Genomic DNA, 121,896 nt, shown 5'->3' with positions numbered 1-121,896 from the left:
GCGGCACCCCCCGCGACCCCCCCTCCTGCAATTCGCGGCACCCTCCGCGACCCCCCCTCCCGCAATTCGCGGACACCTAAGTTGCAATACAGGGCATCTTTCATACAATTCTAACCATATTTCTCATATACAAACGTTCACAAATTAAGGGGGCGCAGCCCCTTACGACGGTGTGAAGAGCGCCCGTAGGGCGCGATGAATCACCTAGTATATATATATATATATACACACACACATACATAACAGCAGTGTAGAAACCTGGGCATAGCAATGTATTGGGGCCCCTACGGATCCCACCGACCTTAGGGGTGGGGGGTGCTATGAGTGGAAGCTTTGATGTCCCGTGGGTGGTAGGGGGTATTATATCAACCACTTAGCATTTAGGGCCTAGATCAGTAATTTCCACTAATTACCCCTTTACGGCACAGATGGTGGGAAATGAGGTGGGAGAAGGGGGCATTGGGCTGAATGAAGGGGCCCTTATACATAACTTCCAGGGTGGTAGAGGATGTTTAATACGCAGAGGAGGGGTGTATAGTGGAGTGGGCTTATTATTCATAATTTTCTGGTGGGAGGACAGCTTGCTTGACTGCAGATATCTCCAGTTCCCAAAACTAGATTTCTTAGCTTTTAAGAGAATCCCACCTACCAAATAGTATTGGGGACTAGGGGATCAGAGTTCAGGAGGCAGAGCGATCAGCCAACTAGAATATAAAACTACATACCAGGTGTGTGGAGCTGGAGCAGTAACCAACTGCTGGAAGGCTGATTCTCTGGTTCTGGGCACAGTAGAGACAAGCTACTAGTGTCCATCAAAGGGGGAGAGTCCCAGCTTTTGGAATATACCCTTAGAAAAACAGAACCTGAAATATCTGACTGGGAAGAGCAATTAACAGGTTTGAATGGGGACCACTGCTTTGAAGTCAGATATCTCCTGCGTGCACCACTGCCGTACATTGCAGATCTTTTTGAACGGTTATCAGCAAAATACCAAATTGCCAAAGTTGATTGCCTATAGTCTAAAGGACCCCCATACACTATGCGATTTGGCCACAATTTCACCCGATTCGGATGAATCTGGCCGTGAAATCGGCCCAAATTGCACTTGTAGACGCACTTGTAGATTTTTGTAGATTTGCTAAATCTTATGTGCAGCCCGGCCACGGAGCCACGCGGGGAACGTCAGCGGGCGGGGGATGCCGGCTAATAGAGAGCCAAGCAGGGGGAGGCTGCATAGGGAGCCGGGCAGGAGGAAGCTGTTGCGGTGAGGTGACAGCAGGAGCAGGGCGCCGGGCAGGGAGAACTTGAAGACGCTGGCTGCCGGGCAGTGGCGGGAGCTGGGAGGAACAGATAACTTGGAAAAAAAAAAAACGGCCATACAGATGACTAGGAAGCCATTGATTGGCTGAGACCTCGCTCCATATACAGCCTTCCCCTGCTGGACTCTCTATTAGCCGGCATCCCCTGCCCACTGCCATCCCCTGCACGGTTCCCTCCTCCTGCAGCTCCCCGGGGACTGCATATGATAAATCCATGCGATGTATCATATGCAAACCTTGGCACATCATGATGTGCCTAATCATGTGACCCCCTCCTGGGGAGCTGCAGGGGAAATCAGGTCCGACTTGTCCCTAGGACAAGTCGGACTAATATATGGGGCATTAAGCTTGCTCAGAATGGCCACCTCCTGGTCACTTGTGAAGCTAGCAAATATCAGTTGGAAGATGTAGACTCTGACCTCGCCTCTACCAGAAAACAGGGCTGACACCTTGTTTTCTAGAAACCCAGGCACTGTTATCACCACCCCACCCCGAAATGGCAGCAGCATGTCAATCAAAGATTCTATCGACCTCCATGTTATTCTGAAAATTCTATGTAGGGCTGTACCTGAAATACAGATAGTGCTACTCTCCCTTTTGCCACCAGCGCACCAGATATCACTATCTGGCGGCTGCTGGCGGAGGGTGGGCCAGTGAATGTGGATGCTCCTCTATATATCTATATATAAATATATATATATATATGGAAAAATTTGTATGTATGAGCAGCGCTATGATACAATAAAGTCCACAATTGGTCCAGCAAAGTAGAATAACCTTATAACAAGGTATCTTTCAAAGTCACCAAAGTCTGTTGTTAAAAGACTGCAGCTCCCTTTAGGCACAGAGACAGCATCCAGGGTCAGGATGAAATGGACATCTAAAATACACAGAAGAGAGAAAAGGGGCGCTCTATGGTGCATGTAAACGATATTTATTTTGAGGAAAGCACTCAAATATCAGATAAAAGCTAGTGCTCGTACCAAGTTAAAAACGGCTGTGGGCTGGTTACCACAAGATACAATCATAAATACCCGGGGCACACTGCTCCTGGAGTGAAGTCCGCTTGCACAGGGATGAGGAGAACCGAGGGCGCTGGTTTGCACCGCCGGGAAACCAGACCAGGGCTTGGGGATACACGCCAGTCGGGGCAGCCGGGATCAGCAAGACGCGGGTATCACAGGCCACGCCCTAACGCGTTTCGTCAGAGACTTCGTCAGAGGGCGTGGCTCTGTGAATACCCGAGTAGAATATAACAGCGTTCTCCTCCAATGAGGAGGCCGCGTGTCATATGACAGATCCGGAGCAGTGTGCCTCAGGCTTACACTGATTAATGCTAAAATTACATACAAATATAATCCAAAGGATACTATCCTGATACTATTTAATACAGTGCTACTATTCATTATGTAGCTAAAAAATAAAACCATACTTATGTACTAAATCTGCAATAAAACAATAAAACAATCGGAGGCACACAATTATAAATTTTCAGAAATATGCAGCTTAGACCATGATTACATCGGAAAGAATTTTTGCCAGTGTCAAATACATCAAAGCAACACTCATAGTGAATTCATAAAAAATGTATATAAAAGTATAAATACAAATTCATTAAAAAACATACATAGAAAATGTACAAAACATGTAAAAAACATATATTTGACATATAAAGCAGAAATTGAGAACCAAGCAAAATGAGCAAAATGAGACAGATGTATGCACAATCATTGGTTAATGAACGGTGTCACCTCGTAACCTTCGTTCATTCCATGTGGTACCAATGTATTTAGGGTAAGTATCCAGTACGTCTCACGTCGTATAAGTAGTTTATCCCTGTCTCCCCCACGTACTGGTGGTGGTATATGCTCAATGGCTCTAATCAGAACTCCACTGGGGTCTTTATTATGAAATTCATTAAAGTGTCTCGGAACACTATGATTAATAACTCCGTTCTTGATATTGCGTAAATGCTCCAAAGCCCTGATCTTAAAGGGTCTTTTTGTCTTACCTACGTAATGCATATCACAAGTGCAAGAAAGTACATACACAACGTAGGTGGAGTTACAATTCAAGAAATGATTAGTTTTAATTTTGAGTAACTTAGGATTAAGTAAGTCGGAGCCACGTGGGATATGTTTGCAAACCTTGCAGTGACTGCATGGAAAGCAGCCCTTCAATTCCATAAAGGTAGCAGATGGTGGTTTTACCTTTATGTCCTGTAATTGACTTTTGGATATAAGGTTCTTGAGAGTCTTGGCTTTTTTGAAAACAACATGCGGATTGGTGGGGAGCCAATCCTTCATTATCGGATCCAATTGTAGGATATGCCAGTTTTTCTCAAGTATCTGCTTAATCTCTCGGTCACTGTCATTATATTGGGTAACAAAAAGACAATCCCCACTGAATTTCTTATTAGTCACAGGGTCAGGTTGTTTATATTCCAAGAGATTGGAGCGATCTAATGCTCTAGCTCTATCTCTAGCCCTAATCACAACATTATCAGGGTACCCTCTTTCATTAAACCTCTGAGTATATACAGTGGCTTGGGAGTCAAAAAGGGAAACATCGGAACAATTACGTCTTAAACGGACAAATTGTGAAAATGGTATGTTCTGTTTCCAATTCTTCAAATGACAGCTTTCAAACTGCAAGTAACTATTGCAATCAACAGGTTTAAAAAATGTTGAAGTTTCAATACACTTTTTATCGGGATAATTCTCCACACTCAAAAAAAGGTCAAGGAACTCAATATGCTTTTCATTAAAATTTGACGTAAACTTTAAATTATAAGAGTTACTATTTATATCCGACACAAAGGCATTAAATGATGATACATCACCCCTCCATACCATAATGATATCATCGATATATCTTTTAAACATGACGATGTTACTCATAACATCGGGGGTGAGGGTGCTACTTTCCCAATCCCCCATGTAAAGGTTAGCCAGACTTGGGGCACAGATCGTCCCCATCGCCGTGCCCCAAGTCTGGAGGTACCAGGTACCCAAGAATTCAAAATAATTGTGCTTGAGCACAAACATCAAAACATCGCAAATAAAAATAATTTTTGATTCTGAAAGTGTACTATTGGCTCTCAGTACTTTCTCTACAACCTCCACACCCTCTTTGTGTGGGATGGCTGTATAAAGCGATGAGACATCAATAGTGCCAAAGCACAAACCATCGTCCCATTCCACATCACGCAGTATTTGTAACATGTGTGTGGAATCCTTAACATAGGTATTCAACAATGGGACAAACTGCTTAATGTAAGAATCTACAAACTCCGATAAGCGAGAGGTCAGAGACCCAATTCCTGCCACAATCGGTCGCCCTGGTGGACGATTTTTATCCTTATGTAATTTCGGAAGATGGTAGAATGTGGCAAGATTGGGTGTTGTATTGTATAGATATCTATACTCATCAAGGCTTATAGATTTATCAATCAGTCCTCGATTTAGCAGGACCTCTAATTCCCTTAGGTACATTACAGTGGGATCTCCTGCAAGTTTTTTATATGATACATGGTCAGACAATAAATTGTGTGCCTCCTCAATATAGGCATCGCGATCTAAAATAGCTATGCCCCCCCCTTTGTCCGCGTTTTTAATTACCACGGACGTGTCTTCCATGAGACCTTTGAGTGCATGTCTCTCTTTAAACGTAAGATTAGAGCACTTTTTTTGAGTAATATTATTTTTATCAATTTTATCAAAGTCTCTCCTCACAATTTCTGAAAACATTTCTAGATAAGGACCACGGGATTCAACAGGGTAAAAAGTTGATTTTAATTTAAGGCCCGAATTTTGTTCCTGGGTCTCAACTGTATTAGGGAGAGAATCAACAGTATCTTTTTTAAGAAAATGACGTTTTAATGTCATCTTCCTCACAAATAAATTTAAATCTACCTGTAAGTCGACTTTATTTGGCAAAGCCGACGGGGCAAATGACAACCCTTTCTGAAGCAGGGATTTCTCCTCGCTAGTAAGGACTTTTTTTGAGAGATTGTAAATCCCTATTTTTTCAAGGTCAACCAGAGGATCCAATTGTGTCGACATCACATCGCTCGAATCTTTGGTTCTCTTCCTATTAACTCCGGATCCCCTCCCTCCCCTAACCTTCTTTTTAGTCTTATGGGTGTACGGGTCGGGGTGTCCTGTATAGGGACTTGTTTTGGACCCTGATCTAAAAAATGATTATAGCGACGGTCGACATTCTCATTATTTGAGCGTAATCGCTCAAATCTATTATTGTGTACGAAGCCACGGGGCTCATCAAACACAGGTCTATCCCAGTGTCTTTTTGGGTTACCCATATATGATTTTTTACGATATTTGGGACGTACCACCGTCCATTCATCCCTTTGGGGTGTGTCGACATATCTATTTTTAACCAATTCACGTCTACCATCACCATAATTTTTCCTCACATCCTGATATCTCTGAGTATTATATAGCCTGGTCTTTTGTCTTGTACCAGTTCTCTGTATATTATTATTTCTACCAGACATATTACATTCTGGGAGATTATCAGTGACATCAGTTTCTTTTTCTTTTTCTTTATTGGACCATGAGCGGACAACATTTTGTTCATAGTCCTGCTTGTCACGAAGAAACTTTTTTTGTTTGGTGTCAATTACTTTAGTTTCAATAAGTGAGACCTTTTTCTCTATCTCAGCTTTAGCAGCTATAATTTTGTCGCTGTCTAAAACTTTCTCAAGATCAGTGGCAGTGGTCTGTAGCAGTTTTTCAGTTTCAGCTAGCATTTTTTTCTTTTCTGAAACTAGTAAACGCATTAATTCAAAGGAGCATTCATCCAATATGTGGAACCAGTCCTTAGAGAACTGTTCACACATATTGCCAATGGTGGGAGTCTTGAGGAGGCGTAGACCCCTAGGGACTCGTTTGCACTCAATATAATTACTCAGACTCTTTATGTCCCACCATAGTTTAGCCTCCTTCACATGCAACTTTTCCAAACTCACCAAAAGGTCAGTTTTTTTGGGCAAATTAGTACTTAGTGATAACGCAGTACAATCCTCATTAAAAATCCTACTACATTCAACAGATCTTTTGTTGGTTAAATCACCAGTCCGCCACATGATAAAACAATCAGCAATCAGTAATGCTATGTCAATCAGCAACAAATGGCTAAAGCAGCTATGCTCACACAAGTGACCCAAGACAAACACACAGAAAAATGGAAAAATTTGTATGTATGAGCAGCGCTATGATACAATAAAGTCCACAATTGGTCCAGCAAAGTAGAATAACCTTATAACAAGGTATCTTTCAAAGTCACCAAAGTCTGTTGTTAAAAGACTGCAGCTCCCTTTAGGCACAGAGACAGCATCCAGGGTCAGGATGAAATGGAAATCTAAAATACACAGAAGAGAGAAAAGGGGCGCTCTATGGTGCATGTAAACGATATTTATTTTGAGGAAAGCACTCAAATATCAGATAAAAGCTAGTGCTCGTACCAAGTTAAAAACGGCTGTGGGCTGGTTACCACAAGATACAATCATAAATACCCGGGGCACACCGCTCCTGGAGTGAAGTCCGCTTGCACAGGGATGAGGAGAACCGAGGGCGCTGGTTTGCACCGCCGGGAAACCAGACCAGGGCTTGGGGATACACGCCAGTCGGGGCAGCCGGGATCAGCAAGACGCGGGTATCACAGGCCACGCCCTAACGCGTTTCGTCAGAGACTTCGTCAGAGGGCGTGGCTCTGTGAATACCCGAGTAGAATATAACAGCGTTCTCCTCCAATGAGGAGGCCGCGTGTCATATGACAGATCCGGAGCAGTGTGCCTCAGGCTTACACTGATTAATGCTAAAATTACATACAAATATAATCCAAAGGATACTATCCTGATACTATTTAATACAGTGCTACTATTCATTATGTAGCTAAAAAATAAAACCATACTTATGTACTAAATCTGCAATAAAACAATAAAACAATCGGAGGCACACAATTATAAATTTTCAGAAATATGCAGCTTAGACCATGATTACATCGGAAAGAATTTTTGCCAGTGTCAAATACATCAAAGCAACACTCATAGTGAATTCATAAAAAATGTATATAAAAGTATAAATACAAATTCATTAAAAAACATACATAGAAAATGTACAAAACATGTAAAAAACATATATTTGACATATAAAGCAGAAATTGAGAACCAAGCAAAATGAGCAAAATGAGACAGATGTATGCACAATCATTGGTTAATGAACGGTGTCACCTCGTAACCTTCGTTCATTCCATGTGGTACCAATGTATTTAGGGTAAGTATCCAGTACGTCTCACGTCGTATAAGTAGTTTATCCCTGTCTCCCCCACGTACTGGTGGTGGTATATGCTCAATGGCTCTAATCAGAACTCCACTGGGGTCTTTATTATGAAATTCATTAAAGTGTCTCGGAACACTATGATTAATAACCCCGTTCTTGATATTGCGTAAATGCTCCAAAGCCCTGATCTTAAAGGGTCTTTTTGTCTTACCTACGTAATGCATATCACAAGTGCAAGAAAGTACATACACAACGTAGGTGGAGTTACAATTCAAGAAATGATTAGTTTTAATTTTGAGTAACTTAGGATTAAGTAAGTCGGAGCCACGTGGGATATGTTTGCAAACCTTGCAGTGACTGCATGGAAAGCAGCCCTTCAATTCCATAAAGGTAGCAGATGGTGGTTTTACCTTTATGTCCTGTAATTGACTTTTGGATATAAGGTTCTTGAGAGTCTTGGCTTTTTTGAAAACAACATGCGGATTGGTGGGGAGCCAATCCTTCATTATCGGATCCAATTGTAGGATATGCCAGTTTTTCTCAAGTATCTGCTTAATCTCTCGGTCACTGTCATTATATTGGGTAACAAAAAGACAATCCCCACTGAATTTCTTATTAGTCACAGGGTCAGGTTGTTTATATTCCAAGAGATTGGAGCGATCTAATGCTCTAGCTCTATCTCTAGCCCTAATCACAACATTATCAGGGTACCCTCTTTCATTAAACCTCTGAGTATATACAGTGGCTTGGGAGTCAAAAAGGGAAACATCGGAACAATTACGTCTTAAACGGACAAATTGTGAAAATGGTATGTTCTGTTTCCAATTCTTCAAATGACAGCTTTCAAACTGCAAGTAACTATTGCAATCAACAGGTTTAAAAAATGTTGAAGTTTCAATACACTTTTTATCGGGATAATTCTCCACACTCAAAAAAAGGTCAAGGAACTCAATATGCTTTTCATTAAAATTTGACGTAAACTTTAAATTATAAGAGTTACTATTTATATCCGACACAAAGGCATTAAATGATGATACATCACCCCTCCATACCATAATGATATCATCGATATATCTTTTAAACATGACGATGTTACTCATAACATCGGGGGTGAGGGTGCTACTTTCCCAATCCCCCATGTAAAGGTTAGCCAGACTTGGGGCACAGATCGTCCCCATCGCCGTGCCCCAAGTCTGGAGGTACCAGGTACCCAAGAATTCAAAATAATTGTGCTTGAGCACAAACATCAAAACATCGCAAATAAAAATAATTTTTGATTCTGAAAGTGTACTATTGGCTCTCAGTACTTTCTCTACAACCTCCACACCCTCTTTGTGTGGGATGGCTGTATAAAGCGATGAGACATCAATAGTGCCAAAGCACAAACCATCGTCCCATTCCACATCACGCAGTATTTGTAACATGTGTGTGGAATCCTTAACATAGGTATTCAACAATGGGACAAACTGCTTAATGTAAGAATCTACAAACTCCGATAAGCGAGAGGTCAGAGACCCAATTCCTGCCACAATCGGTCGCCCTGGTGGACGATTTTTATCCTTATGTAATTTCGGAAGATGGTAGAATGTGGCAAGATTGGGTGTTGTATTGTATAGATATCTATACTCATCAAGGCTTATAGATTTATCAATCAGTCCTCGATTTAGCAGGACCTCTAATTCCCTTAGGTACATTACAGTGGGATCTCCTGCAAGTTTTTTATATGATACATGGTCAGACAATAAATTGTGTGCCTCCTCAATATAGGCATCGCGATCTAAAATAGCTATGCCCCCCCCTTTGTCCGCGTTTTTAATTACCACGGACGTGTCTTCCATGAGACCTTTGAGTGCATGTCTCTCTTTAAACGTAAGATTAGAGCACTTTTTTTGAGTAATATTATTTTTATCAATTTTATCAAAGTCTCTCCTCACAATTTCTGAAAACATTTCTAGATAAGGACCACGGGATTCAACAGGGTAAAAAGTTGATTTTAATTTAAGGCCCGAATTTTGTTCCTGGGTCTCAACTGTATTAGGGAGAGAATCAACAGTATCTTTTTTAAGAAAATGACGTTTTAATGTCATCTTCCTCACAAATAAATTTAAATCTACCTGTAAGTCGACTTTATTTGGCAAAGCCGACGGGGCAAATGACAACCCTTTCTGAAGCAGGGATTTCTCCTCGCTAGTAAGGACTTTTTTTGAGAGATTGTAAATCCCTATTTTTTCAAGGTCAACCAGAGGATCCAATTGTGTCGACATCACATCGCTCGAATCTTTGGTTCTCTTCCTATTAACTCCGGATCCCCTCCCTCCCCTAACCTTCTTTTTAGTCTTATGGGTGTACGGGTCGGGGTGTCCTGTATAGGGACTTGTTTTGGACCCTGATCTAAAAAATGATTATAGCGACGGTCGACATTCTCATTATTTGAGCGTAATCGCTCAAATCTATTATTGTGTACGAAGCCACGGGGCTCATCAAACACAGGTCTATCCCAGTGTCTTTTTGGGTTACCCATATATGATTTTTTACGATATTTGGGACGTACCACCGTCCATTCATCCCTTTGGGGTGTGTCGACATATCTATTTTTAACCAATTCACGTCTACCATCACCATAATTTTTCCTCACATCCTGATATCTCCGAGTATTATATAGCCTGGTCTTTTGTCTTGTACCAGTTCTCTGTATATTATTATTTCTACCAGACATATTACATTCTGGGAGATTATCAGTGACATCAGTTTCTTTTTCTTTTTCTTTATTGGACCATGAGCGGACAACATTTTGTTCATAGTCCTGCTTGTCACGAAGAAACTTTTTTTGTTTGGTGTCAATTACTTTAGTTTCAATAAGTGAGACCTTTTTCTCTATCTCAGCTTTAGCAGCTATAATTTTGTCGCTGTCTAAAACTTTCTCAAGATCAGTGGCAGTGGTCTGTAGCAGTTTTTCAGTTTCAGCTAGCATTTTTTTCTTTTCTGAAACTAGTAAACGCATTAATTCAAAGGAGCATTCATCCAATATGTGGAACCAGTCCTTAGAGAACTGTTCACACATATTGCCAATGGTGGGAGTCTTGAGGAGGCGTAGACCCCTAGGGACTCGTTTGCACTCAATATAATTACTCAGACTCTTTATGTCCCACCATAGTTTAGCCTCCTTCACATGCAACTTTTCCAAACTCACCAAAAGGTCAGTTTTTTTGGGCAAATTAGTACTTAGTGATAACGCAGTACAATCCTCATTAAAAATCCTACTACATTCAACAGATCTTTTGTTGGTTAAATCACCAGTCCGCCACATGATAAAACAATCAGCAATCAGTAATGCTATGTCAATCAGCAACAAATGGCTAAAGCAGCTATGCTCACACAAGTGACCCAAGACAAACACACAGAAAAATGGAAAAATTTGTATGTATGAGCAGCGCTATGATACAATAAAGTCCACAATTGGTCCAGCAAAGTAGAATAACCTTATAACAAGGTATCTTTCAAAGTCACCAAAGTCTGTTGTTAAAAGACTGCAGCTCCCTTTAGGCACAGAGACAGCATCCAGGGTCAGGATGAAATGGACATCTAAAATACACAGAAGAGAGAAAAGGGGCGCTCTATGGTGTATGTAAACGATATTTATTTTGAGGAAAGCACTCAAATATCAGATAAAAGCTAGTGCTCGTACCAAGTTAAAAACGGCTGTGGGCTGGTTACCACAAGATACAATCATAAATACCCGGGGCACACCGCTCCTGGAGTGAAGTCCGCTTGCACAGGGATGAGGAGAACCGAGGGCGCTGGTTTGCACCGCCGGGAAACCAGACCAGGGCTTGGGGATACACGCCAGTCGGGGCAGCCGGGATCAGCAAGACGCGGGTATCACAGGCCACGCCCTAACGCGTTTCGTCAGAGACTTCGTCAGAGGGCGTGGCTCTGTGAATACCCGAGTAGAATATAACAGCGTTCTCCTCCAATGAGGAGGCCGCGTGTCATATGACAGATCCGGAGCAGTGTGCCTCAGGCTTACACTGATTAATGCTAAAATTACATACAAATATAATCCAAAGGATACTATCCTGATACTATTTAATACAGTGCTACTATTCATTATGTAGCTAAAAAATAAAACCATACTTATGTACTAAATACGCAATAAAACAATAAAACAATCGGAGGCACACAATTATAAATTTTCAGAAATATGCAGCTTAGACCATGATTACATCGGAAAGAATTTTTGCCAGTGTCAAATACATCAAAGCAACACTCATAGTGAATTCATAAAAAATGTATATAAAAGTATAAATACAAATTCATTAAAAAACATACATAGAAAATGTACAAAACATGTAAAAAACATATATTTGACATATAAAGCAGAAATTGAGAACCAAGCAAAATGAGCAAAATGAGACAGATGTATGCACAATCATTGGTTAATGAACGGTGTCACCTCGTAACCTTCGTTCATTCCATGTGGTACCAATGTATTTAGGGTAAGTATCCAGTACGTCTCACGTCGTATAAGTAGTTTATCCCTGTCTCCCCCACGTACTGGTGGTGGTATATGCTCAATGGCTCTAATCAGAACTCCACTGGGGTCTTTATTATGAAATTCATTAAAGTGTCTCGGAACACTATGATTAATAACCCCGTTCTTGATATTGCGTAAATGCTCCAAAGCCCTGATCTTAAAGGGTCTTTTTGTCTTACCTACGTAATGCATATCACAAGTGCAAGAAAGTACATACACAACGTAGGTGGAGTTACAATTCAAGAAATGATTAGTTTTAATTTTGAGTAACTTAGGATTAAGTAAGTCGGAGCCACGTGGGATATGTTTGCAAACCTTGCAGTGACTGCATGGAAAGCAGCCCTTCAATTCCATAAAGGTAGCAGATGGTGGTTTTACCTTTATGTCCTGTAATTGACTTTTGGATATAAGGTTCTTGAGAGTCTTGGCTTTTTTGAAAACAACATGCGGATTGGTGGGGAGCCAATCCTTCATTATCGGATCCAATTGTAGGATATGCCAGTTTTTCTCAAGTATCTGCTTAATCTCTCGGTCACTGTCATTATATTGGGTAACAAAAAGACAATCCCCACTGAATTTCTTATTAGTCACAGGGTCAGGTTGTTTATATTCCAAGAGATTGGAGCGATCTAATGCTCTAGCTCTATCTCTAGCCCTAATCACAACATTATCAGGGTACCCTCTTTCATTAAACCTCTGAGTATATACAGTGGCTTGGGAGTCAAAAAGGGAAACATCGGAACAATTACGTCTTAAACGGACAAATTGTGAAAATGGTATGTTCTGTTTCCAATTCTTCAAATGACAGCTTTCAAACTGCAAGTAACTATTGCAATCAACAGGTTTAAAAAATGTTGAAGTTTCAATACACTTTTTATCGGGATAATTCTCCACACTCAAAAAAAGGTCAAGGAACTCAATATGCTTTTCATTAAAATTTGACGTAAACTTTAAATTATAAGAGTTACTATTTATATCCGACACAAAGGCATTAAATGATGATACATCACCCCTCCATACCATAATGATATCATCGATATATCTTTTAAACATGACGATGTTACTCATAACATCGGGGGTGAGGGTGCTACTTTCCCAATCCCCCATGTAAAGGTTAGCCAGACTTGGGGCACAGATCGTCCCCATCGCCGTGCCCCAAGTCTGGAGGTACCAGGTACCCAAGAATTCAAAATAATTGTGCTTGAGCACAAACATCAAAACATCGCAAATAAAAATAATTTTTGATTCTGAAAGTGTACTATTGGCTCTCAGTACTTTCTCTACAACCTCCACACCCTCTTTGTGTGGGATGGCTGTATAAAGCGATGAGACATCAATAGTGCCAAAGCACAAACCATCGTCCCATTCCACATCACGCAGTATTTGTAACATGTGTGTGGAATCCTTAACATAGGTATTCAACAATGGGACAAACTGCTTAATGTAAGAATCTACAAACTCCGATAAGCGAGAGGTCAGAGACCCAATTCCTGCCACAATCGGTCGCCCTGGTGGACGATTTTTATCCTTATGTAATTTCGGAAGATGGTAGAATGTGGCAAGATTGGGTGTTGTATTGTATAGATATCTATACTCATCAAGGCTTATAGATTTATCAATCAGTCCTCGATTTAGCAGGACCTCTAATTCCCTTAGGTACATTACAGTGGGATCTCCTGCAAGTTTTTTATATGATACATGGTCAGACAATAAATTGTGTGCCTCCTCAATATAGGCATCGCGATCTAAAATAGCTATGCCCCCCCTTTTGTCCGCGTTTTTAATTACCACGGACGTGTCTTCCATGAGACCTTTGAGTGCATGTCTCTCTTTAAACGTAAGATTAGAGCACTTTTTTTGAGTAATATTATTTTTATCAATTTTATCAAAGTCTCTCCTCACAATTTCTGAAAACATTTCTAGATAAGGACCACGGGATTCAACAGGGTAAAAAGTTGATTTTAATTTAAGGCCCGAATTTTGTTCCTGGGTCTCAACTGTATTAGGGAGAGAATCAACAGTATCTTTTTTAAGAAAATGACGTTTTAATGTCATCTTCCTCACAAATAAATTTAAATCTACCTGTAAGTCGACTTTATTTGGCAAAGCCGACGGGGCAAATGACAACCCTTTCTGAAGCAGGGATTTCTCCTCGCTAGTAAGGACTTTTTTTGAGAGATTGTAAATCCCTATTTTTTCAAGGTCAACCAGAGGATCCAATTGTGTCGACATCACATCGCTCGAATCTTTGGTTCTCTTCCAATTAACTCCGGATCCCCTCCCTCCCCTAACCTTCTTTTTAGTCTTATGGGTGTACGGGTCGGGGTGTCCTGTATAGGGACTTGTTTTGGACCCTGATCTAAAAAATGATTATAGCGACGGTCGACATTCTCATTATTTGAGCGTAATCGCTCAAATCTATTATTGTGTACGAAGCCACGGGGCTCATCAAACACAGGTCTATCCCAGTGTCTTTTTGGGTTACCCATATATGATTTTTTACGATATTTGGGACGTACCACCGTCCATTCATCCCTTTGGGGTGTGTCGACATATCTATTTTTAACCAATTCACGTCTACCATCACCATAATTTTTCCTCACATCCTGATATCTCTGAGTATTATATAGCCTGGTCTTTTGTCTTGTACCAGTTCTCTGTATATTATTATTTCTACCAGACATATTACATTCTGGGAGATTATCAGTGACATCAGTTTCTTTTTCTTTTTCTTTATTGGACCATGAGCGGACAACATTTTGTTCATAGTCCTGCTTGTCACGAAGAAACTTTTTTTGTTTGGTGTCAATTACTTTAGTTTCAATAAGTGAGACCTTTTTCTCTATCTCAGCTTTAGCAGCTATAATTTTGTCGCTGTCTAAAACTTTCTCAAGATCAGTGGCAGTGGTCTGTAGCAGTTTTTCAGTTTCAGCTAGCATTTTTTTCTTTTCTGAAACTAGTAAACGCATTAATTCAAAGGAGCATTCATCCAATATGTGGAACCAGTCCTTAGAGAACTGTTCACACATATTGCCAATGGTGGGAGTCTTGAGGAGGCGTAGACCCCTAGGGACTCGTTTGCACTCAATATAATTACTCAGACTCTTTATGTCCCACCATAGTTTAGCCTCCTTCACATGCAACTTTTCCAAACTCACCAAAAGGTCAGTTTTTTTGGGCAAATTAGTACTTAGTGATAACGCAGTACAATCCTCATTAAAAATCCTACTACATTCAACAGATCTTTTGTTGGTTAAATCACCAGTCCGCCACATGATAAAACAATCAGCAATCAGTAATGCTATGTCAATCAGCAACAAATGGCTAAAGCAGCTATGCTCACACAAGTGACCCAAGACAAACACACAGAAAAATGGAAAAATTTGTATGTATGAGCAGCGCTATGATACAATAAAGTCCACAATTGGTCCAGCAAAGTAGAATAACCTTATAACAAGGTATCTTTCAAAGTCACCAAAGTCTGTTGTTAAAAGACTGCAGCTCCCTTTAGGCACAGAGACAGCATCCAGGGTCAGGATGAAATGGACATCTAAAATACACAGAAGAGAGAAAAGGGGCGCTCTATGGTGCATGTAAACGATATTTATTTTGAGGAAAGCACTCAAATATCAGATAAAAGCTAGTGCTCGTACCAAGTTAAAAACGGCTGTGGGCTGGTTACCACAAGATACAATCATAAATACCCGGGGCACACCGCTCCTGGAGTGAAGTCCGCTTGCACAGGGATGAGGAGAACCGAGGGCGCTGGTTTGCACCGCCGGGAAACCAGACCAGGGCTTGGGGATACACGCCAGTCGGGGCAGCCGGGATCAGCAAGACGCGGGTATCACAGGCCACGCCCTAACGCGTTTCGTCAGAGACTTCGTCAGAGGGCGTGGCTCTGTGAATACCCGAGTAGAATATAACAGCGTTCTCCTCCAATGAGGAGGCCGCGTGTCATATGACAGATCCGGAGCAGTGTGCCTCAGGCTTACACTGATTAATGCTAAAATTACATACAAATATAATCCAAAGGATACTATCCTAATACTATTTAATACAGTGCTACTATTCATTATGTAGCTAAAAAATAAAACCATACTTATGTACTAAATACGCAATAAAACAATAAAACAATCGGAGGCACACAATTATAAATTTTCCGAAATATGCAGCTTAGACCATGATTACATCGGAAAGAATTTTTGCCAGTGTCAAATACATCAAAGCAACACTCATAGTGAATTCATAAAAAATGTATATAAAAGTATAAATACAAATTCATTAAAAAACATACATAGAAAATGTACAAAACATGTAAAAAACATATATTTGACATATAAAGCAGAAATTGAGAACCAAGCAAAATGAGCAAAATGAGACAGATGTATGCACAATCATTGGTTAATGAACGGTGTCACCTCGTAACCTTCGTTCATTCCATGTGGTACCAATGTATTTAGGGTAAGTATCCAGTACGTCTCACGTCGTATAAGTAGTTTATCCCTGTCTCCCCCACGTACTGGTGGTGGTATATGCTCAATGGCTCTAATCAGAACTCCACTGGGGTCTTTATTATGAAATTCATTAAAGTGTCTCGGAACACTATGATTAATAACCCCGTTCTTGATATTGCGTAAATGCTCCAAAGCCCTGATCTTAAAGGGTCTTTTTGTCTTACCTACGTAATGCATATCACAAGTGCAAGAAAGTACATACACAACGTAGGTGGAGTTACAATTCAAGAAATGATTAGTTTTAATTTTGAGTAATTTAGGATTAAGTAAGTCGGAGCCACGTGGGATATGTTTGCAAACCTTGCAGTGACTGCATGGAAAGCAGCCCTTCAATTCCATAAAGGTAGCAGATGGTGGTTTTACCTTTATGTCCTGTAATTGACTTTTGGATATAAGGTTCTTGAGAGTCTTGGCTTTTTTGAAAACAACATGCGGATTGGTGGGGAGCCAATCCTTCATTATCGGATCCAATTGTAGGATATGCCAGTTTTTCTCAAGTATCTGCTTAATCTCTCGGTCACTGTCATTATATTGGGTAACATGGGGACGATCTGTGCCCCAAGTCTGGCTAACCTTTACATGGGGGATTGACTCCAAAAGTCAATTACAGGACATAAAGGTAAAACCACCATCTGCTACCTTTATGGAATTGAAGGGCTGCTTTCCATGCAGTCACTGCAAGGTTTGCAAACATATCCCACGTGGCTCCGACTTACTTAATCCTAAGTTACTCAAAATTAAAACTAATCATTTCTTGAATTGTAACTCCACCTACGTTGTGTATGTACTTTCTTGCACTTGTGATATGCATTACGTAGGTAAGACAAAAAGACCCTTTAAGATCAGGGCTTTGGAGCATTTACGCAATATCAAGAACGGGGTTATTAATCATAGTGTTCCGAGACACTTTAATGAATTTCATAATAAAGACCCCAGTGGAGTTCTGATTAGAGCCATTGAGCATATACCACCACCAGTACGTGGGGGAGACAGGGATAAACTACTTATACGACGTGAGACGTACTGGATACTTACCCTAAATACATTGGTACCACATGGAATGAACGAAGGTTACGAGGTGACACCGTTCATTAACCAATGATTGTGCATACATCTGTCTCATTTTGCTTGGTTCTCAATTTCTGCTTTATATGTCAAATATATGTTTTTTACATGTTTTGTACATTTTCTATGTATGTTTTTTAATGAATTTGTATTTATACTTTTATATACATTTTTTATGAATTCACTATGAGTGTTGCTTTGATGTATTTGACACTGGCAAAAATTCTTTCCGATGTAATCATGGTCTAAGCTGCATATTTCTGAAAATTTATAATTGTGTGCCTCCGATTGTTTTATTGTTTTATTGCGTATTTAGTACATAAGTATGGTTTTATTTTTTAGCTACATAATGAATAGTAGCACTGTATTAAATAGTATCAGGATAGTATCCTTTGGATTATATTTGTATGTAATTTTAGCATTAATCAGTGTAAGCCTGAGGCACACTGCTCCGGATCTGTCATATGACACGCGGCCTCCTCATTGGAGGAGAACGCTGTTATATTCTACTCGGGTATTCACAGAGCCACGCCCTCTGACGAAGTCTCTGACGAAACGCGTTAGGGCGTGGCCTGTGATACCCGCGTCTTGCTGATCCCGGCTGCCCCGACTGGCGTGTATCCCCAAGCCCTGGTCTGGTTTCCCGGCGGTGCAAACCAGCGCCCTCGGTTCTCCTCATCCCTGTGCAAGCGGACTTCACTCCAGGAGCGGTGTGCCCCGGGTATTTATGATTGTATCTTGTGGTAACCAGCCCACAGCCGTTTTTAACTTGGTACGAGCACTAGCTTTTATCTGATATTTGAGTGCTTTCCTCAAAATAAATATCGTTTACATGCACCATAGAGCGCCCCTTTTCTCTCTTCTGTGTATTTTAGATGTCCATTTCATCCTGACCCTGGATGCTGTCTCTGTGCCTAAAGGGAGCTGCAGTCTTTTAACAACAGACTTTGGTGACTTTGAAAGATACCTTGTTATAAGGTTATTCTACTTTGCTGGACCAATTGTGGACTTTATTGTATCATAGCGCTGCTCATACATACAAATTTTTCCATTTTTCTGTGTGTTTGTCTTGGGTCACTTGTGTGAGCATAGCTGCTTTAGCCATTTGTTGCTGATTGACATAGCATTACTGATTGCTGATTGTTTTATCATGTGGCGGACTGGTGATTTAACCAACAAAAGATCTGTTGAATGTAGTAGGATTTTTAATGAGGATTGTACTGCGTTATCACTAAGTACTAATTTGCCCAAAAAAACTGACCTTTTGGTGAGTTTGGAAAAGTTGCATGTGAAGGAGGCTAAACTATGGTGGGACATAAAGAGTCTGAGTAATTATATTGAGTGCAAACGAGTCCCTAGGGGTCTACGCCTCCTCAAGACTCCCACCATTGGCAATATGTGTGAACAGTTCTCTAAGGACTGGTTCCACATATTGGATGAATGCTCCTTTGAATTAATGCGTTTACTAGTTTCAGAAAAGAAAAAAATGCTAGCTGAAACTGAAAAACTGCTACAGACCACTGCCACTGATCTTGAGAAAGTTTTAGACAGCGACAAAATTATAGCTGCTAAAGCTGAGATAGAGAAAAAGGTCTCACTTATTGAAACTAAAGTAATTGACACCAAACAAAAAAAGTTTCTTCGTGACAAGCAGGACTATGAACAAAATGTTGTCCGCTCATGGTCCAATAAAGAAAAAGAAAAAGAAACTGATGTCACTGATAATCTCCCAGAATGTAATATGTCTGGTAGAAATAATAATATACAGAGAACTGGTACAAGACAAAAGACCAGGCTATATAATACTCAGAGATATCAGGATGTGAGGAAAAATTATGGTGATGGTAGACGTGAATTGGTTAAAAATAGATATGTCGACACACCCCAAAGGGATGAATGGACGGTGGTACGTCCCAAATATCGTAAAAAATCATATATGGGTAACCCAAAAAGACACTGGGATAGACCTGTGTTTGATGAGCCCCGTGGCTTCGTACACAATAATAGATTTGAGCGATTACGCTCAAATAATGAGAATGTCGACCGTCGCTATAATCATTTTTTAGATCAGGGTCCAAAACAAGTCCCTATACAGGACACCCCGACCCGTACACCCATAAGACTAAAAAGAAGGTTAGGGGAGGGAGGGGATCCGGAGTTAATAGGAAGAGAACCAAAGATTCGAGCGATGTGATGTCGACACAATTGGATCCTCTGGTTGACCTTGAAAAAATAGGGATTTACAATCTCTCAAAAAAAGTCCTTACTAGCGAGGAGAAATCCCTGCTTCAGAAAGGGTTGTCATTTGCCCCGTCGGCTTTGCCAAATAAAGTCGACTTACAGGTAGATTTAAATTTATTTGTGAGGAAGATGACATTAAAACGTCATTTTCTTAAAAAAGATACTGTTGATTCTCTCCCTAATACAGTTGAGACCCAGGAACAAAATTCGGGCCTTAAATTAAAATCAACTTTTTACCCTGTTGAATCCCGTGGTCCTTATCTAGAAATGTTTTCAGAAATTGTGAGGAGAGACTTTGATAAAATTGATAAAAATAATATTACTCAAAAAAAGTGCTCTAATCTTACGTTTAAAGAGAGACATGCACTCAAAGGTCTCATGGAAGACACGTCCGTGGTAATTAAAAACGCGGACAAAAAGGGGGGGCATAGCTATTTTAGATCGCGATGCCTATATTGAGGAGGCACACAATTTATTGTCTGACCATGTATCATATAAAAAACTTGCAGGAGATCCCACTGTAATGTACCTAAGGGAATTAGAGGTCCTGCTAAATCGAGGACTGATTGATAAATCTATAAGCCTTGATGAGTATAGATATCTATACAATACAACACCCAATCTTGCCACATTCTACCATCTTCCGAAATTACATAAGGATAAAAATCGCCCACCAGGGCGACCGATTGTGGCAGGAATTGGGTCTCTGACCTCTCGCTTATCGGAGTTTGTAGATTCTTACATTAAGCAGTTTGTCCCATTGTTGAATACCTATGTTAAGGATTCCACACACATGTTACAAATACTGCGTGATGTGGAATGGGACGATGGTTTGTGCTTTGGCACTATTGATGTCTCATCGCTTTATACAGCCATCCCACACAAAGAGGGTGTGGAGGTTGTAGAGAAAGTACTGAGAGCCAATAGTACACTTTCAGAATCAAAAATTATTGTTATTTGCGATGTTTTGATGTTTGTGCTCAAGCACAATTATTTTGAATTCTTGGGTACCTGGTACCTCCAGACTTGGGGCACGGCGATGGGGACGATCTGTGCCCCAAGTCTGGCTAACCTTTACATGGGGGATTGGGAAAGTAGCACCCTCACCCCCGATGTTATGAGTAACATCGTCATGTTTAAAAGATATATCGATGATATCATTATGGTATGGAGGGGTGATGTATCATCATTTAATGCCTTTGTGTCGGATATAAATAGTAACTCTTATAATTTAAAGTTTACGTCAAATTTTAATGAAAAGCATATTGAGTTCCTTGACCTTTTTTTGAGTGTGGAGAATTATCCCGATAAAAAGTGTATTGAAACTTCAACATTTTTTAAACCTGTTGATTGCAATAGTTACTTGCAGTTTGAAAGCTGTCATTTGAAGAATTGGAAACAGAACATACCATTTTCACAATTTGTCCGTTTAAGACGTAATTGTTCCGATGTTTCCCTTTTTGACTCCCAAGCCACTGTATATACTCAGAGGTTTAATGAAAGAGGGTACCCTGATAATGTTGTGATTAGGGCTAGAGATAGAGCTAGAGCATTAGATCGCTCCAATCTCTTGGAATATAAACAACCTGACCCTGTGACTTATAAGAAATTCAGTGGGGATTGTCTTTTTGTTACCCAATATAATGACAGTGACCGAGAGATTAAGCAGATACTTGAGAAAAACTGGCATATCCTACAATTGGATCCGATAATGAAGGATTGGCTCCCCACCAATCCGCATGTTGTTTTCAAAAAAGCCAAGACTCTCAAGAACCTTATATCCAAAAGTCAATTACAGGACATAAAGGTAAAACCACCATCTGCTACCTTTATGGAATTGAAGGGCTGCTTTCCATGCAGTCACTGCAAGGTTTGCAAACATATCCCACGTGGCTCCGACTTACTTAATCCTAAATTACTCAAAATTAAAACTAATCATTTCTTGAATTGTAACTCCACCTACGTTGTGTATGTACTTTCTTGCACTTGTGATATGCATTACGTAGGTAAGACAAAAAGACCCTTTAAGATCAGGGCTTTGGAGCATTTACGCAATATCAAGAACGGGGTTATTAATCATAGTGTTCCGAGACACTTTAATGAATTTCATAATAAAGACCCCAGTGGAGTTCTGATTAGAGCCATTGAGCATATACCACCACCAGTACGTGGGGGAGACAGGGATAAACTACTTATACGACGTGAGACGTACTGGATACTTACCCTAAATACATTGGTACCACATGGAATGAACGAAGGTTACGAGGTGACACCGTTCATTAACCAATGATTGTGCATACATCTGTCTCATTTTGCTCATTTTGCTTGGTTCTCAATTTCTGCTTTATATGTCAAATATATGTTTTTTACATGTTTTGTACATTTTCTATGTATGTTTTTTAATGAATTTGTATTTATACTTTTATATACCGGTACATTTTTTATGAATTCACTATGAGTGTTGCTTTGATGTATTTGACACTGGCAAAAATTCTTTCCGATGTAATCATGGTCTAAGCTGCATATTTCGGAAAATTTATAATTGTGTGCCTCCGATTGTTTTATTGTTTTATTGCGTATTTAGTACATAAGTATGGTTTTATTTTTTAGCTACATAATGAATAGTAGCACTGTATTAAATAGTATCAGGATAGTATCCTTTGGATTATATTTGTATGTAATTTTAGCATTAATCAGTGTAAGCCTGAGGCACACTGCTCCGGATCTGTCATATGACACGCGGCCTCCTCATTGGAGGAGAACGCTGTTATATTCTACTCGGGTATTCACAGAGCCACGCCCTCTGACGAAGTCTCTGACGAAACGCGTTAGGGCGTGGCCTGTGATACCCGCGTCTTGCTGATCCCGGCTGCCCCGACTGGCGTGTATCCCCAAGCCCTGGTCTGGTTTCCCGGCGGTGCAAACCAGCGCCCTCGGTTCTCCTCATCCCTGTGCAAGCGGACTTCACTCCAGGAGCGGTGTGCCCCGGGTATTTATGATTGTATCTTGTGGTAACCAGCCCACAGCCGTTTTTAACTTGGTACGAGCACTAGCTTTTATCTGATATTTGAGTGCTTTCCTCAAAATAAATATCGTTTACATGCACCATAGAGCGCCCCTTTTCTCTCTTCTGTGTATTTTAGATATATATATATATATATATATATATATATATATATATATATATAGATATATATCAATGTAGGAGGTTAGCACTCCAGTGAGCCCAAGTTTTAGAAGCAGACTTGAATAAAAGAGGATTTGTAGATCCGGTGCCTTCCAATAGGAGGAGATACAGTTGTATCCCTCGTACAATATCACATGTGGGGGGGGGGGGGGGGGGGGGCGGCGGCACTCAGAAATAAGGAGACGAACAGCAGGTTTGAACCAATGTTTCAAAACCCTTAGGTTTTTTTATCAAGGTGCAGCGAGAGAACAAAGTACAAGCGTCAGTGAGTGTGCGATGGCGTCCTCAGTGGCCCCATCGTTTGCCAACACGTTCATGTTCCACATAGAACAGCAATTGTTAACCAATAACCCAGCAGTTAACAGCCAGCTTGTCGCACGCCGCCGTCCGGTGTCCCCAGTACCTGGACGGTCGGCGGATGGGGAGCGGGGCCGCGAGGCTGGTGACGCTGCTGCTCGGCAGCGTTCCAAGCCTCAGTTTCACGCTGAGCGTCGGGGCGTTGCTAGGCAACGCTCCCGACTTCCGCCCAGCAGCAGCACGCACACGGCGCGCCTGACGTCACACAGGCGGCGCCAAAGTTTGAATAAGTAGCCGGCGTCTGCTGGGCACAGACGCCGGTTATAGCGTCCCCATACGCCTGCCCGGTCCCTGGCTCATCCCAGCGCTGCCCTGTCTTCTGGATCCCTCCCAGGGGATCTCCTGTCTCCCTGCCTGTCGCAGCTGGAGGTCAGCTTCTCAGCATTTTCTCCAAGTGACCTGTTCTGCTCCGCTGCAGGTCACCCTGGGTCAAGTAAGTGCTCCTTTGGAGCCTGGTTTATTTCTGTGGAGCCGCCGAGCTCCTTTTCTGTTATCAGGTTGTGCCCATATTGGTTCCGCTCCCCTGCTGGGGCATTGGACCTGCCCCGCCGTGGGCCTAATTCAGAACATTATTCTCTCTGTCTTTGACCCTTGCTCTGGTCCTCGCTTTCCTTTCCCTATCTGTCCTAGGCAGGGTCTTCCCTACCTATCCACTCCGGTTTGGGGGTTTTGGGGATTCGCTACCTAGCAGTGTTTTGTATTCTTTTGGAGATTCCCCGTCAAGTTCTCCTTGTGTCTGCGACTGGGTCGTATTCCCGTTATTGGCCTGGTGCTGGCAGACAGGGGTTGTCTTTCAGTTAGGCCCGGTAGTTAGCATTTCCTTTTGAGTTACCCCTGACGATCACTTCTCCCTTGTCCATTCATAGACCTAGCTGCATCGGGGTTGGAGCGGGCCTAACTCGCTCCTTCGAACGCGGCGGCCACAGGTGAAGCCTAGTTCCCGCAGGGATTGGTCATCTGCCCGGGGTACTAAACAGAGTTAGTATAGGGTTCGCTGTGGCCGTCCTAACCGGCGGTCCCGGCTGCGGGCTCACGCCTGATCTCCCATTCCCTGTTCCCGGTTCCCAACACACTGTGCCTAGCGGCAAGCATAACATTGTAACCGGCCCAACAGGTTATATAAAGAAGGTTTATATAACAACTCCTTGTTTAGAATTACCGTGGTAATACTATGAATCCTACTCCTCAGACATTCTCAGATCAACTTCAAGGGTTAACCCAAATGGTCCGGGATCTGTCCCTCAAGGTAGCCTCCCAGGAGCAGAGGATGCGTCCTCCTGAGTCAGGGGTGTCGGAGCCAAAGGTTAACCTACCCGATCGATTCTCTGGGGATCGGAGGGCTTTTTTCAACTTCAACTAGAGAGAGTTGTAAATTGTATTTTCGACTTCGACCCCGGTCATCCGGTTCCGAGTCTCAGCGGGTAGGCCTGGTGATGTCTTTATTACAGGGGGACCCCCAGACATGGGCTTTTGGACTTCCTTCTGACAGTCCGACCCTATCCTCGGTTGACAGCTTTTTTAGTTCGTTAGGTTTGCTGTACGATGACCCTGATAGAGAGGCTTCCGCGGAGACTCATCTCCGAGCCCTTAAACAAGGGAAAGACCCGGCCGAAGTATACTGTACAGAGTTCCGCCGTTGGTCGAATGATTGCGGATGGAATGACCCTGCTTTACGGAGTCAGTTTCGCTGTGGCCTGTCCGACATCATCAAGGATAGCCTTATCCAGTACCCCGTACCTAGTTCCCTTGATAAACTGATGGAACTGGCGATAAAGATTGACCGTCGTCTCCGGGAACGGAGGTCGGAGCGGGGCGTCCAAGCTCGCTCTCTTCCCTATGTTCCTCTAGTTCCAGAGGAGGTTGATGAGCCCATGCAAATTGGGGTAACTCGTATCTCTCCGGAGGAGAGAAATCGCAGGTTGACTTCAGGTCTTTGTTTATATTGCGGTATTAAAGGACATATCCTTAAGAACTGTCCCAATAGGCCAGTTAAAGCCTTGGCCAAGTGAACGAGGAGAGGGTTCACTTAGGCCTGCAATTATTTTCCTCTCACGATTCGGTATTGGTGCCATGTAGCATTTCTTTTCAGGAAGATACATTTTCCGGCACTGCATTTATTGATAGCGGTGCAGCCGGAAATTTCCTTGATATCAGTTTGGCCCAGAGACTGGGTATTCCTCATTTAAAACTCCAGGGCCTCGTTACTCTTCGAGGTTTGGATGGGAATATCTTGTCCAATGGGGCAGTTTCTTTTCAGACTCCCTCAGTCTCGATGACGGTCGGTTTATTTCATAGGGAGCATATTTCATTTTTGTTAACTTCTTGCCCTCTCGTTCCCATAGTTTTGGGATATCCTTGGTTAGTCAAACATAATCCCATTATTGACTGGAGTGCGGCGCAGATAGCCCATTGGAGTCCTTACTGTAAGCAGCATTGTCTTCATACTTCAGCCTTGGTGGCCTCGGCCTCCCTCTCCGGGATCCCTTCCCCTTATCAAGACTTTGCGGACGTATTTTCTAAGGGGAAAGCTGACAGTCTTTCGCCTCATCGTCCGTACAATTGCGCCATCAAGATAATTCCCAATGCTCCTTTGCCCAAAGGTAGATTGTACGCGTTATCTATCCCGGAGACGAAGGCAATGGATGAATACGTACAGGAGAGTCTCAAGAAGGGGTTTATCCGCCCGTCAAAGTCCCCTCTCAGCGCAGGGTTTTTCTTTGTGGCCAAGAAGGATGGTTCCTTAAGGCCTTGTATTGATTTTCGTGCCCTAAATAAAATCACGGTGAAAAACACCTATCCCCTTCCTTTGATTACAGTACTTTTTGACCAGTTACGATCCGCTACGATTTTTTCTAAAATCGATCTCAGAGGTGCTTATAATCTCATTAGGATCAAGGAAGGTGACGAGTGGAAAACAGCCTTCAGTACTCAGACGGGGCATTATGAGTATTTGGTGATGCCCTTTGGCCTCTCTAATGCGCCCGCTGTTTTTCAGGACTTTATCAATGATGTTCTTCGTGATTTTTTGGGCCAATTGGTAGTCGTTTATTTAGACGACATCTTGATTTTTTCACAAGATTTGAGATCACATAGAAGTCAGGTTCGGCAGGTCCTGCAAAAACTGAGAGAGAATCAGTTATTTGCCAAAATTGAGGTGTGAGTTCGAAGTCACACAAGTTTCTTTCATGGGTTACATTATTTCTTCTCAGGGTTTTCAAATAGACCCTAAGAAGCTTCAAGCCGTGGTGGATTGGGCCCGTCCTACCAGTTTAAAGGCAATCCAACGTTTTCTTGGCTTTGCCAATTATTATAGACGTTTTATTGATTCTTTTTCTTCCATTGTTGCGCCATTGGTGGCTTTAACCAAAAAAGGTGCTGATCCATCTCGATGGTCTCCTCAGGTGGAGCAGGCCTTTGAATCCTTGAAACAGGCGTTTGTTTCGGCCCCTGTTCTGAAACATCCTGATCCTGACCTTCCCTTCGTTGTGGAGGTGGACGCCTCCGAGGAAGGGGCGGGAGCAGTGTTGTCCCAAAGGGATCCGGAATCACTGTATTTACATCCCTGTGCGTATATGTCCAGGAAATTTTCACAGGCAGAGGCCAACTATGATGTTGGGAACAGAGAATTGTTGGCCATCAAGTGGGCCTTTGATGAGTGGCGTCATTGGTTGGAAGGAGCAATTCATCAGATTCTCGTTCTCACGGATCATAAGAATCTGCAATATATTGAGACCGCTAAGAGGCTGAACGCTCGACAGGCTCGGTGGGCGCTGTTTTTTATGCGCTTTAACTTTGTGATCTCTTATAGACCGGGCTCAAAGAACATCAGAGCTGACGCACTGTCTCGGTGTTTTCTTCCTCAATACGATGACAAAGCCAGCAAGACTTCCATCGTGCCTAAGTCTTGTATCCATGCTGGAGCCCAACAGACTCTGGAAGGTCTCATCCGTCAAGCGCAGAGTCAGGCGCCAGCCCAAACCCCCACCAACAAGTTGTATGTTCCTCCATCTCTTAGACGCAGGGTCCTTTCTGAGTTTCATGATTCCAAACTGGCCGGGCATCCAGGAGTCTTCAAAACCTTGAAACTTCTTTCCCGTGTCGCTTGGTGGCCTGGTATGTCACGAGATACCAGGGAATTTGTATTATCCTGTCAAAATTGTGCTCGGCATAAGGTCCCTAGGTCTCGGCCCATCGGGGAACTGATCCCCTTATCCGTTCCTGTCAGACCCTGGTCACACTTGGCCATGGATTTTATTGTAGGACTACCTGTATCCGCTCACTGTCAGGTGGTGTGGGTCGTTATAGACAGGTTTTCTAAAATGGCGCACTTTGTGGCTCTGAAACAATTGCCTTCGGCCAGGGAGTTGGTAGCTCTGTTCTTGCAGCATATTTTTAGGTTGCACGGTCTACCCTCAGATATTGTTTCTGATCGCGGTCCACAATTTGTGGCGCAGTTTTGGAGGCTCTTCTGCACAGCGTTGAAAGTTAAGACAAGTCTAACTTCGGCTTTCCATCCTCAGTCCAATGGACAAACTGAGCGATTGAACCAATCACTCAAGCAATACCTGTGATGCTTTGTGTCCAAATTACAGAACGATTAGGCAAGCTTCTTACCGCTGGCGGAGTTTGCGTATAATAATGCTCATCATTCAGCCTCCAGGACTTCTCCGTTCTTCGCAGTATATGGATTTCATCCTCGAGCCAACTCTCTAGGTCCTGAAGCGTCCAGTTCGGGTTCTTCTGTGGCCTCTCGACTTAGAGTCATTTGGAGAGGTATTCACGTTGCTCTCAAGGAGGCCGCATTAAGGGAGAAGGTATCGGCAGACAGGTCCAGACGTCCTTGTCGTTTTCAAGTTTGGTGACTGGGTCTGGCTTTCGACCCGGAACATCAAACTTCATCAACCTTCAGCGAGGCTGGGGCCTCGATTTATTGGTCCCTTTCAGATCATCAAGAGGGTAAATCAGGTAGCTTTTCGCCTATCTCTACCCAAATCGCTAAAGATAGCCAATACTTTCCATGCCTCTCTGCTCAAACCCGTGTTCTTTTCTCAAAAGTTTCCTCGCAGGAGTGACACTGGAACCTCCCCGGTGATGGTGCAGGGACAAAAGGAGTTCCCGGTAGAGAGAATTCTGGACTCCAAATTTGTGAGAGGATCTTTGCAATTTTTGGTACACTGGAGAGGTTTTGGTCCAGAGGAGAGGTCATGGGTTCCTGACAGGGATCTTCATGCGCCCAATCTCAAGAGAATTTTCTTTCGGGAGTTCCCTGATAAACCTGGGGGTAAGGGTTTGTTAACCCTTCCTCAAGGGGGGGGTACTGTCGCATGCCGCCGTCCGGTGTCCCCAGTACCTGGACGGTCGGCGGATGGGGAGCGGGGCCGCGAGGCTGGTGACGCTGCTGCTCGGCAGCGTTCCAAGCCTCAGTTTCACACTGAGCGTTGGGGCGTTGCTAGGCAACGCTCCCGACTTCCGCCCAGCAGCAGCACGCACACGGCGCGCCTGACGTCACGCAGGCGGCGCCAAAGTTTGAATAAGTAGCCGGCGTCTGCTGGGCACAGACGCCGGTTATAGCGTCCCCATACGCCTGCCCGGTCCCTGGCTCATCCCAGCGCTGCCCTGTCTTCTGGATCCCTCCCAGGGGATCTCCTGTCTCCCTGCCTGTCGCAGCTGGAGGTCAGCTTCTCAGCATTTTCTCCAAGTGACCTGTTCTGCTCCGCTGCAGGTCACCCTGGGTCAAGTAAGTGCTCCTTTGGAGCCTGGTTTATTTCTGTGGAGCCGCCGAGCTCCTTTTCTGTTATCAGGTTGTGCCCATATTGGTTCCGCTACCCTGCTGGGGCATTGGACCTGCCCCGCCGTGGGCCTAATTCAGAACATTATTCTCTCTGTCTTTGACCCTTGCTCTGGTCCTCGCTTTCCTTTCCCTATCTGTCCTAGGCAGGGTCTTCCCTACCTATCCACTCCGGTTTGGGGGTTTTGGGGATTCGCTACCTAGCAGTGTTTTGTATTCTTTTGGAGATTCCCCGTCAAGTTCTCCTTGTGTCTGCGACTGGGTCGTATTCCCGTTATTGGCCTGGTGCCGGCAGACAGGGGTTGTCTTTCAGTTAGGCCCGGTATGTAGTATTTCCTTTTGAGTTACCCCTGACGATCACTTCTCCCTTGTCCATTCATAGACCTAGCTGCATCGGGGTTGGAGCGGGCCTAACTCGCTCCTTCGAACGCGGCGGCCACAGGTGAAGCCTAGTTCCCGCAGGGATTGGTCATCTGCCCGGGGTACTCAACAGAGTTAGTATAGGGTTCGCTGTGGCCGTCCTAACCGGCGGTCCCGGCTGCGGGCTCACGCCTGATCTCCCGTTCCCTGTTCCCGGTTCCCAACACACTGTGCCTAGCGGCAAGCATAACAAGCTTATATTCTATACCAGGTATATAGATGACCTGCTGGTCATCTGGGCTGGCAGTGAGCAAGCGTTCACTGAGCTTATCAACAAGCATAATGTTACCAATTCGCCCATTAAATTTACCTATTGCATGCATCCTTCTCAGGTGAACTACCTTGACGTTAACATCGTCATTCAGGATGGTAGGATTAAAACCTCATTATTTGTAAAACCCACAGACAGAAATACAGTCCTGCTTGCCACCAGCCACCATCCAGCACCTTTGATTAGGGCACTACCTCACTCACAAATGCTGCGAGTGCGTAGAATCACCAGTGATGAGAGTGAGGTACAACCAGCACTTGAAAAGATGGCCCAAAAATTTGTGCAGAGAGGATATTCTCAAGAACAGATCCTCCGCACTAAAAATAACATCGCTGCCATGTCCAGGTCTTCTACTTTAACGCAAAAACCGCAAAAAAAACAGAATGATAAACTTATATGGGTTAAAACGTATCATACCCATAGTAAAGACATAGACCGTATAGGCAAAAAATACTGGCCAATCATTCAATCAGACCACTTATTACCGGCCTTACAATCGAAAAATCTTATGAGTGCATACAGAAGAGGGAAAAGCCTTAAAGATCTGCTAGTACATAATAACATACAATACCCCATAAAAGATCCCACAACCTTCTTGGGGGCACCCAAGCCAGGCTGTTATCGTTGTTGTGGGTGTACGACATGCAGCCACATGATCCCAGGAGATGTGTTTTACCATCCATACACCGGGAAAAAATTTAAAATTAGATACCGGTTTGGATGTATGAGTAAATATGTTATATATTTAATCAGCTGTCCGTGCGGCCGACACTATGTCGGTAAAACCGACCGCACTTTTAGAGAGCGAGCAGCTGCCCACAGATCGGCCATTAAGAGTGCGATCGCTACTGGCAAAAGCGAACAGCCAGTCGCTCGACATTTTAGTGAGGCCAAACACCCTATCACATCCCTGCGGCATAAAGTAATAGATCATGTGCCACCACTAACTAGAGGTGGTAACAGATCCCTCATGCTTCTTCAAAAGGAAAGCCGCTGGATCTTTATGTTAGATACCCTTGCCCCTAAGGGGCTGAATGAAAACTTGGGGTTAAGCTGTTTCCTATAATACGAAAAATATATACAGCCACTGACTGCTCTTGTAATGACCCCACATAGTGAAACAACCTATCCCTAGGGTCTACTCATTATTTTTATGTCGACCACTATCGTTATCGGATGGCTGTAAGCCTATCAGGATCCCACTGAAGATGTCATCCTAACAGATACAATCGCTTGACTGACATGATTAATACTGCTTCTTAGTAGAGAACCCCCTTACATAAATATTGTTAATGTGATTGCTTATAGCCTCTCTTGCAGTAACCTTTTTTTATTCCTTAATAACCATTTAAAATATGTTTGGCACTTTCTCATTTGATATACGCTTTGATGTTTGCTTACACTTAAACTGGTTTTAGTTGTTATGATAACCCGCACTGTTTCTCACGCTGTTTATATGTTGTTTTCAGAAAAACGTCATTGCTTTGATTTCAATTGGTTCGCGTGCTGAGGGGAGATGACGTCACCACCTGGTGCCTCCCCAGCCGGCGCCGACGCTGGACACGAACGGAGCCAGTCTCTACTTAGGTAAGATCAGTGACGCTTGTACTTTGTTCTCTCGCTGCACCTTGATAAAAAAAACTAAGGGTTTTGAAACGTTGGTTCAAACCTGCTGTTCGTCTCCTTATTTCTGAGTGCCGCCGCCCCCCCCACATGTGATATATATATATATATATATATATATATAAAATCCTATCAGTGGCACTCAACGAAAAATGTGAAATATATTTGAAACGTTGGTGTTCTGCTGGCTTTTGTATTGCCTTTTTTTCTGAGTGCCGCCGATGGAATTACATGTTCATCTGCTTTCTGCCCGGCAAGATCAGCTGCTGGAAGGCACCAGAGTAAGTTATACTCTTAAGCAGTGAGTGCTAGAGCTGTGACTTTATATATATATATATATATATATATATATATATACACAGTATAGAGTATTATCAATATTGTAAACATGCGCGAGACTATGCAAATCACGCGCATGCGCAGTTTGATGCAAAATGCGGTCCCGGAAATGCCATACATGGGTGTGAGTGTAACCTCTCCGCCACCCTGTGAGATTCACAGATCCATGCTGTTAAACACTGCGGTTGTGATAACCGTCAGTAAGGGTACGTTACCCAATGCTTTTATATGTTCCTAAAAGCTCTTTTATGTGAATAAAATGACATTACATATTGCACTATGGAGCGCTCCTTTGCTTGCTTTTTAGATTGATTGACCTCCAGAATCCGGGTGTCTATTCAGGAGCTGCCGGTCACATACAGACCAGACTGCAGGAGATTGGAATTTGGGTATAATTAACCCTGTTTGAACTGGACTTTATTGGGACTTGCCAATTTGTCCCAATAACCAGCACTTATAGAGATTGGTTGGATAGCCCCTTCTGCCCCTCTGAGCTGTGATAGTGGGATCGGGAGTTTATCCTGGAACCCATGTGTTAATGCTTGATAATGGGTAATATTTTGGCTAAAACAGTAAAATGGGAGCGTGGCTTGACCGCCGGACTGGAAGGACGCAATTCGGCCGAGCTCCGAGCCCAAACCCCTATTACCTGGCTAAAAAAGTAAAGGGGGGGGGGCGTGGCTTGACTGCCGGACTGGAAGGACGCAATTCAGCCGAGCTCCTGGCCCAAACCCCTATTACCACTCATAGGAGCATCAGCATCCAGTCAAACAGGTGCGGACACCAAGGAGGCTGCAGGAGACCCGTGCCGCATCACGGAAGTCCAGGCTCGGTGATCCGCGGCCTAAAGTTTGGAGCTCCAGGAGTCTTGTCTGCTTGTGACTCCGCGGGTGGACGACAGTGGCGCCACGCACGCACCTCCCTACAGCCCAGAGATTGGAGGGATCGCCGGGGACACCCAGAACAGCAGGGACCAGACATAGGGACTGCCCTATACCACCAACGGCTCCAAGCCCACGTCCCCTCTACAAAATAAGCACAGGTGGACGGATACCCTAAAGTGCCTTACAACACCAGGGTTCTATGTAACCCATATTGGGCACTTTGCTGGCTGCACCCCCGCATTATAAATCTTAATACTGGTTCAATATAATAGAAGTCAAGCTACACACTGTTTGGACACTTGTAAACAATATTGACAGTTAATTAATCTGCACAGCTCACTGCTGTGGGTCAGAGGAGCTGTGTGTTTCACTTTCAAAAACAACACAACAAAACAAACCCCCTTTTTTCCAGTCTGCCATACTCATCACCATGGATAAATTTATGGCTCGCCTACAGAGGACCCAGAAGAGTGGTCAACAGGGCAAGGGTCGTGGCTACTGTGTCTCGATCCTCGCCAAACTCTCCTATGTCAGGACAAGAGGGAGACTCGGACAAGCCACCTTCTCCAGTTACACATGCTACATCAACGCAGGAGATCACGGCCATACTGGCGACATTATTGGATCAAAAATTAGCACCTATAAAAGACTCAATTGATTCAGCCCTCACACAGCTGACACAACAGACACAGAGGCTGTCGGAGACGGAGCAGAGAATTTTAGATTTGGAAGATGAACTGGCAACATCTAAAGCGACAGTAGCGGCACAGGAGAAGATGGTGGCTACTATACATGAAAAGCTTGAGGATCTGGAGAACCGGAATCGATGGAACAATATACACATTATAGGACTCCCAGAATCCGTTAAGAACTCAGAGCTTATGCCCCTGGTCGCTGACTGGCTCCCATGAGAGCTGGGGTGTGTGTCATCAGACTTCACATGATCGACCAAGACCGGTTATCCTGGGAATCCTTATCTATGCGGACAAGGTCTGCCTACTTGATGCCTACAGAAAACGCAAGGACTTACAATACCAAGAAAGCAAGTTACTGTTGTTTCAAGATTTTATTTTTCTTGTGGCTGCACAGCAGAGAGAATTCCCACCAGCATGTAAGAAACTAATTGAAATGGGCCGTAAATTTGCCTTACTTTATCCAGCTAAACTTTTGGTGTTCCACGATGGGCGGCCGTACTTCCTACACTCCACAAGCCGCAAGAAACTTCATTGACTCCCTCAAAGATGGCTCGGCCTCACGTTTGTCGGGTGCGGATTGACATTCCTTGTCCTACAATACCTTTGCTATTATATCCTTTAATGGTATACTTATTCCAGTTCCTTTCATATGTCGCTTTCGGTATACATAATTTTCTCATCAGTTACGGTAATGTTTTGATACTTATAATACCTATTCAGATAATGTTATATATTGATTCTCCCACGGCAATGCCTCTTGTGACCCAGATGACTCTTAGGCCCCTCTTGCTAGGGAGTGTTGCAGTAAGCCATGACCCCAAAACAATTTCCACTGATGGTTTTTATTATTACTAGAGATGTGCAGGCTCGGATTTCAGAGATCCGAGCCCCCACGGACGTCATCATTCCGAGCCCGATTCCGAGCAGCGCTCGGAGATTCCCGCCTGACTCGGTCCGTCCGCGTGATTAGAACGTCATCTCCCAGTGCCGGATTTCGCGAGGCTTTATAAGCGGCTGCCGCGCCCGCCATCTTCACTCCAGTCTAGTAGTGGGTTGGGAGAGGGTGTGTTGGTGCTGCTGCTGGGGCTTAAACTTGAGGTTGACCTTGAGCTTTTGCAATCGCTGGTGCTGTCTCTCAGTGCTGCTGTGTAGTCTAACTGTGTACTTGTAGTACTACTGTCTCCTCTGTGCGGTCTACCTCTGGTGTGCTGCTGTGCTGTAATTAATTATTTTATTTGCTGGGGCTGTCTCCCTCAGTGCTGCTGTGTACTCTGTTCTCCTCTGCTTAGGAGAACAGTCTAACTGTGTACTTGTAGTACTACTGTCTCCTCTGTGCGGTCTACCTCTGGTGTGCTAATGTGCTGTAATTAATTATTTTATTTGCTGGGGCTGTCTCCCTCAGTGCTGCTGTGTACTCTGTTCTCCTCTGCTTAGGAGAACAGTCTAACTGTGTACCTGCCTGTAGTACTACTGTCTCCTCTGTGCTGGGGCATACCTCTGGTGCTGTGCTGTGCCATATATTATATAGTAATAATTAATTATATTAAATAAATATATATATATATATATATATATATATATATATATATATATAGGGAGATATTCAGCCTGGCACTCCGCTATAAGTTGCAATTGCCTCGGGTGCCTCCAGGTAGGTAGATGTAGGGAACAATCCAAGCAGGCAGTGGCACTCCGTGGACTTAGTGAAAAAGAATTTATTTGGAAGTGACCGACGTTTCGGGGACTGGATACCCCTTTGTCAAGGTGTACAACACTCGTGAATCAAACAACAAACATTTAAATACTGACAGTATGTGCATACTCACCATTCCCGTGCGTGGAGCGTCTCGGTTGCGTCCAGTGCGGCTTCCGGTGCGGGCTGATGTCGGTGGGCGGTGCCTCACTCCGACGTCACGCTCCCGTCTGTTGTAGATAGGTTGCCATGGTCACCCCACCGTAGCGCTCGCTTCCTTCTGTCAACCTCCGCTCACGCTTGCAGGTTTGGCTTCTGCCTAAAACGACACATCAAACACTTAAAAAGACATGCGAATAAAGTTATAAAAAGTGCAAAGTAATCTGTGAATATGTTTAAGATGTCGTGGGACTTGTGCCCGCGCAATATTATATAAACTGTGGTGATTAAGATGTCACCGCATCTAGCGTGACAATAGTATAGTGTTGACACAGGGACGGGTATAATTAGGGTGGAAAGCTGAGTACAGTATTATAAATGAGATGAATGGATATTACACGTATATATATATGTGACATCAGTGCCCCTTTCTGACACCGGGGGAGGCGGGCAGCGGCTTCACTGTAGGTGTGTAACAGACGGGGTGTCCCGTCTATGGGCTGTATCGCTGCTACAAAGACTAGTATATGTGTGGCAAAATGCCTGGGGGACCGCTTATGTATGCTTATGGTAGTCAGGTACCCAAATGCGCTGGGGGGTGCTGGCCACCGGGCTGATAGTAGGAGCTGTGTTTAGACAGGTGGCTTCTGCTGTAAAGCATACTGGCCATAGGTTCCTGGCACTTTGGTGTACGGGTGTTAGTGATATCCAAATACATTTAGAGACAGTCTATCGTTGAGTCCATGCGGTTTGCTGGTGTTAAGCAGATATATCCATCTTGCCTCTTTCCTTAATAATTTGCCCCCTCGGTCTCCACCTCGTTTGGAACTGGGGATGCAGTCAATCACCATGTGCTTGAAATCACCCAGTTTGTGGCCTTTTTCTTTGAAATGTCTCGCGATGGGCTGGTCTATATTCTTGCCAGCCAGAGCATTACTGATCGCTGACCTATGGAGGGCCATGCGTTCCCGCATGGTCCGGATGGTTTTACCCACGTATAGAAGGTGACAGGGACAAGTGGCAATGTATACAACTGGGTGATTTCAAGCACATGGTGATTGACATCGGTCACTTCCAAATAAATTCTTTTTCACTAAGTCCACGGAGTGCCACTGCCTGCTTGGATTGTTCCCTATATATATATATATATATATATATATATATATATATATATATATATAGTCCACTGGTGCTGCCTGCACTGAATCTGCCATCTGGTGGTCTGGGGCTCACTGCCTAATAAATAATACTGCCGTATATCTAGTTACCTGTGTGGTCTGGGGCTCACTGCCTAATACTGCCGTATCTACCGTCTGGTCTGGGGCTCACTGCCTAATAAAATACTGCCGTATATCATTATCTACCTGTGTGGTCTGGGGCTCACTGCCTAATAAATAATTAAATACTGCCGTATATCTCTACCTTTGTGGTCTGGGGCTCACTGCCTAATAAATAATTAAATAGTAAATACTGCCGTATATCTCTACCTTTGTGGTCTGGGGCTCACTGCCTATACTGCCGTATCTACCGTCTGGTCTGGGGCTCACTGCCTAATAAATACTGCCGTATATCTACTTGTGTGGTCTGGGGCTCACTGCCTAATAAATAATTAAATACTGCCATATATCTCTACCTTTGTGGTCTGGGGCTCACTGCCTATACTGCCGTATCTACCGTCTGGTCTGGGGCTCACTGCCTAATAAATAAAATACTGCCGTATATCTACCTGTGTGGTCTGGGGCTCACTGCCTAATAAATAATTAAATACTGCCGTATATCTCTACCTTTGTGGTCTGGGGCTCACTGCCTAATAAATAATTAAATACTGCCGTATATCTCTACCTTTGTGGTCTGGGGCTCACTGCCCTATGCCGTATCTACCGTCTGGTCTGGGGCTCACTGCCTAATAAATACTGCCGTATATCTACCTGTGTGGTCTGGGGCTCACTGCCTAATAAATAATTAAATACTGCCGTATATCTCTACCTTTGTGGTCTGGGGCTCACTGCCTATACTGCCGTATCTACCGTCTGGTCTGGGGCTCACTGCCTAATAAATAAAATACTGCCGTATATCTACCTGTGTGGTCTGGGGCTCACTGCCTAATAAATAATTAAATACTGCCATATATCTCTACCTTTGTGGTCTGGGGCTCACTGCCTAATAAATAATTAAATACTGCCGTATATCTCTACCTTTGTGGTCTGGGGCTCACTGCCTAATTAATAACTAAATACTGCCGTATATCTCTACCTTTGTGGTCTGGGGCTCACTGCCTAATAAATAATTAAATACTGCCGTATATCTCTACCTTTGTGGTCTGGGGCTCACTGCCTAATAAATAATTAAATACTGCCGTATATATCTACATTTGTGGTCTGGGGCTCACTGCCTAATAAATAATTAAATACTGCCGTATATCTCTACCTTTGTGGTCTGGGGCTCACTGCCTAATAAATAATTAAATACTGCCGTATATCTCTACCTTTGTGGTCTGGGGCTCACTGCCTAATAAATAATTAAATACTGCCATATATCTCTACCTTTGTGGTCTGGGGCTCACTGCCTAATAAATAATTAAATACTGCCGTATATCTCTACCTTTGTGGTCTGGGGCTCACTGCCTATACTGCCATATCTACCGTCTGGTCTGGGGCTCACTGCCTAATAAATAAAATACTGCCGTATATCTACCTGTGTGGTCTGTGGCTCACTGCCTAATACTGCCATACCTGTGTGGTCTGTGGCTCACTGCCTAATACTGCCGTATCTACCATCTGGTCTGGGGCTCACTGCCTAATAAATAAAATACTGCCGTATATCTACCTTTGTGGTCTGCGGCTCTCTGCCTAATACTGCCGTACCTGTGTGGTCTGTGGCTCACTGCCTAATACTGCTGTATCTACCGTCTGGTCTGGGGCTCACTGCCTAATACTGCTGTATCTGTATAACTGCCTGCTGGTGCATACTCACTGACATATATTAATTGCACTCCAGTGGCGCTGTTCTGTGACATAACTCCACAATAATAATGGAGATCCAAAATATGGAGGTTAACAAACAAAGGAAAGATGAAGATGCACTTCCTCATAGTTCTGAAGCTGCTGCCACTAGTCATGACATAGACGATGAAATGCCAACAACGTCGTCTGCCACAGCCGATGTCCAGTGTGAAAGCAGAGGGCATGTACAATCGAAACCAAACTTCCATAAAAGGAATAAAAATATGAAATGTAAATCGTTGGAAGAGAAACTTAAACTTGGCAATATGCCATTTACGACACGGAGTGGCAAGGAACGGCTAAGGCCATGGCCTAACTTCATGACTAGTGGTGCAGCTTCAGATGACGAGGAAAGTCCTCCTCCTCCTCTCTCCCCGCCCAATAGGAAATTAAAGAGAGTTAGGCTGACACTGACTCAAAAAAGTCTGAAAAAATTTCAGAAAAAAAAAACAAAAAAATTCAGAAAATAAATCTGGAAAAACTTATCCTTCTAAAGACATATCCCAAATCCCCACGGAGAGTCCGAGGGTGGCGGTGGTTGTGATGCCGGACCTTCCCATCACTGTACGTGAAGAGGTGGCTCCTTCCACCATTTGCAGTACGCCCTCTGCATATGCTGGAAGGATCACCCACAGTCTAGTTCCAGATTTTATTAGTGAAGGTGATGTTGTACACCAGGAGGAGGATATTGATGTAGCTGGCACTGAGGAGGAAGTTGTCGAGGAGGATGGAGACTTGGTTTGCTTAAATGACGCACCAGGGGAAAATGAGGCACCTGTGGGGGAAAAAGTTGTTGTCCATGGGATGAAAAAGCCCATCGTCATGCCTGGACAAAGGACCAATAAATCCACCTCTGCGGTCTGGAATTTTTTTTATCCGCATCCGGTCAACAAAAGTATTGCTATTTGTAGCTTATGTAAAACTCCAATAAGCAGGGGTAAGGATCTTGCCCACCTAGGGACAACCTCCCTTCAACGTCACCTAAAGACGCGTTATGGTTCAGTGTTTAGTCCAGAAAGTGAGGCTAGCAGTCCAGCGACACCTAAATCACTTGGTCCTCCTTTTGGAGCCAAGTGCCTGAAAAGCACACCACCAACTCCCTCCTCGACAAATTCCTCCTCGATCTGGATAGGGGGGAGTCCTGCAGTCCATCTCACCTGCATGAATGACTCCATAGATTCCTCCAGAGGATCCTGCAGTGCTACGCCTACTACTACTGCCGCTGCTGCTGCTCCTGGAAGTCAGTCATCATCCCAGAGGGGTAGTCAGTCATCATCCCAGAGGGGAAGTCGTAAGACCGCTACGTCTTTCACTAAGCAATTGACCGTCCAACAGTCATTTTCCATGAGGATGAAATACGACAGCAGTCATCCTATGTCAAAGCGGATAACTGCGGCCTTGACAGCTATGTTGGTGTTAGACGTGCGTCTGGTGTCCGCCATCAATGGGAGTGGGTTTTAAACGGTTGATGCAGGTATTGTGTCCCCGGTACCAAATCCCGTCTAGATTCCACTTCACTAGGCAGGCGATACCTGCGATTCACAGGGAGGTCAGAAAAAGTGTCCTCAGTTCCCTGAAAAATGCGGCTGTACCCACTGTACACTTAACTACAGACATGTGGACAAGTGGATCAGGGCAAACTAAGGACTATATGACTGTGACAGCCCACTGGGTAGATGCATCACCTTCCGCAGCAGCAGCAGCATCTTCTGCATGCCAGCTCCTTCTTAGGCAGGCTACACTGTGTATCACCGGTTTCAAGAAGAGGCACAACGCCGACAACCTCTTAGAGAAACTGAGGGAAATCATCTCCCTGTGGCTTACCCCCCTTAGACTCTCCTGGGGATTTGTGGTGTCGAACAACGCCAGTAACATTGTGCGGGCATTAAACATGGGCAATTTCCAGCACGTGCCTTGTTTTGCCCACACAATAAATTTGATGGTGCAGCATTTCATAAAAAATGACAGGAGTGTGCAGGAGATGCTTGCGGTGGCACACAAAATTTGCAGACACTTTCGGCATTCTGCCACTGCCTGCCGAAGGCTGGAGCGGGAGCAAAAACTCCTCAACCTGCCCTGCCATCAGCTGAAACAAGAGGTGGTGACGCGCTGGAACTCCACCCTCTATATGCTGCAGAGGATGGAGGAGCAGCAAAAGGCCATTCAAGCCTACACGGCCACCTACGACATTGGCAGAGGAGCGGGGCTGCACCTGACTCAAGCGCAGTGGAGGCTGATTTCCGTGTTGTGCAAGGTTCTCCAGCTGTTTGAAGTAGCCACACGTGAAGTCAGTTCCGACACTGCCTGCATTAGTCAGGTGATTCCCCTGATCAGGCTGTTTCAAAAGCAGCTGGAGAAAGTGAAGGAGGAGCTAAAGCGGAGCGATTCCGCAAAGCATGTCGCTATTGTGGATGAAGCCCTCCATACGCTTTGCCAGGATACGAGGGTGGTCAGTCTGTTAAAGTCAGAGGAATACATTTTGGCCACAGTGCTCGATCCTCGGTTTAAAGCCTATGTTGTGTCTCTGTTTCCGGCGGATACAAGTCTACAAAGGTGCAAAGACTTGCTGGTCAGGAGATTGTCATCTGAAGGGGACCGTGACACGGCCCCAGCTCCTCCTTCATTTTCTCCCACACCTGTGCCTGTGAGGAAACAGCTGCGAGTTCCCACACAACCCGCTGGCGGGGATGCAGGGCAGGCAGGAGTGAGTTTGGACATCTGGTCCGGACTCAAGGACCTGCCAACGATTGCTGACATGTCTACTGTCGGTGCATTGGATGCTGTCAACATTGAAAAAATGGTGAATGATTACTTTGGTGACAGCATCCAAGTAGACATGTCAGACAGTCCTTACCTGTACTGGCAGGAAAAAAAGGCAGTTTGGAAACCCCTGTACAAACTGGCTCTATTTTACCTGAGTTGTCCCCCCTCCAGTGTGTACTCCGAAAGAGTATTCAGTGCAGCGGGGAACCTGGTCAGTGAGCGGCGAAGATGGTTGCTCCCGAAAAATTTTGAGAAAATGATGTTTATAAAAATGAATTATCACTTATTCAATGAAGACCAGGAATTGCCTCCAGAGATTATAACGGGACCTGTGATTGTGGAGTCCAGCGGGGACAAATTGATAATCTCTGAGAATGAGGAAGTACCCACTGAAGGGGGCGAGGAATCAGAGGAGGAGGATGATGATGAGTTACGATGACATCTTGTTGCTGTAGAGCCAGTTTATACAGGAAGATATTATGAATTGGTTTATTTTTTTGTGGGGGCCCAATCAAACCAATCATTTCAGCCACAGTTTTGTAGGCCCTGTCGCTGAAATGTTTGGTTTGTTAAAGTGTGCATGTCCTATTTTCGCAACATAAGGATGGGTGGGAGGACCCAAGGACAATTCCATCTTGCATCACCATTCATTATTCCTATTGCTGAGAGTCATTCATATGTGGGACTTGTCTTTTCAATGCATACAACTGTTTGCATTCCACTTGATTGCTGCACCAATCGCCCACTGCTGGTTGCAGCTCTCACCCTGCATTAATTTGGGAGTTATTTGTGAGAATGTGATCTCCCTGACCTGGGGGAGTCAGGGCTGGGGCAGGAAGGCTGCAATTACCCTTCTTTTTGGGCGGCTAAACTTTTTTGTGGGCGACTGCAATGAAACTTCTTTTTGGGCGGCTAAACTTTTTGGTGGGCGGCTGCAATAAAGCTTCTTTGGGGGCGGCTGCAATTACACTTCTTTTTGGGCGGCTAAACTTTTTTGTGGGCGGCTGCAATTAAACTTCTTTAGGGGCACAGGGGGTATCCTGTAGTGGGCTGCCACACATTTTTTTAAATATGGCTATCCACAGGTTGTTCAGTCTGCCATTTGAGATTGGGATCTTTCAGCTCAGAGACAAACTGCACATCAGGGTCAGGATCAGGCAGGTTGTTAAACGGGGTTTTGACCATGAATCAATCACATCATAAAATTAATTAATAATCAATCAATCAATCATAATCAGAATCAAGCCAGATAAGGGTCTTGTTAAATATTAAACTGACCAAAACAGATACACACACAACTAGTACTGCCTCATCTACCTGTCTGGTCTGGTGCCCACTGCTGAGAGGCAATTAAACTTCTTTGGGGGCGGCTGCAATTACACTTCTTTGTGGGCAGCTGCAATTACACTTCTTTTTTGGGCGGCTGCAATTACACTTCTTTGGGGGCGGCTGCAATTACACTTCTTTTTGGGCGGCTAATCTTTTTTGTGGGCGGCTACAATTACACTTCTTTGTGGGCGGCTGCAATCACACTTCTTTTTGGGCGGCTGCAATTAAACTTCTTTGGGGGCAGCTGCAATTACACTTCTTTTTGGGCGGCTGCAATTAAACTTCTTTGTGGGTGGCTGCAATTAAACTTCTTTGTGGGCGGCTGCAATTACACTTCTTTTTGGGTGCCTAAACTTTTTTGTGGGCGGCTGCAATTAAACTTCTTTGTGGGTGGCTGCAATTACACTTCTTTTTGGGCGGCTGCAATTACACTTCTTTGTGGGCGGCTGTAATTACACTTCTTTTTGGGCGGCTGCAATTAAACTTCTTTGGGGGCGGCTGCAATTACACTTCTTTGGGGGCGACTGCAATTACACTTCTTTTTGGGCGGCTAAACTTTTTGGTGGGCGGCTGCAATTAAACTTCTTTGTGGGCGGCTGCAATTACACTTCTTTTTGGGTGCCTAAACTTTTTTGTGGGCGGCTGCAATTAAACTTCTTTGTGGGTGGCTGCAATTACACTTCTTTTTGGGCGGCTGCAATTAAACTTCTTTGGGGGCGGCTGCAATTACACTTCTTTTTGGGCGGCTGCAATTACACTTCTTTGGGGGCGGCTGCAATTACACTTCTTTTTGGGCGGCTAAACTTTTTTTTTACCTGTCTGGTCTGGTGCCCACTGCTGAGAGTCATTCGTATGAGGGACTTGTCTTTGAAATGCATATAACTGTTTGCATTCCACTGATTGCTGCACCAATCGCCCACTGCTCCTCGGCTGCACTGTGTAAACAGTGCACAATCAAGCCAGATAGGGGTCTTGGTGCTTGTTTTGAGGTTGTAGCAGGGGAGTGCAGCTACGAGTCGTAACACCTTGAAAGAAGATCAGTACTTCTCTACCGGCAAAGGACATTCTCCTTGACAGAGCGCGCAGCTTCACGAGGGACGCATGTGAAGCAGTGAGCAAAGGGAACACCCGCCTAGCGAGCCAGATCACCTGAATCCACCCTAGCGATCAATAGAGTTACAGAAGTCGCAGCCAGATAGAACTCTTCCAGCTGCCACCTAGTCATTGATTAGCCCCCTCCCCTCCACCCATTAGGCAATGATTGACGAGACGAATGGTAATAATAAATAATAAATTAATAATTACTAATCACCAAATTAAAAATCAGATGAAATTAATTAATTATAAATAATCATAATCACAATCAAGACAGATAGGGGTCTCATGAAATATTAAACTGACCAAAACAGATACACACTCTGCACCATCGAGCAGGTGATCGCTGACATGCCAGGTGCAACGGTCTTTAGCACCCTGAATGCCAAGTGTGGGTTTTGGCAGATCCCTCTGGACAGAGCCTCTTCCTTGCTTACTACCTTCATGACCCCTATTGGAAGCTACGTCTACCTACGCATGCCCTATGGCATCACCACGGGCAGCAAATTTTTCCAGCGCTGCATGGAGCAACAGTTCGCTGGCTCTCCCTGTGATATCATCACTGTCAGCATTCCTTATCTGCACAGCCGGGTCCATCAGTTACTGCCACTGCTGCAACCAATGCTAGTGATGGTTACGCATGCCCTATGGCATCACCACGGGCAGCAAAATTTTCCAGCGCTGCATGGAGCAACAGTTCGCTGGCTCTCCCTGTGACATAATCTCTGTCAGCATCCTTATCTGCACAGCCGGGTCCATCAGTTACTGCCACTGCTGCAACCAATGCTAGTGATGGTTACGCATGCCCTATGGCATCACCACGGGCAGCTAAGTTTTCCAGCGCTGCATGGAGCAACAGTTCGCTGGCTCTCCCTGTGACATCATCGCTGTCAGCATTCCTTATCTGCACAGCCGGGTCCATCAGTTACTGCCACTGCTGCAACCAATGCTAGTGATGGTTTACACATTACATTAGATCTTCCATCTGCCACCTTAAAATTGATTAGCTCCCTCCCCTACACCCATTATCAATGATTTAAGAGACGACTGGTAATAAATGAATAATAATTACAAAATTAAACAATCAGATTACATTAATTAATCATAATCACACAATCAAGCCAGATAGGGGTCTTGTTGGATGTTAAAGTGATCAAAACAGTTACACACTTGCAGAAAAACTCTGTGCTGCACAAAATGCCCACCGCTCCTTGGCTGCACATGGTAAACAGTGCATGATCAAGCCAGATAGGGATCTTTTATGGGCCTATTTTTTTAAACTGCCATCCTGTCTGCCGCTGCAGTGCCACTCTTACATGAGCCACGTGTTTGTGCCGCACACTTGTGTGGCTTAGCATAGTTATCCAGCTACCTCAGTGCAAACTTTTGCCCTAAAAACAATATTGTGAGGTGTGAGGTGTTCAGAATATACTGGAAATGAGTGTAAATGAATGTTATTGAGGTTAATATATAGCGTAGGAGCAAAAAAAACCCACCAAATTCTGCGATTTTAGCTGTTTTTATGCTTTTTTAACAAAAAAATCAGAACCCAAAATTTAAAAAAATCCAAACGCAAAACACTTAGGAGGTGTTTTGCCAAAACCCATTAGAACCCAAAACCTCAAGGTAATCAGAACCCAAAACCCGAAAAGTGGCCGGGGCACATCTCTAATTATTACGATGCTTTGTTTTTTTTTCTCTTAGGTGTCCACCCGCGGTGTTCACTATTATATTGTGTCTTATTGCAGCATTGCTTGCTGCATTGTTGGTTATTGAAATTACTTGAAAATATTTGGACTACATTTCATAATGTTGCATATGTGAATTGTTATTTTCTTACAGGTACATTATGTTACTGTGATTCTCATCTTATGTTCCGTGACCTGCTCGCTCGGACGGGGAGGGGAACTCTAGAACTGTGTTATTCTATGTTTGATTGGCCTAGGATGGGTGTTGAATAGACATGTCCGCGACATATACCAGTGCCACTAGAGTGCAATCCTCTTTAAAGTTTGTTTCGTGGAATGTGGAAGGGCTGAATTCCCCCCATTAAAAGACGTAAGATACTGACCCATTTGAAACGACTGAAACCCGACATAACATTTCTCCAGGAGACTCATTGGGACATAGGTGATACTAATGTTCTGAGAGATAACTGGGTGGGTGAATTTAAAGCAGCCTCCTTTACTTCAAAACGCAGAGGTGTACTGATACTTTTCTGCAAATATCTTCCCTATACCATACAAGACGTTTGGTCGGATCCAGAGGGCCATTTTATTTTTATAAAACTCTTACTCTTTGGCTCAGTTTACACACTAGCTGCTATATATGCACCCGTAAGCCAACATAAATTGTTTTTTACTAACATATACACTAAGCTGTTGGCGTGGGCTGAGGGAGAGATAATAATGGGTGGTGATTTAATTGTGTGCAATCTAGAGGATTGGATAGATCTATGGGCATGGGGAGGGGTGTTGAGGGAGGAGAGGCAGCACCGATAACTTTACTGATGGCCTGGGTTTATGTGAGCCCTGGAGGTGCTGCTATCCGGTATCCAGGGAATATACCTTTTACTCGCACCCTCACCACTCCTCAACCAGGATAGCTTACTGGTTATTTTTAAATTCTCTGTATCATAAAGTCCTGGACTCCAGGAAAAACCTTATAACTATATTTAATCACGCACCGGTGTCGTTTATGCTATCCCTAACTGACCCAATCCTCATGTCCTATAATTGGAGATTTCCCTCTTATTTGGCTCTGACTACCTACTGACTTCCAGACCTAATTAAAACAGGCGGTTCTCACTTACATGAAAGATAATGCAGAACATGAGCAGGATATTAACCTATTTTGGGTGGCCAAGCCTGTAATTAGAGGTCAAATCATGGAGTATGTGGCCAGGAAACGCAAGAAACTAGCAAATGCCATTATGGACTGCAGTTTCCGGTTGGCCGACACCTATGCTGCTTTTACAGGACTCTGCGGAGGCACAAAACTCATATCGAGCTGCCAAGCAGACTTATGACGCCTTGTGCACAGAGAGGGCCCAATTTACACATAATATCCAGCGCAATCAATATTTTCGTGGCTGTAACAAGGCTGGGAAACTGCTGGCCAATTTGGTTCGCACCTACTCTGCCCCTTCCCAAATTTTACGAATTGAAACACCCCTGGGCTCACTAGCCAAGAGCTCCCGGGAGATCCTACAAACATTCCAGAAGTATTACGAACAACTCTATTCCGCCCAACCTGACGCCCCTGAGGCGAGCTCAGACTTTCATAGACTAGCAGATTTACCATAGCTAACTCCAGAGGAAAGGGAATCGCTAACATCCCCTGTCACAGATTTAGAACTATCCCCCATTATCAAGTCTTTGACAAAGGGCAAATCTCTGGGTCCCGATGGCTTTGGTGCCGAATCAGATGGCACATGAGCAGATATTACCTCATCTAACCTCTCTATTTAACTCTATGTTATCGGGAAACCCTGCCCCAGGTGGTTTTACCGAAGCCAGAATTGTGGTTTTTCCCAAGCCTGGGAAGGATCCTATGAAGGTGCAGTCATATAGACCCATTTCCCTGCTGAACCAAGATTTAAAATTTTTTACTAAATTACTGGCTCAGAGGTTTCAGTCTATTTTACCCAGGATCCTTCATCCGGCTCAAAATGGCTTTGTGAGGCCCCAATGTATGAATGATGGTTGCGGCCTTACATAAATTTCAACAGCTCTTGGAAAAGGAAGCTATCATAATCAGTTGTAATGCGGATAAGGCGTTTGATAGGGTTTCCTGGTTGCATATTCTCAGGGTGCTCCAGATCCAACAATTTGGGGATGGATTCATGAATATTTTTCGTATGCTATATTCTTGTCCCACACCACACTTAATGGTTAATGGCTTAAATTCTATGGGCTTTTCATTACATAGAGGGACTCGCCAAGGCTGTCTGCTTTTGCCATTACTCTTTAACTTGGCCTTAGACCCATTGATTAGGATGTTTCTAAAAGATACTACCTGGAGGGGCATATCTCTAGGAGACTCAGAAATAAAGGTGTCAGCTTTTGCTGAGGATTTATTATTATATATTAGTAATCCCAATGTGGCCATACCTAGATTACAGAAAACGCTGTCAGACTTTCATAAGATCTCTGGTTTCTTGATTAATTGCTACAAAACAGAAGCCTTGGCAATATACCCTGAGGCCACACAGGGATGGTCCTCTCCGTTCCCGTTCCACTGGGCATGAGACTATTTGATTTATCTAGGCTTATGGTTCCCTAGACAGCTATCTAATTTATACTCAATTAACTACACTTTTTTTTATTTCCCAAATTAAGGCAGATTTTAACAGATGACAACATCTCCCATTGTCGTACCTGGGGAGGTGCCAATTATTTAGAATGATTTCCTTTCCTCGCCTCCTTTATCCGCTCCAGGTGCCGCCATACCTTGTAAGCAAACATGATGTTATACTAATTAACAGGGCTCTTACAAAATTGATATGGACTGGAAAACGCCCCCGCGAATTGCGTTATTTAAGTTACAACAGCCTCTGTTACTAGGAGGCATCAACCTACACCTTGGCTTCAACCATGCGGTAGGCGCTGGACTGGGTGGGAGGGACCAACCACTATGTCAATCTGGTCATGGACCAGGCACTCCTCCCTAATGCCTCACTGGTTGCACTCTTGCATTCACCATTGTCAGCCATTGAGCAGGATGTAAAGATTAACCCCCTGCTTTTTACTCCTTATATGGCCTGGCGCTCTGCATGCCGGCGATCCCGATTACCTATAACCGGTTCTTTGTTTATCCCAATAACTCATAATTGCGTTTTTTAGGGTGGTAATTCAGATGTAATCTTTGGGAGATGGTACAACCGGGGCTTAAGACTTGTATATCAATTTCTAGATGCAGAACATACTACAGTACTCACATTGTCTAGCATCTTTGGGAGATGGTACAACCGGGGCATAAGACTTGTATATCAATTTATAGATGCAAAGCATACTACAGAACTCACATTGTCTAGCTTCCCAAATATAACCTTGCCAATATTTGCGTATTTCCAAGAGAGAAGCTATATCTCAAAATTAATAACTACTCTTCCAAAAGCGGAATTTACCAATACATTAAATAATTAAAAAATCACTAGTGAGGGCAGATCCATATCAACTTCGGTACTCTATGAGTTGACACAGAAAAAATCTAGCAGAGAATTCCACGGGGTTATGCAAATGGCAGGACACGTCTCTCGGGTTTAGCGCTTTGGATGTAACAATTAATCTCAGTGTTTTATGCTGAAATGCAATATAAAATCCTACACAGAGCATACTACACCCCGAAGTTGAGACATATCACGGGGATATCACGGGGATGTCTGATAATTCTAATTATTTCAAATGTTCAGCACCAGATTCTGAGATCATCCACTGTCTGTGGTCTTGTGAGATTGTGCAGCTTTTTTGGGATGAAGTGCAGGCATATACAACACGCTACATATTTTTTTTTAAATTACCATGCCCTGGGCCCTGTGGAACTATTACCTTCCATCCCTCACCCCTAAACTAACCCCTGGAACACGCCTTATCCTAGACAGGATAGCCACGGCGGCAAAGAAAAACATATTGTCACAATGGATACACCCTAGCCATATCCCACTGACACTAGATTCATTTATGTGTGCCAAATGGATTGGGTGGAATGTGCGCTCGATGTAGAATCTCGGGCTTCAAAATTCTTTGATGTGTGGCTGCCATATATACTTACACTGACCATCACAGACTGAGACAATATTAGAAAGGCCGTACAATTGCCTACTTGGTATAACATGGCTGTTTTAGAGAAGGGAACACCTCCCTTTTAATGTGCCACGATGAAACCTTAACTGTCGTTCCACATTCTTTATTTGCTCAATGTTTGCACTGATCCATGTCTACCCATACATATATGTATTTTACGTTACCTGTACCTGTAACGCTATTATTTTTTGATATCTTATGTAATATCATCTTGTTATTTCACAATAAAAATTATTTAAAAAAAAAGTAAAAGGGTCTTCAATTGTATAGCCTGATAATGTCCATCAGGCTAAATTCATAATAATAGCCCATTTTCCAGCCAAAATATTATTGTATGTAATAGTATACCAGCCTGTCTCCGTTGTGCATCCTAGTTTCATTGCATTGCGCCAATAAAAGATGTCTGATTTTCGAATTGCATATGAACTGGTGCTCACTCACACCAGCATCTTGTGATTCATTGGGCACTGTGGGAGTGTGGCTATTAAGTGGCTGAGTAACACCAGTAGGAATGGTCAGTAAAGGCTGGTTACTGATAGTAATGGGGAAAAGAAGACAAATTGGTAAAGACAGGGCAGGTTACTATTTGATTCAGTCCTCAAATTAGCTGGCTCAGCGATATGAAGGTTATTTGACAATTATCTTGTTAAGAGGAATATTCTCTCAATGGAATGTATAAGGTCAGTCTAGTACATTGTACTGCATATCTAAACCTTTCTTCGAGCTTTTGATTTTAACCGCTAAACTGAGGAACAAAATGTACATTTAGTCTTTTAAAGACTCCTGCAAAACATAAATGAAACCTAATACCTACATAGTTTCAGTTTCTACAATTATTTTCCTTTGCTGAAGTTACGCACTTAGCCTGAGGTCGATATAACTGTTTTGAAGGTATTCTTAGATGAATAGTTAAAATAGTTGTCTGTTATACAGATAGAGATGCTCTCCTCCAGGTTTTTTGAACGTCCCTTCTGGTACTCGTCAAAAAACCTGGAGGATGCTACTGGTGCACAGGTTACACCACATGTAATGCAATGATTCGTTTCAAAATGTTTATTCACCCACATCAGGGCTTCAAATATAAAATCAAATATCGCCTGACTTGCTCCAGTACATACGTGGTGTACCTCATCCTTTGCCCTTGTGGCTTAGGATATGTTGGCAAAACGATTAGAACCTTTAAGGAGCGCATTGCTCTGCATAGATCAGCCATTAAGGCTGCACTCAACAATAAACCCATGGATCAACCCGTCGCCAAACACTTTGCTACTATGAAACATACATTATCGAACTTGCGCTACATTATCATTGACCAAGTACCTGACGATCAGCGCGGGGGTGACAGTAAAAAACTATTAAGATTGGAAGCCAAGTGGATCTTCAAACTGGACACTGTGAGGCCAAAGGGTCTCAATGAACAGCTGATATTAAACACATTAATGTAATATCAGTTCTACAGCAGCAATGAACTTTACCCAACACGAGTCAACCTTGGCCTTGCACTGGAACATACGCTCACTGTATAATAAAGGTTGTTTTTACACTTGGTTTGTTCAATTGTGTTAATGTGCCATTCGTTCTATTCACAGGACTCCTGCTCCGGGTGTTGCTAGGCAACCTACAACGCTTAGCCTGGGAACCAGTAATCCGGTTGTGATGACGTCATTTCTACGGGCAGCCACAGGCAGGCTGCACGGACGGGATGCCGGCACACAGGATAAGGTCCAGAGGTGAATTCCGAGGGCATTTAGGTAAGTGCTTGTGTTCTTGTTCTGTGTTCTAAGCCTTGAAAATGGAATAAACCCCCGAAACATTGGCATCACACTCTGTGTGTTGAGCCTTTATTTTGTGAAGTCCGAGTGTGTGCCATGATATCCTCCTCTGCATACTTTACTCCTTGAGCGCCCCGGCGATTCCTACATCAGTGATTTAATTGTGGAGTGCCATCCCCTGTTCTTCCTTGTATATATACAAATAAATTAATGTGAGGTGCCACTTGTGGCCTAGAATAACTTTTGTTCCTTTAATGGGTTTAGGATAGGTTTTAAAGTGCAAATAATAAAGTGCAGTAATAGTGATGTGCAGGTATTTCCCTTATTTATATAGGGCGTCAGCTATCTCCTAAATATTAGCGCTGTGGTTAGTGGCGTTATCTGAGAGAAATTAGAAACAGGGAATAGGGGTTCAGTGACTTAATATAACCTGCGCAATACACAGAAAATCTCTTTAAAAATTACATTTATTATAAAAAGTATGAGCACATATAGAAATATTTTTAAAAAAAATATGTAGGGAGAAAAAATAATATAATTTATCTAAAAGAGGAGTCAGCAGGCAGTCCCAACGCATTTCATCAATTTGATGTTTCTAATATATATATATATATAATCTCCAAAAATATACAGATAGGTTAATTGGCTTCCAACAAAATGAACCCTAAAATGTCTGTGTGTGCGTGTACATGTGGTAGGGAACATAGATTGTAAGCTCCACTGGGGCAGGGACTGATGTAAATGTTCAAAATATTCTCTGTTAAAGCACTGCGTAATATGTATGCTCTATATAAGAAACTGTTAATAAATAAATAATAAATATATAGATTAAAAAGGATATTAGAACTGTACAGCAGGAAATTAACCAGTGCGAGAGCAGTGGTGTTCCCTGCTTGAATGAAGATACTGGAGGGGAGTGGCTTGTCAAACTTGAGGACGCAGTGTCCAAGTTTAAATCTGAATCACTTATCTTTAAAAAAAAGTAAGTACAGGAAAGTGAAGGAGGATTATAGGGATGCTAAGGTTTATCTGTGGTTATCAGGTCAACCTATGATAAAAACCTGGAGAGGGGGATTTGGTAATAGGAGAAGGGGAGAGGTGGAATTCACGGATGTAGATTCCTCCCATAGTGAGACTGAACAACCCCCTAGGAGCGCTACTGCGCCTTTTTTCAGAGAAGGAACCTCCACTCACAACAGACAGAAAGGAAAAAAAACCTGTAGGAAAGGAGGTTCAAAACACAGAAAAAAAATCGAAAAGTGAGGGGGAAATAATGGTATTCAACCTTTTAGCATATCAACTCACACAGTCAGAACTAAGGGCCTTATTCTGATCGGTGTGGCCGGATCCGAATATGCGGCCAGGACCGTGCGTGCGAAACCCCGCCTTCCGTACGGATCGCCAACTCCGTCCGTACGCGGTAAGAAGCTGGCCGAACGGACCGCACGTGTATTTTTCATGGAATACGCCTCCTCCATCTCAGGGAACCTCCCCCATCATTCGATGGTCGCAGACCATCAAATGCAGGACCGAATGGTCCACCAGCTACCGCAACCTCAGACCACACAGACATTTTTCCGTGCAAAAGCAGGGATCTGGGCAGGCAGCTGACATCCGGCGATGTCATATGTCCGCCCCCTACACGTGCGTCACGGCCGCATTACCATGTATACGCCCAGCGTTTGCATGGGAACGCCCATGAAATGCGGGGCGTATGCATATGGTAATGAGCCCAAATAGCCTTTCACGCCCCTCTCCACCCCCTGTTCGGAGTGTTCACATTTCATGCGGGATTTGGCCGTACGCCCCGCTCGCACATGCGCAGAGACGCCTCTGCACATGCGCAGACACAAAACATCGGCGGCCCGAACGCACGCGGATATTACCGCACCAACTAGAATAAAGTGTGTTAAATAAGGGACTTCCTTTTGTCCCGACATTTGAACAAAAATTATTCGTCCGTGAGACTGAATTCTATAAATTCCAACGCCAATTAAGGTTGAAGGACCATTTTCACACAGGGAGTTGAGCCCAGCCCCTTTAAATTATGGTCATCATTTAACCCCCTAGTAACAATGCATCTATTGAGATTTTTATCTGCCTAGTGTGCAATTATGTGTTACCAGAACTCAGAAAATCTAAGATTCAGCAATCCAACCTTACACATGATGAGATGACGGCTTTGAACTCACTGCGTGAGAACAAGGCCATCATTACCCGTCCCGCCGATAGTGGTGTTGGATCGTGATATGTATGTTAAAGAAGTTCTGCAGCAACTAGCAGATGATACATGTTACAAAAAAACTGTGTTTTGATCCTACCACCAAATATAAGGCTGAGATTGATTCCATCATCGGTCTGGGTTTGTCCAATGGGTGGATAGATAAGGGGATCGATGAGTTCCTTACACAGGACTACCTGCGGATACTCCTCATCTATATATTACCCAGGATTCATAAATCAATGACATTGCCCCCAGGGAGACTGATATTCTCCTCGATTGGATCCTTATGTCAACCGATCTCCCAATACATTGACTTTCATCACCAATTAGTGGTTAAGAATACCCCCTATTGGTTACGGGATACCACCCACTTCTTTAACAAGTTGAATATGTTTGACAGGCCACTAACCAACAGTATGCTGGTGACAATGGATGTCACCAGCCTCTATACAAATATAGGCCATGAGGAGGGAGTGGCTGCAATCAGGCGAAACATCAGTGCAAGTCTTCCCTACACTGGTCCAGCATCTGAATTTTTGATTTTGCTCATTGAGGTCATTTTACACAAATTTTTATTTGCAGCTGAAGGGAACAGTGATGGGGTCAAATATGGCCCGATCATACGCAAAGCTTTTTATGCATGATTTCGAGAGTTGCTTTATCACGTCAGATATTACGTTTTCCAGATTTATTTTTACATCAATGATATTTTTTTTAAATTTGGAATGGTGGCGTAGAACTTCTGGAAGAGTTTGTCATGCAGCTTAACTCCCTCCTCGGCTCCATCAGGTTCACCCATAATGCTTTGAGAAAGCTGCTAGATGCAGTGAAACGCGTCAGCAGTGCTGTTGCCCATTTTGCAACCTTTTTAAAACTTTAGATCGAAGTCCGAACCAGCCCAACAGAGGATTGCACCTCAACTGACCCCCGCATTACACCATTGGGGTACTCAAAGACTCTCTGGACTACCGCTCCTCCCAAACAAACGCCAACTATCTGGATACCTGTGGTACCAATAAACTGTCTTCAAAATCAATTCCAGTGGATTCCAGTAATTTGTGCCATCCAGGACCGACCACTTGGACTCAAGGACAACATATACCACTAATTCATCTATCCGATCAGAAGCGGTAACTATGTTACCAGCCTAAATATCCTGGGCATATTAGGAACGGACTCTCCTCTACTGCTGTCTTAGTGTGGTAAAAGGGCTTTTAACCCATTCATTTTTATTGCGTTGTTTATCAACCCCTTTTAAAAAAAATTAATTCCTATGTGTTATATGTTATTATATTGTTGTGTAATTCATGCCTATATTAAATCGTTAATTATGTAAAGATCATCCAATTTCGTCACCAATTGTTTTCAGCACTGCTACCTTTCTTTTTTCCTTTGCTATTATATACAGGAGTAACTACCTTGTTTTCAGCAGCTGCTGAGAGGCCACTCCTGCCGAGTGCCCCCATTAGACCCCTCCTATACCCTAGGTGGGCTCTCAACCATTTTTTTTTTGTGTCACCCATACTGCTAGTTGTGAGTCGATAGATGTTTTAGATGTCTCTGTATCAATTTTGGATGGTCATTTTGTCACTAGATTGTTCAAAAAGCCTACCGACAGGAATAGCTTGCTTCTTGCAACAAGCTTTCATCCTAAACCACTTAAAGCAGGACTGCCATATGCTCAACTGCTTATGGCAGTACGGATTACCTCCCAGTCAGAGAACCTGAAGGGAGTCCTAGACGAGATGAGCAAGTGCTTTATGGAGAGAGGCTATGGTTCCAAGGAGATCAATGCTGCAAAAGATAAATATCTTGCACTCAATCGGCAGGATCTGTTGAGTATGGCAACCAAAAGGAAGGATAAGGAGGAAAGAATGATGTTTTCTAAATCATACTCTATTACGTCTGGTAAACTTTGATCTGCAATCATGACGCTCTGGCACATCCTTCGTACAGATCCAATGATAGGGGAAATGTGCAGAAAACCACCCCTATTCTGCTATAAGCAAAGTCAGAACATCAGACAGCATATGTTCTATTCTGATATTAGTCCCAGAGTGGACAGGACTGGTACATGGCTTAGCACCAGAAAGGGTTCTTTCAGGTGTCCAGGGTGCTTTAATTGTAAGCATATAATCACAGGCAGCAGCTGGCAGCATTCCCAGATGGGTCGAATATATAACATTAAGCACCAATGGACTGCGACACGAAGTATGTGATATACATTGTGGTATGCTCGTGCCAATAATTATATGGGGCAAAACGGTCCATACTTTGAAAGAGAGGGTAGCAGACCACCGATCTGTAAAAAAAAGCACTAATCAAAATTGATTACACTACTCCTCCTGTTGCCAGGCATTTTGCAAACTATGGACATAAAATGTATTAATTTAAATTCATGCCAATTGACCATATGCCACCCTTGAGGAGAGGAGGCGACCGACATAAGAGACTTCTTCAACGTGAGAGCCAGTGGATTTATAATCTTCGGTCACTGGCACCTCATGGATTGAATGAGTAATCGAATATGTCTATAGTTTTTTAAGCATACATTGGGAGCACCTGGTGAAGCCACCGTAGTCTTTTTGACTATTGGCCTGTATGGTTATTCATTCATTTATATATATTCCTCTTTATAGTATCTGTATATGTCCTTCATAAGTTTCCTTTGTTGTTTTATTTTATTTTTTTGCTGTGTATGTTTTCTTTTTTGAATGTGATTGTATCTGAGATGCCCATATCGAGTATAAATATAAGACCTAGTTGGAATACTTAATGAACCAATCAGCATGCTGTAATCGGCATATAAAAAAAATTGTTCCTCCCTATGAGTCTTTGCATCAGTTGTGTAAATGCACTTTGATTCTGTGGTGCGCCTCAGATCGACAAACCTTGTTTATTTATTGTTTTGACAGAGATTGTCTGTAATGAAGGAATCACCAGGTTGCCCTGACAACGGGGATGCAGTGCTGACCATATCCGGTTTTGTGTTGCGGCCTAACCCGCTCCCCACACTCTCAGCCTGCGCCGCTAGTTCAACTTTCGGTTCTTTAGTTTCGGATAGTGTACAGTGATGCTGGGGAGGGGGGGGGGGGAGATGTGGTGTGGGGAAGGCAGTGGCGCAGCTGGAGCGACGGCATGACGCCCCTAGTCATGGGTAAGTCTGGTGTATTCTACTACTATTAAAGGTCATCTTCATCTGTGTATGTTGGTTACCCTTTGAAAAAGCGCCGAAACGTCCCGTCAGAGTACTATATGGCTGAATGGCTTCTATGATGCTGCTACCACATGGAGTTCAAACTGAGGATATATAGCTGCTGCCTCCTGCTAAGTATCATGACCTTCTGTCTACTTTATTAAATTTGCATTGATTTTACTCGCTGGATATGCTGGTCCCATCACTTGCATTACCTCAGGGTTTTTGCACTTGGTTTAAACATTATATATATATATATATATATATATATATATATATACACTGAAATAAAGGGCACTCAGGGACTCTCAGTTTGGTGAAAATTGGACTGGTTTAATCAGTCATAAAGCGCCAACGTTTCGGGGGTAGTAGTAGTACGTTTATTTATAAGGCGCCGCAAAGTGTCCGCAGCGCCGTACATAGCAAACAAAAAAAAAAACAAATTACAAGGTAACGTACAGGGTGTGTTGAAAGATACAGTATAAATAAGGGTATAGCTGGTAGAACTAAAATCAGCATCAGTTCAGAAGTAGGTGTCAAAATTGTCAAGGAGACTGAAGATGAAGTAGAGGAAGGGAAGAACAGGACAGGAGCACAGGTGAGGTAATGAGGTAGGGTGAGTACGTGAGGAAGGAGGGCCCTGCTCATAAGAGTTAACATACTAAAAATAGGTGGGTGGACGAACGAAATACAATAGGATAAGTAGGAACGGAGGTGAACGGAGGCAGGATAGGAGGATCAAAAGAGGTTAGGAGCAGGGATAGGCTAGTCGAAAAAAGTGGGTTTTGAGGGAGCGCTTGAAGGAGGTAAGGGAATCAGATAGCCTGATGGGTGGCGGGAGGTTGTTCCAGTGCAGGGGGGCAGCGCGAGAGAAATCTTGGACACGGGAGTGGGAGGAGGTGATTAGGTGAGAGGTCAGTCGGCGGTCAGCGATGGAGCGAAGAGGACGGGAGGGAGTGTGGATAGAGATCAGTGAAGAGAGGTAGGGAGCTGTGGAGGAGGAGAGAGCCTTGTAGGTGGTGGTGAGGAGTTTAAAGAGAACTCGGAAAGGAATGGGGAGCCAGTGAAGAGATAAACAGAGGGGGGAGGCGGAGGTAGAGCGGCGGGAGAGGAAGATGAGCCTAGCAGCAGCGTTAAGAATGGATTGGAGAGGTGCGAGGCGGGTGAGAGGTAGCCCAGAGAGAAGGATGTTGCAGTAGTCAAGGCGGGAGATGACAAGAGAGTGAATGAGAATTTTGGTCGCGTCAGTGGAGAGGAATGGTCTGATGCGTGAGATGTTGCGTAGGTGAAAGTGGCAAGACTGTGAGAGAGCACGAATGTGGGGGGTGAAAGAGAGGGAGGAGTCAATGATGACACCGAGGCAGCGCGTTTGGTCGGTGGACGTGATCTCGGTTTCACCAATGCTGATGGAGATAGTGGGAGAAGAGGGGATGTTCGGGGGATGGAAGATTAGAAGTTCAGTTTTAGCCATGTTTAGTTTCAGGAAGCGTTGGGTCATCCAGGCTGAGATGGCCGTGAGGCATTCGGAGACCTTGGACAGAAGTGATGGGGATAAGTCGGGGGAGGAGAGATAGATTAGGGTATCATCAGCATAAAGGTGGTAATGAAAACCATAGGAGCTGATGAGGGTGCCCAGAGAGGTGGTGTAGAGGGAGAAGAGGAGAGGGCCAAGGACTGACCCTTGGGGAACACCGACTGGCTGGGGGGTAGTAGGAGAGGAGGAGCTCGGAGTGGAGACGGAGAAGGAGCGATCGGAGAGGTATGAGGTGAACCAGGAGAAGACCGTGCCAGTGATGCCAAAGGAGCGGAGGGTGTTGAGCAGGAGAGGGTGGTCAACAGTGTCAAAGGCAGCCGACAGATCAAGCTGGATGAGGATAGAGAAGAGGCCTTTGGATTTAGCCGATAGTAGATCGTTAGTGACTTTGGTCAGGGCAGTTTCAGTGGAATGTAAAGGGCGGAACCCGGATTGGAGGGGGTCTAGAATGGAGTTAGCAGTAAGGTGGCTTAGGAGACGATTATAGGTCAGACGTTCTAGGAGTTTGGAGGCAAAAGGGAGGAGGGAGATGGGCCTGTAGTTGGATGGAGAGTTGGGGTCCAGATTTGTTTTTTTTTTGAGAATTGGGGAGACAAGAGCATGTTTGAAGGAGGAAGGGAAGATCCCAGAGGATAGGGAAAGATTAAAGAGGTGAGCCAGGTGAGAGCAGACTGATGGACTGAGACGACGGATAATATTGGAGGGGATAGGATCAAGCGGGCAGGTGGAGGGAGAAGCGGATTGAAGGATAGAGTGGACTTCAGCAGCAGTGGTGGGGTAAAATGAGGACAGGGGTTGGAAGGAGGGGAGTGGAGATGTAGGAGGGGAGGAGGGAGAGGGTGAGGTCATGGCAGCAGTGATGGCAGTCCTGAGAGAGGAGATTTTGGTTGAAAAGTAGGTAGCAAAATCAGCGGCTACGATGGAGGACGGAAGAGCTGGAGGAGGGGGGGAGAGCAAGGAGTTGAAGGTGGCGAAGAGCCTGCGGGGATTGGATGATTGGGAAAGGATGAGGGACTTAAAGTAGGATTCCTTGGCCAGAGCAAGGGCAGAGCTGAAGGAGGAAAGAATGAATTTGAAATGGAGATAATCCGCAAGGGAGCGTGATTTCTTCCAGAAGCGCTCAGCAGTGCGAGAGCACTTTTTAAGGAATCGGGTGATAGGTGAGTGCCACGGTTGGGGGTTGGAGCATCGAAGGGGGATAGAGGAGGGAGGGCAGGCAGAGTCCAATGTCGAAGATAGGGTGTCATTATAGAGGGAGGCAGCGAGGTTCGGGCAGGACATGAGGGCGATTGGGGCGAGAAGAGGACACAGCGTGTTTGAGAAGGCAGCAAGATCAAGTGTGTTGACATTATGCCGTGAGACAATGCGCTTGGGAGGGGGGGTGGGAGAGGGGGAAGCAGTGAGGGAGAAGGAGATGAGGTGATGGTCAGAAAGAGGAAAAGCTGAGATAGTGTAGTCAGTAAGGGAACAAGAGCGAGAGAAGACGAGATCGAGGGAGTGTCCTTGGATGTGGGTGGGAGAGGTAGTCCACTGAGATAGGCCAAGAGAGGAGCAGAGAGAGAGGAGTTTGGAGGTGCCAGGATCAGCGGGGTTATCCAAGGGGATGTTAAAGTCACCAAGAATGACAGATGGCAGGTCAGAGGAGAGGAAGTGTGGAAGCCAGGCGGCGAAGTTGTCAAGAAATTGGGAGATAGGGCCAGGGGGGCGGTAGATTGCAGCGACACGGAGGTGGTAGGGGTAGTATAGACGGATAGAGTGAGACTCAAAGGAGGAGAAAAGGAGAGAGGGTTCAGGGTGAATGACACTGTGGGTGCATGAGGCTGAGAGGAGAAAACCCACACCGCCACCTTGGCGACCGTCAGGCCTGGGAGTGTGAGAGAAAGAGAGGCCACCGTGGGAGAGAGCAGCTGGAGAGACAGAATCAGAGGTGGAGAGCCAGGTCTCGGTGATAGCAAGGAGGTGGAATGCTCTAGAGATGAATAGGTCATGGATGGCAGGGAGTTTGTTGCAGATGGATCTGGCGTTCCATAGTGCACAGGAAAGAGGGGGGGTGGGTTGTGTATTTATGTGGATAAGGTTTTTGGGATTGCAGAAGCGAGGGGGGGTCATTGGGAGGGTGGGGTGCGGGGGCGAGTGGTCAGGATAGGTATGGGATGGGAGGGGGGAGGAGCAGTTGGAGAAAGTGAAAATGAGAGATTAACAGCCATGAGGAACCGAAGGTGAGAGGGTAGGTTAGTGAAAGCAGACAGAGGGATTTGGGAGGACAGACAGCGTCTGTAGTAGATTTGGTAGAAAACAGAGTGAGAGAGAAGGTAACAGGCAAGGAACTACTGTCAGAGAGGAGACCAGTGGGTAAAATAAGGTTGATTGAGTAATCCAATTAAGTATGAAACAACAACAAGTGAGAGGATGAAGGGAACAGAGAAGGTCAGAAGTGAGGCAAATGTGAGCAGGCGTGAAGAGGGAAACAGAGTGCAATAAATGTGTGGCAAAGATAAGAGAAAAAGGTCTCCCCCTTTGTCAGGACAGGTAAATGGTGTAACAACAAATAATACAGTGACAGTGAAATATAAAGGCTCAGGTACTTACCCCCTCCTGCAGCTTGCGCTCACACACGGGGACCATTTACCTGTCCTGACGAAGGGGGAGACCCCGAAACATTGGCGCTTTATGACTGTTTAAACCAGTCCACTTTTCACCAAACTGAGAGTCCCTGAGTGCCCTTTCTTTCAGTGCATATCTACAAGGGGCTGCAAGGTCCCCATTGTTGGCACCGGGGCACATCATCTGCATTGGCTACGTTTAAGTCCTGTTGTGCCGGTTCAGGCTGTTGGTTAGTTGGTTATATATATATATATATATATATAAATATATATATATATACACGAATACAGCAAGGGTGGCACTCCAGAAATGAATACAGAAGTCAGGTATAGTGAACCAACGTTTCAAATGTTATTCCAACAATTTTCATTAGGGTGATGAAAAATGTTGGAATAACATTTGAAACGTTGGTTCACTATACCTGACTTGTGTATTCATTTCTGGAGTGCCACCCTTGCTGTATTCGTGTATTGGAGCGAGCTTCACCCTCTTCTCCTGGGAGGAGGGCACCCGTCTTTTGTCCAGTGATATATGGAGTGCCGGCCATCTCTTGGATTCATTATATATATATATATATATATATATATATATATATATATATATATATATATATACACATACATACATATACAGGCTGGGGAATGGTGCGGCACTCAGATACAATATTACACATACCACAGTACAGTGTCAGCTTAGTGAAAGATTTCACTAAACCGACACTGTACTGTTGTGGTATAATCTTGTAGCTGAGTGCCGCACCGTTCCCCAGCCTGTATCATAAACTGTGAAGGCACCAGCGTCAGCTGTTCTCTCCATACAGCGTGGAGTGCCGGTCCTTTCCACAAAAATATATATATACCCGGCTGGGTTTCCAATCCAAAAAAGCATAGGAAACAGCACGTCACTGCAGCAAGTAGATGACTTTATTAGAATAGATGTCTTTATTAGAACCTCAACGGCTCGTTTTGGGGCTCCAGCCCCTTTATCAAGAGGATCAGACAGCACTGTGACTAGTGGGCGGTGGCTATTAGCAAATATCCATATGCATAGTAGTTGCAGAGCAACTGGGTGTGTTTGTGAAAATGCAGAAGTGCCCTGGTGTTTCTTTGGTCTCTGACATCAGCACTGACCACTTCCTGCCTGGTTCTTTAGCACAGTGGTTCTCAACTTCGGCCCTCATGTACCCCAACAGTTTACGTTTTCTAGATCACCCATCAGGTGCACAGGTGCACTCATTACTCACTGGCACATTTTATAAATCCACAGGTGGAGCTAAATACTTCACTTGTGATTCTGTGTGGAGATATGGAAAACATGCACTCTTGGTGGTACTCGAGGACCGAGGTTGAGAACCACTCATTTAGCAGATTAGTGGCAGCCCTAGATTTATTCAGATGGAAAAAAAAAGAAACGTGTATTCTTTCTGTCGGAGGGATCACATTTTGATTGCAGGCAACTGCTCTTTGTCTATCAAGTGATCCAAGCTGAATTAGGCCCAAATGTGCTATTATGCCTAGCATACCCAGGAGCACTTAATGAAAATCATGAGTCGGCCTGTGTGACTCTTCCTGCTAATTTAAAAGGAAACATCTTGAGCAATGGAGCGAATTAGAGACTATTGCACATATATATTTAGCAGAGTATAAGCACATCAGTTATTTCGGGGGTTATTCTGATTCACTCGGAAAGGCACAATCACTCTCTAATGGACAAAAAAAAACATATGCACTGCTGGTGGGGCTGATGTAACACAATATAGAGAGAGTTATTTATATTGCAGTGTAAAAATAAAGCAGCCAGTATTTACCCGTCACAAACAATAAAACTAAATCTAACTCTCTCTGCACATGTTACATCAGCCCCACCTGCAGTGCACATGTTTTTGTCCATTAGAGAGTGATTATGCCTTTCCGAGTGAATCAGAATAACCCCCTTCAAGTATATAATGCAGACAGAAGCATGGAATCTTTTATTGCTGTTTATTTGTTGATTTTTACATAGAAAACAGTACAAGGATAAACATAGATCTGAGCACAAGGAATTGGAATGCTAAACGGCGCTGATGGTGTGTACACACGGTCAGATGTGCCTTCAGATACTATCCACGATCCGATCAGATTGGATCGTGGATAGTATCTGAAGGCACATCCGATTTGCATACAAGTCTGACTATATAGTGCAGATCTGCACTATATAGTCAAGGCAGACAAGACTTTCTGCCTTGCGATATGTGATCTGCATCTGATTCTGATCCGATGTTGACTATATCGTCAACATCGGAAGGCAAAAAGTGCCGTGTGTACACACCATAAGTGTAATTTGAAAAGAATCTATATACTTTCTTCCAACTGGACACAGAAGTACAAACATTATCCTATAGTTTTCAACATTGGTATACAGAGGGAGCCATCCTCATCAAGCCATCTCACTTTTATTATATAGTAATGACAGAAAAAGACACAATAGTATGATACTATTGTCGTTCTAATGAAAGCTTCCTAAATTTGTAGTACTCACCTTCTAGAGGTGGTATACGTGCCTTGAAAGGTTTAATTAATCTTTCCACCAAGTACTGTATATCCTCATCAATTCATATGGGGATCTCCTATGCACAAGGCAATTGTACATGAGATGTTATCTTTTTCAGATGCCCATTTGCTTTGTACATAGGAGAGACCCATGTGAATTTTTGAGAACAGTTCACTAGATAGCCTGATTATCTGACGCCCGTGAATAAACGGCTTTAAGATTTTTCTGAGTGAAAGGTCACAGACCCTTGTAGAATTAAAGGGATTAACAGATTAACAATACAGACGCCAACACTGCAGCAAGAAATCACAGAAATTAAGAAGGATTTCCTTTATGTCACAAATTATAACAGTCTCTGATGGATAAAGCGTGAAAAGACAGACATAGCTGGCGTGGTTCGTTCGACCATATCATTCTGAAAAGCACACATATAACTGACCAAAAAGCAGTTATGTGTTGACAATGAATGTAATCTATGTGGTGTGGAGGTACAAATAAAATTATTTCAAAACATAAAGGGTTAATAAGGCTTTTTTTTGTATTATAAGCAGACTTCCCTTAACCTTTTGAGTGCCAACATCTATGTGAGAGATGTTCAAAATATCTTCTAAAAATGCCGGCGTCGCTCACATTTGTTATATAACTTCAAATAAAAAATGTTTTGTAGAAAAAGATTATATTTCCTAAATAAAGTAAACATTGTAAATCATTCTGATGAATAAAAATGTCTGCTTGGCATTTTTTTACAACTATTTTGACACTCAAAGGATTAATGTTCTGGACAGTCTCAGGATGCTTTCTTATGGAGGAATGCTGTAAGGGTACAAGCACAAGAAGTCAGAGTTCCTCTTTGTTTTGTTGCTTGCTCTGGAAGCAGCTGAGAATATTGAGCCTCTTCTGCAGGTCCTCCTTCTTAAAGTCACTCATTTTATTCTTGTCAATCAGTTTTGTGATACGGTCAAACTCGCTGTTAGCAAAGTTCTCCCCGTGGTGCAAGATTTTGCTCATGATCTTGATATATTGCTCTGCGGACTGTTTTTCCAGCTCTCTGACATCTGCCAGCATAGCTTGGACTTTCCTCAGTAGTTCATTCCTCTCTTCTTTACTTACAGACTTTAGGAATTCTCCGGCCAATTTATCATATTCTTCCAGGCAACCCGGCATACCCAAATATACTCCATGAGTCTTCAGCCAATGCTGGATCGCGCTGGTCTTAACCACCCCAGTGTAAGGGATGGGATTGTCAATATCACCATCCACAAATAGGTAAAAGTACGGGAAGTTTTCATTGTCCCGCTTGTAGCGCTCTCCCAGCTCCATGTTAAGTTTATCTCCATAATCTGTATAAGAAAAAGAACAGTACAGCACAAGTTCTGAGATTGTTGTCACACTGTATGAAAGGCATCTAACAGTCCGGGGGGGGGGGGGGGGGGAGTTTACTAAAGGTGCCTACGCACGGTGAGATTAGTGCTAGGTGCGATTTGAGCTGTACAATTTATGCTATACAATTTGGACTGTACACTGGGTGTGATTTGAATTACATGAGATTTAGACTACACCCGATTTCTGACTACACAACAGTAGTCAATTACAAGCTACTTGCGATTTTGTTCACAAATACCTGCCTACACATAGTTTTGCCTTGTGATGTGGACTGCACAGGAGCACACATCGCAAGGCAAAATGAACACGATACAATTTGAACTAGATGCATTTTAAACTAAAAAGTTCAAATCGCACGTGATAATCACAACATGTGTGGGCACCATAAGAATTGATTTTGGGTGAGATGTCACCCTTAATTGCTCCTTATCAGCCATAACTGATGGAACAACAATCACGAATTTACTAACAAGTGTTTTCACTTGCATCTTTGTCTTCCAGTTATGATGTGGGTTTTGTGTAGACTTAGCTATTTTTGCATGGGAAGTCGCTAAAGAAACCCCACTTGAATGCACTATAAGGTCACAGCAGAATGCCTGAGAAGTTGTATGCCAGCACAATCCAATTCCAATCTCAATTTGCACCGTTAAGCGTCAAAATCCCCAATCAATCAGCGGTTCAGGTCACATGAAATCACTGTGTGGATGCATGCTACACCAAATCTGCTTCATCCAGGGTTGAGAGTTGAAAGAGGGTGCTGTAGGTAACTTGGAAGGTTTTTATTTGCATTCTTATTAGTTTTGTCTTCATTATAATGGTTTGCACCTGTTGCTTTTTATGAATGGTGCATTGTGCTTCGATATTTGTGAGATTTTGGTGGGACTGGTGGATGATTTGTACATTGAGGTGCGATTTTGATGGGATTTTTGTGTAAGGTGGTGTCAGACGCCGCCGCCGTGCAGTCGCCTCCCCGTCCTCCGGGGTGCACGGCGGGCGGTCCTCTGACGATCAGGACGTTGCTCAGCAACGCCCCGAGCGTCGGCAACGTCCCGAGCGTCGGTGACGTCACGCCCGGCGTCCGAGCATCGGGGCGTTGCCTGGCAACCACGTCCTGCTGCCCGGCGTCCTTCCCCGCCGCGTCATCACCTCGCGCGCGCACAGTCTGCTGCACGCACACTTCTCCTATAAATGGAGATTACACAGTCCAGCAAGCCGCTGGTTATAAGATTGCTTAGGCACCCTGGGGTGTCCTTCTTGTTTTCTTCAGCCCACACTGCAGTTCCTTCCCTGCATTATACCCGTGGTTTCTCCAGCTCCTTTACCCGGTTTTCTTCCCTGCCTGTGGTCGGTGGATCCTGCTACTCAGAAGTTCCCAGCAGATTTCTCCTGGCTTCCGGCTTCCTGCAGTCTCCTTGGAGACATTCCGGTCTTCTGCCTTGGGCCCTGGAGTGGTATCGTTACGCACTCCTTATTCCCATTTTTTCCTGCTGTATCGTGGTTTATTATTTTGTGTATTCTTATCAGTGCTAGGTTCAGTGTGCAGGGGTTACCAGGGCTCCCGTCCATTCCTGTGTCCATTTCCCTGCCACCTGTCTCGGCCACCGGGGTCATTAAGTTAGCTCTCCCCTTGTCCACCTCGTTCCTCCAACGGTAGGTTGTGGCCACCACCTAAAACGCTTTGGAGGGCACCGGAGTTGTACAGGCTTAACCCGTGCTTCAAACGTGGCTGCCGTGCGAGAAGATTTAGGGCCTCCGCACCTACCGTGGGACGTACTGGGTGACAACGGAGTTAGGGGCCGAGACAGTTTCCTCCCTACCAGTGCTGACCATCTCCACCTCCGGATCAGTCACCTGCCCTCGCTACTACCCCATGGGCCTCTAGGGCTATTGCTCTCCATTACCCTGTTGATTCCTCTGTGGCCCATGTCGACCGGTGATGATTACCAGCTAGGACCCATTTAGCTTCACAGTTACCGGGCCTCCTAGCACGTCTGAGCCGTCTCGACACCTCCACTTTGGGGTTCCCGGCACCTTGTGCCTAACAGTATAACCAGCCAACAGTGTTGTGGGCCATCCACCTCCGCAGTGAATGGTCCATATTCCCTTACCGCGATTTTTTCATTTTTTATTGCTTGGTCGTCATGGATCCCAACGCGGCCCAAGCTCTGGCCAATCAGGTTTCGCTCCTGACCAAACAGCTACAGGATTTGTCTATTAAGGTGGACACCAAACTCTCAGCTCAGCCACCAGCGGGTTCTCACCAGGAACCCAAAGTTAATTTCCCTGATAGGTTTTCAGGTCATAGGCCCTATTTCATAAATTTTAGAGAGAGTTGTAGATTGTTTTTCCAGTTAAAACCACACTCCTCAGGTTCTGAGCAACAGAGAGTGGGTCTTGTGATTTCCCTCCTCCAGGGGGACCCCCAGTCTTGGGCCTTTAGTCTGGCTCCAGACGATCCTGCTCTCCGCTCGGTAGATGCCTTCTTTCAGGCATTAGGAGTCCTTTATGACGATCCTGACAGATCAGCCTCCGCTGAGGCTTATCTTAGAGCCCTGAAACAGGGTCATCTTTCTGCCGAGGAGTACAGCGCCAAGTTCAGACGTTATGCCGCCGACTCTGGGTGGAATGATCCAGCCCTACGGAGTCAGTTTCACCTAGGCCTGGCGGATAACGTCAAGGATGGCTTGGTACAATATCCCTCTCCTCCTTCTTTGGATAAATTAATCCTTTTAGCCATACGAATCGATCGGAGGATTAGGGAGAGGCGGTGCGAAAAAGAGGCTCAAGCATTACCCAGTTGTGAGCTCCCAGAGGAGGCTTCCCCAGACCTGGGTGAACCCATGCAGCTTGGGGCTACCAGGTTATTTTCTAGGCTCACTCCCAAGGAGAAGGCCCGACGACGTTCCCTGGGGTTATGTATGTACTGTGGATCTAAGGATCATATCCTGAACAAATGTTCCCTGTTACAGGGAAACGGCAGAGCCCAGAAGTAATGGGGAGTATCTTCTCGGGCCTTTCATTGTTTTCCCCATCGGATTCGTTGTTTATCCCAGTTAGTTTCAGTTCCTGGGAGGGTAAGGCGTTAGTGGATTCTGGCGCCGCAGCCAATTTTTTGGATAGTAAAATTGTCTATGATTTGGGTTTACCGCTGCAACTGTTGACGTCCCAGCTCACCGTTTGCGGATTAGACGGTAATACCCTGCTTGGTGGAGCCATCACTCATTTTGTGGAGTTATTAGATTTTCGAGTTGGACTTTCCCATTCGGAGAGCATAAAGTTTTTTGTTTTTCAGTGTCCCATTACACCCATTGTGCTTGGCCTTCCCTGGCTTAAGAGTCATAACCCGGTCTTTGATTGGCGTTCTGGGGAATTGATACGGTGGGGCAAGGAGTGTTTTGAGCAGTGTATCAGTCTTCCAGCTCTTCTCACCACTACCATTCCTGCCGGGTTGCCAGCCCAGTATGCTGAATTCGCTGATGTTTTTTCTAAAAAAGAGGCGGACTCTCTTCCTCCGCATCGTCCGTATGACTGCGCCATTAATTTGTTACCTGACTCTAAATTACCCAAGGGTAGATTATACTCTTTGTCTTTGCCTGAAGAGAAGGCAATGCAGGAGTACGTGGAGGAGAGCTTAAAAAAAGGCTTCATCAGAGCCTCTAAATCTCCAGTGGGAGCAGGTTTTTTTTTTGTTAAAAAAAAAGACGGGACCTTACGGCCCTGCATTGATTTTCGTCAATTAAACGACATCACGGTAAAAAATTCTTATCCCTTGCCGTTGATCTCTGTTCTTTTTGATCAGTTGCGTGCAGCTGTGGTTTTTTCTAAGATTGATTTACGCGGAGCGTATAATCTCATCCGCATCAAGGCCGGAGATGAGTGGAAGACGGCGTTTAACACTCACTCGGGCCATTACGAGTACTTAGTCATGCCGTTCGGCCTTGCCAACGCACCCGCTGTGTTCCAGGACCTCATCAATGATGTTCTCAGGGAGTTTTTGGGTATCTTTGTTGTGGTGTATCTTGACGATATTTTAATTTATTCTTCTTCTTTGGATCTTCATCGCCAGCATGTCAGGGCTGTGCTTCAGAAGCTTAGGGAGAATAATCTTTTTGCCAAGCTCGAGAAATGCGAGTTCGAGGTAGATTCCATTTCGTTCCTTGGTTACATTATCTCTCCCAAGGGTTTCGCCATGGATCCTGTCAAGCTTAAGGCCATTCGGGAGTGGGTGCAACCTTCGAATTTGAAGGCGGTTCAAAGATTTTTGGGCTTCGCGAACTACTACAGGAGGTTTATTTCCCACTTCTCAGATATTGTCTCCCCCATTGTGGCCCTCACCAGGAAGGGAGCCGATCCTACATCCTGGCCGGAGTCTGCCATTGAGGCTTTTAAAAAGCTCAAACGGGCATTTTCTTCTGCTCCCATTCTTCGACACCCCGATCCCGAATTCCCTTTTATTCTCGAGGTAGACGCATCAGAGATTGGCGTAGGTGCGGTTCTTTCTCAAATGGACAAACTGGATGGCTTGCTACATCCTTGTGCTTTCTACTCCAGGAAATTCTCAGAGGCCGAAGGCAACTACGATGTCGGCAATAGGGAGTTGCTGGCCATTAAATGTGCCTTAGAAGAATGGAGGCATTGGTTGGAAGGGGCCAAATATCAGGTCACGATCTTTACCGATCATAAAAATTTGGCATATTTACGCTCAGCCAAGAGATTGAACTCGCGGCAGGCGAGGTGGGCTCTGTTTTTTGCCAGGTTTAATTTCTTAATTACTTATCGACCTGGCGCAAAAAACGTTTTAGCAGACGCCTTGTCCAGGAGTTTTGCGGCCATACAAGATCCAGTTTCTCGTCCCGATCCCATCATTCCCCCTTCATGCATTCTGGCCGGACTCACGCAAGGGCTACTGGATTCGGTGCTGCTGGCCCAAAGTTCGGTCCCTGCCACCACTCCCGAGGGTAAATTATTTATTCCCCAGAAGCTCCGGGAAAAGGTCTTTTCGGAATTCCATTCATGTAAATCCGCCGGCCATCCGGGGGTTTCCAAGACACTTTCTTTAATGTCACGTGCGGTCTGGTGGCCCAACATGAGGACAGAAGTAGAGCAGTTTGTGTCCAGATGTAACACATGTGCTCAGAACAAATCTTCCCGTCTTTCCCCCATAGGGCAGCTGGTGCCGTTACCTGTGCCTGATCAACCTTGGACACACATCTCCATGGATTTTGTTACGGACTTTCCACCATCATTGGGTTTTAATACCATTTGGGTTGTGGTCGACAGATTTAGTAAAATGGCACATTTCGTACCCCTCAAAGGCTTACCCTCGGCTAAAACGTTAGCCTCTTTATTCATCACCCATATCTTTCGTGCCCATGGCCTGCCCTCTGACATCGTTTCGGATAGAGGTGCCCAGTTCGTTGCCAGTTTTTGGAAAGCAGTCTGTGTAGCCCTGCAGGTTAGACTTAGTCCTTCGACGGCCTTTCACCCACAGTCGAATGGTCAGACGGAACGGGTTAACCAATCCTTGGAACAATTCCTACGGTGTTACGTTTCCAAGACCCAAAGGGACTGGGTGGAGAATCTGCCTTTCGCAGAGTTTTCTTATAATAATGCTTGGCATGCCGCTACCAGGATGTCCCCGTTTTTCTGCAATTACGGTTTCCACCCTAGAGCTAATTCTTTCTTTCCCACGGATGCCAAAGTGGGTAATTCTAGGTGGGTGGCTTCGAAGAGAAAGGTTTGGCGCATGGTTCGGGGAGCGCTCCTCTCTGCTGCCAGGTCAGCCAAACACTTCTCTGACCGCCACAGGAGACCGTGCCAGTTCAAAGTTGGGGACTGGGTCTGGCTTTCTACCAAGAATATCAAGCTCCGGCAATTCTCACACAAATTGGGCCCACGTTTCATCGGTCCCTACAGGATTATCAAAAAGGTTAACCCGGTCGCTTTTAGATTAGGGCTGCCCCGCTCTCTCAGGATCTACAACACTTTCCATTGCTCTCTTCTCAAACCTGCTCTTCAGCCGGTTGTCCGCAGGCCAGTGCCCATCTTACGTCAGGGCCAAAAGGAGTATGTGGTTGATTCCATCCTGGATTCCAAGACTTCCAGAGGGAGGGTCTTCTTTTTAGTACATTGGAAAGGTTTTGGACCGGAAGAGAGGTCGTGGGTCGCTGATCAAGATCTCCATGCTCCTTCACTCAAAAGGAGGTTTTTTCAGTCGTTTCCGGACAAGCCCGGTTTCAGAGGTCGGTTGACCTCTCCTCGAGGGGGGGGTACTGTCAGACGCCGCCGCCGTGCAGTCGCCTCCCCGTCCTCCGGGGTGCACGGCGGGCGGTCCTCTGACGATCAGGACGTTGCTCAGCAACGCCCCGAGCGTCGGCAACGTCCCGAGCGTCGGTGACGTCACGCCCGGCGTCCGAGCATCGGGGCGTTGCCTGGCAACCACGTCCTGCTGCCCGGCGTCCTTCCCCGCCGCGTCATCACCTCGCGCGCGCACAGTCTGCTGCACGCACACTTCTCCTATAAATGGAGATTACACAGTCCAGCAAGCCGCTGGTTATAAGATTGCTTAGGCACCCTGGGGTGTCCTTCTTGTTTTCTTCAGCCCACACTGCAGTTCCTTCCCTGCATTATACCCGTGGTTTCTCCAGCTCCTTTACCCGGTTTTCTTCCCTGCCTGTGGTCGGTGGATCCTGCTACTCAGAAGTTCCCAGCAGATTTCTCCTGGCTTCCGGCTTCCTGCAGTCTCCTTGGAGACATTCCGGTCTTCTGCCTTGGGCCCTGGAGTGGTATCGTTACGCACTCCTTATTCCCATTTTTTCCTGCTGTATCGTGGTTTATTATTTTGTGTATTCTTATCAGTGCTAGGTTCAGTGTGCAGGGGTTACCAGGGCTCCCGTCCATTCCTGTGTCCATTTCCCTGCCACCTGTCTCGGCCACCGGGGTCATTAAGTTAGCTCTCCCCTTGTCCACCTCGTTCCTCCAACGGTAGGTTGTGGCCACCACCTAAAACGCTTTGGAGGGCACCGGAGTTGTACAGGCTTAACCCGTGCTTCAAACGTGGCTGCCGTGCGAGAAGATTTAGGGCCTCCGCACCTACCGTGGGACGTACTGGGTGACAACGGAGTTAGGGGCCGAGACAGTTTCCTCCCTACCAGTGCTGACCATCTCCACCTCCGGATCAGTCACCTGCCCTCGCTACTACCCCATGGGCCTCTAGGGCTATTGCTCTCCATTACCCTGTTGATTCCTCTGTGGCCCATGTCGACCGGTGATGATTACCAGCTAGGACCCATTTAGCTTCACAGTTACCGGGCCTCCTAGCACGTCTGAGCCGTCTCGACACCTCCACTTTGGGGTTCCCGGCACCTTGTGCCTAACAGGTGGTGTGATTTTCCAAAGACTATTCTTAGCAAATGTGAAACTTCCTTGATACCAATGTTATACGGACAAGGGGGGGTTATTCTCGTTGATTCGTAAGGCTGTGAATTCGCAACAAACCCTGCCTTGCGAATGGTGGTCTGGCCGCCACCCATTGGCAGCGTGTTTTCGCACGCACTGGCTGCGAATGGATGTTTGACACAATCATCCATTCACAGCCTGTGGGGGAACACCCACATCATTCGATGGTCACCGACCATCGAATTATGTGGAAGGCACATGCTCAGAGCAACCTTAGATGTGCGTGCACATTCTGAAGGAAGTGGGAAGGCAGCCGACGGGCCTGGCAAGTCCCCGAGCCCATCGCCCCACACCCCCCAGAAGCAATTTTAGGTGCATGCAACTGGCGAACAATCTGTTCGCCATGGTCGCAGTCACCCAGCGCATGCACAGAAATGAGCATGCACATTTCAAAAACATCGCAAATTTGCATGCAAGGCTTTAAGTATCGATGGCTGGACACAAATCGTTAAATCAAAATGAATGAGGTACTTCTTACGTCACCTGTGCTCAAGCTATAAATCCTAAAAACCTGTTGGGGTGCCTTGCGAACCACTGCAATCTTGCAGTTGGGAATGGGAGGAAATAATTAGTGTGGATAAGAGATCTAGGGGCAGATTTATTAAGCTTGGAGAAGAGATAAACAGGAGATAAAGTGGAGAAAAGGTAAAAGGGGATAAGGCACGGCCAATCAGCTGTGTTTGAAAAAGACAGTTGGGAGTTGATTGGCTGGTGCTTTATCTCCTTTTACCTTTTCTCCGCTTTATCTCCAGTTTAACTCTTCTCCAAGGTTAATAAATCTGCCCCAAAGAGTGAAGCGGTCGGGTTGGGAGATATTTTGACATAAGCGAAGAGATGTACATTGGTATAGTTTGGTTTATGGTTTTGTGTTTGAATAAAAGTATTTTCAATTGAATACTCTGGAATACAGGTAACCAATGGAGGGACTGACAGTGTGGATGCACAGCCGATGAACATGTAGCGCAGAATATAAGCATTCAGGGTGGTTTGTAGTGGTAAGACCAGTAAGTAGACTATTGCAATAATTAATGCGGAATATACTGTAATGAGAGCATGGATTCAAGTTTTTGTTGTGTCTGGTGTAAAATTAGGTCATATATTATTTTGCATGTTTTTTAGATGCATGTAACATGATTTTGAGACATTGAATGTGGGGAGCAAAGGACAGTTCAGAGACAAGGATGACACCTAGGCAGTGATCTTATGGGCTATGATTGATTGTTGTGTGTTCAACAGTGATAGAGATAAAAGTGTGGCAACTATTATACGTCAGTGAAAATATAATTAATTCTGTTTTTTTAAATATTCAGTTAGAGATGGTGAAATGACACCCAAGATGAAATGGTAGATAGATAGAAAATGACATGGATCAATACAGATGGTGGCAAGTCTGGAAAGGATAGGTAGATTTGCGTATCATCCACATACAGATGATACTGAAATCCAAAAGAGCTGATTAGTTTGACAAGAGATAAGGAGTAGATTGAAAAAAATAGAGAATCAAAGTTTAAGCCTTGCAGTACTACAACTAAGAGGAGGTGAAATCTAAGAAACGAACAATGAAATAGCGATTAGATAGGCAGGATGAGAACCAAGAAAGGGCGGTGTCCTGAAGTCCTAGAAATTGTAGTGTCTGCATGAGAAGGGACTAGTCAACAGTGTTAAAAACAGCAAAGAGATCTAGAAGAACTGAGTAATGCAGTGTTTCCCAAACTGTGTGCCGTGGCTCCCTGGGGTGCCTCGGGACACTTGCAGGGGTGCCACGGGTTGGTGATCCAGGACCAATTCAAATTATTTATGATCAATTATTTATGGACAAAACCAGTGCTGGTGGCTGCCAATCATAAAATATGTGTAAAAACAGAAGCAAATCATGCCCTTAACACATAACTGAACCTTAGAAGCACATATAAACACAATCTACTTCATTTTATATATATATATTTTTGGGCCATAGGGGGCCGTGAAAAATTTCAGATATTCTAGGGAGCCGTGATTCGAAAAAGATTGGGAACCCCTGGAGTAATGCAATACAATAGAGATTTGGTACCTCTGTCAACCCACTCCGTATGCCTCCCTGGTATCCGTATGATGACTTTAAACACACGGCTCCCAGACTTTAAACTCCCTAAAAATCACATTATATGTAAAGCGAGAGGAATAGGTTACGAGTTTCAGTATCAGGAAAATTCCATTGTTGCTATGGGGCTGTTGTGTGGTGCACCTCACAGAGATGCTGCTACACAAACCACAGAGTTTGGAGTTCTAATCCCATCAGCCGTGTCTCTATACCATAATTTATATTTTTCAACAAACTGCATATTAATTGTTATTTTATTATGTTCTATTTCTATATATAGTCAGTCAGTATTAAATGCCTATTTTAATAATAAAGCAGAAAAAAATACAGAAAAACTGCTTAAAGGTACATAGTAATAGAGCGCTAGCCAATTTGACGATGGGAGGAAAAGAAAAGGAAAGGAAAGGAGAAACTTTGTTGTTTACACCAATAAATTAAGCCACTATTTTTGGCCCGATATTTTTCTAGAGGCTACCAATCAGTCAGAGGCTACCAATAGCAAGGGGACTCAGACGCACGGCGCCATGCTGGCGCCGTGAAACTACACAAGTGCCTTGTGTTTATTCAGAATGGGAGTAGTCACTCAAACAGTAAAGGAAAGATACCAGTAGAGAGATTGAGATTACAGATTTTAGTTAAGGTGCGGATGAGCATAGGAGGGCATATTATTTGTCAGGGCATAGGCTCAAGAGGAGAGGTAGTAGAGTAGAAGGAAGTGTAGATACTTCATCTTTATTTGTGGGATCCAATGAAGACAAGGTCCAAAGGGTTCAGGTAGGGAATTGAGCAGGTCAATGGCTAAGGAAGAGCATACCATTACATCTCAAATCTTATCAATCATGTTCTTGAAGTAGAAAGGAAGGTCTTGCACATTGAAAGTAGTGGCTGATGGGTTGGGTAAGGGAGAGTTGAGAAGTAATTTGAAGGGTGCCGGCTGACCTCTCGACAGTTGGGATTCTGATGATCAGTATACTGACTTTGGAATTCTGACTGTTGAATGCCCGACAGACGGTATCCAGACTATCCAGGGGCTATTTTCTCTCGTGGGGGTCTGAGGGTGCCAGCATGGGGGTCCATCGAGCCCACAAGGTGCTTTGATGCGCTTGCTCCCTTGTCAGAGTACTGGCAGTCGGGATTCCGATGTTGGCATACTGACCGTTGAAATCCTTACTGTCAGGTTACTATACCACACCCAATTTAAATTTATAAAAAAGGGGTTAGAGGCTTGCGCAGAGTTTACAAATATTTGATAGAGGCTTCATAGCAGTATGTCTGACTTTAACATCTTTGCGCACCAGATAACCACCACACCATAAAAGTGTTTTTCAGCAACATGGAGAGGTCTATTGAGGCCTCTGGCAAGGAATTTGGGGTAGACAGGAGTAGAACGTCTATTAAATTGATTTGAATAAGCTAAGTTTCTATATTTTTTTAATTACACTTTGGTGACAGGTCTATAAATGGGGAAACACATTTTGTGGTTTAAATTGTAGAAAACACAAGGACCAATCACGCCGAAGCGTGTGAGCAGCGCTAAATGAAGGTAACACACACCAAATTACAATGTAGTAATAATTTTACTTGTTAAAGATAAAAAAACATATAATAAAGTACAATACAAAAATTCACAATAAAAACAATATAGGTACCATAAGAACCGATTCTTCACGTCACAAGTTGGGGTGAACGTGACTGTATTAAGTCCAGTGTAGGACAGGGGATGTAAACCATGTAATAAATGGAAAAGGGAAGGGAGTGGGCATTTGATCACAGGTAAGTGCACATTACCATTTGGTGGACGATCTGTAATGAAACCACGGGTGGTAGTTGGAATCCTCACCCGGGTGGATGATGGTATTAGAAAGTGCTGTCGGTCGGCTTCCGCTGAAGATGTAACCCCTTGTAGATCCTGATGGTATTGGAGGGGGGGGGGGGTGGAATACCCCAACACTTTTTCAGTGAGCGGTGTCCGCCAGAAACCCGACAGAAGAAACTTGGAGAGGTGGTACCGGTGGATGAAACAATGTCCTCCTTTTCTGGAAATGGCAAGCTGGAATTATGCCGCTGGGTGTTCCAGGAGAGACCGTAGCCACCAAACACAATGGAGGGACTGGGGTGATGAAGAGGGTGTTTTGAGCTGGTGAATCCGTGGGTCAAAGTGTACCAGTGAGTGAGTCCGATCTGGGTACAGTATCCCACACTTGGAGTGAAGAACCGGGGGTCTGCCTGACGCGTTTCACTGCCAACTGCAGCTTTATCAAAGGTGTCTAGCAGTGGCTGAAGTATGGGTATAAATACCCCTTTAATGAGCCAATAGACTGCAGGTGTGTGCATCAAACAATAAAACAATCATATAAAGTAAGCATAATATTAACTGGAATAGATACTACCAGGAGACAGACGTACTTTATAATTCATATCACATGTACAATTATATAAAATTAGTAGGAGACAAGAAGGAATAAAGCATGAATAGGTAATGAGCCATAAATGAGCAGGGTCACATGATCGCATGGGGGATCAATTATATGGTTAACACAGACATTGGTGTGTGTTACCTTCATTTAGCGCTGCTCACACGCTTCGGCGTGATTGGTCCTTGTGTTTTCTTGTGGTGGGGACTGACTATCCCCCCTTTTGAGCAGCAGCTAACACCCTGAAAAACACTTCCTGCCAAGCGCCTGTTACTTTCCCTTGGTCTTTGGCCCTGGGAATTTTTTTGCTTCTCTAAATTGTAGAAAACACTAATAAAAAACTTGTAGAAGGGATAAATTTACTGTGGAAGGGGCATTCTTTGGTTTTTACCTCAGACAAGATATTATTTGTAAATATACATAATAAATACACTCTGTCAATAGAGAACAGAAGAAGAATGATGGGAGCAATAAGCCAAAATTCATAAAAACAAAAAAAAAGTGTACTAGTCTCTAACTAAGAGGGTTCAGGTTGGCTCGCAAAGCACATTTGGTTTACTAATGGACAAAATCATGGCCCTTATTCTGATTGAGTCAGATGGCTCCGAGTGTGGACGGACAGCCGATGGATGGTGTTTGCGCATGTGCAGAGGCGTATTTGCGCATGTGCGAACGCCTCACGCGTACGAACACAGCACGAGGTCCGTGCAGAAAATGATCGTACGGAACCATCCGAGCAGGGGGTGGAGAGGGGCGTGAAGGGCTGTTTGGGCTCATTACCATATGCAGACAGCTGACATAGCCTGATGTCTGCTGCCCGCCCATATCCCTGCTTTCATACAGAAAAATGTCCGAGTGGTCCGGTGCACTCGGTGCTGTCTAACCTCTCGGTCCATCCTTTGATGGTCGGCGACCTGACCATCGGAAAATGGGGGAGGTTCCCACAGATGGAGGAGGTGTTCAAATGAAATATTCACTCGCGGTCCGTTCGGTCTGCGTTTTACCCCATTCGGGCGGTGTGAGCGATCCGTACGATAGGCGGGGCTAAGAACACTCGGTTCCTGTCCGAAATACGCATCCATCCGATTCAACTAGAATAAGGGCCCATGTGCACTGCAGGTGGGGCAGGTGTAAATTGTACAGAGAGAGTTAGATTTGGGTGAGTTGTTTTGTTTCTATGCAGGGTAACTACTGGCTGCTTTATTTTTAAACTGCAATATAGATTTCAGTATGAAGTGCACATCCCAACCAAATCTAACACCCCTTTTACACCACCGCAAAAAACCCGGGATATCGGCGGGTCAGACCCGGGTCAACGGCGGTGTAAATGGGTCAACCCATGTCCATTTACACGGGACTTCTAACCAGGTCCTGGCCTGGGTTGAACGCAGGCAGGACCTGGGTAGATGGCAGTGTTAACGGGTACGCCGTGTCATCCGACCCGGCTCCCGTTTACATCAATGGTGGAAGCCCAACCTTTAATATAAGGACACATATAAGGAAAAGCATACCACTCACTTTCACTCCACTAGTAAGTACTGTGGATATATTTTAAATTGAGAGGAGGGGTACTAATTAATGAAAAGCATAATCAATGGGGTACAGAGAGAAAAAAAGGTTGGGATCCTCTGTCCTAGAGTGAGAGACTGATGCAGAATTTACCTCCAGGCTATAATAGAACTAACTTGTAGGATGGCAGTATAGTCTTATTAGTAAGCTGATTTGGAATGAACTGGACAGAAGAAAGCAAGTAAGTACAAGTACAACACAATTGTGCAACCTGCATAGTGTTCACATACAATATTTGATTTCTATTGTGTTCTGTTGTTACTTCATTCTTGCCTACTTTTGAAAACTAGATTGAGGGAGATTATAGTTGGTAATAGAAATTTGCACAGCGCCCCATTGAGGGGGCGTGTCATGCTCCACCCAAAGGGCGTGTCTAGTTCCATATATGGAGAGATTCTGAAAAGAGATAGTGAACGTGGCACCTAGAAAAGTGGGTGTGCACTGCTATATCTGAGAGGAATCTTTTAAAATGACTTATATCCAAATGTAGATGATCCCCAAAGCAGTTAGTAAGAGCTACTACAGTATACTTGCTATGGTGCTGGGAAATGGTGCAGATGATTCAATGTAAATGTATCTATCTCTCATTCCTTTTTCCTCAAAAAATGTAACAGTGTGATGTGGGCTAGGTGAAATGAGGGAGATTGGTAGACTAATGAGGGAGAGAGATTTCTGTTATTTCAGGGAGTCTCCTGCAGAATGAAGGAGGGTAGGTAACTATGTGTTACTTTGATGTAAAAAAAATTAAAATTATTCTGATTCTATGATTTTTTTGCTATCTGTTTTCAAAGTACATTGAGAAAAATGAAAGCTCAAAAAATGGGGGTGTTTTAAAACGTTACTATTAGTTAAATATACATATATTAAAATATAACATATGTTCAAACAAATACATTCAGTAATTACAATATGCTCCTCTAGAAGCACACAAGGACACACAATAACTCTAACAAATTATAATGACAGGTGGCCTTTTTTTAAGTAACCGATCTTGCTAGACATTTATAATCTGTTATCTGTTGTTTCATTCAAACAGGACCCTGCAGACAAGTCGTTAATTCTTGGAAAGGCTGAGTTAACTCCTAGCAAAGGCTCCAGGACATTATTGTGTTTGTTAATCTAAGCAGACAGCCTGTCCACCAGAGGAACAAACCCTTTAAATCAATAGACTGTCATGCTAAATAATGTCAAAACAGGCATCTGCTCTTAAGACATTCCTTGCCAGTAGTAGTTCTGACACCTATTACAAGTATAATAATAGATTTGGGGCCAGATTCTCTAAAGGCCCCCATACACTAGCCGATTTTGGTCAGATTTCAGCCAGATCAGTCGGATCTGGCCGAAATCGGACCAAAATCGGCTAGTTTTGATGTCCCCTCAGATCCGATGCGCGGACCTGCTGCACGTCCGACCACACGACTTGGGACCTAGTGGGGCGGCGGTAGAGGGAGCAGGGGGGGCTGGGGACGCTGCGGGGGACACAGGCGGCATAGAGCCGGGCAGGGGGAGCCGGCGGGAGCTGTCAGTACGGAATAAAAAAAAAAAGCCCATACAATGAATGGGCGGCCTGTGATTGGCTGAGCGCTCTCTCAGCCAGTCAGCAATTGGCTGAGAGAGCGCTCAGCCAATCACAGGCTGCCCATTCATACATAGCAGCAGCGGGGACGGGCAGCGCAGTGGCGGCTATTATATTTTTAAAATACTTGTCAAATGACCGGCCGCTCTCTGATTGGCTGAGAGCTCTCCGGCCAATCAGAGAGCGGCCGGTCATTTGACAAATATTTTAAAAATCTAATAGCCGCCACTACGCGTCCTGTCCCCGCTGCTGCTATGTGTAAGTACACTGCCCGGCCAGGTCAGCAGCGCTCACCGCACCCGCCGCCCGCCCCCACCACCGCTGGCCGCCGCTGCCCGCCCCCACCACCGCTGGCCGCCGCTGCCCGCCCCCACTACTCCTCACCGCCCTGCAGCTCCCCGGGGTTTTTTTTTACATGGGATAAATCGCATGCGATTTATCCCATGTAAAAAATGGCACATCAAGTGCCAAATTGTATGTGAGCCTCCCGGGGAGCTGCCGGGCGGCTCGCAGGTAAATTGGGTCCGACTTGTCCCTAGGACAAGTCGGCCTAATGTATGGGGGCCTTTAGCTTCAAAAGTGATAAAATGGAGAGTGATAAAAAGCCAGCCAATCAGCTCCTATCTGCCATGTCAAAGACTGTGTTTGAAAAATATCAGACAGGAGCTGATGTTTATCACTCTCCATTTTATCACTTTTGAAGCTTAGAGAATCTGTCCCTTGGTATCTTCCAGTTTAAAGCCTAATCCCCCAGTAATGCTTCTCCTAAACTCTATTTGGCTTTCATATAGTTTGGGGCATTTTTAAATATTTAATATTTCCTGTTGATTGGGTTGTGTATATAAGGCATACAGTGACATTTTTTTAAAATCTGTGCTCCCAGGAAATACTGAAGGGGAAGAAACACTATTTACCATGTTGGCATCCATCATATACACAAGTGATGACATCAAAATGTTAGCATGTTGACATGTCATGCCTGGTGGACCAATGGAGACTTACCTATTTATGGCAGCGGGTTCCAGGTCATGTGGGAGTCTCCCCTTGTCACTCGTGAATAGATCCATGCGCACAGCATCTATTCCTGCAGCCTGAGAGGCTGGGGCATGGTCAGCAGCTTACAGAGGTGCTAGCCATGCCACCATAGCAGCAGAAACGGGGTGTGGCCTCATGGGTAGCAATTATAGGCCACGACCCCTTTTTGTTAGGTCACGCGGAGTGCCTTCCTTCTTCTAAAGCTGGGAGGTATGCAAGCGGATTACATCAAAATGACTGTCGGATTGCAATCGGCAGTCAAAATACCAATGCCGGCATCCCAACAAGTATCCAGTAAACTTACTTCCCTTTCCTCTGTGCACCCCTAACCCTCCCTTTCGCAGTCTAACCCTAAACCTCCTCTCTGCAACCTAACCCTAATTCTCCCAGTTTGTGCGTAACCTTAACCTTCATACCCTGGATTCTAAATCTAAACCCTCCACCTAAGTGCTAACCCTCCTTCTCCGCAGCCTTACAGGCATCGGGATCCTCAAAGATGTTGGCTGTAAATCACGATTCCATTGTTGGTATTCTGAATGATCACATTCACTTGGATGTAAACCACAACTTGTACAAAGAAGCAGACAGTTAAGATCTGAACTTGGCTCACCCTCACAGCTTTGACAGGCTGCCTTCCATAAATCATCACAGCTACCAAACTGCACAGCTGGTTAGCTGCCAGATGCACTATGTGCAAGTGCAAAGGTAAATTAACAATGACAAAGGTAAAGTTGGTTCTATTTTGAATATAGTTCATGACTTGTTTTTTTTAAATAGTTTATGGTAGCAAAATCACAGTTTAACCCAGGGGTTCCAATCTTTTTCTAATCACGGTATCAGAATTTTTCCATGGCACCCCTAGGCCCCACAAAATATATATCCAATTAAGTAGATTGTGATTATATGTGCATCTTAGGTTCAGTTATGTGGTAAAGGGCAGGATTTGGTTCTGATTGTACACATTTTATGATTGGCAGCCACCAGCACTGGTTTTGTCCAGAAATAATTGATCATAAATAATTTGAATTGGTCCTGGATCACCAAACCAAGGCACCCCTGCAAGTGTCCCGAGGCATCCCAGGGAGCTAGAGCGCACAGTTTGGGAACCACTGCTTTAACCCATTGGTTCCCAAACTGTGTGCTATGTCACCCTGGGGTGCCCTGGGTTGGCAGATGAGGATCATTCCAAATTATTTATGGTCAACATATTAAGCAAAACTCATGCCAGTCATAAAACATGTGGACAAACAGAAGCAAATCCTGTTCCTCAATACATAACTTACCCAAAGGATGACACGTAACACAACTTACTTAATTTAATATTATTTTCTGACTTTCTCTACAATCACTTTTGGCCTTGGAGTGTTGTGAAAAAATTTTTGATACTCTTGGGTGCCGTGTTTATTGATCTGCCCCATGATGGCCTGAACACAGGAGGGGGCAGGGCACTTTGAAGTATACACATTTGCTTTCACTTTCCTACATTTTCTAGACAATAAAACTATTTTTGGACAATTGTATTTGACGTACTAGTGTTAGAATGTACAGAGAGAAAGGTTTTGTGAGAACCCAGCGCTGGATGAGGTGCAGCTGTGTACTATGGAGAGGGTTAACGCCCTAACCCAATTTGAGACATATACAATACAGAGAATTTTCCAAAGTACTAGCGCAGTAGTGAATAATTTTCTTATCACTTGGGATCTTCTATTTTCTGTATCAGATCCTTTCTGGTGTCTAATGGAAACTGACTTACAGTGAAATTCTAGCAGGTGTACCCGTAGCAGTTTCTTTAAGGACACTTCAATTTCTCAGGAGAACATACAGCATGAAATAAACTTACATGAGCTTCCATTCACGCGTGCACATCAAGGTTTCTTTGTCTTAGGATGATGACGGACCCAAATTGCAGGTAAAGTATTTATTTGCACAACAATCCAGGTATTCCAACATGAAAAAAAGGTAAAAAAATAGTCTCAAGCAGGTGGGTGGATCACTGACGGCTGTTATCCTCTGTCCTGGGTATGCTGCAGACAATGCCGGACGGGAGAGGAGAAGCTTGTGTACGCCGCTGCAGGTCTGTCCTCACGCTGCTTGTAGGATGCGGCCAATCAACGCGTTTCGGATAGTAGTCTATCCTTCTTCAAGATGTGCCGCTTGAGCTGCTGGAAGTGCTTTTAACAGCAGTCTATTACGTCATGTGACCGCAAGCCGGCCAATGGAAATTTTACCTATGTCTGGCTTCAAACATTTAGGGTACACACTGGGCAATTTCTTAAAATTTAAACATTTAGGGTACACACTGGGCAATTTCTTAAAATTTAAAATTGGGTACACACTAGGCAATTTCTTAAAATTGGGTGGCAATTAAAACATGGGTGACAATAAAAAAGTGAGTGACTTTTAAAATCAATTAAAATATCATATAAAATAGTAAAGAAGTGCGTTATACATAGCAGCATATTTGTTTTATATTTAGCAGCATAGTTAAACATATTGCACATAAAATAGATACAATATTGCACACAACCTGATTAAGCCTCCAGCAGATTAACATATAGATACATTAACTCATATATGAAGCCGGACATTTCAGAAGGGGGAAGAAAATGAGAGAAAAACGGTGGATTAGTATGTTTTATAGTTACATTATATCAGCCATTTGTATTCATAGTCTACATTTAGTCCTTTAGGGACCATAGTATTCATAGTGAATATACATTTCATTTCCATTCTGGCTAATCGTTCTTCTACATCATTTTGTCTCCAATTTGCTTTAACAATTTTGATGCCACAAAAAGATTTTAAACCTCTAATATCACAACTGTGCTTCTCCTTGAAATGTAAAGACACGTTATGCAGTTCATGCCCTTTTTTTATGTTACGGGCATGTTCTGCCAAACGGTCCTTGAGGAGCCTACTTGTACGTCCAACGTACTGTTTACCACAGTGACATTCCAATAGGTATACCACATTTTTAGAATTACATGTCACGAAATCATCAATTGTAAAATTTTTATTATTGACGTTAGATTTGTAATCCGTGACTTTGGGTGTAGTCTTACACACCTTGCACATTGGACATATACCGCAGCGGTAGAAACCCTTTGACAATACCCTGGTAGTTCTTTTGGGTACACTCTGGGCACTTCTAACCAGGATATTGCTAAGGTTATCCGCCCTGCGGTATGTAAATTTGGGGTGAGGTCCCACAAACTCTTTTAATAGAGGGTCTTTAGTAAGGACGCCCCAATGTTTACTTATGAGTTTTTCCAATTGTGTGTGCTGGGAGGTATATTTGGTGATAAACCTTATTTCCTTGTTTTCTTGTTTATCTTTTTCCTTTACTTTGGGAATAGTGGCATCACGGTTTTTGTTATATGCTTCCTGTATCCAAATTTGATCATATCCCTTTTGGTTAAAGTTGCTCTTCATCTCATCAGCCTGAATTTCATAGTCTTCTATATTAGTACAATTTCTTCTTAACCTGTAGAACTGACTGGATGGGATGCTTTTTATCCAGTTTGCATGATGGTTGCTCTCACTGCTTATGTAAGAGCAACAATCTGTAGGTTTTGAATAATTTTTTGTACAAACCCTTAAATTATCTACAAAGATTGTGAGGTCAAGAAAATTGACAGAGGAAGGACTGATGGTGTAAGTTAGTTCAATATTTTGATAATTATTGTTTAGATATGAGCAAAAATCTTTGAGGGAGTCCTGACCCCCCCTCCAGATGAACAGGAGGTCATCGATGTACCTGACCCATAGCACCAGGCTGGCACTCCAGGGGTGGTTGGACCAAACTTGTAGGTCCTCCCACCTTGCCATGAATAAATTAGCATAGCTGGGTGCCAGCCTGGTGCCCATCGCCGTCCCTGTCGTCTGGAGGTAGAAGTCTCCCTCATACCAGAAGAAATTGTTATCTAGTATCATGGCAATTCCTTCCAGGATAAATTCTTTTTCTTTTTCATCATAATCAGCCTTAGTGAGATGATGTTTAGTTGCTTCAATACCATGATGGTGCTGGATTATGGTATATAAAGCTCTCACGTCGGCAGTGACTAGGAGGTCACCCTCCTGCCATGCCAATTCCGAGAGCTTCTCTATCACAGTGGCAGTATCTTTAGTATAAGATTTGGTCATTTTTACCAATGGTTGAATTTTATGATCTAAAAAATGTGACAGGTTGGCAGTAATTGATCCCACCCCTGCCACAATAGGGCGGCCGGGGGGGTTCACTAGGCTTTTATGAACCTTCGGCAATATGTATATTACCGGAACCGAGGCATTTTCTATTTTAATATATTTAGCTTCCTCTTCTGTTATATTGCCTTGAGATAAGTATAAATTGATGAAAACATCCATCTTTTTTTGGATCTGGGCAGTGGGGTCACCTCTAAGTTTTTTATAGGTCTGTTTATCTGCCAGTTGGTTGGCAATTTCCCTATGATAGTCTATTTTATTGAGGATTACGACCCCACTGCCCTTATCTGCAGGCTTTATCACTATGGTCTCATTATTTTTTAGAGTTTTTATTGCCTTTCTTTGGTTCAATGTGAGATTATTTTTCTCTTTGCTTTTAAAGGACATTTTATTGAGATCCTCTTTTACCAGGTTCTCAAACACGTCTACATAGCTGCCTCATTTATGCCGTGGAAAAAACTTAGATTTACGTTTAAATACATTTATTTCACCTATTTGGGTTGGATTTAATTCTTTATTATTTTCAATAAAAAACCTTTTGAGTGCTAATTTTCTCACAAATTTTTGCAAGTCTGTGAAAACTTCAAACTTATCTGTCCTATTAGAAGGTGAGAATTTTAATCCTTTTTCAAGGAGGTCCTTTTCATCTTTACTGAGGGTGTAGTCACTAAGATTGTAAATCTTAGAAACCCAAATAGGTGAAATAAATGTATTTAAACGTAAATCTAAGTTTTTTCTACGGCATAAACGAGGCAGCTATGTAGACGTGTTTGAGAACCTGGTAAAAGAGGATCTCAATAAAATGTCCTTTAAAAGCAAAGAGAAAAATAATCTCACATTGAACCAAAGAAAGGCAATAAAAACTCTAAAAAATAATGAGACCATAGTGATAAAGCCTGCAGATAAGGGCGGTGGGGTCGTAATCCTCAATAAAATAGACTATCATAGGGAAATTGCCAACCAACTGGCAGATAAACAGACCTATAAAAAACTTAGAGGTGACCCCACTGCCCAGATCCAAAAAAAGATGGATGTTTTCATCAATTTATACTTATCTCAAGGCAATATAACAGAAGAGGAAGCTAAATATATTAAAATAGAAAATGCCTCGGTTCCGGTAATATACATATTGCCGAAGGTTCATAAAAGCCTAGTGAACCCCCCCGGCCGCCCTATTGTGGCAGGGGTGGGATCAATTACTGCCAACCTGTCACATTTTTTAGATCATAAAATTCAACCATTGGTAAAAATGACCAAATCTTATACTAAAGATACTGCCACTGTGATAGAGAAGCTCTCGGAATTGGCATGGCAGGAGGGTGACCTCCTAGTCACTGCCGACGTGAGAGCTTTATATACCATAATCCAGCACCATCATGGTATTGAAGCAACTAAATATCATCTCACTAAGGCTGATTATGATGAAAAAGAAAAAGAATTTATCCTGGAAGGAATTGCCATGATACTAAATAACAATTTCTTCTGGTATGAGGGAGACTTCTACCTCCAGACGGCAGGGACGGCGATGGGCACCAGGCTGGCACCCAGCTATGCTAATTTATTCATGGCAAGGTGGGAGGACCTACAAGTTTGGTCCAACCACCCCTGGAGTGCCAGCCTGGTGCTATGGGTCAGGTACATCGATGACCTCCTGTTCGTCTGGAGGGGGGGTCAGGACTCCCTCAAAGATTTTTGCTCATATCTAAACAATAATGATCAAAATATTGAACTAACTTACACCATCAGTCCTTCCTCTGTCAATTTTCTTGACCTCACAATCTTTGTAGATAATTTAAGGGTTTGTACAAAAAAATATTCAAAACCTACAGATTGTTGCTCTTACATAAGCAGTGAGAGCAACCATCATGCAAACTGGATAAAAAGCATCCCATCCAGTCAGTTCTACAGGTTAAGAAGAAATTGTACTAATATAGAAGACTATGAAATTCAGGCTGATGAGATGAAGAGCAACTTTAACCAAAAGGGATATGATCAAATTTGGATACAGGAAGCATATAACAAAAACCGTGATGCCACTATTCCCAAAGTAAAGGAAAAAGATAAACAAGAAAACAAGGAAATAAGGTTTATCACCAAATATACCTCCCAGCACACACAATTGGAAAAACTCATAAGTAAACATTGGGGCGTCCTTACTAAAGACCCTCTATTAAAAGAGTTTGTGGGACCTCACCCCAAATTTACATACCGCAGGGCGGATAACCTCAGCAATATCCTGGTTAGAAGTGCCCAGAGTGTACCCAAAAGAACTACCAGGGTATTGTCAAAGGGTTTCTACCGCTGCGGTATATGTCCAATGTGCAAGGTGTGTAAGACTACACCCAAAGTCACGGATTACAAATCTAACGTCAATAATGAAAATTTTACCATTGATGATTTCGTGACATGTAATTCTAAAAATGTGGTATACCTATTGGAATGTCACTGTGGTAAACAGTACGTTGGACGTACAAGTAGGCTCCTCAAGGACCGTTTGGCAGAACATGCCCGTAACATAAAAAAAGGGCATGAACTGCATAACGTGTCTTTACATTTCAAGGAGAAGCACAGTTGTGATATTAGAGGTTTAAAAACTTTTTGTGGCATCAAAATTGTTAAAGCAAATTGGAGACAAAATGATGTAGAAGAACGATTAGCCAGAATGGAAATGAAATGTATATTCACTATGAATACTATGGTCCCTAACGGACTAAATGTAGACTATGAATACAAATGGCTGATATAATGTAACTATAAAACATACTTATCCACCGTTTTTCTCTCATTTTCTTCCCCCTTCTGAAATGTCCGGCTTCATATATGAGTTAATGTATCTATATGTTAATCTGCTGGAGGCTTAATCAGGTTGTGTGCAATATTGTATCTATTTTATGTGCAATATGTTTAACTATGCTGCTAAATATAAAACAAATATGCTGCTATGTATAACGCACTTCTTTACTATTTTATATGATATTTTAATTGATTTTAAAAGTCACTCACTTTTTTATTGTCACCCATGTTTTAATTGCCACCCAATTTTAAGAAATTGCCTAGTGTGTACCCAATTTTAAATTTTAAGAAATTGCCCAGTGTGTACCCTAAATGTTTAAATTTTAAGAAATTGCCCAGTGTGTACCCTAAATGTTTGAAGCCGGACATAGGTAAAATTTCCATTGGCCGGCTTGCGGTCACATGACGTAATAGACTGCTGTTAAAAGCACTTCCAGCAGCTCAAGCGGCACATATTGAAGAAGGATAGACTACTATCTGAAACGCGTTGATTGGCCGCATCCTACAAGCAGCGTGAGGACAGACCTGCAGCGGCGTACACAAGCTTCTCCTCTCCCGTCCGGCATTGTCTGCAGCATACCCAGGACAGAGGATAACAGCCGTCAGTGATCCACCCACCTGCTTGAGACTATTTTTTTACCTTTTTTTCATGTTGGAATACCTGGATTGTTGTGCAAATAAATACTTTACCTGCAATTTGGGTCCGTCATCATCCTAAGACAAAGAAACCTTGATGTGCACGCGTGAATGGAAGCTCATGTAAGTTTATTTCATGCTGTATGTTCTCCTGAGAAATTGAAGTGTCCTTAAAGAAACTGCTACGGGTACACCTGCTGGAATTTCACTGTAAGTCAGTTTCCATTAGACACCAGAAAGGATCTGATACAGAAAATAGAAGATCCCAAGTGATAAGAAAATTATTCACTACTGCGCTAGTACTTTGGAAAATTCTCTGTAGTGTTAGAATGTGACTAGAACACAATCCTCTTATGTGGTGGCTGCAGGGTGGCAAGTTACACCACGTTAGTCTCTAGCGCCTAAGACCAACTTTCTGGTATTCTAGAACACAAGCAGTAAAATAGTCTCACTCCTGAATTAATCAATCCTCTTCAGTGAAGGCAGCTTCTGCACGATAGGCTACGCCATCTATAAACAGTTTCCTGTCCTTACCCATACAGCTTGTGCGGCAGCAGCTCATTGGAAGAGCTGTCCTGGAAGGTATCCTGTATAGCAGCGATCAAGTCTGCTAATATGCAAGCAAATGAGGGCAGCTTGTATCAGAATTGTCTCACGGCAAATAATCCTTCTTATCCACAAATACAGAGTTAAATAATGCAAAGTAGGTCTACCAGGAGAAAACTGCTATATAAATAACAGTATTATTATGTAATAATTCTATATGCTGCATCTTTCAACAAAGCCTATGCTTTTCATTTGTGCTCGAAAGCAGTACATGGACACATGTAATAGGTAAAAACAGCATTTGGTACAAGCCTGATAGAATATACTGTACTGTCATTTTACTGTGAGTCCAAAACCTCTTATGTGCTGCTGCTATGAACTGATAAAGGGCCAGATTCTCTAAGCTTCAAAAGTGATAAAATGGAGAGTGATAAACACAGTGCTCCAATTGGCTTCAATGGGATCAGATGATTGATTCTTTAAAAAGGTAAAAACATATTCAAAGTTTAAAGATTTGATCCTGGCCATTGCAGGAGCATTATAAGCCATTTATCGGCACTGCGTACACATGGATTTCTCCAGCCGCTGTGGCATGCGAGGGGTGGTTACACATCCCCTCACATGGTTGCGAGGGGAAATGGCAGTGGGGAGGATGGGGATTCGGCGGGCAGCGACACAGGTGCTCGGTAAGCTGCGAACTTCGCAGCTTACCAAGCTGATTAGAATCACCCCCTATGTGTATAAGTAGCACTACTGTAGTCATTATGTGAAACTGTCCCTTCATATGAGAGAATTTTGTATAAGGGACACTGCTGTGTGACATAAAATGTATAAGGGGTACTACTGAGTGACGTAATGTGAATAATGGGCTCTACTGAGTGGTGTAATGTAAAAAAGTGATCACTAATGTGTGTTGAAACATGAATAAGGGGCACTACTGTGTGGTGTAATATGTAACATAGCTCCAAGGAAGCAGCGGTGATAGCACTGCAGTCTACATCTAATTAACACCCAATGACTGTACCCATGTGAACCGCCTTAAGAAACCAGAGGAGCAATGCTGACAGTACAAGTTTTACGGTCACAGTTTATCCATGACTTTTATGAAAGCTGGCACACAAGAAAATATTGGTGATACCCATAGCAAGCAGTTCCCTGTTACCTCTGGAACTAATAAAAGCTATAATCTGACTGCTTTGTTGCTACTGTCAATACCAGCTTTTTCCTGTGCATCAGTTCAGGCTTACCTGAAATCCCCACATCGGCCACTAGAAGCTCTTTGCTGGTAGATGAGCTCTCTGCCAACTCTTTGAATTCATCCTGCTTTTCTCCATATGGATACTGAGTGTCAAACTTCACCAACACAAACTTACTCTTTGGAATAACCTGTGTGAAATCAAAAGATGGGAAATGTAATTTTATGATTTGGTAATAACCCCAATTATTATCTCTTGCATGAAAATATAAATATATTTCAAATTCACACTACAGGCAAATGTAATAGGGTGTGAGAGTCAGAAAGTGAGAGATTTATTTTTTATTTTTAAAGCGGCAATCATTTACCCCCGAAAATTTAGGCTCATTTTGCCATGTAATTGATTGCCACTTTATAAAAATGTGAAAGCTCTCAGAAAATCTTTTAGACCCTATTATATATGGCCCTACATGTTCAAGGATTATGTATGTTTCCATAATATGAGGAAAAGAAGCAAGGCCTACTATTAAACTCTGAAATGTTATTTAATTTATTTGTTATAAACAGTTAAATGCTATCAGAGAAATAGTGACATTTTTAAGGCACTCTGAACTTAAGGGATGCACTGGGCCCTGGGGAACACTAGGGATGGACATTGGAAGTCCAATATCAGCAACTGTTACATCAAAAGATTTCCATGAAAAGTAAAAAAATATCTGGCGGTTCGCACATGTGCAAAAAAACGAGGCCACTCTAAAGGCCCCCATACACTAGTCTGACTTGGACCAGTTTGCCCATTCTGGTTCCAGCCACTGTGTCACTTGCGGGCGTGTGCGATCCCCCCAGGCCTGTTGGACCTGCGTCACCATACGCCATCTTGGAGGGCTGTCCTCCGGTGCAGGGGCTCCGGCTTGCAGATCACTCTTTCTGCCGTTGATCCACCAGGCGTGCGTGGTGCTACACAGGCGCTGGACCTCTGCTGCTGTTACCCAGTGGCCTGCGGGAGGAAGCTCCGGACAGGGCTGTCGGCTACCCTGAAACTGGGATCTGTATCAGGGAGGCACAGGCGACGCCCGGGCGCCATCTTGAGACACTGTATGGGGAAAACTGGGCATGCAACAATGGCCTCCAAGCTGGAAAAATTTGCCAGAGGCTCACATTCTAATACTCCCCCCTCTAACTCGGATGACCCCCCTACTATGCCCTCCGGGCCTGCTACCTCTGATGCTGGTAGTCATTCAACTCAACAGATTCTCCTGGCTATATCAGCATCTGAGCAGCATGTTACTGATAAATTAGGCCAGATGCAGGCTGATATCTCTCTGATTAGGCATGATATGCAAAAGCATAGGGAAAGAGTGGGTGAGACTGAACATCGGATCTCTGACCTGGAAGATGCTACTAACCCCCTGAAATGTAAAGTTGATGATTTATCGGCGCAGATGATGACTGTTAAAGCAAAGCTGTCCGATATGGAGGGCCGCCTGAGACGCAATAATATGCGCATAGTTGGCCTGCCGGAGAACGCTCATCTCCTGAAAAATTCCTGGAAAACTGCCTACTCAAGTTGTTAACCCGGGAGAAGTTGAGCCCACAGTTTTCCATTGAAAGGGCGCATAGACTTCCCTCCAGGCAGCCTCCGCCAGGTGCCCCTGCACATACCTTCATTGCCCGTTTTCTCCATTATAAAGACAGTGACTCTCTGCTACGACTGGCCCGTACACAGGTCCCAATGAAGCTAGATAATCACATCATTTCTGTTTACAATGACTTTTCCATGGACGTTCAGAGGTCTAGATCTTTGTTTTTAAACGTTAAGAAAAGGCTTAAGGATCGCCAGATACAGTATTCCATGATATTTCCGGCCTGGCTTTGTGTGATCTACGATAGTACTACACACTTCTTCAACTCTGAGACCTGGCTGGATCGTCACGTCCAGGCCAGGGCCTAACAGTAAATGCTTCATCATTTGTTGCTTGTTCTATTTCTTTTTGGTTCCAGATGTCGGGCACTTGGACTGTCGGTGCAGCTTTGGCTTCTGATATCTTCATGTGGGTGGACTGGTAACTGATATGTGATGCATATCCATTTCGGTTTATGGGTTTTACCATTTTCATCCTGCCTTTAGGGAGCTAGTTGCTAGGATATAGTTTACATGGTTTTCTTTTCCCTGTACCCCTAGGGTTCAGTTGTAATTTTTCTATAGTATAATTCTGTTATTTGGGATGTCAGGTATATCTAGTTTTATGGATATGCAGGGTGGGGGCGGTTGGGAAATGTTGGGTTTTTTGTCAATGTAATTTTACTGCATTTATGTCTCTGTGGCTACTGTATATGGTATGCTTCTATGCTGCTATTCCTTTGCTATGTGGGGGTTTTGTATTCAGAGTATCTCCTGATGTCATTGTGTTATACGCAGATGATATGTTACTCTTTCTGAAAGACGCTGGTCCCTCATTAGTTTCTATACTTGAAACAGTTAATTTATTTGGAACATTCTCGGGTCTGCTGATTAACTGGGATAAATCCAGTATTTTCCCACTCACGGGTGCTATTCCGGTTAGCCCGTCCACTAAATCCCCGCTGCAATGGACTCTCCGCTTTAAGTATTTGGGAGTCTGGGTCACCCCGGAGGTCAGACTATGTCAGTCAAAATCTAGATCCAGTTACTGTAGATATCCAGAAACAGATTCATGTCTGGAAGAAGCTTCCCTTAACCATGACTGGCAGGATCAACCTCCTTAAAATGGTGGTCGAGCCCAAGTATCTCTACCTCTTACAGCACTCTCCTATGTACAGTCCAAGAAAAGTTTTTACTAAAATGAATAGCTTATTTTCTACATTCATATGGGGTGGTAGGTCCCCTAGGGTGGCCTTACAAACCTTAATGTGTGCCAAAGGTGAGGGTGGTCTTGTATCCAACTGGGTACAGGGTCGGGATAGCCCTTCATTTTCAAGTTTCTTCGATGAGTGGGTAAGTCCTCGGATGAAACCATTACACTTCCTTCTGACTGGTTGATGTTTTGCGCACTCACGCTGTCAGTGATTATCACTGACAGCGTGAGTGCGCAAAACATCAACCGCACCCACCCGCCTAACATCACAGCTAACTCCATACGGCGGGACACTCCGGACTCGCAAGGTGAAGGACTGTGTGGAGGTATAGGTGAGATATTTATCCAACAACACACCACCCTCCATAGCATCTGCTCTTATATACAAACTGTCCTCCAGCGAGCTATACTTCATCTATACAGACTCCCTGCTGTGTAGTGCCATGGCCCGGCAACACTGTGGGTTCAGCTCGGCTTACCCTTTCCTTACAAGGAACAATATCTTCTGGCAAATTTGCTATATATATCATCCACTACCCTGGAAAAATATCCAAAATTGGGAGGAAAATAGAAAGCCTATTTATATAAAAAGTCTTGTCAATACAGAAATTCATTGTATAAAGTTTTTATAACTATATATATATATATATATATATATATATATATATATATACAGTGGTCGAAGTGGAAATTTTGAAGTGGGGGTATGGAAATTTTGAAGTGGGGGTATGGAAAAGTAAAGAGTGAATATAGTGCGCACCTTCGGACACCCCCCTGTCCATCAACGTCCCCTGCCAGACTGCCCCGTTGTACAGGGGTATTACAAAAGCACAATATGTGCTGCTGAGTGATCAGAGAGCATCCTGAGGGGGAAAAAAAACTATTTTTTTTTATCTTCAGATTAAAGTGGGGGTATGCCATACCCCCGTATACCGCCCCACTTCGACCACTGTATATATATATATATATATATATATATATATATATGCGCATAATAATTATCTTGAATTTTTAGTACATTATTGTGTCTTATTGTTTATAGGTGGCCGCCTATTAAAATGTTCTATATTTGTCTAAATAAATTAGCTTTGATATTATACCGAGACAGTTTCCATCCAGTTATTTGAGTCTGTGCATTCACTCATGGTGTGTATTCCTTTAAGATATTACAAATAAATAGCGCAGCAATTCCCACTTTGGTGGCTACATTTTTTTAGATACTTCCAGCTCGGAAATGCGGTCCAGTCTCAGTTTGGTGGGATTGCCCCTCATGTTTCACCCTCCCCGGTCAAAACAATGATCATAAACTTAGGCCAGACTAAGCAGGTCTCAAATAGCTCCGCTATGCTTAACTCAAACCTACCCTCTCCTACTTTAGATAGACTGATTAGATAGGAGTCAGATTCAGGTGCCTTGAACGAGGACCAGTGGGGGCAAATATTGGGCTCTGTGAAATTTACTACCCCTTGTATTAAATACCAACAAGTGTTTTTCTATATTCTCCACCGATCTTATCGTACACCTGCCACTCTTTGCAGGGTGGGTCTGCGATCAGATGCTTATTGCCCTAGATGCGGGACTGCCGATGCAGATTTCTGGCACATGATTTGGTCCTGCCCCACAATACTTGCCTTCTGGACAGAGGTCTGGACCAACATGGTTATTACCGAGCCTTCTCTTCCACCTTTGTTGCCTACCCTATGTATGTTCGGTCTTGACATTGAGGAGACTCACTCCCTTACAGTGTATAAATATGTCTTGTGCCTTACTACCCTAGCTAAGGTAATTATCGCACACAACTGGTTTGCTGCAACATCTCCGAGCATACTTCATTGGTATGCTCTGGTCAATGATGTTTCGGGTCATGAGAAATTTGTTCACCGATCATGATGTACCCTTGCACAATAGAATACTAAGTGGGACAGATGGAATGACTCTATTTTCGTATCAAGCCCACCCACATAGCAATTCTACTGGAATCATACAGTATATTTATATTTTTTCTGCAAATGCTATTGCAGTACCCACATACTGTATCGTCTATATTACACAAATGATCATATGGAACCTTCTTCATGGTTCGTGCACCGCTTTTAGAAGCGGAAGGGGGAAGGAGGAGGTTTTTGGGTCCGCACACAGATTGAGTTTGTGCACGGAATGAAAACACCACACATGTATTGATCTGCTACCTTACTTCCCCTTTCCTTTTATTCTTTTTTTCGAATTGCACAACTTGTATTATCCACAGAGACATTTGATGTTGTTTTTTCTTTATGTATGTCATTGTTCTAAGGAATGCTGGGGGCGGGCAGCGGGGTCCAGGCATTGGAAGGGTTTGTTGGTGGGGTCCCGCACAGGGTTCAGAGCAGCGACTGGGAGCTAGTAGCGGCATTTGCCAGGAGGCGGGGTGGAAAGCGGCTGGTGAATTTGAAAGAGACTGGCCAGTCGGTTATTGGCTCTCAGCCAATCAGCGTCCAGTAAGTCTTTTCAAAATATTTTTTTTAATTTCACTAGCCACTTCCCGCCCCACCTCCCGACAAATGGCACTACTAGCTTCCAGCCATGCTCCTACCCTGCTGCCTGCCGCACGGTACCCGCTGCCTGCCATACAGACCCCTCGGACCCCACGGCCCGCCCTGCTGCCCACCCCATGAACCCCACCACTGCACATAGGCTTCACCACTGGCACACACCTAGGATCTGACCTAACACATCGCGGGTGCTAAAAAGATGATGGGGTGCTAAACTGATGGGTCTGATCAGTTAAATTTAATGTGCAGTCTGTCCGACCTCCCCACTCCGATCCAATGCGCACGGGATCGCGCATCAGGTCAGAGAGGATGTCAAACATCTCCGTTTTCTCGGATCTAGGGGGTTGGTGTGTGATTGCGCTGCTGACAATTTATTTAAACCACTTAACACTCATATTGCAGGACAATTGTGCAGATAAATGAATGGAGGACACACTGCTTGTATGGTACAAATATTTATATGTAAAAAAGTATAAAAAAGCTCACAGTATACAATACACAAAAAATTACACATATGAAAATAAGCAAAAATAAGAAAATAAAATAGACAATAAAAATATATATATATTGGGCTTGTAGGAATATATACTATATAATAAGGAATTAAAAATTGGGCTAGATGTGTAACTTGGGAGCTCCGCTTTTAGAATGTACTTCAGATAAATTTATAGCAACATCTGTATATATCCATAGGTTCTTGTTTGATGGTGGATTAGTGGGTTAATGTCCAGAAAAAGTTATAGTTAGTAATGTGAAGGATTAGTAAACTGGATGGATGGTCAAATTAGCATGTAAGTTACATGCATCCAGAGATTATTAGCCAAGTAATACTGGTACTTGCGTTGGTGCAATAATACAGAGCGGGGCTCTGGTTGTATCTCACCCCTTGATGCCAAGTCGTCAGCTGGTTGCTCCTGATAGAGGGGGCGGCTGGAATAGATCTCGTGTAGGGCGCTTCAATGCGCCGACAGCCAGCGCTATCTCCTCCAGCAGCAGGAGCGTCCAAATAGTGCAGACGCTGTGGATGATGTCTGGGCGTGAGCCCTGCGGGGTAAGCGAGAGCTGGGGGATGCACAGCAGTCTCGTAAGCGGCAGCGGGTAGCCCAGGCACGTCCCTATTCTGATGACGTCTTCTCCGTTTTCTCGACCCGATCTGTCGGAGTCGGGCAAAATCAGCCCAAACCAGATAAGTGTATGGGCACCTTTAATGTTAAACGGCTGATTTTAGCTGTATTTTTACATCCGATGGCCATCATTTTCACACCGTATCATGGTAGCTACCATTGGAAAGCCACCATTGAATGGTAAAATTGCTACCATCAAAAAAAGAACATAGATGGTGTTAAAACATCAGAAACCGATGTCCATCCCTAGTGAATACGGTTTAGCTTACAAAATGGCAGCAATCACTGTGTGCTTTAGGTACAGCTTTATTCCCTCACCCTTCTCAGCCACCATCTTTTTTACTCCTGCTACACATGTGATCATTTCTTTCCTAATTGAGGTACTTTTAGCATTCAACAAGTTTAGCATTCATTTGATTTGTGCGTATGTCCACCCTGTTCTAATTATGTTTATGATTGGTGTTGTAAAGCATGAAAAAGAAGGAACACAACACAGGCTTAACTGGTAACCTCATTGCCCTGTATGGATTTACAGCAGTTATTGAACCAGCCTGTTGCCATCAATCCCTATATATGAAAACAGCTCTACAAATAATCCTGCACCTGGGGCATTCAGCTTCTTGTATTCAAAACAAATAGCTAAAATGTTTTCCCAGGGATGGAAGATTATTCTAGAACTCAAGAGGTTGGGTACAATCGCACAAGACTGTGTGTCTTAACAATTAATTCAATAAATACGGAAGAGGCCCCCTGTTTATAAAGATGGAAACCTTATCACTGGATATAATTCAGGAGTGTGCTACCAATGACAAATAACATAAGATCACAAAAAGAGAGGAGAGAATATACATGAGGTTGGTTCTAAAAATTTGTCCTTACAATACAAATTAAAATTAAACTTAGCACACGCGGCACGCTCGCACGTGCAATTTTAATACGTACCCTCCTTCACCTGTATGTGTATATGTTTTTTTATATTTCGCTTGTTTTACAATTAAACTAATAAAAGTTAAATTTTATGATTTTTTTTCTCTGATTGGTGCACCACACCAAGACAATTATTTCTCTCTTTTTTTATTCTAGAACTCAGTAGTTATTTGCTTATTAATTATTATAATTTACACAATACTGCTCTCTGTTAATGATACAAAATTGGGCTTATAGTGTGTACGTGATTTTGAGATTAATTTTGCCAATGATCCACACATGCTCTGGATATAATTTGATGACTGTTCAAAAAGATCTGAAAACTCCTTACACATACAGTAATGAAGAGTTGAGCATTGTTAGAACACCATTAGTGTGTTCACTTACTGTACTCCCGACTGTTAATGCTTTTTTTTACAGATAAGCCTGGTTATATGACAACTTGCCGCTGTCAAGTTCTTCTGTCTAAGTAGGACTTCCAACACTCCCTTAACACACCCATAAGATGGACCATCTCTGTGCATCTGTTTAGCCACCACCCAGTTACTGCTCATGAACGGTCAACACACTTCTGATACTGTAGGTCTCAATTGCAACTGCACCTCTCTGCATACACTCTGTGTAACACATGCGCAAAATTACTTTTCTTGCACCTTCAGTGACAAAAAAACACTCCAGTCCATTAACTCTGCATTCTGTGCGACTGTCAGTGTCTGAGAGTTAACCATTTATCCCAATTAGCATTTAAACTGTACTGAGAAACTAGAAAAGTAAATCGGTTGTTGTGTATTTAATAATGATGGCTGCCATATGTCTTTTAGTCTTCTTCCCCCTTTTTTAGGTCCCAGGGTGTGGTGCAGAGTATCTGGCGTCATGTCGCAGTGGTGAAGAGATGCAGATACTGTATGCAGGAAATAAGAAGGTGAGAAGGAGCTGGAGGGATACAAGGGGGTGAGCTGCTGGTGGGACACAGGAGCAGTAAGCTGCTGCCGGGAAAGAGATGGTGGTGAGCTCTTGGAATGACACAGGGGTAAGCGGCTGTGGAGATGGGGTGGGTGAGAGTAGCTGAAAGGTCACAGGGGAAGTTGTAGGAACATAGCATGGGCGAGCTGCTGTAATGATAAACAAGAGCTATAGAGACACAGGAGGGTGGTGTGAAAAGAGGAAGAGGGTAATCACGTTGGGAGACACCAGAACATGGTGCTGAAGAGATGCTGGTGGGGATGGTGTTGGAGAGACACAAGGCGGATGACGTTGGCATAACTCCCAACATTCTGACGTTTGAATTCCAGACGCTGTGCTCGAAGAGGGTGCATGGCTTCATGACACATCACAGTTTTCATCTCTCACTTCAAGATATGCTAGGCTGCCCCAGGCTGTCACTGCAATGTGAACATATGCACATGGCATCTATTCACAAACTGTTCTGAGCAGCGGTGAGACCCCTGCCCAACTCAACCGGCCCCTAAAAATTGTATCCCTCACCACTCCCCAGGAGACTGCAGCCTGCGGGTGGAGCAGTGGGACAGTCACATTGAGAGACAAAGGAAGATGGTACAGGATAAAGTATCACAAGTGTCACTGTGTTTTTGTTTAGGTGTCAACAATTCACTCACCATACTGTTATAATCTCACTTGATGTCAATATGGATCCTTAAAGTTTTGGTTTTAAACAAAAAAAACCATGAAAAACTGGTGTTGACCTTTTCCTGTGTCAACCATTGGCATGTCAATATTTTGATTGCATCGACTTTTGTCAGTGTCGACCTATTGCAGGTCAACTTTTTTCATGTGTCAATCTATTGCCTGTCGACCAATAGTGGTCGACCTATCAACCGGAACCAGTATGATCAGAGAAGTTAACATTTAGCTCTACATCAAAACGTATATTCCTATTTATCATCTGGTTAAATCTCCTTTGTATGAAGATGACATATTATTCCTACGCATAACAGGTGGCTTCCATATGACATAAGCTCCAAAATATATTGAGTACTGGCTCAAGTCACTGGGCTTAATTATGAGGTATGCTACTGTGGGACCTATTACAATTGGGGGGGGGGAGGTGATTCTGTTACAAAGAGGACATATGGAGACCATTTAGGCATATATATTGTTTTTGCAAAAAAAAAAAAAATGAATAACATTTTAAAGAAATCAATTACTTATTTAAGACAATTTCAGTGCGGTTTTTGGTGGTATAATAAGCTAGGGAAGAGGACAAATATACGTGTGAACAAAAGGTTTTTAAAAAGAACACATAATTTTTTTAGACCCTAATTTATACATGTATTTCTAAAACTGTATTATGATCACCGGATTATATGCATTTGCATATTTGCATATGCATTTGCATATTTGCCCGATTTTCAGCAGAAATTGCATATCTGACCTAAATGTCCTGATGGTGCATATTTGGCATAGCGCGGTCGGCGCGGAGCGTTCACCCTCACTTCCTGACTTTTTTTTTCTTTATGTGAGGAAACGCCGCTGATAGGCTGACAGAATCGCCCATCAGAGGAATGGATTGAGCGGCCTGTCAGCACGGCGGGGGGTGGGATGTGGGTGGAAGAGCTGATACGCCGCAGTGTGTACTGTAGGCTCTTCCAGCTACATCCCACACCCGCCGCGCTGACATGCTGTCCACCTCTGCTGACACGCGGGGAATCACTGCGCGCCACACGGGTGCTGGAGGCCCCGAACAGTGGTGCTTCTGGACAGAACACTGACCTCAACCAACGGATGGCAACGGTGAGTGTAACTTACAGCACAGTTTCTGCTGGGGCATTACAGTATGTGCGGTTTTGCTGGGGGCATTATGTGCACTTTTGCTGGGGGCATTATGTGCACTTCTGCTGGGGGCATTATGTGCACTTCTGCTGGGGGCATTATCTGTGTTATACCATACCTCCCAACTTTTGACCTGAAGAAATAGGGACGAGCGCCCGAAAAGGGGGTGGGGCATATGCAAATGAGGGTGCGGCTTATGCTAATTAGCCACAACCTCATTTTCATACGAGAATAGACGCTGTGCGCATGCGCACAGCGTCTATTCTACTAGATTGGGGGGTCTCCCAACTGCCACCCCCCGCAGCGGGACAATGCCTGCCGCGGGTGGGACAGCGGGACAGGACCCGAAAATCGGGACTGTCCTTCTAAAATCGTGACAGTTGGGAGGTATGGTTATACTGCTGGGGGCATTATCTGTGTTATACTGCTGGGGGCATTATCTGTGTTATACTGCTGGGGGCATTATCTGTGTTATACTGCTGGGGGCATTATCTGTGTTATACTGCTGGGGGCATTATGTGTGTTATACTGCTGGGGGCATTATGTGTGTTATACTGCTGAGGGCATTATGTGTGTTATACTGCTGGGGGCATTATGTGTGTTATACTGCTGGGGGCATTATGTGGGGTATACTGCTGGGGGCATTATGTGTGTTATACTGCTGGGGGCATTATGTGTGTTATACTGCTGGGGGCATTATGTGTGTTATACTGCTGGGGGCATTATGTGTGTTATACATTATGTGTGTTATACTGCTGGGGGCATTATGTGTGTTATACTGCTGGGGGCATTATGTGTGTTATACTGCTGGGGGCATTATGTGGGGTATACTGCTGGGGGCATTATGTGTATTATACTGCTGGGGGCATTATGTGGGGTATATTGCTCGGGGCATTATGTTGGGTATACTGCTGGGGGCATTATGTGGGGTATACTGCTGGGGGCATTATGTGGGGTATATTGCTGGGGGCATTATGTGGGGTATACTGCTGGGGGTCATTTACTACTTACTAATTGTATGCTGATTTAAATAAAAAACTATAACATTTCACTTTATTTTGTATTTTTTATTTAGCATATTTTGACGCTTTTCATGCATATTTTAAGTATTTTTCATGCATATTTGCATGCATATTTCGAGCTTTTTATGTTGCATATAATCCTGTCTCTAATGATCACCTTCCTGCAGTTTTGCTAAATAAATTAGGGCGTTTTCTCTATCTACCAATAATGTTTAAGCACTAGACAGTTTGGCTCATCTGATTGGTCAGACAGTGACAAATGTGAGGTCTTGATTCTGTCTCATTTGCTACCTCCAGCTATGAGAAATCTGATTGATGCAAATCCTGCGTTTTAATGACCAAACGCAGCACATAATAACAAGGTAACACAGATATACCTGAAATGAAATAATCACTACAACAGGGCATATAGAAATATTATTTATATAGCCTGATTCCTACAAACACGACAACACGTACTACATCTGCCAGACATAAAACGCTGATATACACTGTATTCTATAAGAAACATAAAATGTGGAGTTCAATTTGTTAAATTTTTACTATTTTACATTAAGATTCATATACTGGTGTTTAATACATGTGAGTGCTCTTCCCTATGACACATTACCCTTTCATCACCATAATAATAGTGTAATAATACATGCAGCGTGTGCTCCTTATTATGGCAATGGAGATGAATGGGCAGGAGTGTTACTGCCCCCATTACCTTATAAAACGTGATCTGGTCCAGCGACAAGGAGCCCTTGGTGTGCAGTGCACTGCAGCGTTGCAGTAGGAGGCTGCAGGCTAGCAGCACCACAAGCACTGCACAAGCACACCTCACACTGCATCCTTCCGACATGATTTTTGATCAAGATCAAAGGCCGGTGCCTGGGCTGGGTAGTGATCATGTGACCCGGCTCACACTGCTTGGCAGCCCATCATGTGACACACTGACTTGGAGGGGGATCTGACATCTGCTTATTCCAATAGAAATAAAGGTATTTTACATTTTAATTACTTAACTGTGAGACAGAAAAGATTTATCACAGGGAAATGGTCTCTATCTTTTTTTTTTTTTTTATAGTGACCAACTGCACAGTAAAGCTCCTGATTGTGTCCAGATTAGATGCAATGGTTCAACAGCAAAATGGCCATGCCTGGTGATGTAAATAATGTCAACTGTAAAATGTTGTTCTAGCAAATTAGCTGCCCTTTTCATGTAATGAGCAGCATACCATAGAAAATAGTTTCTGTTAGATGCTTTATATCTCATCAGAAATGTCAAAATAACAGTATATTTCTTTTCACAGGTGTCAGTAAGAGCCTGGTCTGTACAAGAATGGGTAAGAACCGGACCGCATTCTGGAACGAAACTGCCATTTGGGAGCTTGTAGTGTCCTATCCAAGGAATGCCTGTCTGGGGGTTGTCCCATCCTGCGGGGATGACTGTGACCACTGTACTTAGAGAGATGCCTACAGTGTTCTATACTAAGGAAGGAATCATTTTCCCCATGCAGGAAGATAGTTACTGTTGCAGTGGCGTTTAAGCCCTGGCTGCAGCACCCAAACTCGCACCCTTAGTGTTAGGCTTGCACATCATTGCTCACAGACCAGGGTTGCAAAAAAGAATTGAAAAGACGGCGGTACCATAAGTGTGGCATACAGTTTCAGTTACGCCCACCCTCACCAATACATCACTGGTGGGAACCCATATAAGTATATTTAAAAAAAGTTGGATTCTATACTATATTTATACAAAATACCGGATCTATGCTCATTTTTATGCAACTAGAAAAATCAGCTACATAATAGGGGTTATATTTAAATAGCTGCAGTTTTCCCCAGCTATTTAATTGAACAGCCTCTTCCTGCACTTCAAGGAATTTTGCCAACAATGAGGGACAAATTAATAGAGTTATGGGCCCTACACACGGAGAGATTTGTGCCAGAGATTCATGACGGGAGATTCAGCAGGAGAGATTGCCCTTAAACTGAATCTCTCAGACAGAGCCAGATTCTCTAAACGTCTAAAGTGATAAAATCGAGAGTGATAAACAGCCAGCCAATTGGCTCCTGTCTGACATTTTTCAAACAGAGTCTGTGACATGGCAGGTAGGAGCTGATTGGCTGGCTGTTTATCACTCTCCATTTTATCACTTTTAAAGCTTAGAGAATCTGGCCCATAATGAGCTCACACACCGAGAGATTTGTGCCAGAGATTCATAATGGGAGATTCAGCATGAGAGATTTCAAATCTCTCACCTAGGGCGGGATGTACTAAACAAACAATGCAGTAAAAAACATGCCCCGCGGCCGCCAGCATCTCTGCGCATGTGCAACTGGACTTCTGTTAGTACGTATGCAGTGAGCAGCGGCGCAATGGGGGGGGGGGGGGGGGGGATATATACCGCCGCTGCTTGGTACATCCCACCCTGAAAGTGTTTAGGCAACTTCAAGGAATACAAAAATATATTAACATATATAAATATAAACATATAAATGCAAGTAATAGTGTGTACAGACAGTAAGATATGGCTTCCGATGTTGCCGATATAGTGAACATCGGAAGCCGTATCGCATGCTGATCGCATTGTTTTTTTACGTTCCTGTGTGAGCGCAAATCGGCAGTGAAATAGAGAGGGCAGACAAGTCTGTATAGTGCAGATCTGCACTATATAGTGTAAATTGTGCCACTCTAGCATGCCGTGAGATGCGAGTCCCGATGCGATCTAATCACATCAGGACTCGCATAGCACAGCATATCAACCCCGTGTGTACACACCATAAGTGTATAAGTGTTGGTGGTATAGCGCTGCCCCCAAAAAACATATATAAACATTGGTGGTATAGCGCTCCCCCCAAAAAAACATATACAGTATAAGCGTTGGTGGTATAACGCTCCCCACAAAAAAATATATATATATAAGTGTTGGTGGTATAGTGTTCCCCCAAACATATTTAAGCATTGGTGGCACAGTGGTAAAAAAAAAAAACTTACCACGTCCTCAGCACCCGCAGCTTGCAGACTTCTGGTGGCAGGACAGGTAGGGCGGGAGGAGAGGCAGGGTGGAGAAGGTCCTGCTCCCACGTCCTCACCCACCCGCAGCTTGAAGACAGTGAAGATGGTGGACAGATGGTGGACAGACGGTGGACGGACGGAGAGGTCAGGCAGGATTCAGAGCACTCGCTTAGAAGGCGAGTGAGCGAGTGCTCTGAATTAACCATCGGTGTGCTACACACACAGCAATTCTCTGCCAGTTTCTGAGCGATTAATTTAAAATATGTAAAATGGCTTCATATCGCCCTGTGTGTGGGGCCAGGCAGCTGATGTTGCATAATGTTAGTGGCTGCCCCATTTTCTGAGCCAGACACCGCAAACATAGGTCAGTCAAGACTGACATATTTGCGAACAGGGGAAAAATCATTTGATGGCCGACGACCATTGAATGATTTTGCCCCTGTACGTTCCCCTTCAAATGGATGTTTATGCTAAATATCCATTCGGAATGTGGTGGGGATATTCGCAGGGGGCGGGCATATGCTCGCCCGGTAGGCGGTGTTAGATGGCTCACTCAGCAGCCAATATACGCTGCTTAGGGCTACATGTATCTTCAAAACGTGATAAGAGTGATAAACAACCAGCCAATCAGCTCCTATCTATCATTTTTCAAACATGACAGGTAGGCGCTGATTAGCTGGTTGTTTATCTATCTCCTTTTCATCACCTTTGAAGCTTGATACATCTTGCCCTTAGTGAGTTAACCTGAATCAGGCCCAAAATGACTATGCTCATGAATTTTTGTAATTAAACTTATAATTTTTTATTATTCTGTGTGTAAACTGTTTGATAGATCTGGGGGATAATTAGCAAATAATTATAATTTCTGATCGCCACTATTTGCAACAATAAGAAATGAATGATCGCTCCAAAGTAGTAAAATCTGCATAGAATGACAGCAGCGCCAAAGGAGCCGCTCCCTGGGACATGTCAGAAGTGAAGTGATCGCAAGAGCACTACTGCGCATGCTTGGTCTGTGGACCATGCGCGTGCAACTCCCATTGCCAGTAAGGGGTTCTAAGCGACCCTTTCCCAGTAATTCCTGCATTATGTAGCCAAGAAGCTATACCCATGTGAAGTTGGTATAAGTTGCCTGGCACAAACTCCATAAACATTTGTATTCTGGTGCTTGGTAAATCCAACAGCCTAGCATCCCCCATAGAAATGGGGGTGCTTCTGGTGTCGTAAATAGTGGGGCCATAGGTAGATTCAGGGGCACCAAGGCACAGGCCCTCCCTGTTGTTTAGGATCATTATTTATAATGTAACAACAAGCCGGACTGTCCGCCCACAACCTGAATGATGCTGCTGGCAGTCAGTATTGAGCCTCCAAAGGTTCCCTTCCTCCACCTCCACACCCAGAATTATCCTGTGATGGCTGTATTCAGGGCCTGATTCGGATCTGATTGCTGCTGCTCAATTCACACAGTGGACAATAATCGATAGACTGCTCATGTGACTGGGCAGCAATGCTCGTGCGTGATGCTGTCCAACTACTTTTTTGTTTGCTAGCCATTCGCAAGGTTATTAACAGGAAGCCGGCGTTTGGGAGTGTTAAACATGCCTTTAATGGGAGTTCTAAAAAAACGGGTGTGGTACAGGGGTCTGACAGTCGGGATCTCGACAGTCATTAGCCTGATGTCGGGATCCCGACTGCCCAGACTCAGACAGCATGGTGAGCGCAACTAAGCCCCTTGCGGGCTCGCTGCGCTCGCAACGCTGAGGGCGCGGTGGCTCGCTACGCTCACCACCTATTCTATTCTCCCTCTATGGGGGTCATGGACCCCCATGAGGGAAAATAGCAGGTGGCCGTCGGGAACCCGGCTGTCTGTGTTTTGACAGTCGTGATCCCGACGTCGGGTAAATGCCTGTCGTGACCCCGTCCGGCACCCAAAAAACAAGGCATGCCAGAATAAACACAGGCGTGCCCAAGCGTTTTAAGGGAGGGTGTGTGACGTCAGGCATATTTTATCAGAGAATACTGTAAATCCAGGGCTACTCAGAGCCTGCGATCACTGTGACCAGTGGGGAAATCATTCGATGATGAGTGGCCTACAAATGGTTTGGGAAATATTTGCATGGCTGCGATTAGATTTGCAGCCATACACATCTATTCGCACAGTGACCACATTAATTCACATGGCAGAATTTCACTGTAGTGGGGCAGCATTTACCTGATCTCTGACTGCTACTAATTAGCAGCCTTGCGATCAGGTCTGAATCAGGCACACAGACTCCGCACAGCCAAGGCATTTCTAGCAGCTACATGAAGACATCTATGATTTTTCTACAACATGATTTTTCTACACCTGCGAAAAGGTAACTTATATGGGATGAGATTTTTTTCACACTTTCAAAATCGCCCATTATCGCACTTTTTTAATATCGCATTTTTGCCGCGAATTCGCATATTTAATGAGGTGCGAATTCTGGAATGAAAAGTGCGATTTAGTGCGATAATGTGCGAATTTTAGGCAAGAAAATGTGCGAATTGTAGGCATGAAAATGTGCGATTTTGAGGAAATGTGTGATTTTGTGTTCATAAAAAAAAAAAAATTGGCGTGAGGTCCCCCCTCCTGAGCCGGGGCTGGTTCCAAAAATACGGGGGACAAAAAATCTGGGGGTCCCCCGTATTTTGAAACCAGCACCGGGCTCCAACAGCCCTCGGTGTCATGCCACAGCCGGGGGACACTTTTTATATAAGGTCCCCCGGCCGAAACATGAGCACCGTGGCTGGTCAGCCTTGGACGGGGTACCTGGAGGAGTGGGGACCCCCACATAAAGGGGTCCCCCCCCCCCAGGCTTTACCCATCCAGGGCTGAAGCCCGGGGCTGTCACCGGTGTCCGTGGCCAGTGGACGCCGGCCTGATAGGGTTAAATCTTCCATACATAACATTGCTTGATACAGGAGAACTACAAGTGCCAGCAGACCTCCCCTGCATGCTGGGACTTGGAGAACCACAAGTCCCAGCATGCGGGGCATTAATGGGCCCGCTGGGACTTGTAGTCCACCTGTAAAAAGAATGTTAAAAAAAAACACACAGAAGTAAAACTTTATTACACACACATTCACACTCCTCACTTTTACACCAATATACTCACCAATCCAGGTCCAGCCAGTGGCGTAACTAACGCTAGGCAGCCCAAGCGGTCACGGGGGGGAGCCGGCACCATTGGGGCGCAGGGTCACAGCTGATAAAGGTTGGAGTCCTGTGTGCGAGAGAGCTGCTGCAGCAGCCAATAAGAAATGGGATACATACAGTTCTCTGTCTGGGGACCATAGGCGAATCTAGAATTATGGTAATGGGTGGTCCCAAATCTAGACATAACAGCAGGGAGACCTTAGCGCGGCGAAGCCGCGCGGCAAAAGGGGCATAGCCTCGTGGGGAGGAGGCGTGGCATCACAAAAAGGGGTGTGGTGTTACACTTTAGACCATACACAGTAATGCCCATAACACATTTAAGCAAACTCTGTAATACCCATTACACATAAAGCCACACGCCGTAATGCCACTTACACATAAGGCCACACACCATAATGCCCATTACACATTGTGCCACACATCATGATGCCCATTACATACTATATAACAAACCGTTATGCCCATTACATATTTGCCACATAAGTGCTGCTTACCTACGTGCTCATTGCTAGGGGGTTCTTGCTTGATGGCACCATAGTACCCATTACACATGATGCCGCACACCATAGTACCCATTACACATGATGCCGCACACCATAGTACCCATTACACATGATGCCACACACCATAGTACCCATTACACATGATGCCGCACACCATAGTACCCATTACACATGATGCCACACACCATAGTACCCATTACACATGATGCCGTGCACCATAGTACCCATTACACATGATGCTGCACACATAATGTCCCTTACACATGATGCAGCACACATAATGCCGCTTACACATGATGCTGCACACCATAATGCCCCTTACACATTAAGCCACACATTATGCATAATTGCCCCCACATACCGCTACTTGTAGCGTCCCTTAAGCAATGCCCCCAAAAGTGCCACTTACTGTAAATTTTTATATGAGCCTTCACTGCTGCTGCAGGGAGAGATGGAGAGCGGTGCAGCTGCTTCTATGGGGAGAGGAGCAGAGCACAGCGCAGAGCACGCTGACACTCCCCTCCTTAGTGTCCCCTCTATCCGAGTGGACATTTGAAATATTGTGCGAGCTGTTGTTGTGCGGGATGTCGGGGGAGCACGCCGGGCGCCGGCACCACATGATTAAAGGGGGGGGGAGGCTGAGGTGAAAGCAGGAAGAAGAATAGGAGTGGAAGCTGCAGGGGTGACAGTCATTGACAGCTGGGCAGAGAGCAGGGGGCTGCCCGGCTGTATTCAGAGCACTGCAGGTCACGGCTGTTTGAAATAATACCCCTTTCACAACAGAAAATACAGGGATTTACCTGGGAATATGGTCCCAGGATCATGCAGGGACATTCCCAGGCTGACACCTTATACACCAGCCTAGTTAGTCCCTGCATTTTCTGGTGTGAGGGGGAGAGACAACCACTTCCCTCTCCCTACCCCCCTTTAACCAACCAGCTATATCTTCAGAACCAACTGACCCATTTACATGAGACCAGTATCATATTGAAGAACTTTTGAGTTGGCTTCGGATGATTTTGGTCCCATGAAACTGGGCTGTTTGGTTACAGAGAAATCTGCCCTCAAAGAACATAAACAGTCATGAAATTACATTTAAGAAATGAAAAAAAAAAAAAACGGTTTAACCTCAATATCCCTGGAACCAATTAACCCATATAGATCCAGCCTGGTATCAGATTGAAGGCCCAGCAATTTGGGTTCGACTGAGATCAACCTCGAGCTTCAGTGATGCCGAAGGGGGAACTCGCAGCCGTTGAACTGGGTGGGGGTCGGAATTAGCGGGTCCCATGTTATCCTATAGGGAAAATGTTCCAACTTTGCCTGGTCGTATCTCCGGTTCCCAGGGGGCAAGAGACACGTGGCTGGGCTCGTTGGGAAGCTCCATCCCTCAGCTACAAAATGGTGCACCCCCGGACCACCCCCTAGATTCGCCTATGCTGGGGACGCACAGTGACCCACCTCAATCCTTTGCCCTAATTTTCCAGCAGCATCAGCATAGGTTTTTCAGAGCTAGCTTGTGATTTGCTGCGCCGGGATCAGGTGGACAGCTCTGTTAGCATCAGGGAAGTGCTCTCTATGTAGCTGCTGCTGCTTTATTGCCTTCGTCTCATCTAGAACTAGGTATGTCTGTGTGTCTGTGTGCTGCAGGTCCACAACCCTGCTCATCAGCAGTAGCTCCCTAGCCTTCCTTTTCTCTTGCTGGCAGGTACTGACACAAGGCAGAAGAACAAATTATCGTTCTCCCACCCTATCTCCAAAACGTACACTGCCGTGGCTACACACATAACAAACAGCCATAGGTCAAGCCAGTGATTAGATTTCCTCAGATCTGTGCATTGCTGTCACTATCCCTGCGAGTGGGGGAGACAGAGTATAAGTTAATCACCAGGTTTTGCGAATGACTGCTTGAATATATATATGTAGAAATGCACAGGAAGTGCTCTCTGATGATTTATGTGAGCAAGGTTCCAAGCACTGCTATGTTCATTGACCTTATGCCCCTTTCCCACTGCAGGCTTTACACGTGTAAATGCCGTTTTTTTAGCCTTTTTAAACGGCTAGAGCTGCAGTGGGAAAGCTCCAGGTTGCTTTACACGGGTAACAAATACCGGTTTTTGTTACCCGTGTAAAAAGCAGTGTTTTTAACGTGTAACAGCCGTTTTTTCGGCAGTGGGAAAGGGGTAGCCCTTTACACGTTAAAAAAAAAAACGGCATGGGGTCCCCCCCCACTGCCGTAACCAGCACCAGGCTGAAGGAGCCAGGGCTGGTATTAAAAAAATCAGGAAACCCGACAAATAGGGGTTCCCTGATTTTTTACAACCAGCCCCAGGCTCCAGGTCCGGGGCTGGTTCCCAAAATACGGGGGACAAAATGACTAGGGGTCCCCCGTATTTTAAGAACCAGCCCCAGGCACAACCAGCCAGCAGGGTAATGCCACAGCCGGGGGACACTTATGATATAAGTTCCCGCGGCCAAAGCATTAACCCTACCGACCAGTCAGCCTGGCCAGGGGCCCTGGGGGAGTGGGGACCCCCCCAATAAAGGGGTCCCCCCCCTCCAGGACTTACCTGACCAGGCTGAAGCCTGGTGCTGTCCTCGATGCCCCTGGGCGGTGGGCATCGAGCTGATGGTATGGTGTAAAAAATAGAATAAAAACCATTGTCTTTTACTGGTGAACTATGAGTCCCAGCAAGCCTCCCCCGCAAGCTGGGACTTGGAGAACCACAAGTCCCAGCCTGCGGGGCATTAAAGGGCCCGCTGGGTCTTGTAGTTCCACAGTAAAAGAAAGAGTTAAATAAACACACTGACACACGTGAAAAATAAAAGTTTAATACATACATAACACATACATACTGATACTTACCTATCTTGAGCCCGTAGGTAGCCCTGGTCCTGATGTCCTGGTCCGTGTCGGCGTCTGTATCCATGTCGGCATCCCTGTCGGCGACGGCGTCGGCGGTCCGGAGTCCGAAGAAATCCATTTGGGAAGCTGTGGAAGGAAACCATACTCACCTGTCCCAGCGCGACGTAGTCCAGGTAAGGTCTTTGCAAAAAAAACAAACCGACACCCGAACCAAGCGAACAGGCAGAGAGCCGCACGGTGTGTTTACATCGTGCGGCTCCGCCCCCGAATGCCGCTATTGGCCGCCTTGCGGCCTAGCGGCCAATCAGGAGCCGCTAGGCCGCAAGGCGGCCAATAGCGGCATTCGGGAGGCGGAGCCGCACGATGTAAACAAACACACGTGCGTCTCCGTCAGTCCGGTCTGGTTTCGCGTTCTCGGTTTATTTTTTTGCAAAGACCTTACCTGGACTACGTCGCGCTGGGACAGGTGAGTATGGTTTCCTTCCACAGCTTCCCAAATGGATTTCTTCGGACTCCGGACCGCCGACGCCGACAGGGATGCCGACATGGATACAGACGCCGACACGGACCAGGACATCAGGACCAGGGCTACCTACGGGCTCAAGATAGGTAAGTATCAGTATGTATGTGTTATGTATGTATTAAACTTTTATTTTTCACGTGTGTCAGTGTGTTTATTTAACTCTTTCTTTTACTGTGGAACTACAAGACCCAGCGGGCCCTTTAATGCCCCGCAGGCTGGGACTTGTGGTTCTCCAAGTCCCAGCTTGCGGGGGAGGCTTGCTGGGACTCATAGTTCACCAGTAAAAGACAATGGTTTTTATTCTATTTTTTACACCATACCATCAGCTCGATGCCCACCGCCCAGGGTCATCGAGGACAGCACCAGGCTTCAGCCTGGTCAGGAAAGTCCTGGAGGGGGGGGACCCCTTTATTGGGGGGGTCCCCACTCCCCCAGGGCCCCTGGCCAGGCTGACTGGTCGGTAGGGTTAATGCTTTGGCCGCGGGAACTTATATCATAAGTGTCCCCCGGCTGTGGCATTACCCTGCTGGCTGGTTGTGCCTGGGGCTGGTTCTTAAAATACGGGGGACCCCTAGTCATTTTGTCCCCCGTATTTTGGGAACCAGCCCCGGACCTGGAGCCTGGGGCTGGTTGTAAAAAATCAGGGAACCCCTATTTGTCGGGTTTCCTGATTTTTTATTACCAGCCCCGGCTCTTTCAGCCTGGTGCTGGTTACGGCAGTGGGGGGGACCCCACGCCGTTTTTTTTTTTTAAATTCCCCCCCCCCCCCCCATCTTTACACTGCTTAAACGGGTTTTTAAACGGGTAAGTGGGAATGTGACAAAAACAGCTTTTAAACGGTAATTTACCGTTTAAAAGCTGCAGTGGGAAAGAGTCTTTATGGCTCTTACCCGTTTAAAGACCCGTTTAAAAAAAACGGGTCATTACCCGTGTAGGCAGTGGGAAAGCAGCATTAGTGAGGGAGCACCTCAATATAAAATGCCTAGAAATCCTATAATGGAGATATTAAAACCAAGCAAAAATCTAAAAATTAGTTATATTTCACCTAAAGAGACTTGCCTTTATCACCAGTAATTTTAATCAAAATGCACACAATTTGTTGTTACACCGTCTACATGCACTGACATGCATGTGAATATTAAGCCCCCTACACACTAACACTGGGACCCCCAGATTTTTTGTCCCCCCGTATTTTTGGAACCAGGACCGATCCAAGAGTCCGGGGCTGGTTTCAGAAATACGGGGGACCCCTATGCTTTTTGTCCCCCGTATTTTTGGAACTAGCCCCGGCTCAATGAGCCCGGGGCTGGTTATGCTCAGGAGGGGGGACCCCACGCCATTTAAAAAAAAAAAAAAAAACTTTTCAACATTTTTTACCACAGGGCCATGCACAGATCTCAATGATCTGTGCAGGGTTCTGGCCATTTCGCATATCAGAACCTGGTCTGATTTTTTTGCGATTTTTAGACACATTTTTCTAATTCGCATCTCATTAAATATGCAAATTGTATACTTTTCAATGTAAAAACATCTGGATGCGAGTTCTGGCGAAAACTAAAAATCGCACTTTTAAAAAGTGCGATTTCGCTGCAAAACCGCACTTTTTGCCGTTTTTCACATCTCATTAAATATGCGAATTAGGTAAAAAGTGCGAAAACTGCCGTTTTTGCGAAAAAATTCGCAAAAGTCAGATTATCCCATCCCATAGAATGTCACCCAATATATGTACAGTTGTGATTCTCCATATAAATGTCAAAATATACCTTGATGTGCTTTGATATAGCAATGCTATTGTGAGTCCAGGTACGCTGTTGCCATATGGCTTTTATCTTTCCAATTCTATATTCAGAGCCATTCAGAGACCCGATATGTATATAAGTGATTCCCCAGACATATTGAAAGCTACCTTGATGTGATTTGATATTTATACACTATTGTGAGTCCGGCTACTTGTTGCCATAGGATATCTAAGATTATACATATGGATTCGGCATGAAAAGCCGGCGGTCGGGATCCCGGTGTTCAAAATCCCGACGGCGGAATCCCGAACGCCGAAATCCCGACAAGGGGGGGACGTGGATCGCCCCCCCTTGCAGGCTCGCTGCACTCGCCACGCAGCGGGCCCGGTGCCTCGCTACGTTCGGCACACTTTCACGGGGGAGAAAGTGTCTGGATTTTGGTGTTCGGGATTCCGGCGTCAGGATTTTGAACGCCGGGATCCCGACCGCCGGGATTTAAACTGCATCCCATACATACAGTATACTGTATATGCATATGACCCCCTCTATATTGAGTGAAAGATACTTTGATGAGCTTTAAATCCCCCTTTATATTTTTACTGTAAGACGGTTACACATTAATTGATCGAGAAAAAAAATTAATGTTAAGGATACTTTTATACATTTCAAAATATCCAAAAGAGTGTGAGCTAGGGTACATTCACCCAAAACCCTCACGAGAAAAATACACATTTGTATATACCGCCTTCCCTTAATCAAGGGGCTGGCATGATTCCATGTCAATAAAAAAAAAAATGTAACACTCAGATACACACTTTCACATATATCAATTTCCATTTAAGAAAGACCCATACGGTTCTACACCTTCTTTATTTTCATTTATTCACAATTCCATGGAGTGGAACTCCCTGAATATAGGGGTTGGGGTAGTTTGGTCTACAGCAAGTTGGTCGACAGTCATTAGGTCGACATGGGAAAATGTCGACATGGGACAAGGTTGACACAAGCATTAGGTCGACAGTGTCTAGGTCGACAGTCAAAAGGTCGACATGGGGTGTTCACAGGTTTTTTTTACCCGAATGTCGACATGGATATTGTTTACAGTGCACCACATCCCCTCGCATCGCTCGCGATGCTTCGCTGCGCTCGGTACACTATTTTATTCTCCCACCATGTCCTAGTGGATGGTAGGGCATGAAATACCGCCTGTCGGCACATGTCGGCTCAAAAAACAGTGAAAATGTCGACCTTCTGATTGTCGACCTAGACACTGTTGACCTAATGCTTGTGTCGACCTAATGACCTGTCGACCTAGAACCATATAAACCTAGAACCATGTCGACCTAGAACCATGTCAACCTAACGGTGTCGACCTTATGACTGTCGACCAACTTGCTGTAGATCCAATGACCGTATCCCGAATATAGGGCAGGGACCTTGTTCTTTATGATCTTAAACACTTGAAGAAAGAAACCGCAATTTCCTTGAGATCTTCACCAATGGATACCTTTATAGGATTCCTAACATCCAAACCACTTGAGTAATGGTGCACTGTTGTTCTTTACACCAAAAGAAAAAGATACCTTTATATGTGTGAAAATATTCACACTTTCAGTTAGTAGGGTACGGCCATCTCCTTTCAACACTCTTATAAATAGAACACATAGACATTGTTTTCCATTACTATTTGGACTGCAATATTGGACCAGTCTACCAATTGCCCCTGACCAGACCTCAGAACCTCAAGTTTGCATAAAATTTGCTGAAAATTATCATCAAACTGTGTACAAGAACCCCCCTCTGGATCAAATTCTCCACTCCAGGAACTCATATTGCTCCCAGCAGAGCCAACAACAAGTGAGAATCAAATTATTTTGAGTGTTGCAACCATTGACTTTGAGGGTATTGTCACCATGGTTCGCATTTAGGAATGGGACTATGTATGGTTACAAAATTAACTGCACTTTTCCATTATGATATTTTATCATGTGTTTATTACATTCTGTATTTTATCTATGTTTTTACATTATTATCATCATAATTATTAAATCAATGTTACATACATTATCCCATGGTATTTGGACTGCTACCGCTTTTTTTTATCTTGTATGGTCTCTATATCACTAAATATGGGACTTCACGTTGGAAAATAAAACCCTGTGAAAGTGAAAGGAAAATAGGACCCACGTAAGAAAGAATAACAGCAATATCTTATTCATTGTGGTTTATAATGGTGGTTTATAGTTTTTAGTGCAAATTAAATTTTATTGGTTTTAAATACAAGTACATAAACATTCTTTACTGTGGTAAATGGCTCAAGAGTCCCTGGCAAGTACCAGAGCCAGATATGCACACAATATATGATCCATGGGGTCCATGCAGGCATTATAGACATGTGCAGCAGTATACACTGCTGGAGATTCATTGAGTTTTGATAAGAGATGTAGAGAAAAGGTAGCCAGGTGAGGCACCGCCTCACCTGCCATAGACTTTTTACTCCAGAGTTTTGACTATAAAAATGATTAGAATAATAAAAATAAGATTTTTTAAATAAATTGTTTGTATTTTTTACATACTTTATCAATTCAAACTGCCGGCATATACGCTAGTATGACAGGAAAGGCTGTGCCACACCTGCCTCACCCCACCTCACGCCACTGGAATAGAGTGAGTATACCACATATATATAGGCCACAGAAAGAAAATAAACAAATAACGGGAAGAAGGAGTAGCAAGTCACAGGGAGAGAGAGAATTTAAAAAGATTGGGCCACCATGACCTCTTTATAGGTCCTGGAGTCCCAGTAGACTAACCAGCGGGTCCAAGTATCCCTGAACTGGTTGTGTCTATCATCCACTGAGGACAGGATATCTTCCATATCCATATAGAAGTCTATTTGGTACTTATGTAATATCTGGGCTCCCGTTTTTCTTATGAGACCGCGTCCCCTCGCCACGCTTCGGGCACGGTGGCTCGCTGCGCTCGCCACACTATATAAAATCAACTCCATGCGTAGTTGGATAGTAGGGGTATGAAAAAATTACGTGCATTTAACATGGGAGCCCAGATAATACATAAGTACCGTCTATTTTCTTAATCCAGTTCTTAATTGTTAGAGGAGAGGAGGAACGCCATCTCACCGGTATGACCGACTTAGAGGCATTATTTAAGTGGCATAGCAGGGATTTTTTTGTATCTTGAGAGAGGAGTGGGGGAGAGGTAGAACAACTAGAACAATGGATCTGTAGGAACCGGGTCTCCCAGTATAGTCCTAGAGAGTTTGAAAATCTCAGACCAGAAGGTTAGTATAAGGGGACATTGCCTCCGTATGTGGAATGGGTTGCCAGGAGCCCCAGAACATCGCCAGCAGACATTGGGAACCCTGATGCCGATCTTGGAGAGTACATCTGGGCATCGGTACCAACAGGACAGTAATTTGTACTGTGTCACACATACCCCCACACTAGGGGAGAACGCACCCAGCTCCCATAGCTGCACAGGGAAGGGACTTTACTTTGGTGGAGAGGGGGCTAACTGATCGCTGCGATCAAGTCTGCACAGTGGCGGCTCTTACCTCTGCAGAGGAGAGGGGCTGCTGCAATGCCGCTGCCCCCCCCCCCCCCTGCTGCCACAGCTGCTGGTCACCTTTTTCAGTACTGCGCATGTGCTGGCCCCCAGCCTCTGTGAGCTGCTTTGGGAGCAGACCATAGAAGCGTATTGATGGTCCCAGGTCTCGCGCATGTGCAGTATCGTCCACGGTACTGCACATGCACAGAAGAAGCCCATAGAGAGGCATCCCAGAGGGAGGGAACACCTCCCAATGGGACTGCCTTGGGTCACTGAATTCAGCCAATCAGCGTCCGGCAAGTCTTTTCAGCCCTGCGATGGGGGTCTGAATCGGGCCCTTAGGAGGACATGTGATTCTTAGCAAATTGCATCATTGTGGCCCAACCTTTTCAATGTGATGCAGCATGGATGTCTGGGGTCATAATGATGCAATTTGCACTGTCCCTTCCCTCCACAGTCTGCATCGCCACTCTGGGAACTCCAGAAAGGTAGATAAATAGGCCATCACCTCATCATACACTGCTGAAGACACTGACAACCAAACAAGTGAGTTATTTTGGCAAATCAGTTTCCATATTTAACATAACTCAAAATGAACTTCATTCAAGCAAATTATGTTCTACATAAATGTAATGTAATGAACATACAGTATACATTTTTTAATTGCATGCGACTACAGTAAATATTGTTATCTTTTTGAAAATATATTTGAAACTACAGAATAAAATGTACAATAAAAACATTGTTTATTACCTATCAAAAAAGTGAAATGAGTCATTTGGTAAATACAATAAGCATAAAGCACTGAAGGGCACAGACTCTGAGAAAGACACTTTTCTTAATCCTGTGTTTTTGTGGAGGTGACAGGAGAACAAACACTAATAAAAGAGGCATCAGAAATAATTAGTGATAATGAATGCAGGATGCTGTAAAACGGCAACCTCATTATAACAGCGTGAGACAGGTCTAATGAGCTGAAGAAAATGGGTCACCATTTGGGCAGCTGCCAGCCGTAGGTCACAGGCAGAGTCTATTGTCCATTCTTCTTCCTGGTGACCTGGGAAGAACGTAGGTGTAGCATTGGCGGCTATACAGATACCCATTAGTAGGAATGGAAGTATAATCATAAACTGAAATAAAGGGATTCACCTTGTTGGTTGAATTGATAGTCATGGGAAAACAGCACAGCAGTTTATTAGAAGTTGATAAATATAAATCATGGGTATTCGGTCGTTAACACGCACACTTAAAGTCGACATGCATTGGGTAGACCACTGAAGGTCGACATGGCTTAGGTTGACACCTAAAATAGGTCAATGTACTTAAGGTCGACATGGATGGAAGGCCGACACAAGCATTAGGTTAGGTCGGCAGTCAAAGGTCGACATGGGTTTTTCACTTTTTTTTTGAGCCAACATGTGGCGAAAGGTGGTATTTCATGCCCTACCATCCACTAGGGCAGGAATGTGGAACCTTCAGCCCTCCGGCTGTTGTTGAACTACACATCCCAGCATTCCCTGCTACAGTTTTGCTATTTGGTCATACTAAAACTGTTGCAGGGAATGGTGGGATGTGTAGTTCAACAACAGCCGGAGGGTCAAAGGTTCCCCATCCCTGCACTAGGGCATGAAGGCAGAATAGAAAAGTGTGGCAAGCACAGCGAGGCACCGCACACAAAGCATGGCTAGCACAGCAAACAATACGAGGGGACGCGTTGCACCGATATCGTGTCCATGTAGACAGTGTTGACATTTGGGACAAAAAAAGTAAAAAAAAAAACAATGTAAACCTTTTGACTCGCCATTGTCAACCTAATGCTAGCGTCAACCTTCCATCCATGTCAACATTAAGCGTGTCGACCTATTTCAGGTGTCAACCTAACACATGTTGACCTTCAGTGGTCGACCCAATGCATGCTGACCTTGGCTTGGTCGACACAATAACCCATACCTAAATCATGAATATTATAAGACAGGCATTCTGAATCCTGGGGTTAAATTTACGATGGCGATGTTGTCCTTAGCAACCAATCAGATTCCGTCTATCTTTTTCTAAGCTGCAATAGAGAAATGATAGACAATATTGTATCGCTTGCTATGTGCGGGAATGCAGTCATTGGGTCTACAGTGTCTAGGTTAACAGTCAAAAGGTCGACAATGAAAAAAGGTTAACATGCACAAAGGGTCGACATAAGCAAAGGTTGACATGAAAATGGTCTAAATGGGAAAAAAGTTGACATGAGTTTTTTAAGATTTTTTTTTTTAAGCCGACTTGTTCATACTTTACTATCCCAGTAGGCATAGAGGGAGAAGCATGGCGAGCACAGCAAACCATGCGAGGGGATGCGGTATATTTATATGGTGTCCACTTTTCATCCCGGGTTACCCATTCACACTTCACAGCAACCTGGGTCCGACCCGGAATTAACCCTTTTAACCCGCTCAAAATGCTGGGTTGCTGGACTCGGGAAATAAAAAAAGGCTCTTTCACATTGCACAGAGACCCGGGTCGACACCGGCAACATCATGGGATCGACCCGGGTTATTTTTGCGATGTGAAAGGGGTATAAAAGGGCTACAGTATATGGAAGAATACTTGTATGTTCCTCCTCTTTCTAAATTGCACTATAAAAACAATGGGAATAATACTTATACTTATAGCCAAGTGTGTACAGAAGTTGATAACAGTAGATAAGCTCACTTTTCAGTCTTTCTATTTCCTCCTTCACCTTATGTGACTTCATTTTAGCCACATTTTATTACAAAGGTTTTTTTTAATCTATATGAGTTTAAGAAAAAAAAATTTTTTTAAGTATAGTATAATCTTGTAAAGATAATAAAAACCAACACAGGGTGGCATGTGGATTTCTGCTTTATACAGCGATGGAAGTACAGCACATGGGGGGTGATTCAGGTTGGTTTGCAAAAGCAAACTCCTTCTTTAAGGGACAAAATGGTTTTGTCCATTAAAGAAGTTTTCCTTTGCAAACCAACCAGAATCACCCCCATTGTACATATGGGGCCTACTTCAGACTTAATCGCAAAGCACATTTTTTCTTAAATAGACGAGACCATGCTGCACTGCAGGTGGGGAAATGTAACATGTGCAGAGAGCATAAAGGTACATACATATTGGAAGTTTTAGCCCAGCGTGTATGGACATCGACGAAGTGTAAATCAGGGTTGCCTAACTTCAGGGAGAAAGTCTCCTACTATGGAAAGTTGTTCACTCTCGTGAAAATCACTCAGTGTGTATGCACTGAGCAATTTTCTGGCCCGTGATTTACATTGTAAATCATTGTAAATTGCTCAGTGCATACACAGTGAGCGATTTTCCATAGTAGTAGACTAAGGAAAGCTGTTCACTCGTCCTGTCAAACGCAATGACAGATGGCGGCAGCCGGTGATGATATGGGAGTACGCATTAGTGCTCATCACCCGGTCATACACACTAGGCGGTTTTGAGCTGCGTTCAGCTCAAAATCGACTAGTGTGTATGGGCCTTTAGATTTGGGTGGGGTATGTTCAAACTGAAATCTAAATTGCAGTGTAAAAATAAAGCAGGCAATATTTACTCGGGCCCTATTCAATGCTTTCTTCCAAAACAGCATTGAGCAGGGGATCTCGCAGAAGGAGCCAGACTTCACAAGCAGTTGGGCTCGTTCTGCCGAGAACAGCTGGGAATTGTCGAGCTCCCGGCCGCAGCTTGACGATTCCCGGCCACTTCTAGTGGCCACGCCCCCTTCTCGCCCCGCAGAAGACGGGACATTGAATCCCGCCTGTGCTTTCTAGGTCGAGCTGATTTTGTGTGCAAAAGCTGCATCCATAGAAACCTATGGGGCCTGCTTTCTTGTCAGAAGATGGTGTTAGCCACTGTAGCAGAAAGTACAGAGAGAGTGATCCATAACATTTCTACCCAACACTCCACATGATCTCCTCAGTTACACATTGCAGGGTCAGGCTGTATATTACTACATCCCAGTACAACTTTATTTCTTATTGTCAGCAGCTACAGTATAAGATATAATTATCCTTTCTAGAACCCAAAACTCCTCAGCTCTGCCCAAGGGTTCTGCTATTGATCACAAAGTTCTCATTCTATGGTACTGTAATCTTCCTCTCAGTTCCAGAGAGACCTGCGATTAACTTCTGATATAACCACTGTTCCAAAAGTCTCCACCATTAATCCATACCTACATACTCTCACTGCTGAAGGATGGTATCGGGATGCGATGCTTGGGATGCCGGCATTCGGGAGACCAATGGTGGCATCCCAATGGTTAGTAACCCAACATTAAGTACGTTAGCTAACCCAACCCCAGACCTTTCCCGCACAGCCTACCTCAAACCATTCCCAGCATACTTGTGATTGGGATGTTGACAGTCATCCCAATCACAAGAATCAGGATTCTGGTGCCGGCATTGTACACACATATTGAGACATTTCAGATCATCTTATCACTAGGGGTGTGCACCCAGACAGTTTTCAGGTTTTTGGGCAGGATGTACTAAGCCGAAAATGCGGTAAAATCCCTGTTTTACCGCATTTTCAAATTTTTTTAGCTCAAACCACCCTTGCGGGTTTTGGTTTTGGATCTGTGTTTTTTTTTTTTTTTATAATCATAAACAAACAGCTAAATTACCGAAGTTTTTTTTTTCTACGGTATTATTGACAATTATTATTGTTATCAATAACAGTGATTTCTTCTAATTTCCAGTCTATTCTGTACATCTCACAGCTCACAATATTGTTTTTAGGCCAAAAGGTTGCCCGAGGTAGCTGGATGACTAATCTAAGCGACAGAAGTGGGCAGCACAAACACTGGAGTAATATGGCACACGTAAGAGCACCCCTGGACTGATACAGCACACTTAGCAGTGCCCCGGACTGATACAGCACATTAAGCAGCACCCCTTCACTAATACGGAACACTTAGCAGGACCCCTGAAGTTATACGGCACACGGAAGCACTCCTGGAATTATACGGCACATATGGCAGCACCCCCCAGAATTATACAGCACACTTAGATGCACCCCTGGACTGATACCGCACACATGGCAGCACCCATGGAATTATTTGGCACACTTAGCAGCACCCCTGGTGTTATACGGCACACATGGCAGCTCTTCTGGACTGATACGGCACACATT

General features: G+C 44.2%; 1 protein-coding gene across 2 annotated transcripts; it reads right to left on the bottom strand.

The window, feature by feature from the left end:
- Positions 1 to 2,301: 2,301 nt before the first annotated feature.
- On the bottom strand, positions 2,302 to 102,272 carry ERP29 (endoplasmic reticulum protein 29). 2 transcript variants are annotated; one of them, XM_083151426.1, is made up of 3 exons: positions 90,187 to 90,321; positions 35,369 to 35,554; positions 2,302 to 6,701 (listed from the first exon to the last, which is right to left on the bottom strand). In XM_083151426.1, exon 3 carries the CDS (start codon positions 5,381 to 5,383, stop codon positions 3,047 to 3,049), a length of 2,337 nt encoding a protein of 778 aa, XP_083007552.1. In that variant the 5' UTR covers positions 5,384 to 6,701; positions 35,369 to 35,554; positions 90,187 to 90,321; the 3' UTR covers positions 2,302 to 3,046. The 2 variants fall into 2 exon arrangements, with proteins under 2 accessions (XP_083007552.1, XP_083007553.1); XM_083151427.1 differs by lacking the exons at positions 2,302 to 6,701; positions 35,369 to 35,554 and adding exons at positions 62,662 to 64,586; positions 102,072 to 102,272 and having other exon boundaries at positions 90,187 to 90,325.
- Between the last annotated feature and the right edge of the window lie 19,624 nt (positions 102,273 to 121,896).

The sequence above is a fragment of the Crinia signifera genome, chromosome 1 (assembly GCF_055691185.1).
Source record: "Crinia signifera chromosome 1, ASM5569118v1, whole genome shotgun sequence".
Lineage (NCBI taxonomy): Eukaryota > Metazoa > Chordata > Amphibia > Anura > Myobatrachidae > Crinia > Crinia signifera.
This window is presented reverse-complemented; position numbering and strand designations above follow the sequence as displayed.

Excerpts from the sequence above, each read along its gene's own strand:
- ERP29 (XM_083151426.1), bottom strand. The coding sequence starts at position 5,383 with ATGTCGACACAATTGGATCCTCTGGTTGACCTTGAAAAAATAGGGATT.